This window comes from Malus domestica, chromosome 09 (assembly GCF_042453785.1).
Source record: "Malus domestica chromosome 09, GDT2T_hap1".
NCBI classification, from domain to species: Eukaryota; Viridiplantae; Streptophyta; class Magnoliopsida; order Rosales; family Rosaceae; genus Malus; species Malus domestica.
The window spans coordinates 2,320,171-2,442,066 of NC_091669.1; the positions used below are offsets into that span (position 1 = coordinate 2,320,171).

At 37.8% G+C, this 121,896-nt stretch overlaps 6 protein-coding genes and 2 long non-coding RNA genes across 13 annotated transcripts; 5 read left to right on the top strand and 3 right to left on the bottom strand.

Annotated features, from left to right (window-relative positions):
* The first annotated feature begins 2,493 nt into the window (after positions 1-2,493).
* On the top strand, positions 2,494-4,528 carry LOC139188130 (uncharacterized). Its single transcript, XR_011571335.1, has 2 exons — positions 2,494-2,691; positions 3,985-4,528. It is a non-coding gene; the product is annotated as an uncharacterized lncRNA (long non-coding RNA).
* Positions 4,529-11,652: 7,124 nt separating this feature from the next.
* Positions 11,653-21,322, bottom strand: LOC103411178 (disease resistance protein RPV1-like). 3 transcript variants are annotated; one of them, XM_070805259.1, is made up of 12 exons: positions 21,156-21,322; positions 20,161-20,781; positions 15,983-17,087; positions 15,568-15,846; positions 14,511-15,446; positions 13,737-13,983; positions 13,531-13,640; positions 13,323-13,415; positions 13,103-13,249; positions 12,866-13,027; positions 12,672-12,774; positions 11,653-12,583 (listed from the first exon to the last, which is right to left on the bottom strand). In XM_070805259.1, exons 1-12 carry the CDS (start codon positions 21,305-21,307, stop codon positions 12,576-12,578), a joined length of 3,963 nt encoding a protein of 1,320 aa, XP_070661360.1. In that variant the 5' UTR covers positions 21,308-21,322; the 3' UTR covers positions 11,653-12,575. The 3 variants fall into 3 exon arrangements, with proteins under 3 accessions (XP_070661360.1, XP_008348045.2, XP_070661359.1); XM_008349823.4 differs by having other exon boundaries at positions 13,737-14,373; XM_070805258.1 differs by having other exon boundaries at positions 13,737-14,373; positions 20,161-20,889; positions 21,156-21,288.
* Positions 21,323-63,866: 42,544 nt separating this feature from the next.
* LOC103442293 (senescence-associated carboxylesterase 101-like) lies at positions 63,867-71,006 on the top strand. Its single transcript, XM_029107774.2, has 4 exons — positions 63,867-64,143; positions 64,842-65,202; positions 69,066-69,629; positions 69,850-71,006. Exons 1-4 carry the CDS (start codon positions 64,136-64,138, stop codon positions 70,708-70,710), a joined length of 1,794 nt encoding a protein of 597 aa, XP_028963607.1. The 5' UTR covers positions 63,867-64,135; the 3' UTR covers positions 70,711-71,006.
* A 10,510-nt stretch (positions 71,007-81,516) lies between these two features.
* Positions 81,517-93,620, top strand: LOC103442774 (senescence-associated carboxylesterase 101-like). Of its 2 annotated transcripts, XM_029107777.2 has the most exons (5): positions 81,662-81,939; positions 87,779-88,139; positions 91,774-92,337; positions 92,557-93,183; positions 93,257-93,620. In XM_029107777.2, exons 1-5 carry the CDS (start codon positions 81,932-81,934, stop codon positions 93,275-93,277), a joined length of 1,581 nt encoding a protein of 526 aa, XP_028963610.1. In that variant the 5' UTR covers positions 81,662-81,931; the 3' UTR covers positions 93,278-93,620. The 2 variants fall into 2 exon arrangements, with proteins under 2 accessions (XP_028963609.1, XP_028963610.1); XM_029107776.2 differs by having other exon boundaries at positions 81,517-81,939; positions 92,557-93,620.
* Positions 82,002-87,066, top strand: LOC139188131 (uncharacterized). Its single transcript, XR_011571336.1, has 3 exons — positions 82,002-82,140; positions 82,332-82,451; positions 86,993-87,066. It is a non-coding gene; the product is annotated as an uncharacterized lncRNA (long non-coding RNA).
* Positions 93,621-102,091: 8,471 nt separating the features above from the next.
* Positions 102,092-104,631, bottom strand: LOC103442294 (ferredoxin-thioredoxin reductase catalytic chain, chloroplastic-like). 2 transcript variants are annotated; one of them, XR_011571337.1, is made up of 6 exons: positions 104,273-104,631; positions 103,794-103,906; positions 103,177-103,356; positions 102,957-103,028; positions 102,459-102,519; positions 102,092-102,355 (listed from the first exon to the last, which is right to left on the bottom strand). XR_011571337.1 is itself a non-coding variant. In XM_008381073.4 (6 exons), the coding sequence occupies exons 1-6, from the start codon at positions 104,370-104,372 to the stop codon at positions 102,311-102,313; spliced, it is 441 nt and encodes a 146-aa protein (XP_008379295.2). In that variant the 5' UTR covers positions 104,373-104,631; the 3' UTR covers positions 102,092-102,310. The 2 variants fall into 2 exon arrangements, 1 of the variants encoding a protein (XP_008379295.2); XM_008381073.4 differs by having other exon boundaries at positions 103,177-103,226.
* An 11,339-nt stretch (positions 104,632-115,970) lies between these two features.
* LOC103442776 (uncharacterized) lies at positions 115,971-118,982 on the bottom strand. Of its 2 annotated transcripts, XM_008381583.4 has the most exons (5): positions 118,739-118,982; positions 118,060-118,095; positions 117,581-117,782; positions 117,406-117,478; positions 115,971-116,711 (listed from the first exon to the last, which is right to left on the bottom strand). In XM_008381583.4, exons 1-5 carry the CDS (start codon positions 118,921-118,923, stop codon positions 116,590-116,592), a joined length of 618 nt encoding a protein of 205 aa, XP_008379805.2. In that variant the 5' UTR covers positions 118,924-118,982; the 3' UTR covers positions 115,971-116,589. The 2 variants fall into 2 exon arrangements, with proteins under 2 accessions (XP_008379805.2, XP_028963338.1); XM_029107505.2 differs by having other exon boundaries at positions 116,540-116,711; positions 117,406-117,782; positions 118,739-118,964.
* Positions 118,983-120,050: 1,068 nt separating this feature from the next.
* On the top strand, positions 120,051-121,646 carry LOC103442775 (uncharacterized). Its single transcript, XM_008381582.3, has one exon. It carries the CDS (start codon positions 120,339-120,341, stop codon positions 121,329-121,331), a length of 993 nt encoding a protein of 330 aa, XP_008379804.1. The 5' UTR covers positions 120,051-120,338; the 3' UTR covers positions 121,332-121,646.
* The last annotated feature ends 250 nt before the right edge of the window (positions 121,647-121,896 follow it).

Here is a 121,896-nt window from a genome sequence, read left to right on the forward strand (position 1 = left end):
CTAATGTGTTACTTGTGTTTGTACTTTTGGTTGTATTTTTGTGTTCCGATTAGGTTCTTCAGAGGAACAAAATTAATCGAATTCAAGGTAGGGGGTTCTGGGAAACCTTCTATATGTATTAATTTAATTATTTCTTACTTAAGTACACATACAAGTTTGATATACTTATTGAATTCAAATTGAATATGAATATTGTTTCTTGTGGTTGTTTGAGTATAAATGTTTGAAATGCAATTTAAATCTATGGTGTGGGAGTAAAGTTTGATTGTTGGAAAGAACTTCGGGAATCTAAGGTTGTGACTATTAGTTTTTGTGTAGTTGAGCCAAACTTTTAGTAGGTACCATGTCTCAGGCGAGCCCACAGTGCACAGATTCTTTAAGGGTAATTCGGAACTGGAGACGAAGAGTTTAGGCAAGATGACTCACAAAAGGGGAGTTCGGGAATGTTTAGGGATGGGGGTTATTTCATATATTTAAACACTCGGGATTAAGTGATATAAGTACGGAATAGGACGTACAAGGTCTGGGTGTTTAGTTATGTGGATTAACGGGTATAGTTAAGGCATTTGCATTGCATTCTTACGCATTGTTCTGATTTTGGTTTTAATACTGCTATATTAATTATACTTTATTATTTTAGTAATGAAGGTATATGTCCCTACTGAGCTTTTTAAGCTCACCCTAACGAAATTTTGCAGGTACAGAATCAGAAACCTAAAAGTCTGCTTGCTGTCTGTTGTGTAACTATGTATAAAGAAATAAAAAGATGAGCTTGTTGGCTTTTGCTCTCTTGTTTGAATAAAGAAGTACTTTTGTGTGAACTCTGAGTAGTTCATAAGTTGTAATTTTGGCTAAAACTTTCAATAATATGTTATTCAGTTCAATTTGAATTTTATTCCAAGAGAGTTATACATGCTTTTATTTCAAGTCACATTCATAATTATATTAGTTAAGATTATAATTAAGGTGTGATTCGCGTTCTGAACCAAGGTTTACGTTAATCCTTGGCTTGGGGCGTGACAATTTGGTATCAGAGCCAATCCTTGGCCGGAAGTGTGCCGACGAGGACTTCGGGCCCCTAAGAGGGGAGGATTGTAACATCCCACATCGCCCAGGGGAGTGGATCCTGTAAGCCTTATATGTATATTCTCATCTCTACCTAGCACGAGACCTTTTGGGAGCTCATTAGCTTCGGGTTCCATCGGAACTCTGAAGTTAAGCGAGTTCGCGTGAGAACAATCCCATGATGGGTGACCCACCGAGAAGTTCTCGTGTGAGTTCCTAGAAACAAAACTGTGAGGGCGTGGTCAGGGCCCAAAGCGAACAATATCGTGCTACGGTGGAGTCGAGCCTGGGATGTGATGGTGGCCCGGGCCGAGATGTGACATATGCGCCGTTTGTCAATGACCTTTATCGCCCTCGGGCAGGCTTGCATACTGAACTTTTCTTCGAGGAGAGATGAGTGCATGGACATCTCTAATATGTGCCCTCAATACCCTTGAACCCTGTGGTCAAACCTTGGCCCTTCAGAGGATGGGCAATGGACTTCATCAGGTAAATTTACCTAGCTTCTAGCGGGGGGCATACATTCATAATTGTGGCAACAGATTACTTCACTAAGTGGGTAGAAGCTTCAGCTGTCAAAACTATCACCTCAACTGTAGTAAAGAAGTTCATTGAGACCAAGATCTTACACAGATATGGGGTGCCCGAGACAATTGTCACAGACTGCGGGCCATCTTTTATTTCAAAGGAAGTAGAAGAATTTGCAAGTAAGTTCAAGATAAAGATGATCCAATCTAGTCCTTACTATCCCCAGTCAAATGGTCAAGCAGAGGCCAGCAACAAGATCTTGGTAAACATTAGTAAAAGAATGGTGGCAGATAGTCCAGAGAAGTGGCATGAGAAGTTAGGAGACACTTTGTGGGTTTATGATAGGAGCATATTTATGCGACTTAGTTAGCTTGTTCTTGTGCATTTGTGTTGTTATTTCTTAGTTAATTATGTATTTTAAGCTATTTTCGTGTGTTTGTAGGTCATAATAACAAAGTTGGCAAGAAAGTGCATTTTGGAGCATTTTAGAGCATTTTTGAGCCAAGATTGGATAGTGCAAGCATGGAGACATGAGGATGGACGTTTTTGAAGATTTGAAGGCTAAAAATCAGCATGTGTGTGTGCAAGTGTGTTGACCTACAACTCCAAACATCCACCCACTACACCCATTACATCCACTCATTACCACAACACTCACACACTACACCTATTACATCCACTCATTACCACAATACTCACCCATTACACCCATTACATCCACTCATTACCAAACATCCACCCACTACACCCATTACATCCACTCATTACAACCACCTAACACATTCACCTACCACTACACCCACTCATTTCAACCACCCAACAACACTCACCCACTACACCTATTACATCCACTCATTACAACTCCATACACTCCTCTCCCTAGCCTATAAATACATCCACCCTTCACCATAACAAGGGAGAAGAAAACCAAAGAGAACACAATCCACCCATCCACCCTTCACCATAACTCACCTATATCCATCCACCACCATAATTTACCACTCATCCATCAAACCACACCTTGTGCCGCAACAAAGAGAAGAAGGAGGACCCTTGGACGTGTTTGCCATTCAAGTTGGATTGTTGGAGCGTTTTTAGGTGTTTTCTTTCTTTTGTTTTCAATGTCTAAATTTGTTTATTTTTGCTTTGTAAGTATGAGGAACTAAACCCCCCTTAGCTAGCGGGGAATTCGAAACCATGTTCATGCTTGCAATATGGTTTGATTACTATCAGTTGTGATTCATAAGTTGTGAATTCAATTTACTTATCCATTTGAATTAAAACTGATTTGTGTATGTTGTTTGAGAGTGCACGCTTAATTTCCATGCATAAATATGATGCTAGGATATAAGGGAGTTTCACCTAATCGTTATGAACTTATATTCACAAGTAGTAAATGTTGTTCGTCACAACCGTGTTAAGTAAATTCTTGGCATAAGTTTCATGCAATTCATAGTTACAAGTGTTTCGTCAATGCTTATGATTTTCATAGAACTTAATGATTCTTGCTTGTATCTCTATTATGCAATTCATGTAGGGAACTTGTGGGGAATGCTTTGGGTTGTTGTATGCAATAATCCAATTCAATGAAATTAGGAAAATCTGAGGATTAATTTAATCGTACCTAATTAATTTGGGGTGTTGAGGTTCATGGTTTATTGAAAAGCAACTGGAAATCGTTTTATATGCAAGTGTGTTATGTGTGGAGAAAGACCTTCTAGCTAGCCCATCATCCATTCAAATCACCAAATTCGTCCAAAATCTGTTTTAAGTCTTTAGTTACTTGTTTTTACTTAAATTCATCCAAAACCAAATCCCCCTTTACTTTAAAGTGTCTGTTAGTTAGTACTTATTTTAGATGGTGTTTTTAAGTGTTTTAAGTCAAGATAAAATCAATTTTCGTCCAAAGTCATTCTTAGTGTCTAGTTTGAATCTAATTAGTTGTTTTGAGTTCTTTGAGTTTAGTTTAGTGTTTTTAACTTTGTTTATATGTTTTTAAGTCAGTTTAGAGGTTATTAGCAAGCCCTCCTAATCCCCGGTCCAGAACGATCCCTACTTACATTCTTTACTACAATTGATATAAGAGGGTTTAATTTGTGTGTTAAGTTAATTTTCGCATCAAATTTTTGGCGCCGTTGCCGGGGATTAGCAACTTTGCTAATCCCCCGTTGTTTCTTTTTATTTCTTTTACGTGTCTTTTGTTTTAGTTACTGACTTTGTTTCTTTTCGTGTCATTTGTTTTTAGTTTCTTATTTGGTTTTGTTTTGTTTATTTTAATTTTTGATATTTGATTTAGTTCTCTTTCTTTGATTTAAGATACTAAAGAAGTAGGACATGGATTTTGCTAGCATGCACGCTCAATTGGCAAATCTTACTTCTCCATTGTGGCAGTATGCCGAAAGGACCACAATGCAAAGTGTCCCTACATTTGGTACGTCTTATAAGCAAGGATATCAAGCCAATCAATGTCCACAAAGAGATTGGAGTGATCATTCAAACTCTATGTGGTGGGAAGCTCAACAAGTTCAACACAAAGCATATTGGCAGCCATATGAGGAGTTCTATTCAAGACCTATGCAACCACTACAACCTCATATACAATATGCCCAATCAAACTCAGATTCGTCAATAGATTACAATCAAATTCTTAATGAATTAAACTCTTTGGTGCAGGGCTCACAACAAGAAGAATATTTGCCGCCATCGAAGGAGTTCTATCACTGGCCATATAAACCATCACAGCCACCACAACAATCTGCCCAATTCAATTCAGGTACGTCTTTGGATAATGATATGTTTAATAAGTTACTCACATCTTTGAACCAGGAAGTAGAAAATCAAAACAAAGAGATGCAAAATCAAGCCAAGAAGACGGGTGAATTGGAGAAGCAAACTGGGCAGATTATGGAGTTCATGGCACAAATTCAAGAGCAAAGTGAACTCCCCAACTCAACTATTGAAAATTCGAAGGAAGATTTTGAAATCCATCATGCTATCACTTTGGGAAGTGCTATGGAGGTTGGAGCTAACCTAAAAACATCCAAACATAGCATAGAAGTGGATGAGGAGCTGCTGATTGAGGATGAGGAAGAAGACATACACACGAAAATGGTAGAACAACCCTTGCCGCAACCCCCTAAGCCCTCTAAACCACCCACCACAAGTAAGGACGTCCCAATTTCAGTTCATTCTAATGTTATTCCTCCGAACATCCATTTTCCTTGCAGGTTTTTGATTCCCAAGAAAGAAGAGAGTAAAAAAAACATCGTGGAAGCCTTCTTAAAGGTGCAAAATGATATTCCAATTCTTGGTGCAACAAATCAAGTTCCAGATTGTGTTGAAATGTTCAAAGGACTTTGTACACCAAGAAGAATGATTCAAGAGAAAGTAGTGGCTGGAGAAGATGTAGAATGCATAAAAGAGGATGTGATTGAGACAACCATTCCTAAAGAAGTTGAATTCTATGACACGGGACAAGTCCCAACCATCACATTCAATCTGGCCAAGTCCAACATCCCTGAAACTTTCAAAGAAGTGGTGTTTGTCATTGAGTTCTTGTTAGACAAAGCAAGTAAGTCATCTTCTCCAATTTTACATACGTTTTCCACTAACTTGCTGATTTTGATGATTCAGGCACCCACACTAGAATTTACACCATTGCCCGATCACTTTAAGTATCACCTTCCATTTGAAGATCACTTCCATGCCATGGGACCTAGATGAGTGTGACTGGAGGTATCGTCCGGCTGCAAGACGTTAAAGCAAGCACTTATTGGGAGGCAACCCATGTATTCAAATAAGGAAGATTTTTGAATTGCTCCACAATCAGTTTTGCGTTTCTAAAAACCTTCCTATTTTTGTTGTTTTATTTTGCCATGATTGTCATTTTTATTTGTTGCTTGTTTAATTGTTTTTAGTGTGGGTTTATTTTTGAAACACTGACAGTTATGCAAAGTATTTTTACATTCATAAAAAAGAAAGGAACATTAAGCAGATAAATACAAGAGGGAGCCTTCACAAAGGCTGCTTAGGAGAAGTCTCAGTAGTCGGCGGAGCCTCAGCAGTCGGCGGAGCCCCAGAAGGATGAGGCATCGGAGGTTGATCATTTGGAGCTTCATTACACGGTACAGCCCCAGAAGACGAAGGCAAATGTTGTTGGAACAAACCCACAAACCTCCGATGATCAAGTAAAATCTGACCATCAGATTCCTGCATCTGGTCAATTTTCCTCTTCATGTTTGTGGCATAGTTGTGTGCGAGCTTGTGCAACTGTTTATTCTCATGTTTGAGCCCTTTAATCTCCTGTTTGAGACTCATCACTTCAGCCGCCAACGATTCAACTTGACGGGTTCGAGCAAATAGGCGTTGGCCATGTTGGACACAGAACCCTCACACTGCACACTAAGAGCCAGAGACTCCTTAACAGCCAACTTATCAGACCGTTTTGAAAACAGTCTGTTATCTTTAGGAGTGACAAGGTTCCGGGCCACCACCGCAGCAGTCAGGTCATTCTTCATCACCGAATCCCCAACGGTAAGGGGACCAGTAGGGGATATGAAAGATGGGCGCCATATGTTGTCTGGAGAAGGTGGGACTGCCTCTTCACCAAGGTTCAAGTCAAAACGACAATCGGAGGGGCCAGACATTTTCAGAGGTGTTAAAGAAAGAAGAGGTCGGACAAGTCAAGATCGTAGAAGTGCAATAAGGGAGTTTCTACAGGCAGAAATTCAAGTGTGCTTTGAACGTTCTGCGTACCTCTATAAAAATCAGCACTCGATGGGATTTCAGAGATCGAAGAGACGAGCTCAGAAATCGAAGAGACCAACTCAAAAATCAAAGAGGCGCTAGCTTTCTCAAAAGCTGGGCTTACTTAGAAACCACGGCCAATCTTCTTTTCCAGACGTGTCAGCATCTGTCACATGCAGAGTAAGCTTTGCGAAAATCACGGGCAGTTTGTCGAAGCGTCGATTCCAACCATCTGTTTTTCGAGACGTGTCAACATTTGTCACATGCAGAGTAAGCTTTGCGAAAATCACGGGCAGTTTGTCGAAGCATTTTTCCAGACGTGTCAACATCTGTCACATGCAGAGTCAGCTTTACAGAAATCACGGGCAGTTTGTTGAAGCGCCGATTCCAGATATCGAAGAGGCACTTACTTTTCCAGACGTGTTAGCGTCTGTCACATGCACAGTCAGCTTTACAAAAATTACGGGCAATCTGTCGAAGATCTCTTGTGAAGTAGAAAGCACGTTAAGTTTACTATTCAATCATCCAACGGTTGCCGACAAGAGTGAAAGAACAGTACCTGTTATTATTTCCTATAAATGTCGACCTTCACCCTCCATGGCAAGGCAGACATACATTACCTTCCGTCATCTCCGAGAATGCCTTTCCAACAAACCCTCTCGAGTCACTCAGTGTTCCTTATTCCTTGGGGTACCTCTGCAAACAACCCATTCAAAGCAAAAGTATTTCATATCATGAAGGTTGAAAGCAAGAGTATCTCATATCATGCTTTCTCCCTGTCCTTCTCATTGTCGTTGTTTTAAGACAAGGAGAAAGAGAGCAATCAGCCAGCACTTGGTATCAATTTTCCGATTTGGAACCGACTGCCTGGAACCCCTTCCTGATTGCTTACCTAGCCTTGCTCTCGAGTACTCATCTTCATCATTTTATGCTTCCTCTTCATCTACCATATCTGCCTGAGGAACAGATAAGGGAAGTGAAAATGATACCTCGAAGCATGTGGAGATAATTTGCCAATTCATCCTCAGCTAAGGACAAGGAGAAAGAAAGTAAGAGGTGGGCACTTGGAAAGATTGAAGAAAGAAACAGACCAACACCTTTACCTCGTGCCTTCCCGGCGTGCAGAAGAAACAAGCAAAGAAGAATGCAGACTGCACAATCAAATCAACCCAGCAGAAGGAGTCTGATTTGAAACCAAGGAACTATCATATTCCTCGCTCAGAATTCCAAACCAGTTCGAGATCAAAGCTGTGGAAAAATAACAAGATCATCTATCTCCAAAACCAAATTTGCGTTCTTAAACTCTACTCTGTGTAATTTTTACTTTGCCATACTTGTCATGTTTATTCGTTGTTTGTTTGTGTGAGTTTATGCTTGAAACATTGAGGACAATGTTTGATTTAAGTGTGGGGGGGGGGTAACCATTGTTTTGCATGAAATTCGTAGGAGTTTATCACCCATTACTTCTAGTGTTGTTCCTTGCTGTTTTAAGTGTTTTAAGCTGTTTTGGAGTGTTTCAGTGTGTTTTGACATAAAAATCCGAAAATCTCATAAAAATTTGAAAAATTGTTTTTGTATGTTTGTTTGTGTCTTAGGGTACCTTCCAACACAATGATGAGGATTTGGTTTTTAATTACATGACTGTTAAAGAGAGTTATAAACATGGATGAAAATTTGATTTACTCTTTGGTGTATGCTTGGTTGTGGTTATAATTTATGAATTCACATGCAATCATAAAAGGAAAAATCAGTTTTTTTTTGCAACATGCTTGAAAGAAGGAACTCAAACTAACGTTACATCCTTGAGAGACTTGGGCCTAAACGTTTATTTGGAGAGTTATTAATCTGTGCAGTTTTTTTTGTTTTCTAAAGTCGTTGCATGATCTCATTATTCTTTGCTTGGTTGCTACTTAGAAGGCGTTTCATCATTTAGTTCCAAATGCTAGAACTCATGCCTATTTCATTCAAAGCATGTTTTTGATTTGCATAACACATATTCAAGATGAAGTTGTTTAGTGAGCCAAGAGCCAAAAAGCCTACCCTGTTCATTATGTGTTTAAGTTTAACCCCGTTGAGCCTTGTGTAGCCTATGTTCTTTGTTAACCCACACTATCCTCACCTAGCCTAGATTAGGACCATCCATACCATTGTTCTTGAAGCATAGTAAAACATAATTTAGAAGGAATTCCTTTTGTTGAACTTTTGCAGAAAAACAAGTGTGGGGGAAGTGATTCTTGTGTGTGTGTGTGCGCCAAAGTCCTTAATAAGGCACGGGTAGAAAGAAAAAGAAAAAAAAAAGAAACATTCGTGGAAAATAGAATGAAAAGAAGAAAAGTGGTGAAAAATAGCTCTAAAGTGTTGTTTGTTGAAGAAAGGGTCCAAAACATTGAATTCGGCCCTAAGTACTGCTTGAATCTTCCCGTTGTGTTTAAAAGTTAATTTCTGCATTATTAAGTAAATTCCAAGCGTCTATTTCATTACGTTGCTTACTATTGCTTTTAGAATGTTTGTTATTCCTATCCTTTTTTTGTTAGCCATTACCCCCAAGCCATGTTACAACCCTTAACTTCAATCTTGAGTGTTATGTGTTTCAATTTGTGGAGTTTGAAATTGATATGAGCATATGGTGTCACTGGTTCTCGCATCTAAGTAGTAGCATTCCATTCATGAGATCATATAAATACATGAATTAATAATTCCAGAAATTGCTTCTTTGTTGAAAAACATATGTGAGTACTAGTTTTCATGTTTACATCAATCTTCTCACATATACCTAGTATAGGGAGTGTAGTATGAAATTCTTGTGTGAAAATAAGAGTGTATCTAGTAAGGAATTGAGGAAATTCTCAAGGCATGTTACTATATTCATAATGCTGTTTTAATTGATTAAATGTGAGCTAGTGAATGGTGACTATGATTAAGTATGCTCGAGGGTAAGGAATGCTTAATTCTATGTAAGTGGTGATCTTTGGCATGTCATGTTTCATTGAAAATCCCTAAGGCAAATGTTGGAAGGTTAGGTTATGTTTTGTTTGTTTTGTTTCGTTTTATTTCTTTTGTTTTACTCGAGGACTAGCAAAAGCTAAGTGTGGGGGTAGGAGCATATTTATGCGACTTAGTTAGCTTGTTCTTGTGCATTTGTGTTGTTATTTCTTAGTTAATTATGTATTTTAAGCTATTTTCGTGTATTTGTAGGTCATAATAACAAAGTTGGCAATAAAGTGCATTTTGAAGCATTTTAGAGCATTTTTGAGCCAAGATTGGATAGTGCAAGCATGGAGACATGAGGATGGATGTTTTTGAAGATTTGAAGGCTAAAAATCAGCATGTGTGTGTGCAAGTGTGTTGACCTACAACTCCAAACATCCACCCACTACACCCATTACATCCACTCATTACCAAACATCCACCCACTACACCCATTACATCCACTCATTACCACAACACTCACCCACTACACCCATTACATCCACTCATTACAACTCCATACACTCCTCTCCCTAGCCTATAAATACATCCACCCTTCACCATAACAAGGGAGAAGAAAACCAAAGAGAACACAATCCACCCATCTACCTTTCACCATAACTGACCTATATCCATCCACCACCATAATTTACCACTTATCCATCAAACCACACCTTGTGCCGCAACAAAGAGAAGAAGGAGGACCCTTGAACGTGTTTGCCATTCAAGTTGGATTGTTGGAGCGTTTTTAGGTGTTTTCTTTCTTTTGTTTTCAATGTCTAAATTTGTTTATCTTTGCTTTGTAAGTATGAGGAATTAAAACCCCCATTAGCTAGGGGGAATTTGAAACCATGTTCATGCTTGCAATATGATTTGATTACTTTCAGTTGTGATTCATAAGTTGTGAATTCAATTTACTTATCCATTTGAATTAAAACTGATTTGTGTATGTTGGTTGAGAGTGCACGCTTAATTTCCATGCATAAATATGATGCTAGGATATAAGGGAGTTTCACCTAATCGTTATGAACTTATATTCACAAGTAGTAAAGGTTGTTCGTCACAACCGTGTTAAGTAAATTCTTGGCATAAGTTTCATGCAATTCATAGTTACAAGTGTTTCGTCAATGTTTATGATTTTCATAGAACTTAATGATTCTTGCTTGTATCTCTATTATGCAATTCATGTAGGGAACTTGTGGGGAATGCTTTGGGTTGTTGTATGCAATAATCCAATTCAATGAAATTAGGAAAATCTGAGGATTAATTTAAGCGTACCTAATTAATCTGGGGTGTTGAGGTTCATGGTTTATTGAAAAGCAACTGGAAATCGTTTTATATGCAAGTGTGTTATGTGTGGAGAAAGACCTTCTAGCTAGCTCATCATCCATTCAAATCACCAAATTCATCCAAAATTTGTTTTAAGTCTTTAGTTACTTGTTTTTACTTAAATTCATCCAAAACCAAATCCCCCTTTACTTTAGAGTGTCTATTAGTTAGTACTTGTTTTAGATTGTGTTTTTAAGTGTTTTAACTCAAGATAAAATCAATTTTCGTCCAAAGTCATTCTTAGTGTCTAGTTTGAATCTAATTAGTTGTTTTGAGTTCTTTAAGTCTAGTTTAATGTTTTTAACTTTGTTTATATGTTTTAAAGTCAATTTAGAGGTTATTAGCAAGCCCTCCTAATCCCCGGTCCAGAACGATCCCTACTTACATTCTTTACTACAATTGATACAAGAGGGTTTAATTTGTGTGTTAAGTTAATTTTCGCATCAGTTTACAGAACCTCCAAGAGGGCAGAAACTGGAACTACTCATTATATCTTAACCTTCAGGCAGGATGTTGTACTCCCCATGGAGATTAATGTCAGTTCTATTATAATTCAAAATCAGTTTGGGCTGCATAATGAAGAATACATTTAGGCTAAGTGTCAAGGAGTTGAAAACCTAGATGTAGCCCAAATTGAAGCTCTAAATAAAATTCAGGAAGAGAAGAGAGCTGTTGCCCGAGCATACAATAAGAAGCTGAAGTTGAAAAACTTCAAGGAAGGAGAATTAGTTTGGAAAGCAGTTTTGCCCTTAGGAGCTCAAGTGAGATGCTTTAGGAAATGGAGTCCTACTTGGGAAGCTCATTTTATTATTCACCAAGCACTGGATAAATGAGGATATTACTTGGCAGATTTGGAAGGAAACTTGCAAAGACATACAGTTAATGCTAAGTTTCTAAAGAAATACCATTAAACTCTGTGGGATGTTAGAAATTGTTATATTGAGAAGGGTTAGTTATCTCAAGGAAAATTAAAGTTAGATGGTGCAGTAAGACTTCAATGTAAAGCAAGAAGTGAAATAAGTAAAGATGAAGAATACTTTTATTTCACAAAAAGGAAGTTACAATGGCCCTAGCCTAACAGATTTACATCTTCACCCAAAGTAATTATTCTGGAGTGGTAAGTTTGCATAATTGTAAAAATTCTGGTAGGCTCGGCCAAAACAGTGCTGCTATTAACAAGTTGAGACTCAGCATCTTCCAGTTCCAGATTTGCCTTCTTCACTTCTTCAATTTGTTGTTGAAGTTTGCCAAGGAGAGTCACCTGTTTAGACTTCAGTACAACAAGTTGCTCTTCTAACTTCTGGATCTCAGAAGTTACCACATTGATCCTCTCCTTCGTTGCTGAACCTTCATCTACCAGCTGTTGAATATGAGTTGAAGTACTAGATTGTTTCTCCTTAAAGCACCTCACTTGATTGGCTTGCCTCTCTGCCCTCTGATGTTGATCCCTCAAAGCCCTCAAGTTCTCAAAATAAGAGAGGAATGATTCATATTGAGCTTTGGATAGCTGATTAGCCTTGAACAAATCAATAATAGCCTTCTCCACGTCGTGGAGAGCCTTGAGGTTAAAGGATGCTGAGAAATCCCTCATAGACCACTCTTGGAAGACTCGGCGTTGATCTTGAAGGCCTGAAGACTCAGAGGGATGCCTTGAAGATCTCAACTTTGTCTTAAGAAGCTCGAACTCTTTAAAAAGCTCAGGCAAAGATGTTGTTGTAGAGATAGGTACAGAGGAAAATGGTAGTGCTCCTGCTCCTTCAGAGGGTGCATCAATGGAGGAGGTCTCAATGGATGAAGGAGCCCAAGATGTAGGAGCAGTGGTGGTCTTGGTTTTATTCTTAGGCCTAGGGATATGAATCCCTATGACCCCAGAAGCTAAAAGAGGTTGTGGAAGATCAGATTTAAGTATCAAGGGTGGGGGAGATCTGCCCGAGCCCTCTTCAGAGCCCTGTTGGAAACCAAGGAAAACAAATTAAGAAGAAAGATTACAAATCAGAGCATACAACAGGAAGGCGAGAAAAGGAAAATTGATATACCTGAAGCCTTGGAAGAAGGAGGATGAGTTGTGACACTTGGATGCTGAGAGGGATCATTCACACTTGCAAGTTGGGGGGTGTTGCCCGAACCTTCAACAGAAGCCTACAAAGGTCAAAAAAAAAAAAAAAAAGACAAGTGTCAGTAATGTGGTTTGAGGAAAATAGAAAATAAAAAAGCTTAAGTAATAGTATACCTGAGGTTGGGAGATAGGCACTTTTGATGCCACGACTGTATCAGTAGAAACAGCCCCAGCAGCCTGTGGGCTAGTCACTTCTGAGACCACTGGGATATCAGGGACTATAGGCTCCCCGAAGGCTGTTGCAGCTAGTTGCTGTGACTCATGCCCTGGGAAGGACTAAAGAAAGAAAATGGGATAAGTATAAAAGAAAGATAAGGCTTTAAACACAGAATGTCAAGACAAAACACTCACCGAATTACTGTTGTCTTCCACAAAGTGCAGCATCTCCCCACTTGACGGGTCAAATTGAGAAGTAGGAGCCACCACCAAAGAAGGAGAGGTTGAAGGAATAGAAGAAGAACCTTGCCCGACTTGAGAAGCGAGCTCTCCAACCTTGGCCTACAAAAAGTAAAAGTGTTAAAGCTCTGAAATTGGTGAAGATACAAGTTTAAGGAATGAAAAAGAGATATACCTTTGAAGGCTTAGCCCGAGAGGGGGAAACATGCTTTGGTCGGGCAGAAGGAGAAGAAGCCTCGGGCTTAATGGACCCCTCACCTCTAATGTCCTATATATATATATATATATATATATATATATATAAAGAGGAGAAAGCAAGTGAGGAGATAGTGCAGATATTGAGAGAGAGAAATCTGAAGAAGAAATGATCTTTGAAACTATACCTCCAATTCCTTGAGGGTAGCATCAATAACGGGCTTGTCTTTTTTATATAACTTTGCTCCCAATGGCTCCTCTCTTGAGACAACTGTGGGCTTCTTGGTAGCTTGAGGTCCTGATTTCAAAGAAAAAGGAGTGGTTAGTCTACTGAGAAAGACTGAAACTAAATAGGAAAAGGACAACTTACTAGAAGCCCTTTGTTTTTTCCTACCCGCCTCAGGAGCATGAGCAACAGAAGACCTCGAAGATTGAGAGGCTTTGGAAGCCTGTGCCCTTGTCTTTTTCTTAGTTGGAGTTGCTTGCAGACCAGGGATGGAGAGTTGAGCTTGAGGTCGCTCTTCGGGCTCGGACTCTGAAGATTCACTACTTGCATTTGTTTCAAAAGTATAACCAGCTTTGTCCAAATCATGCATATTTTCCTTCATATGTTTGTCCCATACTAGATTAACCCCCGTTTTCTGCAATATCGTAGAAAAATCAAATTCTGGAAAAATTATATCAACTTCAACTTTATCCCCGACTTGCAAATTGAGCTTATTGTTCGATAATTGTCCCTGCCAAAGATAATTGTCGTCATATATTAGCTCCTCCCAATCTTTATTGCCCATGCAGACCCGTAACTTAGTACGCTTGGTATTATTTATAACAGTAATGGCAAGAGGAAGAGGAGGATGAACTCTATTGCCTGAGCGGTTATAGCAGAACAAAGTTATCCCTTCAAAATTATGATCATTGTCACTTTGGCGAATATCAAAACTGACTTTATTGCCATTGTTGACAAACATAAACCAATTAGGAAGATAATTCCCATGGAGGAAAATGCCACCAAATCCGCAAGAAGTCCATCCCTATATATACAATGCAAGTGTCATATATATATATATATATATATATATATATATATATATATACATGTACATGTGCGTTTGTGTGTGCATGCGCACGATAGGAAGGAAATGAGAGAGAGAGAGAGAGCGATACCTACCTGTAGGATGTTCTTCCTGAAATCAGCAGTGAGATTGGTGCAACTTTGCATATCAATCCATGTCATGGAGTTTAATGACTTATCCAACCCTGGAACCTCAGTGAGTTTCGGAGAATCACTTAAATGCAGTTCTCTCATATTTGACATTTTCGAAAAATTGGGCATTGTTTCCAATGCAGAGCAATGAAACGCATACAGAAATTTCAAATTTGTTGGTAAACCAAGCATTCTATGAAGATATCTGCATCCACTTAACCGTAGAGTTTCAAGCTTTGAAAGACCGCTGAGATCGGGAAGGGTGTGAAATTTATTCCCTTGAAGATCCAATTTTTGTAAAGAATTTAAACTCCCAAGATCCTCAGGCATTTCGTTATCGGCTAATTCGCAAAATGAGAGATCTAATTCTCTTAAAGAGTGTAAGCCATGTAACGAATGGGGCAAATGAAGAGGCAACCCCAACGGTTGCACTTGCATATTCATTCGAGATAAACGAGCGAGATTCTTCAATCTTGACCTTTGAGATAAATGATTGAGACTCTTCGATCCTAACCTTACCGATAAACGAGTGAGTTTCTTCAATCTTACCGTGGAAGGTGGTACTTGTCTTATGCCTGTTAAATCTGCTTCAAGTATTCTCAATGAGATCATCTCCCCTAAATTCTCATGCAATTCTGTGAATTTTGAACACCCATTAAGACAAAGAGTCTCAACAGATTTTGACTTGTAGAAATCCCCAGGAAGAGAAATAAGCATGCAGCATCCTTTAAGGTTCACCAAAGAAAGTCTTTTAAGATGACCAATGGATGGGTGAATCTCGGACAACCACTCACACCCTTCCAATATTAACTCTTCAAGATCTGGGAGTTGTGAAAAGTCCGGTGATTTTTTTAAGTGAAGGGAATGACTGAGAATAATGATTTTCAACTTCTGAAGAGACTGTTGCACAAAATTAAAAGAAAATTGAAATTAATATGCAAAAGAAAGATGTTATAAAAAAAAGAGAAGAAAATCTAAAATCAAACAGAAACAGAACATCATCATGTGTAATTGATTGTACCTTGGAACCCTCCCAAACTTGTACCAGTTTGCTGCCCTGCATGTCTAAAACAACTAGTTGTGGTTGATTTAAAAAGTTATCTGGTATGGAATGCAAAGGGAATCCACGCCAGCACAACCATATTAACTTTTTGGGAAGGTGTTTGTAGTCTCCAGTGAGGCCTACGTAGTTGAGCTGAAGCAATCTCAGTTTCTTCATATTGGCAAATGCTTCTGTACTGAAACTAGCATTGTTAGAGCTGAAGCAATCTAGAATTAGTCCTTGAATTTCTCCAGTTCCCTGTTAAACAAAAGGTTACATAATGAGTAATAAAGATGGGTAATCTGCATATGAAAAATAATTTAAAAAAATAATTTGCATATGATTGTCTTTGTATGATGCATTAATCTACAAATTTATTTAAAAAAATACTTACAGACATGTCTGTCAATACATCTGTTACTTCTTCAGGATGCCACAATCTACTCCATTTTTCAGGGGAACTAGGGGATTCTTCAGAAATGATTACTCTGCCCATATCTCGAAGCAAATCATGCATCCTCAACTTGTCTTCATCAACAGTTACAAGGCAACGTTCACATAAGACACTAATTCCTATTTTTGCAGAAAAGCCACATCCATCTAGTATTTTTGTGACATAGTTCTTGTCCATTCCAATAAAGAAACAACATATATCAAGAAAAATAGCCTTTTGTATAACATCTAGCCCCACAAAACTTATTCTGAGTTTTTTTAGAATTTCTCCTTCAGGAATTTTTTCCAATTTCTTCAGTTGGCTTTTCCATTCTTCTAAGGCTCTATCAACTAGTAAAGAGCCTAAGACTTGTAGTGCCAATGGCAAACCTCCACAATAAGAAATTACATTTTTTGACAGTTCATAATATCCTTCATCTGGACAACTATTCTCAAAAGCATGCCAACTAAAGAGCTCAAGAGCTTCTTCATCATTCATTTTATGAGCCTCATGTACCTTGTCCACCTTCACTTGCTTTAGTAAATGCTCATTCCTTGTTGTAATGATAATTCTACTTCCCGGACCAAACCGATCCCGAGTCCCAACAATTGCATCTAGTTGGTCAAACTTATCTACATTGTCAATAATGACAAGTACCCTTCTATGTTGGAGATGTTGTTTTATAACACTGACCCCTGCATCAACGCTGCTAAAATTTTGAGACTTGGGAGGTTGTAAGATGTCAAAAAGAAACTTTTCTTGCAAATAGACCAAACCATGTTGGCTTGCAATGTCACGAACGTCAACAAGGAAACATTTGGATTGGAAGTTACGATGAATTTGGTTATAAATGGCTTTGGCAGCTGTTGTTTTGCCCAATCCACCCATCCCCCAAATTCCAACCATGAGAACATCATCTGATCTACCACTTGAAAGATCATTGATAATATCTTGAATGCGAGAATTGATTCCAACTGGGTGCTTGGCCACATGTAATTCGGTTGTGTTGGGGAGCAATTCCCAAATATTCTCATAAATAATTCTCCTAATAAGCTTTGCTTCATGCCTGAAAACTCAACTAGTAAGTAATACAAAGGGGGGTGTAGACTTGCAGTGACTTACTATTTGCAAAAATTAATTAATCAGAAGAAAATATAGACTTATTTTATTAACACCCCACATATTGTTGAATACACCTCACATACTTAATACACCTCATATTTTCTCTTTCAATTAAAAAATTTATTAATCTACCACCCATATTTTTTCATAATATCCTCACAATCCACACTCTCAATATACATGCTACATTTTCTACGTACACCTCACTCTCTTCACATCTTAGGTTCAAATACATATATTATGTATTTATTTTAATTTTTTACACCTCACACTATTCACATCTTCAAATTATGAGGTTGTTTTGATGTTGTTTCTCCTTATTTTCAAAGAACGAAAATTTAGATTTGAGAATTCATGATTGACGAAAAAAAATTTGAAAACCACACGAGAAACATGAAAACATTATTCATATTTTTTTGAAACGTCGATTTCATGTTCCATTTGTTAAAAAGAAATTTTTTTAATCAACGTGTTTTTAGTTCCATTGATTAGAGTTTTGTTTTACAATGGATGGTGAGAGTGATTTTTAGAGTTAAATAAGATAAATAATCTTAGGATATACACGTTAAAAGTGATTTGGGATATATTTAGAAATTTTTTATTTTTTTAAACCTATGAGGTCAAAATTGTCATTGCATATGAGGATATAAATTATTTAATATTAAATTTTAATGTGGGTGTATTCAATATTATGTGGAGTGCTAATAAAAAAAAAGCTTTTTCTTTGTAGTGTCCATTAAAACGTTTCAAATATGGAAAGGCGGATCATAAATAACAACAATATTAACCAAGTAATAAAGGAAATTAAAGTTCAATAAAATAAAGGGATTTTTGAGCATTAAACCTTGAAAAACATAGAAATTTAAAAAAAAAATGGTGTTAGATTACATATTAATTTTAAACCTTTGAAGTGTACTTTTATTAAAATTCATATTAAAATTTTGTTATTTAATGTCTCCATATTAAAAATTACAAAGGTGTACAAAAATGATTGTACCGATACATATTAAATTGACTTGTTTGTACCGAAATGTCTGTGCCTAAATGTTTATAACGAAATATATTATAATTTATTAGTATGCCAAAATGTTTGTACCTAAATATATGTACCGAACTATACTATATTGAATTTGTGTACTTAAATGTTTATAACGAAATATATTATAATTTATTAGTTCTTCAGCCATTGCTGTGTCAAAGAATCCAGTTTTTATCAAAGGTTGAAACATATGAAGAAGAAGTTTCATTTCATCAGGGATGCAATTCAAGAAGGGATCACTGATTTGCAATACTGCAAGAGTGAAGAGCAGCTTGCTGATATCTTCACCAAACCATTGGTAAATGACAGGTTCAATTGCTTGAGAAACAAGTTAGGAGTGATTTCACTTTAGACCCTAGAAGGGATTATTAGTTGTTAAGGTCTAAACTGACTTATTTAGCCTTAATTAATAGTTTGTTGATGTGGCAAGAGGTTGTTAATGTTCAAAGGCTAAGATTAATTCATTTTCTCTTAGGCTCAGATGTGAGCAAGTGGCAAGGTCTCACAGGGCTTTGTAATATACGGTTGGATGAGCTCATACGTTCTTGTATATTCCCTCAAGCCTAACGGCTAGTTTTGTACTGTTGTGATGAATGAATATACACACACAGAAAGCATGCTTTGTGCTCTACGAGATAAGATCCAAAGTTTTGCATCACCTTCCTAATCCACCACTATTCCGCATACTTGGCTTCTGAGCATCAACTTGTGCCCAAGCTTTAGAATTAAAATTTTGGGGATACTCACTTCCGAGACATCTTTTTCCCTTGAAATTTCCATCACTTCTTCTCAAAATCATCCTAGCAAACAATCCCTTTTCTAATTCAAATTGGCGCGGTGTTTCGGTTGGGGTATGAAGGGGTGGTGGGTTGTGGCGCGGAGGAGGGTGCAGTGGAGAGAGTAAGGGGAGGAAAGAGGATGTAAAATATACTTTTATCATGTGGGCTATCTTCCAATTGCCTTATCATCATAGAGACTATTTATCTGATTAGGCCTATGATGATTAGTGTATTTATCTGATCAGCTTCTCTCAACTCCGACACCACCTAACGGTTCTTGTTGAGGCCAAATCTTCAAACAAAAGGTATTCAATTTTAGGGATTTAGGAAGAGTAACTTAGGGTTTTTTAGATTTAGGGAATTTGGGTTATTGATTTGCTGCTAGGGTATAAGTTCTAAATATTTAGATTTTGTGCTATTCGTGAAGATGTGATAAAGTTTTCATTTCAATTATAGAGAAGAAAATGGGTGGAGATGCATAGAGAAGTGTGTAGATTATGTATTGGTTTTAGATTCAATAGATGGGACAGAGAGCAAAGAAAGTATGGGTTGCAGATTGTGTGTGGAGATGCAAAGAAAGTCTATCACTACAGAATTTGTGTTTGTTTCTTTCCATCTGATTCAATTCAAGTTTTTATTTATTTATTGTGTTGGATAAAAAATTCATGTTTTGACCAAAAAATTAATTTTTCCATCTCATTCAGTTCAAGTTAATTTTTCCATCTACTTCTTCATTGGATAAAAGGTTCATGTTCTCACTCGGCAAGGAGATAATACATAGATACAGTAATTTGTTCCAAAGGGCCCGTGGACACGGCTAGAACCGGCCCATTTGAAATGGGTCGGGTAAGGTCCGGTTCCAAATTCAAAAATTCCATTACCCGTCCCGGCCTGCCATGTTGCATTTTTAAACGGGCTAGGTCCAGTTCCTCTGAATTTGGGCCCGACCCGTCCCGTGCCCACCCCTAATATTAACTACATTAAGGAGAGGGAGTGGATTTAACCTCACAATAAGCTAGCAATAATGTGGTTCAAATTCGTTTTTGGCGAGAATCGAACCTAAGAATGTATTACTAAGTGATGAACATTTAAATTGAACCAAGGGACTAAACTCCATTTTGAATCTTTTACCAGACATTAATATAAACTTTATTTTAATTAAGAATTAAAATCTAGTTCTACATAAAATAAATGGTTACCCGTTGTCAATGTTTTTGAGATCTTGACCGGACAAGTTTGCAGCCTGAGTAAGAGCCTCTCTCCATTGCTTCACCTTTTTCTTCTTGTGTTCGCGTTTTATGTCATCTTTTTCTTCACGGATATCCTCTTCGTACTTCTCAAATATTGGGGCTAAACTACCTTCCTGCTTCCTGATGTCTGAAGCTTCAACATGATAGAATATTGGCAAAACATGTCGCCCCAGTTGGGATCTACACTCCATGATCTTCACCAGCTCGTCGAGACACCAACTTGAATCCGCATAACTCTTTGAGAACACAATAATAGAGATCCTTGACTCTTCGATTGCCCGGAACAGTTCCTCTTTTATTTCTTCCCCTCTTTTCAGATTGTCATTATCAATAAAGGCTTCGTAGTCCTTTTCTTTCAGTGCTGCATGGAGATGGGCCGTGAAGCCCTTGCGTGTGTCTTCGCCTCTGAAGCTCAAGAACACGTCGTACTTCCAGAGTTTTGAGGAGGATGATGAAGAGGAGGCTCCGTGGGCTGTCATGGTGGTATCCACCATTATCGCACTGCAGTAGTTCAGCTCACGACCAAAAACAAATGGCAATGGTTGTTTTTGTGTTGCCGAATGGACGAGGCTGAAGTTTATACAAAAATGCCTAGTTAAGCTACTTCAGTCTACAAAAACAAAAAGTCATCCATAATAATATAAATCTTGGCAGCTAAAGTTGAGAAACGACCGAGTCCTGGTTAGGGGAAGGGAAAGAGGCAGGAAAAAGATCAGGAAAGAAACAAACGCAAGTTGTAGAGACTATGTATTATAATATAACAACAGCTAACAATATACACCACAGCAAGCAATTAATGCGATTCGATCCTTTTCTGGACGGATTTCCCAAATATTTCATGGAAAAAAAAAGATTAATTAACGATTTAATCAAGCAATTGGAAACTTTAGCATAAAAATACGAAAATAGAATGAGGAACACAAAATAGGGAGAGAAATAAAGACCTTGATTCGAAGAGAAATGGTGAAGCCCTAAATCGAGGTGCTTGGTGCAGAGAAGAGAGGCGAGGAGGGAGACGGGGAGAGCAAAAGTCGAGAAGGTGGGGTTTAGAGTCTGAAACGGTGGGGAAGCATCTATAGCAAAGCTGGGTCGACATATAAGAAAGGGCAAAGTTGAAATAACAAAAAAGAAGCAGGGGTGAAAATGGAAGAACACTGTTAATGAACAGTGTTTTTGTGTGTTGGGTTTTAGCATATGTATAATGTCTTATAATATAACAACAGCTAACTATATACACCTCAGCAAGCAATTAAATAATAATGTTAGAAAGTTCCAGCAGCTAGTGGTTAATTACTAATTATTTTAGAAGTCAAGTTGTAATTAATTAGTAATTTGCATAATTACTCTAGAGAAGTTGGTGAAGGTGTAACGGGATTGGGAATCTGAGAAATTACAGCAAGCTTGTTGGTGAGACGCTTCTTGCAGATAGTGTATCTAGTGATGGAGGGAAATATAATGTGTAGAGGAGTGGTGAATTGGACATGGGACTCCGGTTGGAAGAAAGGATTTTCGAGAAATGAAGCGGAGGAAGTAGTGAACGAGAAACACAAGTGATTACACAAATTACGATAATCTGTTCTAATTTACAAAGAGGGATCAAACTAAGTTGCAATAGGTAAATTGATTAAAAAAAAGGCAGCCTAGAAGATAAAGAAATTGAGGGTCACCGGAGTAAACGTAGAAGTACTAGGTGTATTAGTGGTCTCATAAATCATTCAATCATATCGAATTGCAATTCCAGTGTATTTTCTTTTCTCTTAGGAAAAGTCGCACAAACTCGAAACTAACCAACAATTCGTTAATTATAGATTCTTGAAGAAAATCAAGAACCACAACAAAAAGGAGATCCAAACAAGCTAATAAAACTATTTATTAAATCCCATAAAATAAAACTTTTCATTAAAACCCATAAAATAAAAAGAACAACAAAATGCAGAATGCATAAAGAAAACCAAAATTCATACTCTAAATCAAAAGAATTGACAGCTCTTACGGAGAGTGGAAAGAACAAATCATTTTCAGGTACAATCAAATCAAAACTATCTTTCACCTTCTACTATCCGTAGAAAGACAACAAAGCTTATGTGCCAAAATGCAGCACATACTGTGTTAAGATACGGGTATCCGACTTTTCGAGTAGGCTTCAAACTAAATTAGGGATGACAATAGATCGTTTTTAGGACATAAATGTTATATCTATTCATATAACCATGAAAATTAACCATATTCATAATCACAAATTAACCATTGGAGATTATCTATAGCATACTCACCGAGTAACGGATTCTTATCACTTAACGGTTATATTCATCTTTATTAATGCAAAAAAATTATTAGTTAAAGAAGCAAATACAACAGCCACTATGAAAGAAAAACAAAACAAATGATCAAAAAATTTCAATAATTGTAAATATACGTATATATTATATTAATTATGTTATGTTATATTATGTTATATTATGTTATATTATATTATATATTTCCGGACGGATTTGGGGATGGGTATCATTGGGGATCCTTATTAATAACCATGTTGATAACCATAGCTAAGAGCAACTCCAGCGGAGGCTGGTTGCTCGAGCGACAGGCGAGGACAAAGGGCCCGAGGGCCGATGGAGAGAGGTCCAGCGGTGTGGAGGCCGAGCGACGGTGGGAGCCCGAGCGAAGGTGGGGTGGGGAGTCGACGGGCCTATGGCTCGAGGGCTTTGCAATTTTTTATTTTTTTTGTGTCAGAGAGAGAGAGCTTTTGTAATTTTTTATTATTTAAACAAACAAAAAAAACTATTATTTTAATTGTTTATTGCCAGGTGGAGGGTTCCAATGGTGGAGATGTAAATGGCAATTACTGTTCATTAATGGTAGTTACTATTCATTTAAGGCAGTTACTGTTCAATAAGGTGGATTGAATAGTTGATTGTCAGGGGGAGGGCTCCATGGGTGGAGTTGCTCTAAACGGGTGATATTGAAATACCTAAACCCAAGTCAAGCTCCTTCAGTCAACAAAAACAAAAATTTATGATATAATAATGTTTGCGTATGACTTGAGAAACCACCTACTGCCAGCCTTGATGTTGCAGTAAAAGACAAAGAGAGAGTAAAGTAATGGAAAGAAATGAACTCGAAAGGACAAAGATAATTCAAAAGATTCTTGGCCGTGATTACAGCTATTCAAACATCAATAATGCATTATTTTAGATTAGAAATTAAAAGCATTTGAGAAATAGCATGACAACAACTACATAATTATAAACAAAAGTGATTAGAGAAAAGACCAAATGTGAAAGAATAATTAAAAATGCAAGTGGCTCTTTATTATAGTGGTAAAAATGAGTTAAGCCTTTACATAATGACGTAGGTTCGAATCCTGTAGGCGGCTAATTTAACATCCAATCTAAAATAATCTATCATTTGACACAAAAAAAATATTAAAAACAATTATTCAAGGTAAGCGGTAAGTTATTTACAAAATTTAAACTTAAGACCATGATGTACTAGATTATTATATTACCTATTTAGTGGTGCTCTACTGTACTTATTAAGAATGGACCACTTTTAGGCCCCACTGCTAAAAACTATTGCAAAATGCGCATTAGGATTAAACATCTGTTAGCTATCTTTCCTTAATAGTCAAATGAACCATATAATACACCCAAATGGATGCCAGATATGCATATATAAACAAGAGTTTTTATCATAAAATGGTCACTGAGATTGATCAAACTACTTCAGTTTACAAAAACGAAAAGTCATCCATAATAATATAAATCTTGGCATCTAAAGTTGAGAAACGACCGAGTCCTGGTAAGGGGAAGGGAAAGAGGCAGGAAAAAGATCAGGAAAGAAACAAAAACAAGTTGTAGAGACTGTCTTATAATATAACAACATCTAACTATATACACCTCAGCAAGCAATTAAATAATAATGTTAGAAAGTTCCAGCAGCTAGTGGTTAATTACTAATTATTTTAGAAGTCAAGTTGTAATTAATTAGTAATTTGCATAATTACTCTAGAGAAGTTGGTGAAGGTGTAACGGGATTGAGAATCTGAGAAATTACAGCAAGCTTGTTGGTGAGAGGCTTCTTGCAGATAGTCTGTATGCAGTGATGGAGGGAAATATAATGTTTAGAGGAGCAGAGGCTGCTCGTTGTAATATGTTTAGAGGAGTAGAGGAGCAGAGGCTGCTCGCAACGAGCAGCCTCTAGGTGAGAGGCTTCTTGCAGATAGTCGAGCAGCCTTGCAACGAGCAGAGGCTGCTCGCCGAAAGCATAGCCTCTAGTCGAGCAGCCTCGCAATGAGCATCGCCTCCAACCGAGCATTCTCGTAACGTGTGATACCTCTAGCCGAGTATTGCTTTATGTTGAGCATTGCCTTGGGTTGAGTACTGGTTCAAGACATTTAGCCACCTCGGCCCTTACATGGATTGGATTTGAAGTCTTCAGCCAAAAGACTCTCTTGACTGAAGACTTGGAGGACTACTGTTGGTACCACATATATTGGGCCTCAGTCCTTGACACATTGGGCCTCAACATTTGGGCCTCATTACCCAGCCCATAATTATGTAAAAGGAGGAGCCTCTTATTCTATAAAAGGGGACTCCTCCCCTCTTCATACATCGGACTCTGTGAACCCAACAGAGGGCAATACCCTCACAAACTCAACAACACTCTCTTTCTTTGGGGGACTCCCCCTCACCTTTGTAATCCATACATACAGTCAGAGAAATACAATCAGTGTGGACGTAGCCCAAATATTAGGGTGAACCACGATACATCTTGTGTTATTTACATTTTCTGCAGATTCACAGTTGGATTTACGTTGTTCCAAGACCTCCGATTTTGTGCATCAACATCGCTCATCCCAAAGACCCTTCAATTTGGTATAGTAATCACCAATATTCATATTGCCTTGAACGCATCCATGTATCTCTTGTTCAATATGAAAGAGATGTACGTTATTCACATGTGAAAAACGTTCCTTCAAATCATCCCAGATATCATGAGCAATGTTATTGTAAATCACACTTGCTCTAATATCTTGGGAGACCGAGTTGAGAAGCCATGACTTGACAAGATTATTGCTGCGTGTCCACCGTTGAAGTTATGTGGCAGAAGTTCCTCTTGGCCTTTTGATGGTCCCATCAATAAAACCTTCCTTATTTTTAGCACTGAGAGCCGTGATCATGGCACGACTCTAGGTTGGATAGTTTTCTTCATTTAGTTGTTAAGTAACTAAGATAACTCCAGGCTGATCAGAGTGATGGAGATAAAGCGGATCACTGGGATCATCATACTTGCTCATCTCAGGCTTGGCTAAGGATTTGGTTATGGTGGTATCTTCGAGCGCCATGGATGTCGGCGAGAAGAAATATGGTTGTTAGGGTTTCTTGCTGTGTTGTAAACGGCAAAGAAATTGGTTATCAGAGGCCCAGAAGCTCTAGTACCATGTAAAGAATTCGATAATTGTATATATGAATTCATTCACTTTACAATAGATCAATACAAGGATATTTATACAATACAATGATCAATTAAGATCCTACAATCATGCCTACATAAGTTGTTCCTTATTCTACACATCCATATAGAGGGAAAGCACTCAATCTAGGTGATTGATATCATATTACATCAAATTAGCCCTAACATGCTTTACTTTCCTCAACAAATGCAAGTAGCTATTTACCACAATGGTGAAAATGAGTTAAGCCTTTGCATAATAGTGTGGGTTAGAATCCTGTCGGCGGCTAATTAACATTTAATATAACAAAATCTAATGTTTGACAAATAAAAAAAATATTAAAAACAATTATTCAATGTAAGCGGTAAGCCATTTACAAAAGGGAAATTTTATTTAAACCCATTTAACCTCTTTTTACACCCAACTTAAATTTTAAATGTTAATTGTTTATTTTACCCTATTGCATAATTACTATTGAGTACAAAATGAAATTAATAATAAAACTCAAATTTATCAATAAACCCAAACACTATAATTAAACCCTACGATCACTCTTTGTTTGTCCTACGTTCATCTTGGCTAAAACCCTAATAATTGTCATGGAGAAAAATAAGTTTTTTTTATTGATGGATTGTGATTTTGAAGTTTTGAATCCTCCAACCAAGGTATAACTCAATTTATGATTTTTTTTTATCCGATCGTATTGTTAACTACCTCTCTAATTCGAGTTTTCCTTTCTCACCGTACTGATAAGAGCGATTTCATCCACTCATATATCACCCCAAGTCTACGGTATATAATATAGCAACACTCCTTAAATTATTGAAAATTGAATTAGAACAAGGCTGCAATTGCAATATGATATGATGGATAACCAAAGTCAATGGATGAGCCAACCACTGCCTTATCAAATCACTTTCATATTTTCGTTCTCCTTGCAATCCAGAAAGTCGTCTGCAACCTAACCAGAAATATTGCACACATAATTCTAAAATGTTCATAGTTTCATGTAAAGCACATATTTTGTGCATGTAATACGCCTGCCAGAAAAGGCAGGGTACAAAAATGGCAGAATTAGTTGTATGCTTTGTGATCGATAAGTTAATTTCACTGCTCATCACCACAGTATCACATGAATGATGGGTCAACTGAATGCCCATCTTTAGGATAAAGCCTATTTAGATATTAACTTATGAAGCAATTGTTGAAGAAATGTGTGTAAAAATAAATCCACATATTGAATTGGGTTTATGAGGATATATTAGGTATTAAATATGGGTTTAAAGAGATATTAATAGTTTAGTTAAAAATCAAATGGGTGCAAAGAGTATGTTGGGTGTAGAAATAGGTTAAATGAGTTTAAATAAAATTTCCCTTTACAAAATTTCAAGTTAAGACCATGATGTACTAGATCATTATATTACGTATTTGGTGGTGTTGTACTATACTTATTAGGGATTTTAAGGAGGCATATGAGGGTGGACCATATAATACACCCCAAATGGACCACTTTTAGGCCCCACTGCTAAAAACTATTGCAAAAATGCGCATTAGGATTAAACGACTATTAGCTATCTTTCCTTAATAGTCAAATCAACCATACAATACACCCAAATGGATGCCAGATATGCATATATAAATAAAGATTTTTATCACAAATGGTTACTGAGATTGATCAAACTACTTCAGTCTACAAAAACAAAAAATCGTCCATAATAATATAAATCTTGGCATCTAAAGTTGAGAAACGACCGAGTCCTGGTATGGGGAAGGGAAAGAGGCAGGAAAAAGATCAGGAAAGAAACAAACACAAGTTGTAGAGACTATGTCTTATAATATAACAACAGCTAACTATATACACCTCAGCAAGCAATTAAAAAATACAGTTAGAAAGTTCCAGCAGCTAGTGGTTAATTACTAATTATTTTAGAAGTCAAGTTGTAATTAATTAGTAATTTGCATAATTGCTCTAGAGAAGTTGGTGATGGTGTAACGGGATTGAGAATCTGAGAAATTACAGCAAGCTTATTGGTGAGAGGCTTCTTGCAGATAGTCTGTATGCAGTGATGGAGGGAAATATAATGTTTAGAGGAGTGGTGAATGGGACATGGGACCCCGGTTCGAAGAAAGGATTTTCGATAAATGAAGCGGAGTAAATAGTGAATGAGGAACACAAGTGATTACACAAATTACGATAATCTGCTCTAATTTACAGAGAAGGATCAAACTAAGTTGCAATAGGTAAATTGATTCAAGAAAAGGCAGCCTAGAAGACAAGGAAATTGAGGGTCACCGGAGTAAACGTAGAAGTGCTAAGTGTATAAGTGGTCTCACAAATCATTCAATCATATCGAATTGCAACAATCTGTGATAAATTTGTATATGCTAATAAATAATAAAATGTAAATAGTGTATGAACAATGAAATAATATTTAACAGAAATATTGAAGATCAAAGCTTGCGTACCGCAATGTCCTTGAAACAGAAATTTCGCCCCTACTCAGTGCTTGTAGTTTTACGGACGTCTGCTTCATCAAGATTCAACGATCAAGTCAGAATTCCAACACCGGAAAACTTGACTTCTGGCGAATTTCTGTGTGGTTCTCACAGAAATGATATTTGTGATTGTAGAAGAAGAATGTTAATTTTCTATGTTCTAAATGCCATACAGATAGATGTATATATAATATGATTATGCCTGTTCGCAACAGGTATGAGGAAGGGATGCATATGTTTAGAGACATCTTCTCAGATGGGTGTTTTCTTTCTGTGTTCTTTCACACTTCAAACTTCATCTGAAAGGATGAGTCTGTTGATAAAATAATAAAAAATTAATTAATTAATTAAATTTAAAATTAATTAAAAATAATTAATTAAATCCGAAAATAATTAATCAAAAGAATTGATTGTTCTTATGGAGAGTGGAAAGAACAAGGGGCTTTTAGATCCAGGTCCAAAAACATATAGTATTTTTAGGAGTAAGTTCAGTTATCTAATTATTCATGGTAAGCGGTAAGCCATTTACAAAATTTGAACTTAAGACCACAATGTACTAGATCATTATATTACCTATTTAGTGGTGCTCTACTATACTTAATAGAGATTTTAAGGATGAATATGAGGGTGGACCATATAATACACCCTAAATCGACCACTTTTAGACCCCACTGTTAAAACTACTGCAAAATGCGCATTAGGATTAAACTTCGATTAGCTATCTTTCTTAATAGTCAAATGAACCATATAATACACCCAAATGGATGCCAGATATGCATGTATAAACAAGGGTTTTTATCACAAATGGTTTCTGAGATTGATCAAACTTATCATTTTGGTCCCTTACATTCAAAATCAATCAATGTCATCCTTAACATTCACTATCGCACATCAATTTGGTCCTTATGTTAATATTCCGTTAAGGGATACTTTGGATACGGTCCCTAATCCTTAACATTCTTTGACTAAAACCTTAATGATATTCAAAGTTTGATCAAAATCCCTTGATTTTGTACACCTCATTATATTACAATTAATATTTATGTTTTTATAGTTTTGACATTAATTGTTTGATATTTTATGAGAGTTATAATCCTATAAATTTAAAATCCCTCGTTATAATACTATTAGAAACGGTTACAACAAAAAAAATCAAACATTTTGATTGAATAAATGGATAAAAACTATGTAAAAATAAGAAATAATAAATGGCAAAAGAATGTATCCATAGTGTTAAAAAAAATTGGTACATATCACATATAACAAAGTGGTACATTAATAAAGAAGAATGGGTACATTATAAATAAATTAGGGTATAGATAAAAGATTAAAAAATTATGAGTACAAATGAATTTTTAAAAAATATAGGCACTAAAAGAAATTAATACACTGGTACAAAATAAAACTAAAAAGAAAATAGTACAAATTTAAAAAAATGTAGCAAATTAAAAGTGGGTACAAACTAAAAATATAAATATATGATACAAAGTTTAGGCATAAAGCATAAACATACCATATGTAATTTTTCTATTATTGATTAAATATACAATGTCACGTGATGGTATACACATGAGTACAAGCACAAATAAAACTTTAAAAAATATGGGCACAAAAAGAAACTAATATATGGGTACAAATTAAAAATGAAAAAAAAATTGGTACAAATTAAAAATAAAAATATATGATAAAAAATTTAGCCATAAATATAAATATACTAATTGTAACATTTTTAACACTAAAGGAATATATTTTAAAATAAAAATATTTTATTATTCAAATAATTAATGATGTTATTAACATCCAAGGACCTTGATCAAAAATTGAAAATAAATAGGATTCTAATCAATGGAGTAGCAAAAAGAAGGATGTGAACCTAATTTCTCATTCCGTTAACTATTATGTTAGTTTGTACGTAGGACCCACAAATCCAATGAAATTGTGACACGTGGATTACACAAAATAAGGGTTTTTATCGCATATGATCCATGACATTTATCAAACTCCTCATTTTGGTCACTGAGTTTCAAAAATCAATAAATTTGGTCCCTTACTTTCAATACCACATGTCAATTTAATCATTCCGTTAAAGTTTCGTCAATATTTTTATCTCACTAATCCAATCATATGACATCACGTGGATTAACTATAAGAAACAATTTTTTTGAGATTTAAAACTTAAAGTAAAATAAGAAACTAAAAATCAAAACTAAAAGAAAAAAAAAAGTCATCGTCGTCTTCATCAGGATATCTCAAAAAGAAAATGAAGGCACCATGACACCACTAAAGTACTTAATTGGCCTCCTTAACTCACTCTTCATTCTCTATAGTTAGTTATAATCATATCAAATTTGAATTGAACTTGGATTTGATTTTATCAAATTTAGATTGAGTTTTTTTTCTTCAATTGGGATGCAAGAAATGTCAGTGCGGAATACTCGTTCGTCGGTTCACTTTGAAAAAAATAGTTTCTGATAATTAATCCAAGTGGAGCCATATGGTTGGATTAATGGGACCACATCAGCACACAAACGAAAACTATTGACGAAATTTTAAAGGAAATACTAAATTGATGTGTGGTAGTGAAAGTCATGGACCAAATTTATCGCTTTTTGAAACTCAGGGACCAAAATGAGGAGTTAGATCAATGTTAGAGACCATTAACGATAAAAACCCTTATTTTGTGTAATCCACATGTTACTATTTCATTGGACTTGTGGGTCCCACATACAAACTAATAGAATAGTTGACAGAATCTTAACGGAATGACTAAATTGATATGCGGTAGTGAATGTTAGGGACGATATTGATTTATTTTGAAAGTGGGATCAAAATGATGAGTTTGATCAATCTTATGAACCATTTGTGATAAAAATCCTATAAACAATGTTTTGAAAGGACGAGGAGCTAACAGTGTCTTTTTATATGACTTGGACTTGGAGTTCTGGTTGCAAATTGCATGCAATGACTTCTTGGCGGGCAAGTTGCCAAATCAGTTCGAGCAATTATAAGGAAGATAGATTTCCAAATGCAAGATTCGACACTACTACAAAGGGCCTTATAGTGTTAGTGAGTGATGTCGATTTAATATAATATAGTGGCGGACAAGACATTTATGACACTTACGAAACATGACGTTGGATTTACTGTCGCTTGTAAGCATCATAAACTGTCTATGTCGCTTTTAACCAACGTAAACATTTAATGTCGCTTATGACCGACACACATTTTAATAATTTTTAAATAATGGTGTCGTTTTAAAAAAAATAGTGTCGCTTTTAAGCGATATAAAGTATTAGTGTTGCTTCTAGCCGACACTAACTATTGTTTTTAAATATTTTAAAGCTTGTGTGGGTTCTGAGCGACATAGATTTTAGTTTTTTTTTTAATATTTTGAAACCCCGATGTTGGTTGAAAGTGTAACATCCCACATCGCCCAGGGGAGTGATCATTAAATGTATATTCCCATCCCTACCTAGCACAAGGCCTTTTGGAAGCTCACTGGCTTCGGGTTCCGTCTGAACTCTGAAGTTAAGCGAGAATGTGGCCAGAGCACTCCCATGATGGATGACCCACTGGGAAGTTGTTCGTGAGTTCCCAGAAACAAAACCGTGAGGGCGTGGTCAGGACCCAAAGCGGACAATATCGTGCTACGGTGGTAGAGCAGGCCTGGGAAGTGGTCCGTCCCAGGGTCGAGATGTGACAGTAAGCGATAGATTGATGGTACTCTCCCACGTGTTTTCTTCTGTCGTTTTCGTGTAACACTCGTTAAGAAAAATATATTTTTTTTCTTAAATTTGCACATAACACACATTGCCACATAAATATTACTTCAAAACATTAAAACACATTTGTCATTTAAGTACTACATCTACACTTGAAAATAAAGGTCTAATAAACAAACATCCATACACTACTAGTCTATTACAAAATGTTAAATGTGCAAGGATATACAAAATGAAAGAGTTTTTTTTTTTCAAGGTTGTGAAGCCTTTCGCAAAAGTTTAAATCTTGCCAATGGAACTCAAAGCTTGCATGTTATTGCTTTTACAAAATCCTCAATTTTCATTGATCATCATGACATAAGATTTTGTGGTATCCATTTCTGTAAATATTTTAAATTGACGATCACATTAGTTCATTGTATTCATATAGGATCAAGGAGTGTAGCTGTAAAAAATCATCAAAATCAGAGTTAAAATAACCGTTAAATCGTGATTTTTCGTTTATAACTGTCGAAAAGTTTTGTCTCGTTACTTGATCTCTAAATATTTATTTTTGCGATTTTTGGCGTATACTATCTCGAAGTATATACAAACATGTTTGACGGTTGGATAGTTGAAACTAGTTTAGTAAAATGCGTATCCTATCAAAACAATAGATTCACTAACACTTAAGAGCTTATTCGTACTTTCATTAAGTATAACATAAGATTTTGTGATATCCACTAGTGTAAATATTTTAAATTGAAGATTGAGTTCATTCATTGTATTCATATAGGGTCAAGGAGTGTAGTTGTAAAAAATCATCAAAATCGGAGTTAAAATAACCGTTAAATCGTGATTTTTCGTTGATAACCGTTGAAATTTTTTGTCCCATTACTTGAGCTCTAAATGTTTGTTTTTTTCGATTTTTAGCGTATGCGATCTCGAAGCATATACAAACAAGTTTGACAGTTGGATCGTTGAAACTAGTTTCGTAGAATGTGTATCCCATCAAAACGATAGATTCACTAACACTTAGAGTTTATTTATACTTTCATTCATCCACTAGTGTAAATATTTTAAATTGAAGATCGAATTCATTCATTGTAGGGTAAATTACACCTTCATACCTCAGGTTTGGGGTCTATTTCAATTCCTTACAACATCTTCAAAACATTTCACTTTTATACTTAAGTACTATTTTATTTCAAAATAATACATCCATTACATTTTCCATCTATTGATCTATTAAATGCTGACGTGGTTGCCAAATGTTTGCCATGTGGCAAATAAAATATTTTTTTAATTTTTTTTTAAAACCTAAATTTTCTCAAAAAAATTGAAACCCACTATCCCCCCAGTGACCCACATCCTTATCCCTAACCCAAAACCCAAAAAACTTGCAGCAGCAGCAACAAGAAGAAGAAAAAACCTGCAGCGGCAGCAGCAAGAAAAAGAAGAAGAAGAGGGAGGAAGAAGGAGAAGAAGAAAAAAAAAAACCTGCAGCAGCAGCAGCAGGAGGAAGAAGAAGAAGGAAAAAAAATCCCAAACCCAGTTCGTCCCCCTCCCCCCCCCCACAACCCGCGACCCAAACCCAGTTCTTCCTCCCCCATCTCGCGACCCACCTCCCTTCCCCCCCTCCGGCGTCGCGCCACCTTCCCCTTTTCCCCTTCCCCGCGGGTTAGGATCTCGTGATTTTCAGTATGGGTGAGTTTTGAAAATACTTTGAGTTTGAGATGATTTTTGGACTGGTTTTGTAGTAGATCCACCTAATGTCAGGTGGAATTTTTGGGGGTGGGTGATTGGGGATTTTTGGGAGGGGTGATAGGGGATGGGAGAAAGGGGTGGCTTGGGTGGGATGAATTGGGGCTTTTTTTTTTGAGAAAATTCAGGTTTTTAAAAAAAATTATTTTATTTGCCACGTGGCAGACATTTGGCTGCCACGTCAGCATTTAACAGATCAATGAATGAAAAATGTAACGGATGTATTATTTTGAAATAAAATAGTACTTAAGGTATGAAAGTGAAATGTTTTGAAGATGTTGTAAGGAATTGAAATAAACCCCAAACCTAAGGTATAAAAGTGTAATTTACCCTTCATTGTATTCATATAGGGTCAAAGAGTGTAACTGTAAAAAAATCATCAAAATCGGAGTTAAAATAACCGTTAAATCGTGATTTTTTGTTGATAAACGTGAAAAAGTTGTGTCCCGTTACTTGATCTCTGAATGTTTATTTTTTGCTATTTTTAGCGTATGCAATCTCGAAGCATATACAAATAAGTTTGACGGTTGGATCGTTAAAATTAGTTTCGTGGGAGATTATTTATACTTTCATTAAGTATAACATAAGATTTTGTGGTATCCACTAGTGTAAATATTTTAAATTGAAGATCGAATTCATTCATTGTATTCATATAGGATCAAGGAGTGTAGCTATAATAAATAATCAAAATCGGAGTTAAAATATATTAATTATTTTATGTATTTTAAGTATTAATTAGACTATATTTCAATTAGAATGTGATGATATTATATAATAAAATTATATTTATGTTTTATATTACGTATTTTATTTATTAAAATCTTAAATGTAAAAGCTGGTTATTTTTTTTCTTTGGATTAAACATTTTTTTAAAACTAGTATGTTGTTGCTTTTAGCCGACGGCATTGGTCGGATAATTTGAAATATTAGGCGGGAAATTTCCCACTTGTTCTGCACGAGGAAATGGATGGAGAGACTTAATGTCGGTTTTTACCGAAGCTATCATCTTTGAATTCGACGCTAGTTTCATTAAACTAACGTTACGTGAATTTCAAAAGGTGTGTCAAAATTAGGACCAATGAGCTGTTGGATCACTTGTTTACATGCTCCAGTATTAGGACCAGTGACCAAAATGTCATCCACATAGATGATAATGAAAACCAAATATGGAGCTTTTTTAATGAACAGAGAATGATCACTGTGAGATCCTACAAATCCAAGAGAGTGAAGAGCCCCATGGAGCTTCTCATACCAAGCTCTCGGAGCTTGTTTTAAACCGTACAATGATTTGTGCAAGTGACACACATAAGAAGGCTTAGTAGAATCTTCAAAACCAGGAGGTTGGTGCATGAACACTTATTCAGATAGGCTACCATGTAAAAAGGCATACTAACATCAAGTTGGTTTAAGAACCAATCATACTGAGCTGCAAGAGTAAGGAGAAGCCGAATAGTCACTGGTTTGGCAACATGACTAAATGTTTCTTTATAGTCAAGACCTTCCTGTTGGTTGAAACCCTCTGCAACTAACCGAGCTTTATACCGGTCAACAGAACCATCAGGTTTCCTCTTAATACGAAACACCCATTTGCATCCGACAACATTCTGTGAAGAAGATTTAGGAACAAGGGACCAGGTTCCAGTAGTGAGAAGTGCAGTGACTTCTTCCTACATTGCTTTGCGCCAATGAGGATACTTTGAAGCTTGAAGATAGGTTGCAGGTAGATAATCTACTGAAAGATGAGAAGGTAAGGGGTGTTTAGTAGCAGTGAGGGCTTTAGGCTTGAAAATTCCCGATTTGGACCTTGTTTGCATTGAATGAGTGTTAATGGGTTGGGTGGGGTTGGTGGTTATAGGTTCGGAGACTGCTACAGGAGGACTTGGAAGACGAGTGATGAAAGGAGCAGAGTGTAAGGAAGAAGGTAAAGGTGTATTGAGGAAGTGATAGGTGAAGTGGTAGGTGAAGAATGAAAAGTAAAGGTTAAAGTTGAAGGAATGGAGGATCCGGAGCTAGAAGGTGAATTTGTGGCAGGTTTGAGAGGCAATATATGATGAAAAGGAAAGCTGGATTCATTAAACAAAACATGTCTGGAAATGTACAGTCTTTTGGTGGCAATATCAAACTATAGCCAAGAAAGACACAAGCCTTGCTTTTAGGATCTAACTTGGCGGATGTATAAGGCTTTAACCAAGGGAAACACGCACATCCAAATATTTTCAAAAAAACATAATTGGGTGGGCGATGAAACAATGATTCCCAAGGAGATGATCTAGAAACTGTAGGCAATCGATTGATGAGATAGATTGCAGTGGTAAAGGCCTCAACCCAGTAAATGTGAGGAACTTTAGAAGCTGCCAAAAGGGTTCGAGCAGTCTCCACTAAATGGCGATGCTTGCGTTCTGCACACCCATTCTGTTTGGGGGTGTGAGGACAAGTAAGTTGGTGCTGAATGCCATGTTGAGCCAAGAAAGTTGAGAAAAAGGTATTCAAGAATTCTCCACCAGAGTTAGACCTTAAGGCAATAATCTTTGTGCACAAAGCATTTTCAACCATAGATTTGTATTGACTAAAAGTGGACAGTACATCAGACTTGTATTTCAAGGGATAGAACCAGCAATATCTTGTATAGTCATCCACAAAAATGACATAGTACTTGAAACCTTGATAAGATGTGATGGGTAAGAGGCCCCAAACATCAGTATGAATGAGTTCTAAAGGTTTGCTAGTTGTAGAAATAGTAGATACAAAAGGAAGCCGAGAGCATTTGCCTAACGCACAATCTGAGCAAAAAAACTTAGCAGCATTAGGTAAAACTGAAATACAAGATTGAGAGACTAGTTTATTGATAATCTTTACAGAAGGGTGACCCAATCTGTTGTGCCAGAGATCTTTTGAGGCTTTCACAAAGGCAGTAAGAGCTTTAGGAGAACCAGTTGTTGAGGATGAGAATGGAAATGGATAGAGACCATGCTGAACAGGTCCTTTAAAATGCATCCTCCCCGAAGAAAGATCATTCACAGTGAAGTAAGATGGATAAAGATGCAATGAACAATGATTGTCAATCAGAAACTAATTTGCAGATAAAAGATTGTGTTTTAAATCAGGAACATATAAGACTTTATTCATATTAAACACACTATTGGGAGTATACAAAATAGAAGAACTAGAGTGAGTGATGGGCAAACCTTTGCCATCACCAATGTACACTTATTCAGGACCAGTATAGGCTTCAGGGTTTTACAGAGTAGCATAAGAATTGGTCATGTGTGAAGTGGCTCCAGAGTCCACAATCCAAGTAGGAGGGTATGATGATGTGTTTGCCACCATTGCTGAATGAGAAGATTTGCCACCATAGGCCGGATTCATGCGATGAGGAAAATCACAAGCCTCATGATCAAACTGATGATAGATTTGACAAGAGTTCTTCTTATTGTAAGAGAAAGTAGTTCGACCTCCACGATTAGAACGCTGATTAGTATTCTTAAAGTGATTGAAGTTACTTGACCTTTGATTGTTAAAGAATCGGGAGTTGCCACAATTGTGATTACGAGCCAGTCTATGGCCTTGATTAGTGAAGGTAGAAGACTGAGCAACAAAGGCCTGAGAGTTAGGGTTTGATGCAGGAAGTGGAAGAATACTAGCATAGGTTTGTAGAGCTTGAAACGGTGATAAATCAGATCCACTTTTCTTGCAATTGGCCAACTGGATCTCTTTGCTGAGGAGCAGACTATATAGTTCATCAATTGTGGTGGATCCAAGGCGAAATTGAATAGCATCAACAAACGAATCATACTCAGGAGGAAGACTATGAAGAGTGACCAAGATCAAATCGGAGTCTTCAACCGGAAAACCAGCACTAGCAAGGGCGTCAGCAATGGTCTCAATTTGCTGAAGATAATGAGCAGCAGTGGATTCACCTTTGGTAAGATTACGAAGGCGAGATCGAAGCTCATGAATGTGGGATTGAGAAGCCGTGGCAAGTCTGGATTCCAATTTCGCCCAAAGTTCTGAGTCGAATTCACACCGACAATATAAAGAATGAGAGATTTGGAGAGCGTAGAGTTGATCCAGATGAGCATATTCTGATCATTCTCATACCAAGAAACATAGGCAGGATTGAGGATGCGATTTCCTGAAGAATCAAAAGTAAACTGAGGCGGCGCCGCCATGGATCCATCAATGAGACCAATCAGATTATACCGACAAAAAATTGGAGCAGAGAGAGCACTCCAGGTTAAGTAATTGGTGGTGGTGAGCTTGATCGGCACCATGGATCCAATGTTTTGGATCGTAATGGAGGAAGAAACGAAAGAATTAGGGTTTAAAGGTACATTCGGAGAAACCGATTCCGACGAAGGAGATGCAGAGGTCGCCATTGATAGATAACGATGAAGGAGGATCGAAGAACACAAACGATGATCAAGAAATTAGAGACGAAGATCGTGCTGCGACCAAGAATCAGAGAAGATCGCATAAGGAAGCGCGACGGTTGGGATCGAAGAAAGAGGAGTCGTGAGACAGAAAGCTGGGTGATACCATATTAGGAAAAATATGATTTCATTTCATGAAAAATAAAATTACACTTTGGGTATTTATATACAAGTATATTGTAACCACTAGACAAGCAAAATGTAACAATCTAATAGAAAACTTAACCACTAAGTAATATCTCTAGATAGTGTAGTTACAATATTATCCTTTATACTCAGCTCACAGGTATCAAACTTTCAACAGAAATATCTGATTTGATGATGATTTTGGGAAATGGTTTCCTCACAAACCTGTTTATTTCCATCTCTTGATTCTCCTTTGATTTATTTAATCCAAAGACTAGAAATAAAGATGGGAGTCCAGGGGGAGAATATGAGTTTGCGGAAATCACATCCCATGTTTACTTCTAGCTACTAACTTTTCTCTCAACTCATTTGTAAAAGTCATTGTAGCCGCAACAACCCAACATAGAATTCGGAAGTCTGATGAACAAGATGGTCACTCACGAACGTAAACTAGCGGTGCAGAAGACGAAGGTTTACAGGTCCTACTTGAAACTGAATGAGATTGAAAAGTACATTGCCTACATGGAATGGTACAAGAAGTCGTCCAAAGAAATGGGAATTGGATACTATGACAGGTACAGAAACAAGCACTACAACAAAACATTATATTTACCACGACAATTTTATCATGGACTTTAGAAGCTCATGGTAGAAAGGAAGCAATTATCACGGTCAAAGTCGGCCCGTGGTAAATATGATTAATTCATCGTGGTTATATTCACGTCCGTTTTCTTTTAAGCATTACGCGAGTGACATTATGGCCGAAGAGTACAAGAGGACGCTCTCAAGGTATTGGCATGACACGGTTGCAGAAGCTGGGAACAAGCGAGTAATCCAGATGCTAAGCCAATGACCGAATTTGAGCTTTACGTTCTGAATATGCTCGAGAATTTCGCAGTTACGGTAGATATTTTCTTGGAGAATAGTAGCTTCATGCATTGGTGGAACAAGTATAAAGTAATTGTGGGAAGCAACTACTCCTCAGCATTTACCGAGGTCATGAAGCGTAAGACATATCGCAAATATGCGGATTGGGTCTCAATTCGTACTGATCAATAATCCAAGATAATTAAGTTTTAAGCAAGCAATTAAATCAGATAAAGCAAGATTAATTTTGTTGTATTGCTTATGATCTTCATAGAGAGACGTGCATTACTTTTTTTTATTATTTATTTAATTCTTTTTTTTGGAAAACCTCAACGGTACGAGAGGAATTTTATTGATAACGAAAAAACAAGTTACACCTAGTCAGCGGGGACATAAACCTTACCCCTAAAAAACAGAGACAACGAAAAGGAATACACTAGAAAGAAGGGGGGATATAAATCTTACCCTTCTAGAAACAAAAAACGAGAATGATACAAATAAAAGAGGGGGGAACATGAAACCTAACATCTCTAGAACCAAACATGAAGGTCTAAACCTGCAAAACAAGTTAAACAACACCATAAAGATAGGAGAAAAAAAAAGAAAGTGAGGCAAACCTAGATGCCGACATGCACATTAATTTGAGAAGCGGTAACCAGTCAAGTCAACATAGTCAGAAAACAAAGCAGCACGAACTGCCATCGAAGGAGAATCATGTCATGTTAAAGATGGAGAAGAAAAGCCCATGTTCGCAAAATTATCCACAACAAGATTTCCTTCGCGATATATGTGAGGTGCGTAGAAAGTCATTTTCCGAATGCGATCCAAACAAATAGACCATTGCTTATTAAGAGGCCAAGGAGGATCAAAATTAGACGATTGATGAGCAAAAATAACACTAGAACTATCACTTTCCAACCAAAGACAATGCCAACCCCGCTGATAAGAAAACTCAATACCAATAATAATTGCTGATAACTCTACAAAAAAAGAGTTGCAATGACCAATCCGTTGACAGAAACCTCCAAGAAAACGACCATGGCAATTCCTGAAAACTCCTCCACATGCAGCAGGACCAGGATTTCCTTTAGACAAACCATCTTAAATTTTGTGGTTTTCAACATTTAGTACATAAAGTTATTTTTGTCCCCGAGTTATACTAAAGTGTTAATTTTGGGATAGTCTCATACATTCGTTAGTATAGCTGTTAAGTCTCCCGTTAATTGATGATGTGATGCTTATGTGAACAATAACTGGACGCCATGTGTCATTAAAAGGTCTACGTGGAAATTCAAAAAAAAAAAAAAATCGAAATTTCAAAATTCAAAATTTAAAAACTTCAAAAATTAATAAATTAAAAAAAAGGTGGGGATAATTTCTTCCTCTCTCACCGTCCTTTTTTCTCTCTTCTGCAATTATTGAGCTCTCTTTTGAATCTCAGATCCCCAGCAACCCTTGCCCTAGCGACCTTGTAACCCTCAGAAAAGGTTTGCAAACCTCGTAACCATCGCCCTTTGTTATGATCCAATTCTCTAAGCCCTTAATCAATTGGCAAGTAACATAGAGGGTAGAGAGGAGGAGGGAAGGAGGAAGGTAGAAGGAGCAGAGCTCCAATATTTTTGTTTATATTTCTTTTTGTGTAAATTCTCATCTGATTACAATAGTGAGAGCTAGTGCTCTTATACAAGTCACAACTCATCATGCCAGCTGGCTAATTATAACAAACTTCACTAAAACAGGAATAGGCCTAATAATCCCAAGATTAAAACCTTTAATAATGATTAAGCTAATCACTAATTACAGATCATATCATTACTCACCCTCTTGAAAAACAACCTTGTCCTCAAGGTTAGGATTAGCACTTGAAATCTGGAACTTTTTCGCAGTGAATTCATCATAAGCCTCTCTGCTTTTATTGTCTAACCAAGGCACTGCACCAAAACTTGGATTGCAAAAATCTTGGTTGATATCTGCAACCCATCCCAAATGCTGAAAAAAAAAAGAACAAGCTTTGGAGATGACTCCCCGCGAAGCCTTGATGTCTTAGCTGGAAAGAATTTATCCCCGTCATCGGATGTATGCAAATTATCCCTTACAATCAATTCTGAACCTTCCAAGCTGAGTCTCCTCGAAACAGATGGGAAATTTATTAGAAAAATAGATCAGCCCACATGTGTGTAATCTATATACAAAAAATCTCTCTCTTCATTAGCCAAATCGTTTCACAAATCCCAAAACACATAATTATATCTTGAACAATGCTAATTAATGATTTCCCATTTACTTAAGCCCAACATCAACGCCAATGAACTGATGAAAGAGCGAAAAGGAGAAACAAAAAAACCTCAATGAAGCAATTAAATGGAGAATTACTTGATAATGCTGGAAAATTACTACAAAAGGTTTGAAAATTACCCGGTAAGATTTAAAAAAAAAAATAAAAATAAAAAGAGTTGATGTGGAGTGGAGTGGGAATCACATACCGCCATCACCTTTAAATATGTAGTGCTCCCCTGAGAGAGCATCAATAGTGACTGTGCAGAGAAACAAATGATTGAGAAATTCAAGCTATGAGCTCAGAGTTGGGGCTTCCACTTTCCAACTGGGTAAGAAATAATAGAGAAAACACAGAGAGCCAATCCACCAAAAATATTAATCAAATGGGTTTCTTCCAATTCAAAATTCGGACCACCCAAATTCTGATGAAGCAATAACCATTCAAAATTCCAATAGATTGAAGCTCTCACAGACCACAAATTATCAATACCCAGCAATGAAAAATTTGATAACAGTAATAATGAAGGAAAAAGAAATTAAAGCAACGAGCCATTCTCTAAATCTCAGGCACCAATCCAAATTTACAGATGTGTTTTTCTTTTCTGTAATCTGATTAGAAATTATTAAAGATGATTACATGAACCACCAAATTCACCACCAAATTTCAACAAAGAAGTAGCAAAGCACAACAAAAAAAAAAAAAAAAAAAAATCAAATATTTGGCTTTCGGGTAGTTGAGAAGAAGTGAGATTTAATTACCTGTCAAAGGCTACAGTAATTGGGAGCACAATGGGGTGGCGAGGAGATTGAACAGATGAGGAAGCAAAGAACGAACAGATCTCACAAAGCGAAATCGAAATCGCCAATCGTGTTGCAGAGAACAGTTTTTTCCTTTTAGTAAATATAATATAATATAATTTCTATGCTAAAACCCATGGTTCGGAGAAGAATCTTGCATGATCACTAACAACGTAAGGGAAAATCAAACTTCGTGGTGCTTGTTTTATGAATCTCTTTATTTTTTATTCCAAATTTAAGAGTGTCTCACTTTTCCACAGTTTCTAATCTGTTATTGTTTTGGGAAAGTGGCTAAAATGGTCTGAAATCATATCTCAATTCTCAATTTATGAACTTATCAAAATTAAATATCAACAACATATTGAAAAACTGATAATTTTAGTGATTGGGTAAAAAAATGATCATTTTAGCCAAATTCCCTCTTATTTTCTGTCGTCGTAATTTTAGATTGCAACTTTTGTAAGTTTTTCTGATTTTGGTGTTGGTTTTTGTAGTTAAGAATCAAGAAATGTGTCACGCCCCGATCTCGACATTCGTCCAGGATTGACACGTGACGTCACCAAATACCTGTACATCTACCATACCACTCCTCCGGGATACGGGCCAAACACAACTCACGATCCAAAAGCGTAGTAATTTTTTTCGTATACTTTATGGCTGCATCTAACCTTCTCATTAGATTGCCTACGTACCCTAAACAGGGATCAAGCCATTCGTAGTTCGTCCTTCACTACCCTAGAACAATCATCACATAAATCAATATGTCTCAACATAATACCTTCATCTATAGCATGTAACATATCAAATAACCAATGAAGCACAATAATATTCTTTAGTCATCATGCCATTCACCCACACATATGTTTTCCAACACCATCCAACAATCACACCAATCAATAACACATACAATACATCGAAATGCAGGGCTAGAGTGACAAAGTTCGGTCGAATCCTACATCCCTGAAGCTGAAATCGAATCCAAGGAGCCCAAACCACCCCTAGCCCGTCCCATATTCCTTCCCGAGCCCAGAGCTTAAACTCGAGCAACTCTCGGACCTCACATCGGAGAAAACAGGAAATGGAGAACTCCGGCAAGTTATCAAATTTTTCCGATCGAGGTAAAACTCGAAATACCTTCAATCTCTACCTTTTTGATGTTCTGATTCAATTTTTGAGTTGTATACGTGTTGTGACGACGTTTGGGTGCAAAAATCAACTCTGGGATGAACTCCTCGGTTTTCTGGCGAAGTTCGCAAGTTTCAGACCATTTTTCTGGCCAAAACCTTTGGGCCATTGTTCTAACCCAACCCAATAACTCAGTTAACCTAATCCAACCTAGCAAACCTAGCCCAACCCAGTGACTTGGATATGTGAAATCGGCCCAAGCCCAGATTCGTGGGCTAGATCCGACTTGGGATCCAGCCCGATCCAATTCCCAAATGGATTTGGAATATTCTTGGAAATATTCCTTGTGTTGACTTTTATGATATTTTCTCAGGAACCTTCCTAGACTAATTTCGACGCCTTGAGTCCCTTTTTTACATCTATTTAGTGAAATTCTAAAGATTTAGTGTAGTTGATCAGCTCGGTGTCTCAGTTCACTTTTTGGGTCAATTGTTGACTTTTTCGTTGACTTTTTACAAAATTTACCCGAAACTACTCTTAGGGTAATTTGACGCGCTGATTCCGATCCGCCATCTGTTTCTCCAAATTCAAATGTTTTAATTAAGTTTTTACTAATGGGCCTCTATTATGCTTAGGTACTATTTAGCATTGGCGAATTCGTATTTACATGTTCGAATGGCAGTAACCTCGCAAGTACCTGTGAGTGGACCCCTTCTCAAATTGCATGCTTTCATAACTATTAGGCTTGCATTCATGAAAATAATATTTTTATAATTCTATATTTTATGAATTATTTATGCTTTATATTTGATTTATATTGCTTTCACGAAGTCTTTATGAATTATCTTAATAGCTTTTGAAGAATTATTTATAATCCATTGGTTTAATGTTTATGAGAACTTGTATTTATGGAAATCACGTTTATGGATTTATAAGATTTGAGATATGTTTTTTATACTTATCTAGTGGGTTATTATACAACACATACACACAACTCGACTATGTAGACTGACACACCCCGTTCCGAAGGAGGGCATGCTGGCCGTCACGTAAGAGTGACGTAACCATTTACACAGTTCGGAAGCTTTAAAGATACAATTACTAAGATATAACACCCGAGGGTGAATCCTACTTTTGTGAATTCTGTCAGAACACCGTTGGATTCCTCGTGGCTACCAAAGCTCTGTTAACTTGAACCTGGAGGGGCGCAAAACAAAATTGAGTGGGTCAGTACAACAAAGTTTTTCGAAAACATTTCATTTAAAACATTACTAACCCCTCGCCGTAAAACCTAAATACTTTCCCAGAAAATAACATAATAGTATATAAACATATATATATATATATATATATATATATCTATATATATCACCAAAAGCTCAATTTATAATCCTTCAACGCTTTTCAGAAAGAATATGCCATGCCAAGCCATATGCCAAAATATAATAAAAATGCATCAATATAAATCAGGTGAAATAATAAATCAACCGGAGATCCTACAGTGGTCCTGTACGGCTGATTCTATAGCTCAATATTCCAACCAGCCGGAGTCACCAACTGTGACCTGTACGGCCCTGCCGGAGTCACCAACTATGACCTGTACGGCACTACACTGCACATATGCCGGAACTACCTATAGTAGTCTGTACGACTAAGATGGTGAAATAATACGCTCTAGTGCTTCTCTTATTAATCATATGTGCACATAATCTAAGGTCACCTACCAGTCGGAACCCCTCTAATGGTCTGTACGACTGGCATGTCGGAACCACCTCTAGTGGTCTGTACGACTAGCATCTACTTGGATCCTAGGTGAGCGTGTGATGCAGGGTGAATAACATAAGCACTAACACCAGGGTTGCAGGTTACGAGCTCTCAACGTAATTCACATCATCATTCATTCATATAAACCATATAAACTCACCTAATACTCACATGTGCGTCCACAGCACCAATTCACATATATATATGCATCAATATCAATTCATATAATTTATAATATGCATCATGGCAATTGAAAACATACTTTCATATAATTTCAATTTCTGGGACAATTAATAGTATATAGGTAATACGAAAAATAAAAACTGCCCACTCACCTGGAGTTCGCCCTACAACTCCCTAGCACAACACATCAAGGCGTCAAGACGATCGGCGCCTAGAACAATAATCAAATCCAACCTCAGAATCATATCGATAGAATATATAACTTATATAAAACACGTCATTACGTAGTTCGATCCGGAAGATTTGCAATTCAGATTTCAAATCCATAACTTCCAGAGGTCCACAATATACCTCTAGGACAACATCCTAAAATTTCATTATCATCCAATGGTCGGATCTCCGTCAATCCCAAAACTAAGTGACGGTTAACATTCTATATTATGAACTTACAACTCCAATTCCGAAAGATCCATAAATCAGATTCCCGATCCGTAATATTTGAGGATTATAGGATCGTGCTACGGTGGTAAAGTGGGCCGGGATGTGATCCACCCCGGGCCAGGATGTGACAAATGGTATCAGAGCTAATCCCTGGCCGGAAGTGTGCCGACGAGGACGTCGGGCCCCTAATGAGGGTGGATTGTAACATTCCACATTGCCTAGGGGAGTGATCCTTAAATGTATATTCTCATCCCTACCTAGCACGAGGCCTTTTGAGAGCTCAATGGCTTCGGGTTCCGTAGGAACTCCGAAGTTAAGCGAGAAGGAGGCCAGAGCACTCCCAGGATGGGTGACCCACTGGGAAGTTGCTCGTGAGTTCCCAAAAACAAAATCGTGAGGGAATGGTAAGCCCAAAGCGGACAATATCGTGCTACGGTGGTAGAGTGGGCCCGTGATGTGATCCGCCCCGGGCCAGGATGTGACATAGACGTCTATGGCCATAGGACACAGTTGAGGATATTTATGACATACTCTCAGCTTCATTGAAAAAATCAGTGTTGGACAGCTTCACTAGCCACGACTAGTGTCGGTGTGTTATGTTTATAGTTATATTCTCTTCTCTAGCATAACCCAGAGTCGTACAGCTTCACCTTAGGGTGATGGGACCTACCATGTTTCTTCACTAGCGTAACCCAGTGTCGTACAGCTTCACCTCTGGGTGATGATTATGCCTTCAGGCGACTATGATACCTATAGTTGAGTATATCACAGAGTTTATTTACAAGATTCTCATATCTACCTTCGGGTGTTACGATACGATTTCCAGAGATGATTTTATCGTTACAAAATTTTTAGCATGCTAGAGTTTCCAGAAAAAACTATTATGTAGTATTATATGGGTTTTCAAATAGAGAGTTAATATGTTCAGAAAAAGAAAACGGTTTTAGTATTATCACTATTATTATAAATTATGGTCCACTCACCCTTTCATTCTTGTGCCTCTTTTAGGATTTAGAATCGAGGAGCATGATCCCGGCGTCAGTGCACTTCCGCATAGGTATCTTCGAGTCTTCTCAGTGTATGACCTATTTCCCTTGTTCGTACCTTTTTATAATAATTCATTCACATTATTCTTGCTTAGTTGTAGGTTTTGAACACGTTTCTTTCTTTATAGTTACATATTTTAGTCACTTTCGTTTACTGATACCACTTGCATGCATGTTAAAATGGTTTCGTCACCTTCGGGTGTCAGCTAGCACGTGCCTACCCTGGTATTTGAGGATATCGGGGTTGGGGCATGTCAGCCTGGGTGGTCGTACTATGCACAGGGGCGCGTGTGGGCCAGCAGACCTTGGGCCTACGCTGCGTGCTGGGCTAGTGCTTGCTCCTCATGGGTCTAGGCCTAGCTAGTAGTGAGTTGGGCTCGACTGGCAACGAGTTGGCCTTGGGTCGTCTGCCCATGGGCTCATATTGCTAGTTGGCTAGCGATCTTTCGTGCACCTGGACCTGCTGCAGTGGCTTATGCCTCATTCCTTGGGCCTAATATGGCAGTTGTCACGCTTTCGGCCTCTTACATGTGGTCCGTGAGTTCATGTTCAGTGCAAGTGGCCATTGTAGCACGCGTCTGGGCCTCGGCTTGGGCTGCTGTTGTGAAATCACATTCTTGGATTTCACTATTATAATTTCCATGCTTCATATTCGTGAAATTTTATATTATTTTTTTGCAAATTTAATTTAATTTAGTTAATTTAGAATATTAATTCCCTTGTTACAAAGTTTGAAATTTTGAAAATAATCATTTAAAATTTGTAGACCTTTTATGGTCAAAATTAATGTTTTCAAAAAGAGATCAATCATACGAACGTGTAGGCGAAGGCCGTTCACGAATCGAAGCTATAACAAAGAAGTTATGAGCAACGGAAGTTTGAGATAAATGTTAATTTAGGACTTTCTCTAAATGAAAGGTTACTATGTTTATTTGGAAGAGGGACCAATTAGATTGGGGGAAAGCCCATTTAATGGGAGGATGGACCAATCAGAAAGGGGATGAGGGTTAACCAATCAGAAAAGAGAGAACCAGCAGAGCCGGATCCTCCCTCAACCCGCATGACTCGGTTTCTGGCGACTTTTGCTTCCTTTTCTTTTGTCGATTTTTTTGACGAGTTGGAGACATCCATCACCACCACATGACTCACTAGCCTCCCCTCTTCAATTCTCAACCAAACTCAACTCAGTTTTACTCTAATTTCATGATGACCTCATTCGGCGAGTCCATGAGTCCTGTGTTGGTGATCTGCCGTTTTTGAAAGTTATTCTTTTGACCACCACCACCCACAGACACCCCTTAAGCCCAGGAACATGACCCAAACAAGTTTGGGATGGGCAGAGTAACAAAGATGACGAATCAAAGTGCACCATTTTTAGGGTTTTCCGATGGATCATGGTATTATCAGGCCTTAGACCTCGACCCATGTATAAAACTTACTCCCTTCTTCAAGATCTTTATTTTGGTATACTTTGAGAAATTTTGGAGTTAGGTGGATTTTCCGGCAAATCAGGGCGATTAACCACCTCGTGCGGTGGTGCATGCCGGTGGCGCGTAGCTCGAGGACCCAGTTGATCATTCTTGAGTACATTCGATGTCCAATTCCATATTTGATATCCGATTGACAAAATTTTGTTTCTTGAACATATTTTCGTTAGGGTTGTTTGTACCATACTTGATCAATCCCGAAACTACCGAGCATCGATTAACGTTATACCGTCAAGGACCCAGAAGAGTTTCCCACTAACCAGGAGGCCAATCACAGCGAGACACGTGTCGACATCAGAAGCCAATTATAGCATGACACGTGTCAACATTGGAAGTCAATCACAACACGACATGTGTCAATGTCAGAACAAAGCTAGAAACTCTCTTCTATAAAAGGAGATCATTCTCCCACAATATTGCCTAATGTCACTTGTACTAAATCATTCACTAGTACTCACTAAAGGAGAGCTTGAACCTATGTACTTGTGTAAACCTTTCACAATTAATGATAACTCATCTACTCCGTGGACGTAGCCAATCTGGGTGAACCACATATATCTTGTGTTTGCTTCATTGTCTCTATCCATTTGCATACTTATCCACACTAGTGACTGGAGCAATCTAGCGAAAGTCACAAACTTAACACTTTCTGTTGTACCAAAGTCCTCACTGATTTTATGCATAAACATTTGGCGCCGTCTGTGGGAACGACACTTATTCCCACTCTCTTCAGCTTTGTCAAGCTGGTTTCCACCATTCGTACACTCTCTTTTGACCAAGCATCCCTCTCTAACATGGGGAGCGAAAGAAGCCACAGCACACAGAATGACACCCATCTTGCACCTAGTGCGAAGCAACGAAAGAATGAAGGAAAGAGGGTTGCTCTTCAAGCTAAAGTAAATGAGCTAGAAGCTCAGAACAACAAGTTAGCAATGAAGAATGAGGTCCTTTAGGAGCAGTATGAGAAGCTCTTTAAGACTCTCCACGAAACTAGGCGTACTCAAACACGCGAGCTCGTTACCCCTGTGGACATCAACCATCATCTGGATGCCCCCCAACACAGAGGGTCACATTCATTCGACATGGGTATCCCTGATAAGGAGTGAGCTAATCATCAAAACATTGATCAACATGAGACTTCTCTTAACCCAGCTGCTTCGACCTGAAGCAGGAGAAGTGGAGGAAGACACATCCTTGTAGAAGGGTTAGAAAGATCGAAAGCCGTTTATCGTGACTGCCGAGACTTCCTAAAGTAACGTCGAGAGAATCCCTCCCCCACATAAGCTCGAAGATCAATGACCCAAGAGTTTCTAAAAGACTCGGTCCTCTCCCACGACCCAGGCCAGCTGCCAATCTAGGGAAGGAATGACATGTCCCAGAGGAACATGAAGGTACAGAAGACTCGGAGGTATTCCGACAGACTCACCTTAGAAGTCAATACGGCAAGTCCAAGGAAAAACCACACGCTCTTGCTCAAACTTTCCTACTTCCAAAAGGCGATGGAAACTTGCGGAAGAAAATTCCAGTGGTACATGACTCCACTCAGGACCCCTTTGTCCTACAGCTTCTTGAAGAAGTAAACAAGTTGAAGGCCAAACATCAGGCCGAGATACCTGACTGGAACCAACCCAGGCCTGACCCTCTCACAAGAAGGATCCTTGACACCCCCTTCAAGCGAAGACAAAACAAAAGCTTGATTTACAACTCTATACTGAAATAGAGGACTCGATTGAACACCTTAACCTCTTTGAGTCCACCATGGCATATCAGATGCTCTAAACTGATGACTTGTACAATATTAGCCAAAAGTTGGATGAGTTACTACGTTCAGCCATAAGTATTCTCGCTGCGTTGAGGCAGATGACAAGACCGCCCTCAAGGCCTACGTGATTGTTTCTTCAAGTACATGATCAATGCCAACACTTAGAGGACTTACTCTGAGGTGATGGCACAGGCTTACAACCACGCCTCTGCCTAAGCAAGGACATACCAAAGGAACCCCCATATGGTTAACCCCTATCAACAAGTAGGAAGTGGAAGTCAAGTTCTACCAAGTGAGGATATATTGACCATTCAGACACCCATTGCATTATCTCCTAGCTCATTTAGCTACTCGCTAAGTCACCAAACGTATTTGTCTCTTGGTAAGAGGAATGATTTTTACTCTCAGCAAGCCCATTACAACAAGAGGGATAATAGTTCGTATCAAGACAACCAGGGGTGAATGTACCATTGACTATTATGACTATGGGGCCAAGCCTCACTCTTTCAAAGCAGAGGACTAGGTACTGAAGGAAATGCTATTATAAGAAGGCATATACATTACAAATGTTTTGACCCTTAATCGCTTGAGATATTTTGTCACACAAGCCATTCGGCAACTATTTAAAGAAGAAGGAATTCAGACAACTTCTCTTGAGTCTTTTGCATTCCTAGCACTGGAACACTTGGTCTATGCTGACTACCCCTATACTCCAACTCAGAGCTTCAACATGCATACTTTGACACAAAGTATGTGATACTAAGTGTTACAACCAACATGATTCACATATCGAAAGCATGGATCCCTTCATGCATAGCAAAACATTCATAAGCATCACTCATGTCAATCAACATAAACATCATACGTTCCAATACATTCATACATAAACATCATACATTCCAACACATCCATACATATGCCAACTGTGCTTCGAAAAGGTTCAACATACTTTGTGTCATTCAACATTTGCTACAATGTGCCTCGACACCTTGTCCTTATTCTAACTAACCAGGTGATGAAATGTAAAAGAAGGAACTCATCTTCATGCCACCAACCAGGTGATGAAATGTACAACCCGTACTCTAATATCATTTGGCAACTTGCCACTCATGCCACCAACCTGGTGAAGAAGAAACTCATCTTCATACCACCAACCAGGTGATAAAATGTACAACCCGTACTCTCCTTCATGCCATCAACCAGGTAATGAAATGTACAACCCGTACTCTAATATCATTTGTCAACTTGCCACCCATGCCACCAACCAGGTGAAGAAGGAACTCATCTTCGTGCCACCAACCAGGTGATGAAATGTACAACCCGTACTCTTCTTCATGCCACCAACTAGGTGATGAAATGTACAACCCGTACTCTAATATCATTTGGCAACTTTCTATTCATGCCACCAACCAGGTGAAGAAGGAACTCATCTTCATGCCACCAACCAGGTGATGAAATGTGATGAAAGGTAATGAAGGAACTCACCTTCGTACCACCAACCAAGTGATGAAAGCAACTCACCATTCATTCCACCAACCAAAAGACGAGTGGTACAACTTGTACATGTGAACTCCTAGCATTCACAAATAATAAAAAACCCTCAAGCTTCACACAGTCTTATGCCTAACAAGAGTTATAGTCACCAACAAAGTCTTATTGCAAGCCAACAATGGCTTCAGTGCATGGTATACGAAGATCAAGCTCTTCAGCCCTCTTGCATCTGCTCCAGACATTTCTCTTCTGTAACAATGCCAACACTACAACTCGTAGAAAGCTTCACACACTCTTGATCAAGATTGTTCGAAGCAAATTAAATTTATATGGTTCATCCAAACCTTCGACTACTACAAGGTGTGGCTTGCATCACAATCTCTTGCTCAATAGTGTAGAAGCAAAATTTGTAAATGTTATCTCTCCCACATTTTCAAATTTCTAGTTTCCAAAAAAAAAAAAAAATTGGGAAATTCAACAAAACTTCATTAATGGAGGACAACTACAAATTCTCAAAAGCTTCATACTATCTTGATCAAGATAGTGTGAAGCAAAATCAATTCATGGTACCTAACAAAGCTTCAACCTCAAAGCTTCACATACAAAGCTTCAACAAATGGAGGGCAACTACAAATTCTCAAAAGCTTCACACTATCTTGATCAAGATAGTGTGAAGCAAAATCAATTCATGGTACCCAACAAAGCTTCACCTACAAAGCTTCACCACAAAAGGTTCACCAACAAAAGCTTCAACAAATGGAGGGCAACTACAAATTCTCAAAAGCTTCACACTATCTTGATCAAGATAGTGTGAAGCAAAATCAATTCATGGTATCCAACAAAGCTTCACCTACAAAAGATTCAACACCAAAGCTTCACCTACAAAAGCTTCAACACCAAAGTTTCACCTACAAAAGCTTTACCTACAAAAGCTTCAACACCAAAGCTTCACCTATAAAGTTCAACACCAAAGCTTCACCTACAAAGCTTCAACACCAAAGCTTCACCTACAAAGCTTCAACTCCAAAGCTTCACCTACAAAAGTTTCAACCCCAAAGCTTCACCTACAAAGCTTCAACATCAAAGCTTCACCTACAAAGTTTCACCTACAAAGCTTCAACATCAAAGCTTCACCTACAAAGCTTCAACTCCAAAAGTTGCTTCACCTACATAAGCTTCAACTCCAAAAGCTGCTTCACCTACAAAGCTTCAACTCCAAAGCTTTACCTACAAAAGCTTCAACTCCAAAAGCTTCACCTACAAAGCTTATATATATATATATATATATATATATATATATATATTTTTTTTTTTTTTTTGAAAATTCGAAAAAAATAAAATAAAAAATTCCAAAATTTGAAGAAAAAAAAATTCAAAAATTCAAAAAAAAAGAAAGAGAGCCTATACCTCACATTCTTTGGGCGTAACAACTTTCATAACAAATGTACATGAAAGAGGGGTTTTGGGCTACCACTTAGAAAGGAAAATGGTGAAGTTTTGTTACTTTGAAAACTTGGCTACTAGCAAGACACCTCCTTCGTCAACTCCCTCGACCGAAGACTTGGGGGACTCCTACCATAAGCTACTACACCTCGGTACTTAGAAGTTTCACGACTACTCAGTGACTTGGATCTTTCAAGTCTCCAAACGAGAAGTTTTCCTCACTCGGGAAATTAAGGGAGCACTACCTTAACCTACATGCTTCACTCACAAAGCTTCAACATACAAGCTTCAACAAAAGAAAAAAAAATTAAAGAACTTAGTGAAGGAGGCCTTGGTGTATTTAACACAATACGTTGAAATGAAGCAAAGCTTATTTATTGATATCTCCGATAAGTTACAAATATGTATATATACATGAATCAAAATAAACAAACAAAAGGGAGCCTTCACAAAAGTTGCTCAGGAGAAGTCTCAGCAGTCGGCAGAGCCCCAGAAAAAGAAGGCACCAGAGGGTGATCATTCGGAGCCTCAGTACTGGACAGAACCCCAAAATGAGGAGGCATCAGAGGTTGATCATTTAGAGCTTCATTACGCGATACAGCCCCAGAAGACGAAGGCAATAAATGCCTTTGGAACAAACCCACAAACCTCTGATGATCAAGCAAAATCTGACCATCAGATTCCTGCATCTGGTTAAGCTTTCTCTTCATGTTTGTAACAAAGTCATGTGCGAGCCTGTGCAATTGTTTATTCTCATGCTTAAGCCCTTTAATCTCCTGTTTGAGACTTATCACTTCAGCCGCCAATGATTCAACTTGGTGGGTTCGAGCAAATAGGCGTTGGGCCATATTAGACACAAAACCTGCACACTGAACACTGAGAGCCAGAGAATCCTTAACAGCCAACTCATCAGACCATTTGGAAAGTAGTCTGTTATCTTTGGGAGTGAGAAGGTTCCTGGCCACCACCGCAGCGGTCATATCATTCTTCATCACAGAGTCCCCAATGGTAAGATGACCAGTAAGGGATAAGAAGGATGGGCATCATATGTTGTCTTGAAGAGGTATGGTTGCCTCTTCACCAAAGTTCAAGTCAAAACGACGGTCGGATGGGCCAGACATTTTCAGAAATGATGAAAGAGAAATGAGGTCCAATAAATCTCTGAAGTACGAAAATAAAGGGAAAATTCCTACAAGCAATAACTATTTAAACGTACTTCTTGCACATAATTGGTGGTCCTATAAAAGAAAGGGCAGCAGGGCCGTTTGTTCAAAAATAGAAGAGGCACCATTATCTGGATTTCGAGAAGCAGATTTTTCCTGAGTAAAATATGTCGACAATCCCCACACACAACATCAGCTCATCGGGTACCACAGATAACTTTGCGAAAGATCTCTGACAAAGTTTATACACATAAATTTTGAAGGTCCAGCTACCTTACCATTACCCACACTGGTAAAGGAACAGCACCACTGCTTGATAACTGGAAAGTCCCTATGTGTGTCAACCTCCGTGCTCCGTGGCAAGGTACACAACAACAACAACAACAAAGCCTTTTCCCACTAAGTGGGGTCGGCTATATGAATCCTAGAACGCCATTGCGCTCGGTTTTGTGTCATGTCCTCCGTTAGATCCAAGTACTCTAAGTCTTTTCTTAGAGTCTCTTCCAAAGTTTTCCTAGGTCTTCCTCTACCCCTTCGGCCCTGAACCTCTGTCCCGTAGTCACATCTTCGAACCGGAGCGTCAGTCGGCCTTCTTTGCACATGTCCAAATCACCAGAGCTGATTTTCTCTCATCTTTCCTACAATTTCGGCTACTCCTACTGTACCTCGGATATCCTCATTCCCAATCTTATCCTTTCTCGTGTGCCCACACATCCCACGAAGCATCCTCATCTCCGCTACACCCATTTTGTGTACGTGTTGATGCTTCACCACCCAACATTCTCTGCCATACAACATCGCTGGCCTTATTGCCGTCCTATAAAATTTTCCCTTGAGCTTCAGTGGCCTACGACGGTCACACAACACGTCGGATGCACTCTTTCCATCCAGCTCGTATTCTATGGTTGAGATCTCCATCTAATTCTCCGTTCTCTTGCAAGATAGATCATAGGTAACGAAAACGGTCGCTTTTTGTGATCTTCGCTAGATTGCTCCGGTCATTAGTGTGGATAAGTAAATAAATGGATAGAGATAGGAAAGCAAACACAAGATGTACGTGGTTCACCCAGATTGGCTACGTCCACGGAATAGAAGAGTTCTCATTAATTGTGAAGGGTTTACACAAGTACATAGGTTCAAGCTCTCCTTTAGTGAGTACGAGTGAATGATTTAGTACAAATGACATTAGGAAATATTGTGGGAGAATGATCTCGTAATCACGAAACTTCTAAGTATCGGAGTGTGGTGTCGTCTTGACTTGCCTTATCTGTCTCATAGGTAGATGTGGCATCTTCTCTGGAAGTACTCTTCCTCCATCCAGGGGTGGTATCTTTAACTGGTGGAGATGCACAAGGTAATGTATCAATTTCACTTGAAGCTTACTTGTAGTTTCAGGCTTGGTCAAGCGCGATACAAACCATGTAGTAGAAGTCCCCCAAGTCGCCGAGCTAGGGGGTCTGCTGAAAGAGGTGACAGACAAGGTAAGCAATCAGAGCTCCGACTGATTGTTCACCTTCTCCCCATCTTGCAGCAGCATGAAGGATAAAGAGAAGAAAAATGAGAAGAGATGATATGAGATACTTTTGCTTTTGAAGAAGTAACTTTCCACAGGCTTATTCTTGAACTAAGCTGGAGGGTTTTCTGGTTTCCTCCAGAGTATAAGGCCGACTGAAGAATTTGAGGGTCAAAACAAGTCCATCAAATCTAGAGTACGTTCCACCCTGCTGATATGGGATACTTTTGCTTTTGACAGAGTAATGGATGTATCGGCACGTGTGCTGTTACGCTTGTCTCCACATGCTTCCTTGTATCCTTCGCACTTGCCCTATCTGTTCCTCAAGCAGATGCGGAATCTTCCCTGGAAACATAAGATGTTGAAGATGAGTACTCGAGAGCAATGCCAGGTAAGTAATCAGGTAAGGGGTTCCAGGCAGTCAGTTCCTGGCTGGAAGCTTGATTCCAAGTGCTGACTGATTGCTCTCTTTCTCCTTGTCTTGCAGGTAAAAACAAGGCCAAAAGAAAAAACAGGAAAAAAGCATGATATGGGATACTCTTGCTTTTAACCCTGATGATATGAGATATTCTTGCTCTAGTATAGCTTGTTTGCAGAGGTATTATCGGGGGGAAAGAAAGCTGAATATTTCGAAAGGCTTTGTTGGGAGTGCCCTCTCAGATATGATGAAGGGTTGAGCATTTTTGCAGGTCTGCCTGTCCGTTGGGGATGGAGGTCGACATATATAGGAGTCTCCCTAACAACAAGTAGTAATGCTATTCCTTTACCCTGCTTGGTCATAGCACGGTAGTGGGAGCTGCCAGTTTCACATGTTTTAACTCTGTCAGAGCACTTTGAAAAAGTGGTCTGTGGTATCTGGCTCTCGAGATTCGAAGAACGATGCCTCTTCGATTTTTGAGAAAGCAATCATGTTGGGGGTCTGACTCTCGAGATTCGGAGAGTAGTGTCTCTTCGATTTTTGAGGAAGTAATCATGTTGGGAGTCTGGCTCTCGAGATTCGGAGGGCGGTGCCTCTTCGATTTTGGAGCAAGCAATCTTGTTGGGAGTGTTGTCTCGAATGTGAGTAAAGGTTGGACATGTTTGCTAGTCTACCTTGCCACGAAGCACAAAGGTTGACACATAGGGACTTTCCAATTATCCAGCAATGGTACTGTTCCTTTACCCTCTCTTCGATTTTGAGAAAGTAGTCATGTTGGGAGTCTGACTCTCGAGATTCGGAGGACGGTGCCTCTTCGATTTTGGAGCAAGCAATCTTGTTGGGACTGTTTTCTCGAATGTGAGTAAAGGTTGGGCATGTTTGCTAGTCTACCTTGCCACGAAGCACAGAGGTTGACACACAGGGACTTTCCAATTATCCAGCAGTGGTACTGTTCCTTTACCCTTGTGGGTAATAATATGGTAGCTAGACCTTCAAAATTTATGTGTCGACATGACACAGGATCGAGCACAATGGCGTTCTAAGATTCATATAGCCGATCCCACTCAGTGACTTGGATTTTCCAAGTCTCAAACCAAGAAGTTTTCCTCACTCGGGAAATTAAGGGAACACTACCCCAACCTACATGCTCCACTCAGAAAGCTTCAACATACAAGCTTCAACAAAAGAAAATTCAAAGAACTTAGCGAAGAAGGCTTTGGTGTATTTAACACAATACGTTGAAATGAAGGAAAGCTTATTTATTGATATCCCCGATAAGCTACAAATATGTACATATACATGAGTCAAAATAAACACACAAGAGGGAGCCTTCACAAAGGTTGCTTAGGAGAAGTCTCAGCAGTCGGTAGAGCCCCAGAAAGAGAAGGCACCGGAGGGGGATCATTTGGAGCCTCAGTACTGGACAGAACCCTAGAAGGAGGAGGCATCAGAGGTTGATCATTTGGAGCTTCATTACGCGGTACAGCCCCAGAAGACGAAGGCAATAAATGCCTTTGGAACAAACCCACAAATCTCTGATGATCAAGTAAAACCTGACCATCAGTTTCCTTCATCTGGTCAAGCTTCCTCTTCATGTTTGTAGCATAGTCATGTGCGAGCCGGTGCAACTGTTTATTCTCATGCTTGAGCCCTCTAATCTCCTGTTTGAGACTCATCACTTCAGCCGCCAATGATTCAACTTGGCGGGTTCGAGCAAATAGGCGTTGTGCCATATTAGACACAGAACTTGCACTCTGAACACTGAGAGCCAGCGAATCCTTAACAGCTAACTCATCAGACCGTTTGGAAAGTAGTCTGTTATCTTTGGGAGTGAGAAGGTTCCTGGCCACCACCGCAGCGGTCATATCATTCTTCATCACGGAATCCCCAACGGTAAGAGGACCAGTTGGGGAGACGAAGGATGGGCGCCATATGTTGTCTGGAGAAGGCGGGGCTGCCTCTTCAACAAGGTTCAAGTCAAAACGACGGTCGGAGGGGCCAGACATTTTCAAAGGTGTTGGAGAGAGAAGAGGTCGGACAAATCAAGATCTTAGAAGTGCAAGAATGAAGCTTCTACTGGTGGAGATTCAAGTGTGCTTTGGAACTTAATGTCAGCCCCTATAAAAATCTGCACTCGACGGAGCTTCAGAAATCAAAGAGGCGCCTGCTCAGAAATCGAAGAGGCGTTTGCTTTCTCAAAAGTTGGGCTGCTTAGAGATCACGAGGGTTGATCTCAGAAATCGAAGAGCCGTTTGCTTTCTCAAAAGTTGGGCTGCTCAAAGACCACGAAGGCCGATCTCAGAAATCGAAGAGGCGCTCGCTTTCTCAAAAGCTGGGCTCCCTAGAGACCACGAGGGCCGATCTCAGAAATCGAAGCTGCACCTACTTTTCCAGCCTTGTCAGCACCTGTCACACGCACACTCAGCTTTGCGGAAATTATGGGCATTCTGTCAAAGACTTCTGGGGAAGTAGAAAACACATGAATCTTACTGTTCAATCACCCACTTCCCACACGCAACAATAGCTCATGGGTACCACAGATAACTTTGCCAAAGTTCTCTGCCAAAGTTGAGCACGTGAAGCTTGCAGCTCCCACTACATCGCTCTGACCAAGAAGGGTAAAAGAATAGCAAAGAAACAGCACTAACAAAGTTTAGACCCATAAATTTTGAAGGTCTAGCTACCATATTATTACCCACAAGGGTAAAGGAACAGTACCACTGCTGGATAATTGGAAAGTCCATGTATGTCAACCTCTGTGCTTCGTGGCAAGGTAGACTAGCAAACATGCCCAACCTTTACTCACATTCGAGAAAACACTCCCAATAAGATTGCTTGCTCCAAAATCGAAGAGGCACCGTCCTCCGAATCTAAAAAGCCAGACTCCCAACATGACTACTTTCTTAAAAATCGAAGAGAGGGTAAAGGAACAGTACCATTGCTGGATAATTGGAAAGTCCCTGTGTGTCAACCTCTGTGCTTCGTGGCAAGGTAGACTAGCAAACATGCCCAACCTTTACTCACATTCGAGAAAACACTCCCAACAAGATTGCTTGCTCCAAAATCGAAGAGGCACCGCCCTCCGAATCTCGAGAGCCACTCTCCCAACATGATTACTTTCTCAAAAATCGAAGAGACACTGCTCCCCGAATCTCGAGAGCCAGACCCCCAGCATGATTGCTTTCTCAAAAATCGGTGAGGCACCGTTCTCCGAATCAATCGAAGAGGCGCTCGCTTTCTCAAAAGCTGGGCTGCTCAGAGACCACGAGGGCCGATCTCAGAAATCAAAGAGGCACCTACTTTTCTAGCCTTGTCAGCACCTGTCACACGCACATTCAGTTTTGCAGAAATTATGGGCATTCTGTCGAAGACTTGCCCAACCTTTACTCATATCGAGAAAACACTCCCAACATGATTACTTTCTTAAAAATTAAAGAGGCACCGCTCCCCGACTCTCGAGAGCCAGACTCTCACCATGATTGCTTTCTCAAAAATCGAAGAGGCACCGCTATCCGAATCTCAAGAACCAGACTCCCACCAGGATTACTTTCTCAAAAATCGAAGAGGCACCGCTATCCGAATCTCGAGAGACAGACTCCCACCATGATCGCTTTCTCAAAAATCAAAGAAGCGCCGCTATTTAAATCTCGAGAGCCAAATCCCCAATAGGATTTCTTGTTCAAAAATTGAAGAGGCAACGCTCTCCGAATCTCAAGAGCTAAATCCCCAACAGGATTGCTTGTTCAAAAACCAAAGAGGCACCGCTCTCCGAACTTCGAGAGCCAGATTTCCTTGGATAGAATTTGTCTGCAATCTTCACACGCAACATCAGCTTTCCAGATACCACATACCACTTTTTCAAAGTGCTCTGACAAAGTTACACATGAAGCTTGCAACTCCCACTACATTGCTATGACCAAGACGGGTAAATGAATAGCATTACTATTTGTTGTTAGGAAGACTCCTATATATGTCGACCTTCATCCTCCACGGACAGGCAGACATACAAAAATGCTCAACCCTTCCTCATATCTGAGAGGGCACTCCCAACGAAGCCTCTCGAAATACTCAGCTTTCTTCCCCCCAATAATACCTATGCAAACCAGCCACACCAGAGCAAGAGTATCTCATATCATCAGGGTCAAAAGCAAGAGTATCTCATATCATGCTTTTTCCCTTCCATTTCCTTTGCCCTTGTTCTTACCTGCAAGACAATGAGAAAGAGAGCAATCAGTCAACACTTGGAATCAAGCTTCTAGTCAGGAACTGACTGCCTGGAACCCCTTGCATGATTACTTACCTGGCATTGCTCTCGATTACTCAACTTCAACATCTTATGCTTCTAGAGAAGATACCACATCTATCTGAGGAACAGATAGGGCAAGTGAGAAGGATATAAGAAAGCATGTGGAAACAAGCATAACAGAACACGTGCTGATACATCCACTACTTTGTCAACAGAAAAAGTATCTCATATCATCAGGGTCAAACGTACTCTAGATTTGATGGACTTGTTTTGACCCTCAAATTCTTGAGTCGGCCTTATACTCTGGAGGAAACCAGAAAACCTTCCAGCCCAGTTCAAGAATAAGTCTGTGGAAAGTTACTTCTTCAAAAGCAAAAGTATCTCATATCATCTCTTCTCATTTTTCTTCTCTTTATCCTTCTTGCTGCCTGCAAGATAAGGAGAATGAGAACAATCAGCCGGAACTCGAAATCAAACTTCTAATCTGGGACTGATTGCTTGGAACTCTGATTGCTTACCTTATCTGTCACCTCTTTCGGTAAATCTCCTAACTCGGCGACTTGAGGGACTCCTACTACATGGTTTGTATCGCGCTTGACCAAGCCTGAAACTACAAGTAAGCTTCAAGTCAAATTGATACATTACCTTGTGCATCTCCACCGGTTAAAGATACCACCTCTAGATGGAGGAAAAGTACTTCCAGAGAAGATGCCACATCTACCTATGAGACAGATAAGGCAAGTGAAGATGATACCACACTTCAGTACTTAAAAGCTTCATGATTACTCAGCTGCTTGGATCTTGCAAGTCCCCAACCGAGGAGCTTCCCTCACTCGGGAACTTAGGGGAGCACTGTTTGTACCATACTTAACCAATCCCGAAACTACCGAGCACCGGTCAACGTTATACCGTCAAAGACCCAGAAGAGTTTCCTTCCAACCAGGAGGCCAATCACAGCGCGACACGTGTTGACATCAGTAGCCAATTATAGCGCGACACGTGTCGACATCAGAAGCCAATCACAACACGACACGTGTCAATGTCAAAACAAAGCTAGAAACTCTCTTCTATAAAAGGAGATCATTCTCCCACAATATTGCCTAATGTCATTTGTACTACATCACTCACTAGTACTCACTAAAGGAGAGCTTGAACCAATGTACTTGTGTAAACCCTTCACAATTAATGAGAACTCCTCTACTCCGTGAACGTAGCCAATCTGGGTGAACCACGTACATCTTGTGTTTGCTTCCCTGTCTCTATCCATTTGCATACTTATCCACACTAATGATTGGAGCAATCTAGCGAAAGTCACAAACTTAACACTTTCTGTTGTACCAAAGTCCTCACTGATTTTGTGCATCAACAAGGGTCTACCACTTGAATATTGTAACATTGAGATGTGGAGGCAATTGAAGATTAGAGTTTGATTATCAAGGAAATGGAAACAAGCTTCAGGCTTGGTTTGAGATGTGGAGGCAACTGCTGATACATATATGTTTGGATGTTATGTTTAGAATTATTTAATTTTGCATTGACATGGTTAAAATTCTAGAAAGAAAAAAACATGAGATTATTCCTTGTTATGATGTTCAAGATATGAACTGTGATAGCCACAACTATTATGTCGTATTTTAGAAGAATTACTTGTTGCCTTTAGCAACAATTTGATTTTGTTGAAAAGAAGGAAGAAAGATGCTATTTGTGGCATTTGTTATGCTATTTGTTTCATAGGAAATCTGGAAAAATCTACCATAAATCCCTCCAATTTTTTTTTTCGTCAGCAAAATCAATTCCAAATGAAAGATTAATGAGGCTTTCAAAAAAAAAAGTTTAAAAAATGAAAATGCTCAAAGTCCAAGCATTCTCACCAATTTATTTTAGTCATTAAAAGTATACTTAATGAGGTTTTCAAAATTCTAGGCACATTAAAAACAATATAAGGGAAAATTCAGAAATCATATTAAAATAATTAAAATAGATAAATCAGAAATATGTAAGGAGTGTGGATTGAGATTTTGGGGGTGTCAATAACAGCTTCCTATGAAATTTTCTTGGTTATTCTGTACTAAAATATATAAATACAAATATATATATATAGAACTGTTATTAGCACTCCAAAAATCTCATTTTACACTCCTCACAAGTGTATTTTTCTTTCCAATTATAGAAAGTTTGGAGGGTCAAATGAAATTTTTGAAGTGCTAATAACAATTATATATATATATATATATATTTGTTAAATAGTTTTATTATTTTTTTAAATTTTGGAAAATAATTTATAACGGACATTAGCTGTGGTCAATTAGTAATCGACAATGGTCATAGCACATGGTGTTAAACCCCAATCCACCAAGGGTACAATCCATGGTTATATTGCAATTGACAACGGGTATAGCCTATCCTAGAAATTGAGACTTTTTATTACATCTAGAATACTAACGGACACAGTATCCGTGGTGGATTGTAATTTATCACGAGTAGGGGTAGTATTGGTACAATTACCGTACCAAAACCCATGTACCAACCATATGATATGACAAAATCTATTACCATTACCATGCCAAACTCTCGGTATACCGAATTTCGGCATGCCAAATGGTTTGATTGGCATGGTATGGTAATGATAATTACCACTTTGTTTTGGGCCAAAATTTGATTTTTTCTTTTTCTTTTTCAACCCAATTCAAGGCCCAAACGTGTTTTGGCCACTCTTTTTGGCTTTCTAAAACTTTTTAATTTAATTATGAGAATTTTATAGAGATTCATTTAAGAAACAAGAAGTAAATAGATAGAAGAATTGCTGAGAAAACCCAACATCCCTAAAAAAAATAGTACAAAGATTCTTAAATTCCATCTCTACATTCTTTGTACAAAAATTAACTTGATAGACGAAGCTAGGGCGAAAGACATCCCAATTTGATGAAGGAGAAGATGAGATGGACTGCGAAAAGAGAGAGTCGCTGGAATGGGAGCAATAGAGATGAAGCATATGGCTAAGAGTCGCAGAGCAAGAAGGCTTATGTTTTTATTGGGAAAGTAGAGGTTAAACGGTGAGATGATTTGATAAATGACTAGGAAAAAAAATATAACATGCATATATAATGATAATAATACATAATTATATATATAAATGAATAAATAAATGATATAATATTAATAGTAGTGGCACGGTACGGTATACCATTGGTAAGTTTTAAGTATCATTATCGTACCGAAAATGTATGGTACGATATAAATACCATACCATTACCAATGGTACAAATTTTTTGACACAACTTTAGTATGGTACGGTTGGTAATTCAGTTGGTATGATAATTTGGCAAAAAATTCCACCCCTCACAGGCATTCATCGTAATGGATGGACTTTTTTTTCCTAATATATACCACTTATGTTACGAGCATAAAGAAAAATTTCTCTAAACAAGGAGCAAGTGGGAATAATAAATCTCAACTTTAGCACGTAAACGTAGATAACAAGACGAGTAAAAGCATCGAGGCAACGTTCTCCGAGAAGCTTTCAGGAACAAGATCCGTTGACCACGAAGTAGACTTTCCTGTGCATAGTCGACTTGGTGGGAGGTTTGCTCGTGGGGCCATTTGATTGGTGGGACAAAGACGTCCGTAATTATAATTATAATGATAGGATTGATTCCTCTACTCTAGATTGAATTGGAGCTGAATGATTGAATTTGTACGGCCCTGATTGGGCGGATTCCGCATTGGTCATCATGGCTTTGATTGATTAAATGGACGTCCAGCTAGCTTGAATTGGAACTGAATGATTGAACTTAAACGGTCCTGATTGGGCGGACTCCTCTTTGGTCATCATGGCTCTGATTGATATCAGTATAAAGAAAGACATTGACCATTCTGGTTTCCAATTCTCTCCATCTACTGTTTTTGAGCAGATCGGCAAAACTTGAAGATGAACAAGTAAGTCAACTTCAAACTCCTCCGATCCTTATTTTTCTTTGAATCCTTTGTCGTTGATTGATCTTATATTGTCTTGATTAAGCAGACATTGTTCTGAAATGGCTGAAGGTGTTTTTTAAAATCGTTGATTGAACAAGTTAAAGCTCTTACGGTTAAATCTGGCAAAAGAAAATTACAAAACGCTTTTAGATAGTGTAAGCTCTTTTCGGAAAAGCACTTGCTATGGCTAGACTTTTACCAAACACAATTTTAGCTCCAACTTTTCTAAAAACTGTTTTTAAAAATAAAATTGAGCAACCTCAGACCCGCCCATGTCAACCTTCAAGTTTTCAAGTGCTTTTTGAAAGAGCACTTGAGTATTTAATAAATATGTCTAATCTGTTCATAGTAAAAGAGAACTGCTTATGAGTAGAGTGTTTCTTACGAGTACAATGGCTTTATAATCGTCCTTATAATTTACCAATGTGTTTTGCTAAAGTGACTTCACTAGAAATACGACGAAAGTTCTTTAGAAAACACTTCTCCGACTCGTGTACATTTTTAAGTTTTTCTTTCAATATAATGAAAAACACTTTTGATCGTTAGAGTGACATTGTTAGCTATTTCAAAAACAGTTTCAAACGTATTTGTTATGGTTGGGTGTTATTGGCTTACATCCTCCATTTAACTTTGCTTCAATATTTTGTTGGTGATGACAGTATTAGCAGTGCTGGGCTTGAACTAGCAAATGTGCTGGTGACTTCTCCTCCCCTGCACCAGTCATGGGCAGCTGTTCAGAAGCAAAAGCTCAACACAGCTCCTGATCCGAATACGCAAACGGCCTTATATGTTACTGAAACCAAGCATTCAAACACCACCATCATATCTTTTCTTACTTCACCCGTCATGCTTCAAGATCCACAAGCAATGATTTCGTCGTTGACTCTGAGGGACAAAAATTTTCCCCTCTTTGAGTTTTTGTGCAGCAAAAACGCCCCAATTTTCTCCGTCAATGAATTGGCAATCGAATTCTTCGCCTTGAATCACAACGACCTCAACCTCGATCTTCTGAGGACAAAGGTGCATATTGTTGTCTCTCTGATAACTGATTGTGTTTAACTGCTTAGACTATTAATGTTAGTGAGAAACATTTAAAAATCATGTTTATAAATGTTAGATTATGTTGGCGCGAAACACTTACAAACCCTTGATTAATACTGTTATAAGGGGCATTTATTGCATCGTATTATCTCAGACTTGACTAGCTTGCTTGGTTTGGACTTAAGCATGATAAGAATAGGGGCTCAAAAAATTAATTTCAATTTTCTTTTAGTTTTTTTACTTCTCCCTCCACCAGTTACACACCTCACTCAATAAAATGTCCTACGAACACCAGAACTTCACTATGCACTACGTGCAACGAACATAATTATATTTTCCACTTTGTAATTGTGCAGAGACTTTCATAATTTTCTTTCAAATTAACACTACCAATCTTTATTAGAACCAAAAAATGGAAAAACTTATTGATTTGCACAATTTACTAGATTTTAAAATTGCCAGATACTTTTTATGAAGGGAAAAAAAAACAAACTTTAACGAAAAGCATTCGGTACTGTTCACTTTAACGAAAAACCACATTTTTGCCCTAAAAAATCAATCCTGGTACTATTCACTTTATCATTTATTTTGTCCTTATCATTAAAACTCAAAGTTTTCAAGTCTCTTTCATTAGTTTTCTTAAAAAAAAATTATGCGTGAACAACACTTCTCACAAAAAAAAAAAATAATGAAATATATAAATACATACCAAAGTAAATGTTTGCACACACTAACATGCAATATATGCAGTTTTTCATTTTGTCAAACAAATACAACATAGCACATTAAAGACATTTTGTAAATCCTATGGGTTGGTTAATATGGGCAACAACCTTGGGTTTGGTTGTCAAGTACTTAGCAGGATCTTCGAAATTGTTCCATAACACTGCTCCGAAATTGCATTCTTTAATCCCTGCTTGCAAATGCAAAAGTGGTTATCAATCGCTCCCTACTACTGTAAAAGGGAGATAATGATAGAACTAATTCAATGTGAAAAACTATAAGCTTCAATGAAATCAAATGACAGGAGAAAATTAATGCAAGTCACCACTTCTTGAGGATGAAGAGGGAGAGCATCGATGAATATTTTACTTCAAATTAAGGGATTTCTTCTAAGGAGGTTTATAGGGTTACCTATTTGCAAGATGACATTTATGTAAACCTGTGTGGATAACGGAGAACATGTAGTTAATATATTATAGTTGAGAAAAGCTATCTTTCTTCTTGTAGTTCATTTGTAAATTTATAAGAATACCTCATGTTTATGTATTACCATCACCCAGCTTTAAACCATATAAACATGTGTGGATGACTGATTTTGTAACGTAAAAGATAGAAAATCAAGATGACATTTAGAAGTCAAGATAAGTAGGAAAGGGATGCAAAAAAGAAGTGGGAAAGGGATGCAAGATAAGTGGAAGTCACAAAGCGGATAGCTTTTCATATGGCCTCAAGGTTGATAAATTTACAATGGTTAAGGATGCAAATCCGATATCTCCATAAGTTTGAGTCAGTAGAGGCACTTGAAAATAGAATGATAAGATGGTAACTTCATTCTGGTTAATCGAATGTTTTAGCTAGCAGCAAGTGGGTCAAGGCTCGATGCCAAAGTCATAAACTATGGTTTTAAAGCACATTTCAGCCACCAAAACCCAGAGTACTCATGTCAAATATTAACAGCCAAAATCCTGAGTACACACGATAAACTATAATTCATTAATGGGAATGAAACATCTGAGAAAATGTGAACTCAACAACCAAAACCCAGTGTACCCATGTCAAATATTAACAACAAAGGAATTTATGTATGTATGTCAGGAATCAAACAAAAAATTATCACCCAAAATAAAAATCAATCAGGGGTGCTTTATGTAATAGGAAGCCCAGAACCACTGTTCTAAGTGTTAGGCGGTTGGCCACCACCCCGATTAATGCCTAGACATTTGAAAATTAAGAAAGGGCGTATTGACTTGTTGAGGCACCCTCCTAGACCGCCTCGAGACCCGCCTAGACCGCCTAACCCGTCTAGATCTGCCTAGGCATCCGCCTAGGTCACAACTCACTTAAACAGAAAATAGATCACTTTCATTTTGCATTTTATTTTTCAATAAATTGTAAGAGACTTGTTGCATACTTAAATGAACACACATTATATCCTTGTTCCCCATGATTTCATTATGTTTCAATACTTCATAATGTATATGTCATTCTATTTTGTAGTTTATGATGAAATTATATATATTTTAAATATAAATACGTACTTATTTACACGAAATATAATAGATTTTACTTAAATCCGCCTAGTCCGCCTAGGCCCCGTCTAGCCGCCTAGGTTCTTGGTCCAAACCCGCCGCCCTACTAGCGCCTTTTAGAACCTTACCCAAAACAAAATAAAAAAACGGCTATATGGGTTATAGATCAGAAAATGGTGCTTTTGCATGCTCAAAAGATTGTTAAAAGGCCATAAAATGGTGATTATTATGTAACCAAATTGGAGAATTTTGGATAAGATTAAACAACAATAAGCAGGGAACAAAGAAAAAATTGCAATCAATTTACAAAAACTTAGCAATAAGTTCACATAAGGAAAAATAGCAGATAAATTGGGTAGCAATCAATTAAAAAGCGCACCCAATCACAGAACACAAATGTACACGCACCCAATTTTTGTGCTAGAAATTCAAAATTTTTAGAGATTTCGCATGCAAACAATGAAATCAATCAAAACCCAATAATAATTACGATCTGCAAAACAAAATTGAAGAAATTGATTGTCAAATTCAGAATTTACCAAACAGGACGAGGATGAAGGAGCGGGACGAGGATGAGGGAGCAGAATGAGCATGACCAGGATGGGTTAGCAGGACCAGGACGAGCGAGCAACTGTCTCGAAGATGGTCGTAGCAATCCGATGATATTGGGGTTCTCGCTAAGAACTTCTAGTGAAGCAGTTTGTTGGAGCAAGTTTGACTTAATCCCATTAAACTTAATTCTTCTGTCTAACAAACACAAGATTACACTAACAATTAGTCCTATTCAGTTCAATGAGATCTAGTGAGCCTAAACAAACACACCCTAAGAGCTTAATGTAGTAACAGTTGAGTCCCTTCCCCCTTTAAAGAAAATTAATGAAAAATGCTTCAAAACTTTACATTTTAATAAAAAATTATTTAGTAACTTTATTTAATGATAAAGATAAAAAAAATAAAAAATTTAAACATGCATGTGCCTAGCCCGCGTCCCCCTCTCCCCCCCCCCCCAATATAACCAAATAAGAAAAAGTAAATGAAAACACACTACACATACATATGATATTATGTATGAATTAGCTAACTGTAACAACGATGACACCTATTTTTAGGCCTTTGACAAAATAAGTTAACACAAACACACGTCTGGTGCTATAATCTCGTAAGTTTCACAAACAGTGTAGTACTATTAAATTTCATAAACAATGTTAAGTTTCATAAACAGTATAGTAAGTTTCATAAACAATGTGTATGTAGACGCACGGTCCCCTGCGTTAGTTTTTTTTTTTTTTAAATTATGTCTTTTTCATTAAAATTTAAAGTTCTTTTGTCATTTTTATTAAAGTTTAAGAGTTTTTCATTAATATTTAAGTATTTTTTATTAAATAAAGTTATAGCATGATTTTTTGTTAAAATAAATTTAATCAAATGCCTTTTCATGAAAGTTCCCTTTCTTTATTGTTTCAAAACCGAGTTTTAAGTATTTTTTTTTTTCTAATATGAATGAAGTTCTGAGGACCTTATTCGTAGAGACGTCTCCGAACTGATTAAATGGCAGTTCAGTAATTGACTAACTTTTATGTAATATTTCAGCTGGTAGAAAGAAGCAAATCCAACTCATTGGTACTTGTCACTGGACAATCTTTTGGAGGCGCTGTAGCTACCCTTTTCACCTTATGGCTGCTAGAAAGCCTCGACTTATCGAAAGTGAAACGTCCCCTTTGTATCGCTTTTGGTTCACCTTTGATCGGTGACAAACAATTCGGACAATGTGTGTTGCAATTCCCATTGTGGAGTTCTTGCTTCTTGAATGTAGCCTCCATCGATGATCCTGTACTTCAATTCTTCCAAACCGCTTCGCAAGCGAGTGGTTATAAGCCTTTCGGAACATTCCTACTGTGCTCCTCTTCGGGTGGTTCTTGCTTTGAGGACCCTGATGCCATTTTGCAACTATTGGTGGAAACCAGCTCTCGGTGTGCCCAAAATCCAGGTCTGAATTCAGGGATTCAGTTGTTCGATTACGGAAAGATTTTGAATGATCTCAAGACTAAGGCATTGTCTAGAGATGTCTTTGAGTTGGTTGAAGAGGATAGAGTTCCACTTAAAGCTGGAATTAAAACACAGTTGGCAGCAATATTAGGAGTTCTCAGCTCACAGGTATCAAACTTTCAACAGAAATATCTGATTTGATGATGATTTTGGGAAATGGGTTCCGCACAAACCTGTTTATTTCCATCTCTTGATTCTCCTTTGATTTATTTAATCCAAAGACTAGAAATAAACACGGGTGTGCAGGGGGGGAATATGAGATTGCGGAAATCACACCCCATGTTTTGCTTCTAGCTACTAACTTTTCTCTCAACTACTTTTGTAAAAGTCATTGCAGCAGCAACAACCCAACATAGAATTCGAAAGTCTGATGAAAAAGATGGTCACTCACGAACGTAAACTAGCGATGCAGAAGACGAAGGTTTACAGTTCCTACTTGAAACTGAATGAGATGGAAAAGTACATGGCCTACATGGAATGGTACAAGATGTCGTCCGAAGACATGGGAATAGGATACTATGACAGGTACAGAAACAAGCGTTACGCGAGTGACATTATGGCCGAAGAGTACAAGAGGACGCTCTCAAGGTATTGGCATGACACGGTTACAGAAGCTGCGAACAAGCCCCGGCAAGAAGGAGCCGCAATGCCAGCCCCTTTTCTTTTTGCTGGAACGAATTACAGAAAGATGATCGAACCACTTTGCATTGCAGAGTACTACAAGGAAGGTGGAAAAGATTACATAGAGGAAAGGCCTGGACATTTCGTTCTTTTGGAGCAATGGTACAATGAAGAGGAGGAAAATAAGAAGAAAGAGAGGGAAGAAAAGGAGAACCCACAACTGCGCAGCGCAAGCAAGCCCAATTCAAAAGCGAAGAACGAGGCTCCTAATCTGAATGATGATTCTTGTTTTTGGGCGCACGTCGAGGAAGCGCTTATCTGGTGCAACGAACAAGCGAGTAATCCAGATGCTAAGCCAATGACCGAATATGAGCTTTACGTTCTGAATATGCTCGAGAATTTCGCAGTTACGGTTGATATTTTCTTGAAAAATAGCAGCTTCATGCATTGGTGGAACAAGTATAAAGTAATTGTGGGAAGCAACTACTCCTCAGCATTTACCGAGGTCATGAAGCGTAAGACTTATCGCAAATATGCGGATGGGGTCTCAGTTCGTACTGATCAATAATCCAATATAATTAAGTTTTAAGCAAGCAATTAAATCAGATAAAGCAAGATTAATTTTGCTGTATCGCTTATGATCTTCATAGAGAGACGTGCATTACTTGCAGGGCTTGTTGGTGCTACTAGTACTACTTTTGGATATTTTAATTTGTTTGTGGTTTCTTTTTGTGTGGGGGTAATGTTTCAAGGGGTAAATCTCAGTTTAGTATTCTTAAATTTTGTGTTTTTCAACATGTAGTACATTAAGTTATTTTTGTCTCCGAGTTATACTTAAATTGTTAATTTTGGGACAGTCTCATACATCCGTTAGTCTGACTGTTAAGTCTCCCATTAATTGATGATGCGACGCCTATGTGAACAATAACTGGACGTCATGTGTCATTAAAAGGTTCACGTGGAAATTCAAAAAAAAAAAAAAAAAAAACCGAAATTTCAAAATTCAAAATTTTAAAATTTCAAAAATTAATAAATTAAAAAAAGGTGGGGATAATTTCTTCCTCTATCCCCGTCCCTTTTTCTCTCTTATGCAATTATTGAGCTCTCCTTTGAATCTCAGATCCCCAGCAACCCTTGCCCTTGCGACCTTGTAACCCTTAGCAGAGGTTTGCAAACCTCGTAACCATCGCCTTTTGTTACGATCCAATTCTCTAAACCCTTAATCAACTGGCAAGTAACACAGAGGGTCGAGAGGAGGAGGGAAGGAGGAAGGTAGAAGGAGCGGAGCTCCAATATTTTTGTTTATATTTCTTTTTGTGTAAATTCTCATCTGATTACAATAGTGAGAGCTAGTGCTCTTGAGTCTTATACAAGTCACAACTCATCATGCCAGCTAGCTAATTATAACAAACTTCACTAAAACAGGAATAAGCCTAATAATCCCAAGATTAAAACCCTTAATAGTGATTAAGCTAATCACTAATTACAGATCATATCATTACTCCCCCCTTGAAAAACAACCTTGTCCTCAAGGTTAGGATTAGCACTTGAAATCTGGAACTTTTTCGCAGTGAATTCATCATAAGCCTCTTTGCTTTTATTGTCTGACCAAGGCACTGCACCAAAACTTGGACTGCAAAAACCTTGGTTGATATCTGCAACCTATCCCAGATGCTGAAAAAAAAAAAAAAGAGAACAAGCTTTGGAGATGACTCCCCGCGAAGCCTTGATGTCTCAGCTGGAAAGAATTTCTCCCCGTCATGTGATGTATGCAGATTATCCCTTACAATCAATTCTGGACCTTCCAAGCTGAGTCTCCCTGAAACAGATGGGAAATTTATTAGAAAAATAGATCAGCCCACATGTGTGTAATCTATATACAAAAAATCACTCTCTTCATTAGCCAAATCGTTTCACAAATCCCAAAACACAGAACTATATCTTGAACAGTGCTAATTAATGATTTCCCATTTACTTAAGCCCAACATCAGCGCCAATGAACTGATGAAAGAGCGAAAAAGAGAAACAAAAAACCTCAATGAAGCAATTAAATGGAGAATTACTTGATAGTGCTGGAAAATTACTACAAAACGTTTGAAAATTACCCATTAAGATTATAAAAAATTAAAAAAAATTAAAAAAAAAAGATGATGTGGAGTGGAGTGGGAATCACATACCGCCATCACCTTTAAATATGTAGTGCTCCCCTGAAAGAGCATCAAGAGTGACTGTGCAGAGAAACGAATGATTGAAAAATTCAAGCTCTGAGCTCAAAGTTGGGGCTTCCACTTTCCAACTGGGGAAGAAATAATAAAGAAAACACAGAATCCATCAAAAATATTAATCAAATGGGTTTCTTCTAATTCAAAATTTGGACCACCCAAATTCTGATGAAGAAATAACCATTCAAAATTCCAACAGATTGAAGCTCTCACAGACTACAAATTATCAATACCCAGCAATAAAAAATTTGAAAACAGTAATAATGAAGGAAAAAGAAATTAAAGCTGCGAGCCATTCTCTAAATCTCAGGCACCAATCCAAATCACCAGTAATTTGCACATAATGATAAGAATCTAGCAGTATTTCCATTGTTTAAAACCCAAATTCTAGAAATCATGAAAAATGGAAACTTTATATGGAAATTGAAGCTTTACCTGCAGATTAGCAGCAGCAAACGAATCCAACGGCATATACCTCAAAAGTGAGTGACAGAGAAAGAGAGAGCTAAGAGATGAGTGAGAGAATCGATAAACAAAAACCCCCATAACCACAAAAGGAAATTTGAACAAAAACAAATATGCAAATCCAAAATCACAAAAACGAAATTGAAACACCCACACCGAGAAAGTTGTAAAACTCACCAGAAGCACAGTGCTTCCCAAAATTCTAGTTGTTTCACTCCTCTCTTCCCCAAATTTACAGGTATGTTTTTCTTTTCTGTAATCTGATTATAAATTATTAAAGATGATTACACGAACCACCGAAATCACCACCAAATTTCAACAAAGAAGTAACTAAGCACAACAAAAAGAAGAAGAAAAAAAAGGTTAAACTCTGTTTACTACCCTCATGTTTCGTGGTTTTCAACATTTAGTACATCAAGTTTTTTTCGTCCCAGAGTCATACCTAAAGTGTTAATTTTGGAACAATCTCATACATCTGTTAGTCAAACTGTTTATTCTCCCGTTAAGTGATGACGTGGCACCTATATGGACAATGACTGGACTCCAGGTGTCATTAAATATATTAAAATAATTAATTAAATAAAAGTTTTAAAAAAAAAACCCATCCCTCCTTCCCCCCTCCCCCAACCCAACCCAACCCAGAAGAAGAAAAAGGTGGAGGAAGAAAAGGGAGAAAAAGAAACCAAATCTGGGAAGAAGAAGAAGGAAAAAAAAACCGAATTTGGGAAGAAGAAGAAGAAGAAGAAGAATGAGGAGGAAGAAGATGAAGAAGACGAAGAAGAAGGAGGGAGAAGAAGAGAAAGAAGAGGAAGAAGAAGAAGAAGAAGAAGGAAGAAGAAGAAAAAAAAAACCGAATCTGGGAAGAAAAAGAAGAAGAAGAAGAAAAAAAAAACCGAATCTGGGAAGAAGAAGAAAGAAGAAGAAGAAGGAAGAAGAAGAGGAAGAAGAAGAAGGAGAAGGAGGAAGAATGATGAAGTAGAAGAAGAAGAAAAAAAAAACTGAATATGGGAAGAAGAAGAAGAAGAAGAAGAAGAAAAAGAAAAAAAACAGCAGCCCAAACCCAGTTCGTCCCCCTCCCCCCTGCAACCCACCTGCCTTCTCCCTCGTCCCGCGAACACGACCCACCTGTCTTCCTTCTTCTTCTTCTGGGTTACAAATTCGATTTTTTTTCTTCTTCTTCTTCTTCTTCTTCTTCTTCTTCTTCTAGGGGGGGCGGGGGAGAAGGATGGGGTTTTTTTTTAATTTATATTTAATTAATTATTTTAATTTTTTTTTAATGAGACGTGGCACCCAGTCATTGTCCACATAGGCACCACGTTATCACTTAATGGGATAATTAACAGTTTGACTAACGGATGTATGAGACTGTCCCAAAATTAACATTTTAGGTATGACTCTAGGATGAAAAAAACTTGATGTACTAAATGTTGAAAACCACGAAACATTAGGGTAGTAAACAGAGTTTAATAAAAAAAAATCAAATATTTGGCTTTTGGGTATTTGAGAAAAAGTGAGATTTAATTACCTGTCACAGGCTACAGTAATTGGGAGCACGATGGGGCGGCGAGGAGATTGAACAGATAAGGAAGCAAAGATCGAACATATATCACGAAGCGGAATCAAAATCGTCAATCGTGTTGCAGAGCACAGTTTTTTCCTTTTTGGATTTCTGCGGTTTCTGAGGAAGAAGTCGAGAGACTTATTGGACACCTAAGGTTATAACCGACCTTTTAATGTGTAATGTACACAAAAAAGCAAGACTTGAAGAGCAACTGAAGGGCAAAATGGGAAGAACATTGTCGAAGGAACAGTGTTTCAGTTCTTTTTCTCTTTTAGTTAATATAATATAATTGCTATGCTAAAACCCATAGTTCAGAGAAGAATCTTGCATGATCACTAACAACGTAAGGGAAAATCAAACTTTGTGTTGCTTGTTTTATGAATCTCTTTATTTTTTATTTCAAATTTATGAGTGTCTCACTTTTCCACAGTTTCTAATCTGTTATTGTTTTGGGAAAGTGGTTAAAATGGTATGAAATCATATCTCAATTCTCAATTTCTGAACTTATCAAAATCAAATATCGACAACATACTGAAAAATTGATAATTTCAGTGATTGGGTAAAAAATGATCATTTTAGCCAAATTCCCTCTTATTTTCTGTTGTCGTAATTTAGATTGCAACTTTTGTAAGTTTTTCTGATTTTGGTGTTGGTTTTTGTAGTTAAGTATCAAGGAATGTGTCAAGCCCCTATTTGGACATTCGTTTAGAATCGACACGTGACGTCACCAAATACCTGTACATCTACCATACCCTACTTCCAGGATACGGGCCAAACACAACTCACGATCCAAAAGCATAGTAATTTTTTTCGTATACTTTATGGCTGCATCTAACCTCCTCATTAGATTGCCTACGTATCATAAACAGGGATCAAGCCATTCATAGTTCGTCCTTCACTACCCTTGAACAATCATCACATAAATAAATATGTCTCAATATAATACCTTCATCCATACCATGTAACATATCAAATAACAAACGAAGCACAGTAATATTCTCTAGTCATGTTGCCATTCACCCACACATATGTTTTCCAACACCATCCAACAATCACACCAATCAATAACACATACAATACATCGACATGCAGGGCTAAAGTGACAAAGTTCGGTCGAAACCTACATCTCTAAAGCTGAAATCGAATCCAAGGAACCCAAACCACCCCTAGCTCGTCCCATATTCCTTCACGAGCCCAGAGCTTAAACTCGAGCAACTCTCGGACCTCACATCAGAGAAAACAGGAAATGGAGAACTACGACAAGTTCTCAAATTCTTTCGACCGAGGTAAAACTCGAAATACCTTCAATCTCTACCCTTTTGATGTTCTGATTCAATTTTTGAGTTGTATACGTGTTGTGACGACGTTTAGGTGCAAAAATCACTCGAGGATGAACTCCCTAGTTTTCTGGCGAAGTCCGCAAGTTTCAGACCATTTTTCTGGCCAAAACCTTTGGGCCATTGTTCTAGCCCAACCCAACAACTCAGTCAACCTAATCTAACCTAGCAAACCTGGCCTAACCTAGTGACCCGGATCTGTGAAACCTGCCCAAGCCTAGATTCGTGGGCCAGATCCACCCTGGGATCCGGCCCGACCCAATTCCCAAATGGATTTGAAATATTCCAGAATATTCCAAGAATATTCTTTGGAATATTCCTTGTGTTGACTTTTATGATATTTTCTCACGAACCTTCTTAGACTAATTTCGACGCCTTGAGTCCGTTTTTGACATCTATTTAGTGAAATTATAAAGATTTAATATGGTTGACCGGCTCGGTGTCTCGATTCACTTTTTGGGTCAACTGTTGACTTTTCGTTGACTTTTTACAAAATTTACCCGGGACTTCTCGTAGGGTAATTCGACGCGCTGATTCTGAATCTGCTGTCTGTTTCTCCAAATTCAAATGTTTTAATTAAGTTTTTACTAATGGGCCTCTATTATGCTTAGGTACTCTTTAGCATTGGCGAATTCTTATTTACATGTCTGAATGTCAGTAACCTTGCAAGTACCTGTGAGTGGACCCCTTCTCAAATTGCATGTTTTCATAACTATTAGGCTTGCATTCATGAAAATAATATTTTTTATAATTCTACATTTTATGAATTATTTATGCTTCATATTTGATTTATATTGCTTTCACGAAGTCTTTATGAATTATCTTAATAGATTTTGAAGAATTATTTATAATCCATTGGTTTAATGTTTATGAGAACTCGTATTTATGGAAATCACGTTTATGGATTTATAAGATTTGAGATATGTTTTATATACTTATCTAGTGGGTTATCATACAACACATACACACAACCTGACTATGTAGACGTCTATGGCCATAGGACACAGTTGAGGATATTTATGACATACTCCCAGCTTTACTGGCGAAACCAGTGTCGGACAACTTTAATAGCCACGGCTAGTGTCGGTATGTTATGTTTATAGTTATATTTTCTTCTCTCGCGTAACCCAGAGTCGTATAGCTTCACCTTCGGGTGATGGGACCTACCATGTTTCTTCACCGGCATAACCTAGAGTCGTACAACTTCACCTCCAGGTGATGATTATGCCTTCGGGCGACTATGATACCCCTAGTTGAGTATATCACAGAGTTTATTTACGAGATTCTCATATCTGCCTTCGGGTGTTACTATCGATTTCCAAAGAGGATTTTATCGTTACAAAATTTTTAGCATGCTAGAGTTTCCAAAAAAACTATTATGTAGTATTATATGGGTTTTCAAAACAGAGAGTTAATATGTTCAGAAAAAGAAAACGTTTTTTGTATTATTACTACTATTATTATAAATTATCGTCCACTTACCCTTTCATTCTTGCGCCCCCTTCAGGATTTAGAATCGAGACGTACGATCCCGGCGTCAGGGCACTTCCGTATAGGTATCTTTGAGTCTTCTCAGTGTATGGCCCATTTCCCTTGTTCGTGCCTTTTTATAATTATTCTTTCACATTATTCTTGCTTAGTTGTAGGCTCTGAACACGTTTCCTTAATTGCGTATTTCTTTATAGTTACATATTTTAGTCACTTTTGTTTACTGATACCACTTGCATGCATGTTAAAATGGCTTCGTCACCTTTAGGTGTCAGCCAGCATGTGCCTACCCTAGTATTCGAGGATATCGGGGTTGGGGCATGTCAGCCTGGGTGGTCGTAGGTGCACAGGGGCGCGCGTGGGCCATCAGACCTTGGGCCTGCGCTGCGTGCTGGGCTAGTGCTTGCTCTTCATGGGTCTGGGCCTAGCTAGTAGTGAGTTGGGCTCGACTGGTAACGAGCTGGTCCTTAGTCGTCTGCCCATGGGTTCTTTTTGCTGGTTGGCCAGCTCTGCTGGTCTTCCGTGCACCTGGACCTGCTGCAGTGGCTTAGGCCTCATTCCCTGGGCCTAATATGGCAGCTGTCACGTTTTCGACCTCTTACATGTGGTTCGTGAGCCCCTGTTTCAACGTAGTTGGCCATTTGTAGCACGCGCTTGGGCCTCGGCTTAGGCTGCTACTATGAAATCACATTCTTGGATTTCACTATTATAATTTCCATGTTTTGTATTCGCGAAATTTTATATTATTTTTTGCAAATTTAATTTAATTTAGTTAATTTAGAATTTTAATTCCTTAGTTACAAAGTTTGAAATTTTGAAAAGAATCATTTAAAATTTGTAGACCTTTCAAGTTCAAAATTAATGTTTTCAAAAAAGATCAATCATACGAACGTGTAGGCAAAAGCCGTTCACGAACGGAGCTATAACAAAGTTATGAGTGACGAAAGTTGGAGATAAATGTTAATTTAGGAATTTCTCTAAATGAAAACTTACTATTTTTATTTGGAAGAGGGACCAATCAGATTGGGGAAAAGCCCATTTAATGGGAGGATGGACTAATCAGAAATGGGAGGAAGGTTGACCAATCAGAAAAGATAGAACCAACAGAGCCGAATCCTCCCTCAACCCGCAGGACCCGGTTTCTGGCGACTTTTGCTTCCTTTTTTTTGTCAATTTTTCGACGAGTTGGAGACATCCATCACCACCACATGACTCATCAACCTCCCCTCTTCAATTCTCACCTAAACTCAACTCAGTTTTACTCTAATTTCATGATGAACTCCTTCGGCGAGTTCATGAGTCCTGCATTGGTGATCTGCCATTTTTTAAAGTTATTTTTTTTACCACCACCACCCACAAACACCCTTTAAGCCCAGGAACATGACCCAAACAAGTTTGGGGTGAACAGAGCAACGAAGAGGATGAATCAAAGTGCACCATTTTTAGGGTTTTCCGATGGATCGTGGTATTATCAGGCCTTAGACCTCGACCCATGTATAAAACTTACTCCCTTCTTCAAGATCTTTATTTTGGTATAATTTGAGAAATTTTGGAGTTAGGTGAATTTTCGAACAAATCGGGGCGGTCAACCACCTCGTGCGGCAGCGCGTGCTGGTGGCGCATAGCTCGAGGACCCATTTGGTCCTTCTTGAGTACATTTGATGCCCAATTCCATATTTGATATCTGATTGAAAAAAATTTGTCGCTTGAACATATTTTCGTTAGGGTCCGCCACTTGAATATTGTAACTTTGAGATGTGGAGGCAATTGAAGATTAGAGTTTGATTATCAAGGAAATGGAAACAGGCTTCAAGCTTGGTTTGAGATGTGGAGGCAACTGCTGATACATATATGTTTGGATGCTATGTTTAGAATTATTTAATTTTGCATTGACATGGTTAAAATTCTAGAAGAAAAAAAATGAGAAATTTCCTTGTTATGATGTTCAAGATATGAACTGTGATAGCCACAACTATTATGTCATATTTTAGAAGGAATACTTTTTGCCTTTAGCAACATTTTTATTTTGTTGAAAAGAAGGAAGAAAGATGCTATTTGTGGCATTTGTTATGCTATTTGTTTCATAGGAAATCTGGAAAAATCTACCAAAAATCCCTCCAATTTTTTTTCGTCAGCAAAATCAATTCCAAAAGAAAGATTAATGAGGCTTTCAAAAAAATTTTAAAAAAATTAAAATGCTCAAAGTCCAAGAATTCTCACCAATTTATTTTAGTCATTAAAATTATACTTAATGAGGTTTCCAAAATTCTAGGCACATTAAAAACAATATAAGGGCAAATTTGGAAATCAAATTAAAATAATTAAAATAGATAAATCAGAAATATAGGAGTGTGGATTGAGATTTTGAGGGTGTCAATAACAGCTACCTATGCAATTTTGTTGGTTATTATGTACTAAAATATATAAATACAAATATATATAGGGAACTGTTATTATCACTCCAAAAATTTTATTCTACACTCCTCATAAGTGTATTTTTTTTTTTAATTATAGAAAGTTTGGAGTGTCAAATGAGATTTTTTGAGTGTCTATATATATATTGTTGATGCACAAAACCGGAGGTCTTGGAACAACGTAAATCCGACCGTGAATCTGCATAAAATGTAAATAACACAAGATGTATCGTGGTTCACCCCAAGGTTTGGGCTACGTCCACATTGATAGTTGATTCTGTTTCTCTGTAATTGTATGGATACAAGTGTTTGGGGGAAGTCCCCCGGAGGAGAAAGAAGAGAAGGGAGAGGAGAGCCTCGGTGGTGTGAGGTCTCTCCTGAATGTAATGATAGCTTCTCTTAGCCTTCTTAGGCTTGGCTCTTTTGCCTCCTTTAGAATGAGGGTAGGAGTCCCCTTTTATAGAATAAGGGGCTCCTCCTCTTTTACAAAGTATGGGCTTTAGTGTGAGGCCCAAATACAAGGCCCAAGGCCCAAATATACGAGGCCCTAAATATGGTATAAACATATATATATTTGTTAAATAGTTTTTTTTTTATTTTTTTTATTTTTGGAAAATAATTTATAACGGGCATTAGCTGTGGTCAATTAGTAATCGACAATGGTCATAGCATGTGGTGTTAAACCCCAATCCACCAAGGGTACAATCCATGGTTATATTGCAATTGACAACGGGTATAGCCTGTCGTAGAAACTGAGACTTTTTATTACATCTAGAATACTAATGAACACAGTATCCGTGGTGGATTGTAATTTATCACGGGTAGGTGTAGTATTGGTACAATTACCATACCAAAACCCATGTACCAACCTTATGATATGACAAAATCTATTACCATTACCGTGCCAAACTTTCGGTATACCGAATTTCGGCATGCCAAATAGTTTGATCGGCATGGTATGGTGATGATAATTACCACTTTGTTTTGGGCCAAAATTTGATTTTCTTTTTCTTTTTCTTTTTCCACCCAATTCAAGGCCCAAACGTGTTTTGGCCACTTTTTTTGGCTTTCTAAAACTTTTTAATTTAATTATGAGAATTTTATAGAGATTCATTTAAGAAACAAGAAGTAAATAAATAGAAGAATTGCTGAAAGAACCCAACATCCCAGAAAAAAAATACCTCAAAGATTCTTAAATTCCATTTCTACATTATTTAAAATTGTACAAAAATTAACTTGATAGACGAAGCTAGGGAGAAAGACATCTCAATTTGATGAAGGAGAAGATGAGATGGATTGCGAAGAGAGAGAATCTTCGGAACGGGAGCAACATAGATGAAGCTGATGGCTAGATGAGAGAAAAAATGAAGAGTCGCAGAATAAGAAGGCTTATGTTTTTTATTGGGAAAGTAGAGGCTAAACGGTGAGATGATTTGATAAATGACTAGGAAAAAAATATATAAAATGCATACATAATGATAATAATACATAATTATATATAAAAATGAATAAATAAACGGTATAATATTAATAGTGGTGGTACGGTAGGGTATACCATTGGTAATAGTTTTAAGTATCAATATTGTACCGAAAATGTATGGTACGGTATAAATACCGTACCATTACCAATGGTACAAATTTTTTGGCACAACTTCTGTATGGTAGGGTTGGTAATTCGGTTAGTATGGTAATTTGGCAAAAAATTTCATCCCTCACAGGCATTCATCTAGATAGATGAACTTTTTTTTCCTAATGTGTACCACTTATGTTATGAGCATAAAGAAAAATTTCTCTGAACAAGGAGCAAGTGGGAATAATAAATCTGAACTATAGCACGTACACGTAGATAACAAGACGAGGAAAAGCATCGAGGCAACGTTCTCCGAGAAGCTTTCAGGAACAAGATCCGTTGACGACGAAGTAGACTTTCCTGTGCATAGTCGACTTGGTGGGAAGTTTCCTCGTGGGGCCATTTGATTGGTGGGACAAAGACGTCCGTAATTATAATTATAATGATAGGATTGATTCCTCTACTCTAGATTGAATTGGAGCTGAATGATTGAATTTGTAAGGCCCTGATTGGGGGGATTCCTCATTGGTCATCATGGCTTTGATTGATTAAATGGACATATAGCTAGCTTGAATTGGAACTGAATGATTGCACTTAAACGGTCCTGATTGGGCGGACTCCTCTTTGGTCATCATGGCTCTGATTGATATCAGTATAAAGAAAGACATTGACCATTCTGGTTTCCAACTCTCTCCATCTACTGTTTTTGAGCAGATCGGCTAAAGCTTGAAGATGAACAAGTTGATAAAGTTTGTTTATTTTGTGTTTTTGATTGAGTGTTTGAATCGGTTTCTTTTTGGTAGGATAGTAGAGAAATTGAAAAAGATAACTTGGAGATTGGTTTCTGCTATGCAAATAATGCAGCAGCCTTGATTGAATAAGAAGAGTGATTTTTACACAAGAGTATGGTGCATTTCCATCACCCATACTTTCTACAAAAGGTGATTGACAAGAGGCCTTAACAACCATTAAGCCTTACTACTCCAGATTACATCTTAACCCTTCATTTTGGGGTTAAATGATTTAATCTGGAGTGTACATTTGTCACTCACACACTTACACAAACATTTAAAAACAAAACTAGCCGTTGGAGACTAGAACCCTTCATTTTCTTTCTTCTTCTTCGATGCAGATGACATCCTTTTGCTCGGGAGTATCTTGCTGCCTTCGACTCCCCGACTCCAGGAGCTGGTTAGCTTCCAACACTCCCTTCTAAACTGCTTCTGGGAGTCAATCCGAGCAAACCCCTCAGGTAATTGAATCTCTCCTTCGGTAGTGCTTTTGTGAATATGTCTGCGATCTGATCTTCTGTGCTGCAATAGATTAGCTTGATTGTGTTGTCTTGCAATGCTTCTCTGATGAAATGATATCTTCTCTTGATGTGTTTTGTTCTCTGATGAAATACTGGGTTTTTAGTCATGGCAATTGCAGAGGTGTTGTCACACAGAAGTGGTGTGGCTTCAACTTGCAATTCGCCAAAATCTTTAAGTATGAACCTTAGCCAAATGGCTTGAGATGTAGCTTCTGATGCACTTACATACTCTGCCTCGGCTGTGGACAGTGCAACACTTTGTTGCTTCACAGAGGCCCATGAAAAAACCCCTGATCCGAAAGTGAAAGCATAGCCCGATGTGCTTCTACTATCATCCTCACTGCCACCCCAGTCACTGTCACAGAATCCAATTAGAATAGATGACTTTCCCATCTCATATTTGATCCCATAATCAAGAGTTCCTTGCACATATCTTAGCACTCTCTTAGCCGTGCCCATATGTATCTTGCTAGGATTCTGCATAAACCTAGAAAGTAGGCTTGCTGAGAACATCAGATCCGGCCTTGTTGCTGTTAGATACAATAGACTGCCAACAATGCTTTTATAGAGACTAGCATCTGCAGGTTCACTTCCATCCTCCTTCTTGAGCTTCTCATTTGCAATTAAGGGTGTAGAAACTGGTTTGCAACCTTTCAAACCAAACTTTTCAAGCAAAGTTTCAGCATACTTCTTTTGATGAATAAAAATGCTACTTGCTTTTTGAATTACCCCAATGCCAAGAAAATGATGCAAGAGGCCTAGGTCAGTCATCTCGTACCTCTTCATCATTTCTTCCTTGAACTCTTCCATCATTGCAGCATCATTTCCAGTGTAGACAACATCATCCACATAGATTGAGACAATGAGTGTCTTGTTGTTGCTTTCTGTCTTGGTGTAGAGTGTAGCTTCACTAGGACTTTTCTGAAATCCTTTCTCAATGAAATATGAATCAATCTCACTGTACCAAGCTCTTGGAGCTTGTTTTAGGCCATAAAGAGCCTTCCTCAACTTGTACACTTTTTCTGGAAACTCTTGATTTGTGAACCCTTGAGGTTGTTCCACAAACACTTCCTCCTCTAGCACTCCATTTAGAAATGCAGATTTAACATCCAATTGATGCAACTTCCAACCCTTCTTGGCTGCTAGTGCTATCAAGGTCCTTATGGTGTCTAACCTTGCTACTGGAGCAAAGGTTTCATTGAAGTCTACACCAGGTTTCTGTGAGTAACCTTTGGCCACTAACCTGGCCTTGTTCTTTTGCACAGAACCATCTAGATTTAGCTTCACTTTGTACACCCATTTTACACCAATCACAGGCTTCTCACTTGGTCGATTTACAAGTTCCCAAGTGTCATTCTTTTCTATCATTTCAAGCTCTTCCTTCATTGCTTTCTTCCAAGCTTTGTCTTTCTCAGCTTCTTCATACGTTTCTGGTTCTACTACACAGTAATTACATGTAGCATAAATCTCATCCAGATTTCTCAATCTTACTGGAGTTGAACTAGGAGTTGTTGTCTGTGATTGACTTGATTGTGGACTCATAGTAGCTTGCTGTGGAGTCCCTTGTATGTCACCATTATCTGTGACTTCTTCTTGAACTGAGGTCTCTATAGGCTCCCTTGTTTGCCTTTTGTTTAGGTCAATTTGTAGAGAGACACTGTCCTTTTCCTCTACCATTGTATCCCAGTTCCACATTGAGTCTTCATCAAAGATAATATCCCTTGATAGGATTATCTTTTGAGTCAATACATTATAAACTCTGTATCCTTTCTCACTGGTACCATAGCCTACAAAAACACCCTTGTTACTTGATTTCTCCAACTTGTGCCTTAGTTGATGAGGGATGAGATTGTAGCATACTGAGCCAAACACTCTCAGATGCTTCACAGAAGGCTTCCTTCCACTGAACACTTCAAATGGAGTCTTCTTCTCCAATGCCTTAGTAGGACACCTATTCAATAGATACACTGAGGTGTTCACAGCTTCACCCCAAAATTTATAAGGCATGTTCTTCTCATGCATCATAGACTTAGCCATTTCGACTATAGTCCTATTCTTCCTTTCTGCAATCCCATTCTGTTGTGGTGTATATGCCACAGTGAGTTGCTTCTCTAACCCTACATCTTCACAAAATACATTGAACTCATGTGAGGTGTACTCACCACCCCTATCACTTCTTAGTCTTTTGATTTGGTATCCACTTTGCAATTCCACCATTGCCTTAAACTTCTTGAATATTGTGAATACCTCAGACTTGAACCTCATGAAATACACCCAACACATCCGTGAATAATCATCAATGAAGGTTAGGAAATACCTGTTTCCACTGATTGTTGTTGTTCTCATTGGTCCACACACATCTGAGTGAATCAATTCGAGTGGCTTTGTTGCCCTCCAAGCCTTTCCAGCTTCAAATGAATCTCTGTGATGCTTGCCAAACACACACCCTTCACAGATTTCATTGCATTGATCCATTTTTGGTATACCTTGCACCATTTCATCCTTTTGCAGATTTTGTAAGCTTGTCATGTTTAAATGACCAAGTCTCTTGTGCCATAGTTTCATAGAACTTGTCACACTTGCTTTCTTTGCCACTTCTTCTAAGTACTTCAGTACAAGTGGAAAGCTTCTGTTTTTCACTTCCACTTTGGTCACCAAGTTTGATAGGGATCTGTCATCATAGATCTCAACCACAGTCCCCCCAAAGAGTAGGAAATAGCCATGCTCCATCATTTGACCCACACTAAGTAGATTCTCATCCAATCCAGGCACTAGCATCACCTCCCTTATACATCTTCTTCCTTTCTTGGTGTTGATAACCAGAGTTCCTCTTCCAGTGGCTTTGACAATGTTTCCATCACCCATTTTCACTTTTCCAGTGAAGTTTGTGTCGATGTCAATAAGTAAAGACTCATGTGCAGTCATGTGGTTGCTGCAGCCACTGTCAATGTACCACACTTCATTGTTTCTCTCCATTTTTGCATTGAAAGCACAGAACACATTTGCTTCTTCTTCCACTTGATTTGCACAGTTTACTTGTTGCACATTCTTTGATCTGCAGTCCTTCATAATGTGCCCAAACCTGTTGCATTTGTGGCATCTAGGCTTGTCCTTGAACCAACACTCTCCAAGGTGGAATTTATCACAGTGCTTACATTGCTGCTTGGTTCTTGGACCTACATTGGTGTTGCTGCCTTGGTTAGGTCTTGAGTTGTGATACCCTTTTCCTTCCCATTTCTTGCTTTTGCCCTTCCACTGTGGTTTCTGATTGCTTGCACTGGCTTGACTGCTAGATCCAACATTGAGTGTTTGAAAGGCTTTCTCAGGTGCAGAGTCAGCATGCCTCTCGAGCCTTTGATCAAAAGCTCTTAAGGATGCCATCACCTCTTGTACACTGAGTGTTTCAGTGTCTTTGGTTTCTTCTATAACACTCACTATTGAATCATAGGGTTTAGTCAAACTAATCAACAGTTTTTGGACAATTCTTTCATTAGGCAGTTCCTCACCATATGTTTTCATCTTGTTTACAACATCAAACAGCCTAGTGAAGTAGTCTTTTAACAGCTCATTTTCCCTCATTCTTGTATACTCAAAATCTCTTCTAAGGGACTGAAGTTTTACCTTTCTAACTTTGGTGTCTCCTCTGTATTCTTGCTGTAAAACTTCCCAAGCTCCCTTTGCAGTCTCTTCATTTGCTATCCTCGGAAAAATGGTGTCTGAGACAGCACCTTGAATGATTCCAAGTGCTCTAGCATCCTCCATCCGATTCTGCTTCAGTGTTTTGAGTTGTGTTTCTGTGAGATCCTCCTCTAGAGCATCGATCTCCATCTCAGGTAGTTCATACCCATGTTGAACCATATCCCATAGATCATAGGATTTGAAAATGGTTGTCATTCTTATTCTCCAAAAATCATAATTCTCCCCATCAAAGACTGGAGCTTTTAGCTCACTGCTACTGCTGGATCCTTTCATTTCCAGAATTGTTTGTTGATTATTGTTATAGAAGACACTACGTTGGTGCTCCCAAAGATCTTATCTTGCACAGATTACGCCCCGAAAGTTGTAAGATCAATAACAAAGCTCTGAGGCCATGATAAAGTTTGTTTATTTTGTGTTTTTGATTGAGTGTTTGAATCGGTTTCTTTTTGGTAGGATAGTAGAGAAATTGAAAAAGATAACTTGGAGATTGGTTTCTGCTATGCAAATAATGCAGCAGCCTTGATTGAATAAGAAGAGTGATTTTTACACAAGAGTATGGTGCATTTCCATCACCCATACTTTCTACAAAAGGTGATTGACAAGAGGCCTTAACAACCATTAAGCCTTACTACTCCAGATTACATCTTAACCCTTCATTTTGGGGTTAAATGATTTAATCTGGAGTGTACATTTGTCACTCACACACTTACACAAACATTTAAAAACAAAACTAGCCGTTGGAGACTAGAACCCTTCATTTTCTTTCTTCTTCTTCGATGCAGATGACATCCTTTTGCTCGGGAGTATCTTGCTGCCTTCGACTCCCCGACTCCAGGAGCTGGTTAGCTTCCAACACAAGTAAGTCAACTTCAAACTCCTCGTATCCTTATTTTTCTTTGAATCCTTTGTCGTTGATTGATCTTATACTGTCTTGATTAAGCAGACATTGTTCTGAAATGGCTGAAGGGTGTTTTTCAACAAGTAAAAGCTCTTACGGTTAAATCTGGCAAAAGAAACTTACAAAACGCTTTTAGATAGTGTAAGCTCTTTTCGGAGAAGCACTTGCTATGGCTAGACTTTTACCAAACACAATTTTAGCTCCAACTTTTCTAAAAACTGTTTTTAAAAATAAAATTGAGCAACCTCAGACCCGCCCATGTCAACATTCAAGTTTTCAAGTGCTTTTTCAAAGAGCACTTGAGTATTTAATAAACATGTCTAATCTGTTCATAGTAAAAGAGAACTGCTTATGAGTAGAGTGTTTCTTACGAGTACAATGGCTTTATAATCGTCCTTATAATTTACCCATGTGGAATTTCATTCTTACTAGTGTTTTGCTAAAGTGACTTCACTAGAAATACGGCGAAAGTTCTTTAGAAAACACTTCTCCTACTCGTATACATTTTTAAGTTTTTCTTTCAATATAATGAAAAACATTTTTTATCGTTAGATTGACATTGTTAGCTATTTCAAAAGCAGTTTCAAACGTGTTTATTATTATATGGTTGGGTGTTATTTGCTTACATACTCCATTTAACTTTGTTTCAATATTTTGTTGGTGATGACAGTATTAGCAGTGCTGGGCTTGAACTAGAAAATGTGCTGGTGACTTCTCCTCCCCTGCACCAGTCATGGGACGCTGTTCAGAAGCAAAAGCTCAACACAGCTCCTGATCCGAATGCACAAACGGCCTTATATGTTACTGAAACCAAGCACTCAAACACCACCATCATATCTTTTCTTACTTCACCCGTCACACTTCAAGATCAACAAGCGATGATTTCGTCGTTGACTCTCAGGGACAAAAAATTTCCCCTCTTTGAGTTTTTGTGCACCAAATACAACACAAGTTTCACCGTCAATGATTTGGCAATCAAATTCTTCGCCTTGAATTACGACAACCTCAACCTCGATCTTCTGAGAACAAAGGTGCATATTGTTGTCTCTCTGATAACTGATAGTGTTTAACCGCTTAGACTATTAATGTTAGTGAGAAACATTTAAAAATCATGTTTATAATGTTAGATTATGTTAGCGTGATACACATACAAACCCCTCATTAATACTGTTATAAGGGTGCATTTGTTATCTCGGACTTGACTAGCTTGCTTGGTTTGGACTATGCAGGATAAGAATAGTGGGCTCAAACAATTAATTTCAATTTTCTTTTAATTTTTTTACTTCTCCCTCCACCTGTTACACACCTCACTCAATAAAATGTCCTACGAACACCAGAACTTCACAATGCACTACGTGCAACGAACATAATTATATTTTCCACTTTGTAATTGTGCAGAGACTTTCATAATTTTCTTTCAAATTAACACTACCAATCTTTATTAGAACCAAAAAATGGAAAAACTTATCGATTTGCACAATTTACTAGATTTTAAAATTGCCAGATACTTTTTATGAAGGGAAAAAAAATGATGCGTGAACAACACTTCTCACAAAAAAAAATAATGAAATATATAAATACATACCAAAGTAAATGTTTGCACACACTAACATGCAATATATGCAGTTTTTCATTTTGTCAAACAAATACAACATAGCACATTAAAGACATTTTGTAAATCCTATGGGCTAGTTAATATGGGCAACAACCTTGTGTTTGGTTGTCAAGGACTTAGCAGGATCTTCGAAATTGTTCCATAACACTGATCCGAAATTGCATTCTTTAATCCCTGCTTGCAAATGCAAAAGTGGTTATCAATCTCTCCCTACTACTGTAAAAGGGAGATAATGATAGAACTAATTCAATGTGATAAACTATAAGCTTCAATGAAATCAAATGACAGGAGAAAATTAATGCAAGTCACCACTTCTTGAGGATGAAGAGGGAGAGCATCGATGAATATTTTAGTTCAAATTAAGGGATTTCTTCTAAGGAGATTTATAGGGTTACTTATATGCAAGATGACATTTATGTAAACCTGTGTGGATGACGGAGAACATATAGTTAATATATTATAGTTGAGAAAAGCTATCTTTCTTCTTGTAGTTCATTTGTAAATTTATAAGAATACCTCAGGTTTATGTATTACCATCACCCAGCTTTAAACCATATAAACCTGTGTGGATGACTGATTTTGTAATGTAAAAGATAGAAAATCAAGATGACGTTTAGGAGTCAAGATAAGTGGGAAAGGAATGCAAGATGAGTGGAAGTCACAAAGCGGATAGCCTTTTATATGGCCTCAAGGTTGATAAATTTACAATGGTTAAGGATGCAAATCCGATATCTCCATAAGTTTGAGTCAGTAGAGGCACTTGAAAATAGAATGATAAGATGGTAACTTCATTCTGGTTAATCGAATGTTTTAGCTAGCAGCAAGTGGGTCAAGGCTCGATGCCAAAGTCATAAACTACGGTTTTAAAGCACATATCAGCCACCAAAACCCAGAGTACTCATGTCAAATATTAACAGCCAAAACCCTGAGTACACACAATAAACTATAATTCATTAATGGGAATGAAACATCTGAGAAAATGTGAACTCAACAACCAAAACCCAGTGTACCCATGTCAAATATTAACAACAAAGGAATTTATGTATGTATGTCAAGAATCAAACAAAAAATTATCACCCAAAATAAAAATCAATCAGGGCTGCTTTATGTATTAGGAAGCCCAGAACCACTATTCTAAGTGTTAGGCAGTTGGCCATCACCCCGATTAATGCCTAGACGTTTAAAAATTAAAAAAGGGTGCCTTGACTTGTTGAGGCACCCTCCTCGACCGCCTAACCCGTCCAGACCTGCCTAGGCATCCGCCAAGGTCACGACTCACTTAAACAGAAAAAATATCACTTTCATTTTGCATTTTATTTTTTCAATAAATTGTAAGATTTGTTGCATACTTAAATGAACACACATTTTATCCTTGTTCCCCATGATTTCATTATGTTCCAATACTTCATAATATATATGTCATTCTATTTTGTAGTTTATGATGAAATTATATATATTTTAAGTATAAATAGGCACTTATTTACACGAAATATAATAGATTTTACTTAAATCCGCCTAGTCCGCCTAGGCCCCGTCTAGCCGCCTAGGTTCTTGGTCCAAACCTGCCGCCCGACTAGCGCCTAGCGTCTTTTAGAACCTTGCCCAGAACAATATAAAAAAACGGCTATATGGGTTATAGATCAGAAAATGGTGCTTTTGCATGCTCAAAAGATTGTTAAAAGGCCATAAAATGGTGATTTTTATGTAACCAAATCGGAGAATTTTGGATAAGATTAAACAACAATAAGCAGGGAACAAAGAAAAAATTGCAATCAACTTACAAAAACTTAGCAATTAGTTCACAGAAGGAAAAGTAGCAGATAAATTGGGTAGCAATCAATTAAAAAACACACCCAATCACAGAACACAAATGTACACGCACCCAATTTTTGTGCTAGAAATTCAAAAAATTTAGAGATTTCGCACGCAAACAACGAAATCGATCAAAACCCAATAATAATTACGATCTGCAAAACAAAATTGAAGAAATTGATTGTTAGATTCAGAATTTACCAGACAGGACAAGGATGAAGGAGCGGGACGAGGATGAGGGAGAAGATCGAGCGTGACAAGGATGGGCGAGCAGGACCAGGACGAGCGAGCAACTATCTCGAAGATGGTCTTAGCAATCCGGTGATATTGGGGTTCTCGCTAAGAACTTCTAGTGAAGCGGTTTGTTGGAGCGAGTCCGACTTAATCCCATTAAACTTAATGTCTAACAAACACAATATTACACTAACAATTAGTCATATTTAGTTCAATGAGAGCTAGTGAGCCTAAACAAACACACCTTAAGAGCTTAATGTAGTAACAGTTGAGTCTCTTCCCCTTTTAAAGAAAATTAATAAAAAATGCTTTAAAACTTTGCATTTTAATCAAAAATCATTTAGTAACTTTATTTAATGAGAAAGATAAAAAAATAAAAAATTTAAACATGCATGTGCCCAGCCCGCGTCCCCCCCCCCCCCAATATAACCAAATAAGAAAAAGTAAATGAAAACACACTACACATACATATGATATTATGTATGAATTAGCTAATTGTAACAACGATGACACCTATTTTTAGGCCTTTGACAAAATAAGCAAACACACGTCTAGTGCTATAATCTCGTAAGTTTCATAAACAATGAAGTATTGTTAAGTTTCATAAACAATGTAGTACAGTTAAGTTTCATAAACAGTGTAGTAAGTTTCATAAATAATGTGTATGTGGACGCACGGGTCCCCCGCGTTAGTTTTTCTTTTTAAAAAAATTATGTCTTTTTCATTAAAATTTAAAGTTCTTTTGTCTTTTTTATTAAAATTTAAGAGTTTTTCATTAATATTTAAGTATTTTTCATTAAATAAAGTTATAGCATGATTTTTTGTTGAAATAAATTTAGTCAAATGCCTTTTCATGAAAGTTCCCTTTCTTTATTGTTTCAAAACCGAGTTTTAAGTATTTTTTTCTAATATGAATGAAGTTCTGAGGACCTTATTCGTAGAGACGTCTCCGAACTGATTAAATAGCAGTTCAGTAATTGACTAACTTTTATGTAATATTTCAGCTGGTAGAAAGCAGCAAATCCAACTCATTGGTACTTGTCACTGGACAATCTTTTGGAGGCGCTGTAGCTACCCTTTTCACCTTATGGCTGCTAGAAAGCCTCGACTTATCGAAAGTGAAACGTCCCCTTTGCATCGCTTTTGGTTCACCCTTGATCGGTGACAAACAATTCGGACAATGTGTGTTGCAATTCCCATTGTGGAGTTCTTGCTTCTTGAATGTAGCCTCCATCGATGATCCTGTACTTCAATTCTTCCTAACCGCTTCGCAAGCGAGTGGTTATAAGCCTTTCGGAACATTCCTACTGTGCTCCTCTTCGGGTGGTTCTTGCTTTGAGGACCCTGATGCCATTTTGCAACTATTGGTGGAAACCAGCTCTCGGTGTGCCCAAAATCCAGGTCTGAATTCAGGGATTCAGTTGTTCGATTACGGAAAGATTTTGAATGATCTCAAGACTAAGGCATTGTCTAGAGATGTCTTTGAGTTGGTTGAAGAGGATAGAGTTCCACTTAAAGCTGGAATTAAAACACAGTTGGCAGCAATATTAGGAGTTCTCAGCTCACAGGTATCAAACTTTCAACAGAAATATCTGATTTGATGATGATTTTGGGAAATGGGTTCCGCACAAACCTGTTTATTTCCATCTCTTGATTCTCCTTTGATTTATTTAATCCAAAGACTAGAAATAAACACAGGTGTGCAGGGGGGGAATATGAGATTGCGGAAATCACATCCCATGTTTACTTCTAGCTACTAACTTTTCTCTCAACTCCTTTTGTAAAAGTCATTGCAGCAGCAACAACCCAACATAGAATTCGAAAGTCTGATGAAAAAGATGGTCACTCACGAACGTAAACTAGCGATGCAGAAGATGAAGGTTTACAGTTCCTCCTTGAAACTGAATGAGATTGAAAAGTACATGGCCTACATGGAATGGTACAAGGAGGAGTCCAAAGACATGGGAATTGGATACTATGACAGGTACAAAAACTTGCGCTATGCGAGTGACCTGAATGCCAAAGAGTACAAGAAGAGGCTCTCGAATTACTGGGAGGACACGGTTGCAGAAGCTGAGAGCAAGCCCCAGAAAGAAGGAGCCGCAATGCCTGCCCCTTTTCTTTTTGCTGGTACGAATTACAGAAAGATGATCGAACCGCTTTGCATTGCAGAGTACTACAAGAAAGGTGGAAAAGATTACATAGAGGAAAGGCCTCGACATTTTGTTCTTTTGGAGCAATGGTACAATGAAGAGGAGGAAAATAAGAGGGGAGAGTGGGAAGAAAGGGAGAACCCACAACTGCGCGGCGCAAGCAAGCCCAATTCAAAAGCAAAGAATGTACCTCCTAATCTGAATGATGATTCTTGTTTTTGGGCGCACGTCGAGGAAGCGCTTATCTGGTGCAACGAACAAGTGAGTAATCCCGATGCTAAGCCAATGACCGAATTTGAGCTTTACGTTCTGAATATGCTCGATAATTTCGCAGTTAGGGATGATATTTTCTTGAAGAATAGCAGCTTCATGCATTGGTGGAACAAGTATAAAGTAATTGTGCGAAGTAACTACTCCTCAGCATTCACCGAGGTCATGAAGCGTAAGACTTATCGCAAATATGCGGATGGGGTCTCAGTTCGTACTGATCAATAATCCAAGATAATTAAGTTTTAAGCAAGCAATTAAATCAGATAAAGCAATTTTAATTTTGCTGTATTGCTCATGATCTTCATAGAGAGACGTACATTACTTGCAGGGCTTGTTGGTGCTACTACTTTTGGATATTTTTGTTTGTGGTTTCTTTTTGTGTGGGGGTAATGTTTCAATTATAAAGTAGTAATTTCCACTTCATAAAAGGAATGACACTCGTAGTTTGATTCCATTAGGCTCGATTATACGCCATGTCTTCCGTTAGATCTAAGTACTCTAAGTTTTTTCTTAGAGTCTCTTCCAAAGTCTTCTTAGGTCTTCCTCTATCCTTTCGGCTCTGAACCTCTGTCCCGTAATCGCATCTTCTAACCGGAGTGTTAGTAGGCCTTCAATTTCAGTTACTCCTACTTTACCTTGGATATCCTCATTCCTAATCTTATCATTTCTTGTGTGCCTACACATCCAACGAAGCATTCTCATCTCCCCTACACCCATTTTATATATGTGTTGATGCTTCAACGCCCAACATTATGTGCCATAAAGCATTGTTGGCCTTATTGCCGTCCTATAAAATTTTCTCTTGAGTTTTAGTGGCATACGACTGTCACACAACACGTCCAATGCACTCTTCCACTTCATCCATCCAGCTTATATACTATGATTGAGGTCTCTATCCAACTTTCCATTCTTTTTCAAGATAAATCCTAGGTAGCGAAAGCGGTCGCTCTTTGGTACTTCATGATCTCCAATCTTCACCTCTAACTCGTTTGAGCCTCTATTCGCACTGAACTTGCACTCCATATACTCTGTCTTTGATCGATTTAGGTGAAGACCTTTAGATTCCAACACTTTTCTCCAAAGGTTAAGCTTCGCGTTTACTCATTCCTGAGTTTCATCGATCAACACTATATCGTTTACGAAAAGCATACACCAAAGAATATCATCTTGAATATGTCATGTTAACTCATCTATTAGCAATGCAAAAAGGTAGAGACTTAAAGATGAGCCTTGATGTAACCTTACAGTTATGGGGAAGCTTTTGATTTGTCATTCATGCATTCTTACGGCAGTCCTTGTTCCATCATACATATCCTTTATAACTTGGATATATGCTACTCATACTCCTCTCTTAATCCTCCACAGAATGTCTATTGGGACCTATCATATGCTTTTTTCAAATCTATAAAGACCATGTTCAAATCATTTTTCATATCTCTATATATTTCCATCGATCTTCGTAAGAGATAGATTGCATCCATGGTTAAGCGCCCTGGCATGAACCCGAATTGGTTGTCCGAGACCCGTGTATCTTGTCTCAGTCTATGCTTAATTACTCTCTCCCACAACTTCATTGTATGACTCATTAACTTAACACCCCTATAGTTCATGCAATTTTGTACATCGCCTTTATTCTTGTAGATAGGCACCAAAGTGCTTGTTCGCCACTCATTTGGCATCTTCTTCATTTTCAAAATCTTATTGAAAAGGTTTATGAGCCATGCTATACTCGTCTCTCCCAAGACTTTTCGCACTTTGATCTGTATATCATTTGGGCCCACTTATTTTCTCTACTTCATCTTTTTCAAAGTTACAACCACTTCTTCATTCCTAATTCAGCGGTAAAATGAGTAGTTTCTACACTCTTATGAGTTACTCAACTCCCCCAAAGAAGTACTTCTTTCATGTCTTTCATTGAAAAGATTATGAAAATAACCTCTCAATCTGTCTTTGACCCCGTTCTCTGAAGTAAGAACATTTCCATTCTCATCCTTGATGCACCTCACTTGGTTTAGGTCTCTTATCTTATTTTCCCTTGCTCAAGTTAGTTTATAGATATCTAACTCTCCTTTTTTGGTATCTAGTCGCTTATACATATCATCAAAAACCACTAGCTTCGCTTCTCTCACAGCTTTATTTGCCTCTTTCTATACATTTCACCATTTTAATCAGTTATATCCTTGTACAAGGCTTTACAACATTCCTTCTTAGCCTTAACCTTTGTTTGTACCTCCTCCTTCCACCACCAAGATTCCTTTTAGTATGGAGCAAAGCCCTTGGACTCTCCTAATACCCTTTTGCTACCTTTCAGATACAACTAGCCATGGAATCCCACATTTGACTAGCTTCCCCCTCTCTATCCCAAACGCATTGGGTGATTACTTTCTCGTTGAAAAATGGCTTGTTTTTCTCCTTTTAGATTCCACCATCTAGTCTTTGGGCACTCTAAGGTCTTGTTCTTTTTTCTCTCTCTTTTGATATGTACATCTATCACCAACAAGCAATGTTAATTAGCCAAGCTCTCTCTCGGTATAACTTTGCAATCCTTACAAGTTATATTGTAATATCCCACATCGCCCAGGGGAGTGATCCTTAAATGTATATTCTCATCCCTACCTAGCACGAGGCCTTTTGGGAGCTCATTGGCTTTGGGTTCCGTCGGAACTCCGAAGTTAAGCGAGAAGGAGGCCAGAGCACTCCCAAGATGGGTGACCCACTAGGAAGTTGCTCGTGAGTTCCCAAAAACAAAACCGTGAGGGTGTAGTCGGGGCCCAAAGCGGACAATATCGTGCTACGGTGGTGGAGTAGGCTCGGGAAGTGATCCGCGCCCGGGCCGGGATGTGACATATATGATCCCCCTTCCTCATTAGAAGAAAATCTATTTGTGTTTTTGAAGACCCACTCTTGTCGATGATCACATGTTTTTATCTCTTCTTAAAGAAGGTGTTGGCTAAGAAGAGATCGTATTCCATTGCAAAATCCAAGATGGCTTCCCCATCCTCGTTTCTTTCCCCAAAACCATGGCCACCATGAAAACCTCCATAGTTGCCTTGCATGTCTCTTTGCCCACATGCCATTTAAACCTCCTTCTATAAATACCTTCTCTGTCTGAGCGATTCCTTGCACCAAATCTCCAAGGTCTTCCCAAAATTTCTTCTTCAAACTCGTATCCAACCCTACTTGAGGTGCATATGCATTAATCACATTGATGAGTTCTTATCCTATTACAATCTTGATTGCCATAATTCTATCCCCTACCCTCTTGACATCTACAACATCTTGTGTGAAGGTCTTGTCCACGATGATGCCAACACCATTTCTTGTACTATTTGTGCCTAAATACCTTAAAACCCGAGTTTTCGAGATCATTTACCTTAAAACCAACCCACTTAGTTTCTTGGAGGCACATAATACTTATCTTCTCCTCACCATAACTTCCACTACTTCTATAAATTTTCCTATTAAGGTTCATATATTCTACATTCCTAAACGCATTCTACTCTCTTGAACTCTACTCTCATGTCCTAGCTTCTTCACCCTTCCCCGTCCAGTAAGGTCAAAATACTTCTTTAGCATGTCCTATGTAAAGTTGATGGGAGTAGATGTTTTCAAACAACTTTGAGTGGAGTTGTTCAAAATGAAGTTTTTATGGCCGCCTTGCTCATTTAGCACTGCATCCAGGCGCCGATGGAGATATAGCGACCCTTACTCACTTATCACTAAGGCTGGTTCGGTATGGGATCACAAACCTCAAATGGGATCCCAAATTACAAATCGATTTTTTTCGGGACAAGGTTTTGGAAACCAAAATTGAAACCGAAATTTAGGTATTCCTAAATTTCGGGATTCCTGAATTTTTTTTCAGGATTTTGGTATGGTTCAGGATTCATCGACCTCCCACCTTCCCTGCCAGCCCACACGGCCACACCTCATCCCAGATTCATCGACCTCCTTACCCCCATCTTCAAACCCTCTCATTCTTAGGCTTGTCTTTGTTGCCTTCGGGAGTTCGGAGGGCTTTGCAAAGTGCATTGAACAGAATCAGGTACTGATCATCATCAATGTATGAGCTTTTCCATGTCTTGCCAAACAAAATCACCATCAGAGGGCTACTCTGCTTTGCAGGCTTGCAGTGATAGATCTAATGTCATGGAAGAATGATTGGGTTCCTTAGACGAAGGCTACAATGGGTATGGTGTTTTGGGAAAGCAGGTTGCAGGTGTGGCTGCTTTAGAAGATTGAGAAAGCATTTGGAGGCCTTGGGCTTGCTTCTGCATTTGAGGACGTCGGTGGAACTGTAGAAGGGGAGAGATAGAGAGAGAGGGTTATTGGTTTCAAGAAATAAAAGAAAGAAGAAACCATTTGATGGTTTCGATGGTTTCTTATCTGGTAGTTTCAAGAAATAAGAATAAAGAAAGAAGAAACCATGATGGTTTCAAGAAATAAGAACCAAGATGGCAAACAATGAAACAAAGAAAGAATAAAAAAGGGAAAAGGTAGTGAAGAAAAGTTATTGGCCGGAGGAACGGCTTGGTGGGTTGATTAAAATATATGTATATATCGGTTTGGGATTCCCGAAAAAAGAAAAATGTGAAACCGATTCCCGTACTGAACGGTTCGGGATCGGTACCAAATTTTCGAGATTTTCGGTTCGGGGTTTTTTCGGTTTGGGATCGGGATTTTTTCGGTATGATTCGAGATTTTGGGATTTTTTTTCTAGCCCTCACTTATAGGTGACAACCTAACTTTAGCGTAATTTCGTTTATGATTCATCATCATAAGAATTCAACGAAAGATAGGAGTGCCGGCTGTCGACTACCTGATAATATCCCATTTCTCCTTTATCCGGGCTTGAGACTGATAATGTAAGATAAACTTACACACGTATAGTTGCTTTGAAGCTTGATTAATGAGGAAAATTACACAATTTGGATAATTGCATCCATCCCATTCTTCCTCACAGATTCAATTGGCGCAGAAAAAACACAGAAACAAGAGTTTCCCCAAAAAAAAAAAAAAAAAAAAGAAACAGAAACAAGAAGGTATGCAAAGAAGAAGAATTTACCTAACCAGAGCGATGATGGTGACCCTGGAATTCGACATTTTTGAAAGTCAAATTCCTCAATTAATTTCAAGCCTGGAATTCGACATTTTTGAAAGTCAAATTCCTCAATTAATTTCAAAGATCCGAGAAGAAGAAAAGGAAAAGCAAAACCCTAATTTCAATCTCTCTTTCTCTAACGCTGCAGTGCAGATGCTGCGTTTTGCAAAAGAAAAGGTACCATCATCCATTCCATCGATGCTGCGTTGTCCTTGCGCGGAGTTGGCAGTTGCCACCCGGTCAACTCAATCTCCTGGGATGGCCCCAAGATATTCCCGCGGACCCACCGCCTTTCAAGCAAACTTATTTAGAGATTAATATAATTCAGGCCCATTGCACAACTATAGTTTATGTCAACTAAATTACGTAGGAATTAATTCTACATAAAAATTACGCAATGGCATAATGTTAAATGTCAATTACTATATTAAAAAGTTTACAGAAAAATATAAAAATGTTATATTTTTATCCAAAACTGTAAACTATTATTAAGTCACGACTTTTAATCAATTTTATGAAGTCTCAAAAATCATCATAAATTTGCAAAAATTAAAAGTTAAAAATGCGCATGGCGTTTTTGCCGCAATTACGAACAACTATAATGTCTATACATTTAGGTGCGGGTTTAATTTCCAAGGATTCCTTCCTCTTAATATTCAACTATTTAACTCACTATTATTATCATTTGTAAAAATAAAAAAAAAATAAAAAATAAAAACAAAAGTTTTAAAAAGCACCAATAGGTGTTGATTATCTATTCTAAAATTGAGGAGGGATTTGACTGTAGCTTAGCTACATTCAAGTGATTGACACTTGATTTTGCTTTATTTACACCATTACCATCATATATGTGACTCGGTTGGAGGGTAATTATAAAAAGTTAGGAGGGTAATTTTGTTTCTGACCAGCTTTCATATATTTACAGTTTGGCCATTTTTGTTGTGAGATGGGCCCTCGATTTTGCATGATTTACATTTTTTCCATTGTCAACAAGCATGGGTTGCAGACAAGGTATTAAATATCAGTAATATCGGAAATATCGGTAGTCCAAAAACACGGAAATATCGATGGAAATATCATGATATTATCGATATCAATAAAAATAATATGGAAACCACGGAAATTGTAAGAAAAACTTGGAAATTTTTATTGAAACTTTGCAGGATGTTTGTTTAGTCAATTATCTATTAGTTTATCACAAAAAATTGGAAGGAAATGCATTGCATGATGGATTTAACTAATTTAAGTTGATTATATAGCGAGTTGGCAAACATTGTGAGTGTAGAAAATATGTAGTAATTAATGAAAGAAGTTTAAACACACCATAATCATTTATATATAATGAATTAGTACAATATTGGGAGGTTTTATTTAGGATATTAAAAAAAAAAAAAGAAGTGAATAAAATGATGAATTTGACACTTTAAATTTCTTACGCATAAGCATGCGTCTAGGCGTTGAAGTTCCAAATTATAGTATATCAATTAACGATTGAAAATCAATACGTTGAATAAGACTAAACTTTAATTTGGATGCCGATTATGTTTTTTCAAGTTTATATAAAGTAAAAGAATTGAATTTTGGAAGCCAAGAGTGTGTCAATTGTTTTATAATTCGTCCGAATACATATATCAGGTTGCTACTTAACGTAATTTGAAAGTATATCTAGTGCAAGGACTTGTCTTTTTTTGTTGATAAGCAAAGGGTTTGTAGCTTTTTTTGCTAAGCAGTAGAACATATTATATTTGTTTAATCTTTAGCATTTGATGGTTGTCCACAAATATAGGATAGAATGCCCCAAATTAGATCTGGCTATAGGATAGAATGCCCCAAATTAGATCTGGCTCTTACCTAGTTGGAGTCACAAGTTCACATGTACCAGCCCTTGCGGCAAAACGTTTTGGTTTCTGTTATTGCTAGAGTCCCACATCGCCCATGCGAGGGCAGTAAGCAAGCAAACAGGCCTATAAAACCCACATTCCCAAGCTGAGAAAAGCATGCCTTGCTTGGCCTTTGGGCTATGATCAAGTGTAGTATGTGTTGAGACTTCTCAGCATTTTTAAGTATTTTTGGGTTTTATCTCGCGATATTATCGATAATATCAGGATATATTGCCCAAATAATGCATTAAAATACTGATAATATCGTTTTTCGATATTATCGCGATAATATCGACAAAAATGTCGATATATTGACGATAATGAAGTGGTTGAGTATGAAAATATCGTCCTAAAAAAAAATATATTATCGGCGAAATATCGCCGATAATATCGATATTTAAAACCTTGGTTGCAGAGACAGAGAGGGAGATAGGTGTGGGATGGCAAAGAGGGGAGGGGAAGGGAGGGAGTAGGATTCTCTTCCTTCTTTTTTTCCCCTCTCCTTCCCTTCCCTCCTATTTGAACAATCACGGTTAAGTCACGTTAACATCTTATATTAATTTTACATAAAAAGAGAATGTGAGAGGAGGAGAAAGAAGGAGATGGAAAGAGAAGAAAAGAGAATCCTACTCCGAGGAAGAGGGAGGAGTGAGGCTGCCTAAAAAAGGAGGTAGGGTTGATTTTTTCCTCCTCAAATCAAGGGTTGGTGTCGGGATTGAGGTGTCAAAATTGCCACTAGAAGCCTAAATTAATGGGTAGATGTCTGTGACTGAGAGATTGAGAGATTGAGATGAATGGGAAAGACAGACAGAGACACACCCATTTGGCCTTCATTTCCCCTTTCCCAAACCCTAGCAGCCACAACACCAACTCGACGATCCTCCAGAACCCCAAAAATGAGCCCATCTCTGCAATAGCACCTAGGATATTTAACATTGTTTTCTTTTCCATGTAGTTTTTCTCATGTTTAACATCTGCTTTTGTTTATGCATTTGATTCAAGAGCTATTTTTATTGGTGTTAATTTTGGGTTGCATATCCACAAACTAACCCAGTTAATTTTCTTAGTGTTGATGTACAAGGAGAACTCTCATTGCATCAACTTGAACAAACATTCTTCTACTTAGTTGCTAAGCCTGTTACTTTTTATGCTCTATTTTCCTTCTCCATTTCCAGTTGAATGGATTGGTTAAAATGTTTAACTATATAACTTTCTTTTGCATGATCCTATACTATATATCTCTGTTGTTGCACTAGATTTAACCTTTGTTGCTGACTAATGTTTGATGGTGAACTATGCAATGCTTTTATTGAAGAGTTCCTGAACTGGGACATGGCATGGGCTTTGCCTGCATTATATGTCACACTTATGAGATTAGGGTTCTAGCGGTGAGGGTAAGACCAGTAATTTAGTTTTGTTTGAATAACGAGATATATGCTTTATTTCGTAATTGGTTGTTGATGTCTTGGGAAGATTGATCAAGTAAGACAATTATGCGTAGTTTTGTAGACTGGTTTTTTCTTTATTGAACATTAGCATGTAAATATATAGTGATATGGATGAGAATATATTTTAATACATTTCACATGTTTAACACAGTTTTAAAACCCGCAGCATTACGTGGGCTCAATTTCTAGTGACAAACTATATTTGTCCTGTCTCAGGAACACATCCAAGTGAACGTTGGTTTGAAGCACAAAAGCTATGTGGCAAAGCTTCATTTGGTTTTGTGGATAAGGCAAAGTTATATTACAAGAAAAGAATGCTGGGGTTCATGAGAATACGGCAAAGTCTAGGGGCTGCACCATAATTCTAGAACCAGTGTGTATCCCAGAAAAAAAATAAAATAAAAAAAAAGAAAAAAAAGAAAAGGAAAGCGTGATTTCGCACACACTTTTCCTTTTCTGCACCTTCCGAGTTAATATTGAACCATTAGAGGGTTAATTTTGATTGAATAAAACAAAAGATCATCAAGGAGAAAAAGAGTACGGAAATTATTTCTCTCGAAAAATTGGATTCAAAAGATGAGCCCTCTTTTTTTTTTTTTTTTTTTTTTTTTTTTTTTTTTTTTTTTTTTTTTTTGCAAATACAGAAGTGGACTGTTTACACATAACTTACAATACACACTCAAAGCTTGTTACATGTTTGCTGTCGATTCTCTGATCTCTTCCAAGGAGATGGTCTGCAATGCATAAGAATTATTGAGGTAAGTAATTAGGTTATAAAATACCGTAACCGAAGAACACGACTACATAAGATTTCTCAAAGAATGATGCATAAATTACCTGTTCCGGTCCGGCAAAATCATTGTCAGGAGTGAGAAAGAGCATGCAGTGGCATTCCTTCCTGCCAACACCGATTTACAGTTTTCATAAGAACCAACCAGGTTTACATGTGTACACATCTCATTTTCATATAACGATCGTTTGAGTTCAAATGTTAGAGCTAAAGTGAGTTGATAAGCTTGTGACTGTCAAGCTGGATTGAGACTTGCAGCAACTATTCGTGTTTCGCTGGAAATTTCCAAGTAGATTTTGTTTCTTATTATATTTTTAGCCCTTAAAAATATCTAACATAAAGCCTACTTACCTTCGATTTGAATGTCTGAGCACCAAAAATGTAATGCTGCTAAAGATTTACCAATATATCATAATCTAGCACGGGTTTTAAGTTTTAACACTACTTTTCTGTTAGGTATACAAATTTACAAACAAATGAAATCGAAACTGTAGAGAAAAACTATTTGATATACTAATCTTATAAAATTATGAAACGATACAAACCTCTCTCTCATGGGAACACATGGGCAGTTCCAAAAGCCTTGGCCTGCCTCGGCAGGTTTATCATCATAATGCCTGCAACACAACAAGTTCAGACTTGGAAAGTACAATATGACATGAATATGAATCAAGTTTGACACTGGTAAGGTGTTTGAGGCATAGGGCAAAGTAAGAACACCATAGACTCATGGTCAAGAAAAACTATCAAAGAACAGATGCTTACCGACAAGGGCAGAGTGGTGCGCCCAACGAATCTTTATGGTCTGCCAATCCCTGTTGAAGTTCCAGGATGAGTTTCTCTCACATATATCATCGTATAAATACAGTTTAAGCAACTGCAACGACGATAATGAAGGATCCAAATATACATAATCTCAGGATGCCATATCCATCTGTAAGCGATCTTTTTGCCCCAAATAAAATCTCTTAGAATTGTGACAAAATGATAAAGAACTACAGCAGCAAGAAACTGAACTGAAGAATTATGCATATGGGGTTCGATTGGAGGGAATAATTTAAAGGTGTTTCATATTCTATAGGATCTAGGGGGTCAGGGTACATGTTCTTTACTGTTCCAACCCACAGTGGAAGGCTGGAAGCTCATGAAGTAATCGGTTTTGAAGCCTGATTATTTTCAATATGAATCCCAATCGAAAGAATCAATGACTTCTTCATCGGAATGCTAACTAAAAGATTATTTCTCGAGTTGAGTCATTCAAGCATACAACGACAACGAAACTACTACGACAGTTTCATTTTTTTTAATTTTATTAGATAGACAGTTCCAATTAAGCATACAACAATACAAGTAAAATATCCAACAAGTAAATTAAAACACACCTTGATAACAACAGAAGTAACTCCCTTATCGACACAGAAATATGTTCCGGACTTGCGAGCATACTGCTCAGAGAACTTCCTCATGATTTCAACAGACTTATCTGACGGCTCCGCTGCCAGAAAACACATAAAATTTAAACTATCCATTAATGCAACATTCACGAGCTAGATTCTGACTGAAGCTGAAAAATATCAAAAAGTCACGAGCTTTGCAATCAAACAACAAAATTATGAAATCCCAAACTCTAATTGAAGCCGAAAAATGTCTAAAATCTATGCTCCCTCAAGGTTCAAGTCTGCTAATCAAGCAAGTTTGTTTGTTTTTTTTTTTTTTTTGTTAATTTGGCATCGCATCTAATCTAAGAACGCTCAATTGGTGCTGTAAATCTGAAGGCTCACGAATTATAAACTCAATAAATTAAAATACAAAAAAAATGAAAAAAAAAAAAAGAAGATTAAGAAGTTGAAGAATTGCTAACCTTTAGCTCGGATTACAGGGCGGCGCGTGGAGCGGTTGAGAGGAGAAACGAAGGACGAAATGCCGGCGGCGAACGACGGAGCTTGGAGTTGCGGAGTCATGGCCTCTGAGACTGATGAGAGAGTGGACCGCTGTGAAATTAAATTATTTTTTCTGGGTAATAATCCGTTCGCTTATATAATTTCTGGGGGTTTTAGTTTTGGAATTTTGGGGATTTATGATTTAATTTTTGGAGGGTTTTGGTAATTGGGATTTAATAGAGTTGTGGTAGGAGGAGCCGTTGCCCGCCACACGTTGTGAATATCGGTTAAGGAAACACCCCAACCACTCGGTCCGCTCGCCGCCTCAACCAACGAATCCAATCCCCTTCCCTTCTTTTCCTTATATTATAGGCCTTGGCCCTTTTCCCTTCTCGGTTTATCGGCCCAACCCATTTATATCTGGGGGAATTTATCAATTCTGACCTCATATTGCTAATTGGTTTTATGATGGAACCTCAACTTACTTTATGATATCAGAGCATGTTGTCTCATATGTGAAGCTCAATGGCCGCACGTGCTCCATTTCACCCGATTTGTGTTGTCCACATGTTAAGATTGAAAATTCATCACATGTGAGGGGACGTGTTGAGAGTGAATTCTACATCGGAGAAGGAATGGACCTTGTACTTGAAGTAGTTGGACTACTCTCCATATTGGCAATTAGTTTGGTAGTACCTTTGTTGGCGGTTTGAGTAAAGTCACATTGCGAGTAGTCGTAATTAAGTTTGAACTCCTTATTCATGAAAAGTATTCAAACTTGAGGCCTCTAACATACAAGTAGAGAGAATTATTGCTAAACCAGGGCGCAAGTGGCATAAAATGCAATCTTTAATCTTCAAACAAATTGGAGTGAATAATGGTGTGAATTGAACTCAGATTTTACATCCGACTTCAGTCCTGCTGTGCCGGAAAATAAGATTTTCCGTCCACAGCCGAAAAGAAAGGTATGAACAAGTCTTAAGAGCTTGATATACATGGCTTGCATTTACCAAAGCCAATAGCCTTAGCCAATAAGTTGCCTACTTGATTTTCTAAAGTGTGAGACCGTTGTCCAATTTCATGAGTCGAGTTTCTTCTCTACTACGAGCACCAAACATGTACCACATGAAATAATTCAATTTGATTGAAATACATAGTCTTGTCGTTGCCCAGCTAATTGCCAAACGGGGCCAAAAGAAGTGTTGGCAGAACCAGAACCATTAGCTAGCTAGGGCAAGCAGTGGCGGAGTCAGCATGGGGTTATTGGTTGTTCTTGACCCCAATAACTTTAAAAACCCCATATGTATTTGTTTGTATATTGTATTTGATTCCCATAAACAGTTATGACAAACTAAATTACAATTTCCTCTTCCTACTTCTTCTATTTTATTCTATCACATTTGTCTTCCCTTTATCTCTTCTTGTATGAAATACTTTAGTTGAAAAGGTTTGACAGTCTTCAACAACAGTGTCCTACATCTACCCTCAACAAGCCTCTACTAGTAATTGTAGTTGTCGACATATGTTGGCATAAACTTTCGGCATATGTTTACAGAAATTGGCAGGTGTCTACTAGGTGCTCAATGAAATGCCCAATGAAGCTTTTTGGTTGATATTATGATCTCATTATTTAAAAAATTTGGCTACGCCACTAAGGGCAAGGCATAATTTCATTGAGAAATTCTTGAGTGAAGCAAACCCTATACAGTACTTTCTCCATTTCATCTGTATTCTATATTAATTATATATGTAATCTCGATATCTCTGTTAATCTACACTGTCAAACAAAGGTAGAAAAAAGATCACCATGACCAGCTCTCTCTCTCTCTCTCTTACAGTACTTTCTCCATTTCATCTGTATTCTATATTAATTATATATGTAATCTCGATATCTCTGTTAATCTGCACTGTCAAACAAAGTGGAAAAAAGATCACCATGACCAACTCTGTCTCTGTCTCTGTCTCTCTCTCTCTCTCTCTCTCTCTCTCTCTTCCCAAACTAGCTAATATAAGCACTTCAAGAGAGCATAATATACACAAGAAGGGTAGGAGCACAACATTTTGAAGTTTCACATGCATACACAAGAAGGGTAGGAGCACAACATTTTGAAGTTTCACACGTGGGAATATGGAGAATAACTCAATCTTTTATAAATCCTTACATGGATTAATCTTTCACTGGTGTCGGATTTTGTCTTCGTATTCTCACACGCCCCTTATGTGAAACTTTGTCTTCACAATCTCATACACTCCATTTTCAAGTCTAACACGTAAACAACACAAACATGGTGATATAGAGGCCATACTTTAAGATTCACATGTGAGACAACATGCTCTGATACCATGAAGAAAGTTGAAATTCCACCATAAAACCAAATAAAAATAAGGAAAACTAATGAAAATGGTTTGAAAACTTTGAGTATTAACGATAAGGACAAAATAAAAGGTAAAGTGAATAGTACCATGATTGACTTTTTAGAGTAAAAATGTGATTTTTCGTTAAAATGAACAATACCGCGGATTTTTCGTTAAAACTCGCATAAAAATATGGAGAATAATTCAATTTCTTATAAGGTAAAATTTATCCCTCACCGATGTGAGACTTTATCCTCACACTTTATCCTCACATTCTCTCACAAGTACATCACCCATATCTGACAAAATGTACACAGCATTCATATAATTTGGGTAAAAGAACAAGATTTTCTTACTTCGCAACCTGGACAGATCGATGAGATTCCCAGCTTAAAGTGCATGTTGTTTTATATGTTCATGTAAAAATCAAGTGCACACTTAATTTCAGCAATACTTAGGGATTAATTTTAGATGAAAATTATTATTTTCCAAAACCAGTACATGTTATAGGCTAAATACAAATAATTTTTTCCACCAGAAAAAATTATACAATGACTTCCATTCCATCATGAATTTTGAAACATAGATAAATTGATCCACATATAATTAATAGTTCTGATCATTGCAACAGGATAATCGAGAGAGAGAGAGAGAGAGGAGTTTCTTACTTAAACAGTAACTTGAGTCTTGATAACTAACAGACAAGACCAGGAACGGAAAACCCTCTATCTTTAAAGCTAAAACACATGATCTAAAGTTGTTCACACAAATAAAGTATGTAAAGAAACAGGTTGCAAGAACATGAAAATTTGAGATTTGCTTGCTTTGATACAACACACTAGCAATAGCAAATCGTCGTCGTCGGACCACGATGCTTGATTCCCCAAAAGCAACAAAGACTTGGACAGAATCTTTGAAATATATCAAGGAGAGGAGAGAGAGACTCATCATACTCTTTCACTTTCTCTCACCAAGGAGTGAGAAAGGTAGTAGCTATAGCTGAGCTGAGCTAGGGTTTCAGCTGGCCGCTCGAAATCATGATGAGAAAGTTTTCTTTTCTCTTTGGGTCGTCGCTTCTTCTTCTTCTTCTTTTTTGTTGGTGATAATATTAAGGACAATGATGATGCTGCTTTTGTGGTGGGGTGGTTGAAGGAGGTGATGAAGTTGCAGGAGGGGATGGTGTGGTAGCAATGATGGCGATAAAGAAGGTAAGGAGAGGACATCATGATTGCTGTTTGGCTTCTGGCCTTGAAAGAAAGGCAAAGAAAATGTCTAGGTTTTTTGTGCCTCTCTCTCTCTCTCATCTGACACATATGCTTAGAGGGTAGAGAGAGATTGTGTGTGAGTGATGATGACATCCATTGATCAGGCCAAACCCTAGCTACTTTTCATCTGAACTCAAGGCGGGTACGTGTCAACGAAAATCCTCATTTTCATCTCTTTATTTTAAAGCCACTATATGCATTATTGAACTATTTGATAACCCTTTTAATTTTTAATATTTTTAAAAAACTTAAAACTAAAAATTTTGTTTAAAATTAATTTCAGTTTAATTAATAAATAAATAAAAATTAAAAGACAAATTCTAAAAACTAAAAAGGATAGTTTGTAATTTTTTTGTTTTTAGTTTCTTTTTTAAATTAAATATAATTAACGAATCATATGACTAGTATAATATCTAATCTAATAAAATCTATCGTTTAACAAAAAATAAAACATTTTAATTTTTCAATAAAATAAAACTGAAATTAAAAACAAAATAATTATTAAAAAAGAGAGTTTGTATTGTTTTCTTTGGTACAATGGATGGTTTCTCAGCCAACTTTGTAAGTGTCGTCTCACCTAGCCGGAGTCTAGCAGATTAGACGGATGCTTATGCAAGTTTAAGTGTTATTTCTTAATTTTTAAATACTAATTAATTCAGGCAACAATTAGTCACCTAATGCCTATGAGCTGCTAAACGAAGATTTTTATAACAGTGTCTAGAAGTTATATTAGGCTATCCAAATGTTAAAATGCAAAAGTTGATTCAGGTTTTTAAACCATAAAAACTAATATTGATTAATTATTGAACTTAGGAGTTAGGGCGGGTGGAACATTTGGAGCCACATATCTTTGACTTTGACTGGCTTGATAATGCCAGGTTACCCGTCATTACTTAAAGCTTAAAACATCCAAACACATCCGTAATCCACTTTCACAGACCTTAACATTATCAATAATGTTATTCATACTATGTTTTTATACTATATTTTTATATCATTTTAGATGACATCTGATGTGGATAGCCACATCATTTGAAAAATTTACAAAATCCAAGGAAATAAAGAAGAAAGACGTATACTACAATTATTATTTAATTAACTAGTTTTTCTTAATTATTATTTTATTAAATAATGAATTAAATTTAAAATTTTGATTAATTCAAATGATATGACTATCTATATCAAATGTCATCTAAAATGATATGAACTAAACATTATTTTTTCGATATCGACAGAGAAACAAAACGCATGCTTCTAGGCAATGGCTGGTGGGGCCTGTAGTGTCAGGACATTCTCCAAATAAAGCATCGTGGGTTCCACTTCCACACAAGTGGAAAAAGGAAAAAGACTTAAATGTGCGAAAGATTTATATGAGACGAGTAACATCTCGAGGTAACGACGGAATATCAAAAAATTTTAACTTTCAATACGACAACTTAGGTTGGAAACACTGTCGCATTAACATCCTGTTTTAGGAAAGAGATCATCTTCGGATCTCTTTCACCAAAGTTATCAAGTTCATTTATCCGAATTTTTAAAATTTAATCTAACGGTTAAAATTATTATAAATTTTTAAGGGACCTTTATTTGTAGCCGTTAAATCAAATTTTAAATTTCCGAATGAGTGAACTTAGTGACTTTGGTAGGAAAGATCCGAAGAGAATCTCTTTCGCATGCTTTATGCATGTTCTCAAAATGAGGAGTTTTGGTTGGACAATACCTAAAGGGAAAATGTCGGTTTTTCTCATTCCTTAAAACGACTTTACCATTACATGACGTTCTGATCAACTCATGTTATTGTTTCTGAACCTCAACTCAACCAGCTCTCAGGACTTGCAGCGTAAAACTTCGGCCACTGGATGTAATGTGTCGACGGAGTGCGTGCATTTCTTCTTGCAGCAATAAATCAATCTATGTACAGAGGTTGTTCACCATTCCAGAGTCATCATCTCAATTCCTGGAATTTGAGATACCAAACCTCACACTCGTCGATGATCATGGGCTTCAGTGACTTCTATGTACACAGTGAGTGCACGTGCACGTGCACGCATACTACCATAGGCAATGATCAAGGGATAGATGATACCAATGGTACCTTTTGGCAGAAGCTAAGATTCCAACCTAAGAAGCTGCATCTTTGTCTTCACGAAACTTGAATCCGCACTCAAGTCTTATTGCCGCCAGGAGTTCGGGAGACACAACACCCTGAGAAGAAGCCTTTTTCCCTGTGTTAATTCCGTTCCTATCATTAAGGCCGGGATAATCTCCTGCGCCCCAACCCCTGTAAAGTACAACTTTGCTAGGCTCGTGGGAAACTAAGACTGCACCTGTTGCTTGCTATAAGAGAGACAGAAAGAGAGAGATCAACCAATTTATAATGTAAGAAAAAATAAAAAAGGAGGGGATAAGAGAAATAGAAGGAACTTGGGCGTGCAGACCTCGAGTTTGAAAACCACTTCCCAGGCCAGTTCCTTTTGCTATGCCTTTGACGTTCACTATGGCAAGAGGGTGCTTCTCAAAGTGCTGCTTGATTGTCTTAGCAACACCAGTAACAATATTGTTCTTTCCTAAAAGGTGATAACAGAAGCTAAATGCTTAAAGTTTCTTACCAAATAAACAACCGTTTTAGCATAATGGTAGATGAACAATAAGAGGTAAACCAGAAAACTTAATTTGGATATAAAATTACCAACTGTAATCACAGGGCGATTTTTCATCTTGAGGGCTTGTTTTCGCAGAAGAAGCCTCTCATTGTTGGAAAGATGCACTGTTCACGGGGGCTTCTCGTTAAAATTCTTTCTTGCCAATACTGGGACTGACGGTCTGATTCACTATTGCCAGAAATGCAACGCTGTTTGCCAACAGTTGCTGAACAGCTCGAACCGTTTGACTGAATTAACAACATAAGAAGTTTCCGAAAAGGATATAGAATATAAACATGCATAGGACTTCATGGTAACTGTTATTACCGAGACAGATGTAGAGACGGGGACTCCCTCTTCTCCATTAACATCATCGAACAAATTTGCAACCGTTTGACTTATAGCTGGTTCATTTGAAGATACTGGATCAACTTTACCATTTTCATCCTCACCACAGATCGAAGAAGATGTAATCGCCATATTTTGTTTTGTGGCTAGCTGACCATTTACTACAGTGCCCGTGTCATCTTCCAATTTCACGGGAGTCACATGAGCTTCTTGTTTGTCTCTAGCCTTGACAAATACAATGTACGCTATTTCAGATATCGCTTCTGAAGCTGCAGAAGATACCAAGGAGGTACTAAATATAAACATGCATATGACTATGATAATTGATATTACCATAACATCTTCGGCAAAAGATGTAAATAAGTCTTCAACTTCTCCATCTATATCCTTGAGCGAATTTGCACATCTTTCGTATGTAACTGATTCATTTGAAGATCCAGTCACGACTGTACCAGTTTCATCCTCTTTATTTGTAACAGATTCATTTGAAGATCCTGGCTCAACTTTTCCATGTTCATCCTCTTCAAAACTGTTAAGTTTAGCTCATGTTATACTTAATTTGGTTTGAAGGGCATGGAAGTATATAAACATAAGATAGCTCACCAATTGAGTTCTTGATTCGTTAACCGAGGGCGTATTTTCTGCATCCCTTGTCTTTATCCTAGTTCAAGTAAACATAGCACAATTTGCCTCACTTTGCCGAGAACAACAGACATAGATTTTTGAAAGAAAATGATAAAACAGAAACATAGAAACCCAGCACAACTCACCAACTGAAACTTCAATTCATCTATGTTTTCGTTAAGCCTTAAAACATGAAGTTTCAAGGACTGCATGTCAAAGCAGGAAACAAACAAAGAGGAATCAGATGAAGTGGATATGAGATTGGGGAAGGCTCAAAACAGAAAGTAATTACACAAATTAGTATGTATTATTTTTCCACAAAATAAACAAGTCTAGATTGAGACAAGATCCTTGACATAATGGATTCCATGGCAGTGAAACTAGGTGTATTTATAACATGTTTCCAACCAAAAGCACCATTATCATCAGGTTTCAGGGGAGATGAGTTAAATTACGTAACTTGATATTTTAAATGATGGAATTAGGTCACTCGTCGTTAATTCAGCGTTTTAAGTTTTCCGCCAGAGTGCATAGGCATCTGCTTAGGTTTTATCAAACTAAACATGGTAAATACCAAAAACATATATGACAATATTTGATAATTTCTTATTTATTCATTAATCTCCAAAGTGGAGTATAAATAGGAGTTACAATTGGTATTACATATATACTTCACCAATGTGGGACAATAAACTCCTATTTACACTTTAACTAATATATAACTCGCAACATTTCCCCTCAAGTTGGTGCAAAGATGTCACGCATGCCCAACTTGTCAAGCGAGTTGGAAAACACACTATTAGACACAGCCTTAGTAAGAACATCAGCAAGTTGATCTTCATACCCCACAAACGGAAACATAATAATTCCAGCATCCAACTTTTTCTTGATGAAATGTCGATCAATCTCCACATGTTTTGTTCGATCATATTGCACTAGATTATGAGCAATCTCAATAGCAACCTTGTTATCACAATGAAGTTTCATAGCACCTTTGAGTTTAAACCCAAGATCTCTCAACAGTTTTTTCAACCACAACAACTCACATACACCATGAGATACCACGAAACTCAGCTTTTGCACTTGACCTAGCCACCACTTTTTGTTTCTTGCTTCTCCAAGTAACTAAATTACCACCCACAAACGTAAAGTATTCAAATGTAGATCACCGATCAGTGATGGAACCTGCCCAATCTGCATTTGTATATCCTTCAACATTCAAATGACCATTGTTGGAGAAAACCAAGCCTCTTTCAGGAGCCTTCAAAATATGGGTTACTGCATCCATATGAGGTTCACTAGGTAAGTGCATAAACTGACTTACCACACTAACTGCATAAGCAATGTCAGGACGAGTGTGAGACAAATAAATTAATCTCCCCACAAGCCTCTGATACCGTTCCTTATGAGTAGGAACTTGATCTGGAAATAAGCCCAGATGATAATTCTGCTCAATCGGACTGTCAACAGGTTTGCAATCTAACATACCTGTTTCAGCTAACAAATTAAGCACATACTTCTGTTGCGACAGAAAAATATCATGCTTGGATCATGCAATCTCGATTCCAAGAAAATACTTTAATTCACCCAATTCTTTCATCTCAAATTCAGTAGCTAGGTACTTTTGAAGGCGTTGTATCTCATTTTGATCATCACCAGTCACTATCATGTCATCAACATAAATAATCAATGCAATTAGCTTACCATTTTTTCGCTTTAGAAACAAAGTATGATCTGAATGACTCTAGATATACCCAAACTTCTTCATTAAACTTGTAAACCTCTCAAACCACGCTCTAGGAGATTGTTTCAAACCATACAAAGCCTTTTGTAACCTACATACAACACCTTTTCCAATAGATGTTCCGATACCAGGTGGGAGATCTATATAAACTTCCTCATTAAGATCACCATGAAGGAAAACATTCTTAACATCAAACTGCAACAAAGGCCAATCTTGATTTACTGCTAAGGACAGAAGAACACGCACAATATTAAGTTTGGCAACAGGAGCAAAAGTCTCCTGATAGTCCACCTCATAGGTTTGAGTATAACCCTTAGCAACTAATTTGGCTTTATATCGGTCAATAGAACCATCTGCTTTGTGCTTAATAGTGAACACCCATCTACATCCAACAGCTTTCTTCTCGTTTGGTAAAGGAACCAAATCCTAAGTAGATTTCTTTTCCAAAGCTTCCATCTCAACTTTCATGGCATTAACCCACTTAGGGTCAGACAAAGTATCTTGCAATTTTGTTAGAATTGATACACTAGATAGCTGACATATGTAAGATGTATATGGTTTAGACAAACAATGAGTAGACACATAATTGTTGATAGGATATTTGACTTTGGCATGCATATCAGGCTCATATTGTACTTTAGGTTTTCCACGATTAGCTCTTGAAAGCAACTGATAAGTAAAAGAATCATCAGAATTTACCTCATGTATGCCACCATCTTGTACCAAACTGTTAGAAGAATCATCATTGGACAAACCATCATCAGGCAACTCGTTAGACATACCAGCAGCAGGCAACTGATTATCAGAAGGTAATTTGTTAGACATACTAACAGGCAAGTCGCTGGGCACATCTGATCTGTCGTCAGTAGAAATAGTTCCGGGAATAACAGGTGACCGATCACTATTTGTAGCCGACTGATCAGTATTACGCAACATAATAGGTTCTGTCCCCAACTCTACCTGTAACACATCATCCATACCATCTCTTCGAATTTGCACTTCACTCCCCTTCTCCCCATGAAGTGGAAAGTCGGAAGGGTGTTTCACAAAATACGAAACTTCGTCGTGGAAGGTGACATCCATGGTAATATAAGTTTTCTGAGTCGGATGATAACACTTATAGCCTTTTTATTGTTAGCATGCCCAATAAAGACACATCGGAAAGCACATGCATCAAGTTTACTCCGCTGATGAGAGTAAACATGCACATATGCAATACACCCAAACATTTTCGGAGGAACCTTTGATACTGAAACAAGATAAACATGTTTTTGTAGCACATCAAGTGGTGTCTGAAAATCAAGAACCCTACTTGGAACACGATTGATCAAATACACAACAACCAAAATAGCATGACCCCACAAATGATTAGGAACACATTTATCCAACATCAAGCAGCGAGCAACCTCCATTATTTGAAGATTCTTCCATTTAGACACACCATTTTGTTGGGGTGTAAACGGAGTAGTCGTCTGGTGAATAATACCAGGATCACGAAAAAAGTTCGCAAAAGTGTGATTCGCATATTCTCCTCCGTTATCAGACCTGAAAACCTTAACTTTGGTCTAAAACTGAGTAGACACCATTGTACAAAATTCTTGAAGAAGCAACGAAACATCACTCTTATTCTTCATCAAGAACACCCAAGTTAACCGAGTACAATCATTAATAAAAGTAACAAACCAACGAAATCCATTAGAAGTAACTTTCGTCAAACCCCACACATCAGAATGTATCAAATCAAATGGCAAAGTAGATTTAGAATCACTTATGAAAAAATAGGTACGATGACTTTTAGCCATGACACATGTTTCACACTTGAACTCTGAATCACTACAAGTGTGAAACAAAGAAGAAAATAGATGCTTCATATAACTGAATGATGGATGTCCCAATCGTCGATGCCACAACCAAATTTGATGTCTGTCATCCACTTTAGCAATTAAAACTTGATGATTATTTGAACTGGAAACAACAGTATCCTCCATAGTCAAGATGTACAAACCCCCTATTCTTTTACCACGACCAATTATCTTCTGAGTTTGAATGTCTTGAAAATAACAATACGTAGGGTAGAAGTGAGCAGAACAATATAAGGTATCAAGAAGTTTTCCTATCGACAAAAGATTGCACTTAACATCAAGAACAAGTAAAGCATGAACCAGTGATAAGGTCGGAATAAGAGAGATAGTGCCATCACCCTTCACAGGGGAATGTGCTCCATTTGCACTAGTAATATACGGATCACGAACATAGTCACATAACTCATCAAACACTCTAGGATCACTAGTCATATGATCAGTGGTCCCAGTATCAATTATCTATTTATTTGTTCCACCAAGATGCATAACAACACTATAATTATATTGAGTCATTGAACTAAATCACAAACAATAAGGGCACAAAAGATACGCAGCGGAATGAAAACAATTTACCAGAACATTGTAGGAGCAGACTATTCAAGACTGTAGCAATCACTGTTTACGACATTGTAGAGGATCACTGTTCACAAAGCAGACCACTGTTCATGCAATGTAGCAAGCGATGTAATGTAGCGCGACACTATTTACCTTTTTTTTTCAACGAAGGAAATCACAACAAAGGTGGGCACAAAATTAAAGCACACAGGTCACCAAAAGCAAACTGCTCTGATGCCATATCAAACTAAACATGGTAAATGCCAAAAATATATATGACAATATTTGAGAATTTCTTATATATTCATTAATCTCCAGAGTGGAGTATAAATAGGAGTTACAATTGGTATTACATATGTACTTCACCAATGTGGGACAATAAACTCCTATTTACACTTTAACTAATATATAACTCGCAACAGGTTTTCCATCACTGCAGTATAACGCCATCAGCTTAGATTTTTTTTATATCTTGATATACTCATGTATTGGCAAACGTGGACTTGGCCACATTCGTTTGAGCAAAAATACTTTCTCCTTGTGCATTCAAGTTCGAATATATCTTCAGCGTCCTCGTGCAACAATTTATAGAAATTATATGGATTTTATATACAATTATACTTGTCTCCTGTATTATACAACAGAATTCTTATGCACAATCCAAATGCAGATCCAGCCAGCTCGTAAACAAGCAAGACGAATCACAGTTGATCACGAGTAATCCCCGAGTCAAGGCGTTCTCTGTACTGTAGATGGCGGAGATTCGTTTTCAGGAAGTCGAAAAACAAACAGAAACTTTTGAATTAAGCACTTGAAGACATGAAAGTAAATTTATTTTGAATTAAGCACATGAAGACATGAAAGTAAATTTATTGATTCAGATATGATAACATGAGGCTAAATTTATTTTTTTGGATGAAGGTACTGATCGACCGTGAGAGGTTTTGGACCGCCGAACCAGTTGATCAGAAAGATGTTCTCGATGTCTAATTTGAAGAACTGGAAGTTGTGAGTCGTGGGCCAGTCTGTTAACCATGCAGCAAAAACAAATATCACTCTTGATAGTTGAGCGGAAGATGAAACGAAAAGCTGAAATTACAAAGGGGTAATGCTAGGAGACTAAATTCGGAGTTTGTAAATTAAATTATGTGTTACTAATAGGAATAAACACATTTATCAACGCTAAAGTAATATACCAATCATCAGCTTCCATGTCCTTTAATTTTCAATTTTGTCTACAAATTTAATCTTCCTAGCATTACCCATTACAAAATAACTACAGACGGTGTACTAATGTGTAATGTTTATAATATCGGTATTGGTAGAAATATCGATAAATAAATTGATGAAAATATTGATAGATATATCGTTATTGATAACAATATCGGTTGCTTTTGGAAAATGTCATATGACAATTTGTCAATATTTAACCGATATGTCGGAAATATTAACAAAACTTGTCAATTTTGGCCAAAATTTAACAGCTTCTCTGATGTGGGATGAAGGGCGAGCCTTAGCACAACAGAAAGGTTTTTTGTGACTAAAATATCACAGGTTCAAGTTGTGGAAACAACCTCTTGACCAAAAAAGAGTAAGATTGTGTACGATAAACGTTCCACCGACTCTTGCAAAGCAAGAAGCCTTTTTGGGTTGGAGTCGCCCTTTTAACAAAAATATCAACCGTGTTGAAAAAATTCAAACAGTATATTTGTGTATTACCCTTCATCTCCGGATGCTTCGAGAACAAGGCCCTTTTAGCAAATTCTATTTTTTTGGGATCCGCAAGCTTCAGCTGAAAAAATATCATGCATTCCAGGTTAGCCAAAATCAATGCGATTTCTCCTTCTTCTCGAGGATAGTACGGATAACAAATAAATTTTCTGTTGCGACACACCTTCCCGTTGAGTGTAAGCTTTGCACAAGTGGGATTTTCTGGGTCTGTCTTGCCACAGGTTCCGATAGGATGTTCACTAATTGTCAACGAAGCTCTTGGATCTTTCAGTGCATTTCTTGCAGTCGGATCAAGAGTTGTCAAGTAGAAGTAAGGGATACCACTGCCATTTCCAGGTTCTCCGTCGCTAAATGAAACCACATTCCTGCATCGTATTTTCAAAATTATTTTATCCGAGAAAATAAGGATTTGTCATTCATTTCTTCTTTTAAAATACTTTTAATATAGTGAATAGTCCTACACAAGTTAATTCTCTCTATGGAGCGAGGCCTAGGAGTGTATGTCTGGCCTCGATTGAACCTGCGAAATATTTCGCTTTTGCCTAAACTTGTACTCGTGAGGAACACTTGACTCAAATACTAGCATTGAGTAGTATATCTAACGCGATAATATATATAACAAGAAGAAATAAGAAATCTTACCCGAAGGGTGCTCCTCCCAAATCGCTTGAGATAGTACTGTGAAGGGAAAAAAAATACACAAGTAAGCATGAAATGTCTAACATCCAAACACAAATATCAACTACTTTCTAATGAAAACACTTCTAGCATAAACACTTATGAGCTGAAGTACTTCTTACAAAAGTAATTACAAATGACCCCAACAAGTGCTTCCATAATCAAAAACACTTTTAAATTTTAATGGCACACGTCGCTAAAAACACTTTCTAACACCAATTTACAAGCAAGATTCTAGAGCACCCAACACATGTTTGAATTTCATCACAACACACAAGGTTCGAAATCAGATCTCCAATTTGACCAATAAGAAACCAAATTAAAATCACACAAATTTGGTTCTCTAATCAGCAAACTTAATCATAGCCAAAATGTATGTATTGACACGGTGGTATCCCCTTATATCATGTGCCGTGTCGTAACGTATCTCTGTGTCGTATTCTCTTGTGGTCATATATCAATTCTTCTTGTTAATTTTATGCATCTGATCCATGTCGTATTGTGTCGTATCATGTATCCATGCATTGTAGGCCAAAAGCCTCTGTACTATCAAAACTGAGCGCCCCAAATCAACGCACGACAGTAAAGTAAAAACCAACAGAAACAGCACCAAAATACGAGAAGATAGAAAAGAGATCATTACTCCAAGACGCCCCAAATATTCTGGGAGACCAACCAACGAGCACTGGCAGCAGCATTCTCCGGGTCGGGTTTCTTCTGCAAGAGAACTCGGCTTTGCACGGGCACTTGGACATCCGATAGCAGAGAAACCAGGTAGATTGAGAAAACGAAGTGAACAAGCCCTTTGATCTTCTTCGTCGTCGTCATCGGACTCTGTCTGTTTTCTGTCGTGTTTTTTGTGTAGAAAGAGAGAGGGAAAGAAGGAGATGAGCATGATACTATACGGGGAACGTGCTTTTTATACTCGAAATCTTACGGGCTGACCCCCGAATTACCGGTTGTGAGCATGCGGGGAGGAGGTTCTATCCTCTGCAAGCGGGTGTAGTAAAATGCACCTATAAAGTGATGAGTGTGAAAGATAAATATGAAAAGGCAAATAGAGAAGGTAGGTAGCATTCCAGTAATGGATGTAGCCACACATTTCTCCTGTTTTTTTTTCATTTCTTTTTCTTATTATTTTCCTAAAGAACGATAATCAGTGCAAATGAATTTTATATAATTAATTGGAAGTGATTTTCGCACACTGTCTTTGTCCCTTTGCACCCTTTAGTGTGTCTCTAACCTTTGGAAGAAGTGCGTACATGATAAAAAGAAGTGTGCCAAGTGCCTGCATTACTTCCTTAATAAAAAAACGAATAATGATGGGGATACCATATATTTATACCATGCGTGATGTGATAAATGCTTGGTACATTAGTCAAAAAAATAATTTTATTAATTGACATGATTTTACAATCCTTTGTAGAGAAATAAAACTTCAACTTTATTAAGAATATAAGCTGTCTAAAGAAATCTTGTAGAAAATGAATAAAAAAGAAGTGGAAATTAAAATTAAAAAGAAAGTTGCATGCGCTTGATTGCAGCCTAATTATGATACTTAATGTATATAGTTGTGTTCCTATCCATATTCTCACTTAAATTCTGGATAACGTCTCCATCTACCTTATCCGGCCCATGTTTTTTCTCCTCTGGCTTTTATTCCCTTTTCTATTCACTTTTTTTTTTTTTTTTTGAGAATTCACATGAATTGTCCATGCGAAGCTTATACAACACTCACAAGTCACTAGTCACATGACCCACGACCATAAAGCATAAACGCACAAATATATAAAACGAAAAGGATAATACTTGGATTTTGACTGTTTATTCATGCACATGAGCTCATGTATTCATCTACCTCGCAACATTTGTTGAGTTTATATAATGAGCTAAAAAAATATCAAATCAAGAAGCCCATAAAAGTTGGGCTTCACAATTGGGCTTGACCACAAAACAGTTGGACTAGCTGAAGCCCACCCGGCTAGTTCGCAAATTCGCTGAAGCAGAAGGGAGCACATTCCGAAATGCAAATAATCCAACCCAAAAGTCAGTATCCTCCTGCAATTGTCAACGGAAACATCATCATCGATTAGACAATTCCGAAAGAGTCCGACATGTCGGCGCCCGCCAGCAAGATCAACCACCCGACAGTCTCAGAAATCCCAACAATCCATTGGAATTGGAGCCCGTCAACATCTCTGCTCTGAGAAGGGAAAAAAACCACCAATCCGAAGATCAAGCACATGGGGTTTCTCACCTTCGCCGCCGCAGGCGGCGGCCTGATTTTGATGGGCGCATACGAGGCCATTTCTTCTTCAATCCAAAACCCAAACGCAGATTCAGATTCAGATTCATCTCCGCCGTCGCCGCCTCAAGCTCCGATTCGTCCCCCGCCGCCGCCGAAAACCCAGTCTCGATCGTCGTCGATTTATTACCTCGCCGCCGCCGTTGTTTCGTTGCTGTTCATCTTGAACTCTTTGGTTTCTTTCTTTGATGCGCTCGACTCAGCCGACGGAGTCGGGTCAGCTATGCAATTGCAAGTCCTGGCGGTCGCATCGCTGTTCTTGCTCTACGCGATCACGGGTCTTCTGGTAAAATTCACGAATTCAACTTTGCCTTGTTCGTTGCTTAGTTTGATCGGTCTTTTCGCATTCGTTGAAGAATTTTTAATGTTTTACCTGCAAAGGAAAGACACTTTCGGAATCGAAAATCGGTACTTTGATCTGTTGCTTGTGCCTATTGCTGTGTGTATATTTTCTACAATGCTTGAATTCAACAACCCCAAATCGAATTATCCGAAATTGGCTCGTGGGGTTGGGCTGGTTCTGCAAGGAATGTGGTTTCTGCAAATGGGTATTTCTTTGTACACCGGCTTCATAGCGCACGGATGCTCGTTGCACGAAAAGAGTAGAGGGAATTACACAGTGAAATGTAAGGGGCACCCTGAGTATCACAGGGCTAGAGCCATCGTCACGCTTCAGTTTAACTGCCATCTTGCTTTTATGGTGGTTATGGTTGTGGGAGTGTACTCGATTATCAGTAGGAAGAGTGGCGGAGTTCGGGTTGATGTTTCGCACTATAAGCCGCTTGGCACAGAAATACATCAGTTTGATAATCAGAGCCGGTTTACTTTGGATTCTGATGAGGATGACGAGATTAAAGAGGAGGGGAATTTGGCAATGCAGAGAGCCGGCGAAGTGGAATTGGGTGTGAACGGTTATGGTTCTCACAAGTGAGGTATATCTTACCGAATTTTGATAAGCGAGTTGGAAGACTCTTGTTCTGGTTTCATGCTGCATTTTTGCATTCAGTTTCAACTGACTTCCTGAACTTGATTATCGTTGTTGGCGTTCGGATGAAATACTGATATTAAGTAGTTCTTTGTAGCTTTTCTATAGCTTGATATTCTTTATGGATCCGCTCATCAGCATATATGGATTTGGAAAATGATGTAATAGTTCTTCAATCTTTGATCTTAAATCGCATTAAGCTTCCTAGATCTTTTCTAAACTGCGATCGTGAAAGTAAATTGATGTCTGGTCTTTTATTAACCGTGCCAATGTTCATCAGTTTGTAAATCTTTTACTCATGTAACTCAGTTCGGCTGCTGAGTTCAGTTGCATCTTGTTTATATTCTCTTGGAGTCGAACATATTAGGATTTAGGACGAATAGTTTCCTTCTTCTTTTACACTCGAACGTTGATGTCCTAAATCTATTTGTAAGCAGTTCTTCCTACAGAGGACGTACATGAATTTTATGTATTTGTGTGTTTAAGCTGGAAGATTGCATAGGAGCAGGTT

What these genes read in the sequence shown, in the direction of transcription:
- LOC103442776 (XM_029107505.2), bottom strand. Translation starts at nt 118,923, where the DNA reads ATGACGACGACGAAGAAGATCAAAGGGCTTGTTCACTTCGTTTTCTCA. An exon ending in AATATTTGGGGCGTCTTGGA is followed by an intron (nt 118,096 to 118,738) that starts GTAATGATCTCT and finishes TTCCCTTCACAG; the next exon opens with TACTATCTCAAGCGATTTGG. An exon ending in GAAGCATCCGGAGATGAAGG is followed by an intron (nt 116,712 to 117,405) that starts GTAATACACAAA and finishes CATGGTTAACAG; the next exon opens with ACTGGCCCACGACTCACAAC.
- LOC103411178 (XM_008349823.4), bottom strand. Translation starts at nt 21,307, where the DNA reads ATGTCGACCCAGCTTTGCTATAGATGCTTCCCCACCGTTTCAGACTCT. An exon ending in ATGTATTGACAGACATGTCT is followed by an intron (nt 15,847 to 15,982) that starts GTAAGTATTTTT and finishes TTTGTTTAACAG; the next exon opens with GGAACTGGAGAAATTCAAGG. An exon ending in TGGAAGACAACAGTAATTCG is followed by an intron (nt 13,028 to 13,102) that starts GTGAGTGTTTTG and finishes TTCTTTCTTTAG; the next exon opens with TCCTTCCCAGGGCATGAGTC.
- LOC103442775 (XM_008381582.3), top strand. Translation starts at nt 120,339, where the DNA reads ATGGGGTTTCTCACCTTCGCCGCCGCAGGCGGCGGCCTGATTTTGATG.
- LOC103442774 (XM_029107776.2), top strand. An exon ending in TCGATCTTCTGAGAACAAAG is followed by an intron (nt 88,140 to 91,773) that starts GTGCATATTGTT and finishes GTAATATTTCAG; the next exon opens with CTGGTAGAAAGCAGCAAATC. An exon ending in TAGGAGTTCTCAGCTCACAG is followed by an intron (nt 92,338 to 92,556) that starts GTATCAAACTTT and finishes CTTTTGTAAAAG; the next exon opens with TCATTGCAGCAGCAACAACC.
- LOC103442293 (XM_029107774.2), top strand. An exon ending in TCGATCTTCTGAGGACAAAG is followed by an intron (nt 65,203 to 69,065) that starts GTGCATATTGTT and finishes GTAATATTTCAG; the next exon opens with CTGGTAGAAAGAAGCAAATC. An exon ending in TAGGAGTTCTCAGCTCACAG is followed by an intron (nt 69,630 to 69,849) that starts GTATCAAACTTT and finishes CTTTTGTAAAAG; the next exon opens with TCATTGCAGCAGCAACAACC.
- LOC103442294 (XM_008381073.4), bottom strand. Translation starts at nt 104,372, where the DNA reads ATGACTCCGCAACTCCAAGCTCCGTCGTTCGCCGCCGGCATTTCGTCC. An exon ending in TGTGTTCCCATGAGAGAGAG is followed by an intron (nt 102,520 to 102,956) that starts GTTTGTATCGTT and finishes CGGTGTTGGCAG; the next exon opens with GAAGGAATGCCACTGCATGC. An exon ending in ATTTTGCCGGACCGGAACAG is followed by an intron (nt 102,356 to 102,458) that starts GTAATTTATGCA and finishes TATGCATTGCAG; the next exon opens with ACCATCTCCTTGGAAGAGAT.